Here is a 131,067-nt window from a genome sequence, read left to right as displayed (position 1 = left end):
TCTTTTTACCGAATCATATGCATTTTTAAAATCAATGAATTCCTGATGAACATTTTGATTATATTCCCACTTTTTCTTAAGTGTCTGTCTCATGTGAAGAAGTTGATCTATAGTTGATCTGTTACGTTTAAATCCACATTGATAATCACCTACTATTTCATTAGCATATGGAGTTAGTCTTGTTAAAATATGTTAGATAATATATTACGTGATGTTGAAAGTATAATTCCGCGCTAATTATTCCAGTTCATTTTATCATATTTTTTAAACACAGGAACAATGATGGATTATTTCAACTGTTGAAAGATTTCTTCTTTATTCCATATTAAGAAAATTAAATTATGAATGTCATTTATTAACGAATTTCCACCATATTTAATTAACTCAGCTGGTATTAAATCAATGCCAGGTGTCATTTTATTCTGTAGCCTTTTAATAGCATTTTTAACTTCAGTCAATTTAGGTTCTGATACTAAAGGTTCAGCTGTGTGTACTTCATTTACTTCTGATTTATCTCCTACATGAACATTTAAATGTCGTGAAAGTCATTCTATCGATTTGAATAGAGGGTGAGATTAAAGGGGGTGAGGTGGAGGATACCCTCTCCTCTATCTTCAGCCATCCCAACCATGAATAATCATCTCTCACAAACTGGATACAGAAACCATATTACTGAATATATCATACTTATAGAATCCACATCAGTTCAGTTCATTTTAATTTTAAAGTTTCATAGCTAAGCATAAAAATATCTTGTTGCTAGTATTCATAAATGATCTTCCAGAAAACGCTAAAATCGTCCAAATTACTCCTTTTCTTGGTGAAATAACTGCTATAGTACAAAATTAAAATCATGAAGCTTCCGTTCAAAAACGTAAAAAGCTCTTACGGAGATGGTTTGTCATAAACAAACTGTCTGTGAGCAACGAATCAAAAATAATATAATTTGAGACATCTGGAGCTAAAACGTTTTCTATGAATCAACACAACTTAACATTAATTCAGCCCAGTATAACAACTACACACATTACAACATATTTAGTAATATTTGTAGATGATTGTCTTAACTAGAAACTTCACATAAACTATTGTAAAGGATCTTAATATCTTATGAATTAATAACTTTAAAAAGTAGTTCAAATTCGGTGTCAAATATATAATTTGCTATCCCCAAGTGTAAGTTCGAGTCTGAGGTGAAGGATGATTTATATTTCATTGCGTTCATTCCTTCATCTAATTCTTCTCATCATCATTCATCATCATCGTGGCAAGTAGGAAATCGCTGTAAAGTAAAAGAATACAAATACTTAATGTAACTGCTTTTGCACAAAATACGAGGGTCATCTAGAAAAATAGGGACATTTTAGTGTAAAACACAAATGACAAATGATGTGTGTAAAACATTTATGGTACAGATACTACATACCTTACTCTAGTTTTCCACCTATTCGCCTTAACTATTCAAGTAGGCTACTTATCATAGCGTGATAGTAGTTTGTTTATACCGTCAATGTACTTGGTTGCTACCAATGTATTCAACCATGTAGTGACAGTGAAATTGTGCTCCTCAGTAAGCAGTGGAGGAATCCATCTGGCACCGATTTTCTTGTAGCAAGGTGTATTGTAACGATTTCGTGAAGAAGAGATCTTGAATTTGCAGGTAAAGATGCGTGCAGAATTACTAACGTCAAACGTCGGTCAGCCTGAAATGTTTATTCGATTTTTGTCTCTTTCTTATTGAATTGTATTTATTTAAGTGTTGTTAACACTTTAACCTTTGTACAACACTGGGATTTAACACACATGCATAAAACTATTTTTCAAAATAAGGTTAGAATACATAAAGAGGGTTGCAATAATATACATTCAATACATACATCAGAATTTAAAAAAATAATGTATATAAAAGTCAAGACACAATTGTTCTTAAAATAGCTTACACCATCCAAGTGTTGGATTTCAAGACTGTAATTGCAATTACATTATGATGTCTTCTGGTGTTATAATGAGGCACTTTCACGCATAATTTTTCCATATTATTACACCTGCTAAGATATTTTCTATAAACTGATGACAGAATATATTTCTTCTACATTCAAGGGTGCATAATTTAAGTTTTTAACTTTGATTACTGTATTCAAATAGACATAATACATTTTAAAATTATTATGCATAAATCTACAAAACGTGCGTTGAACATTTTCAATTAGCGATGTATCACTTTTGAAATTTAACGGATGCCATAATTGACAAGCATATTCTAAGGACGGCCTAACCATGATGGAATACATGAAGATGAAAAGTTCCAAATGACCACTTGCTTTCCACTTTCGTATCAGGTTTCCCATAATAGATCTTGCTTTTTCCACAATCATACGTATGTGTGGCTTAAATGTAAGCTTAGCATCATATACAGCATCTAGGTATTTGATATTGTCTACATTCTGTACTGGTACATTGTTAACCTTGTAACATAACATTAAATCAAACAGTGTTTGAGCATAAACACTAAAATGATTGCATACCATATGTACAGATTCCATTAACTCATATAATCAATTATTCTTCATCTTGCCTCTTCAAAAGAAAGAGATCAGTTTTTTCGATGACTTAAGGCCCATAAGCCTATTGCCAGTACTCTTTAAAGTACTAGAAAAAAAATGTATTTTCGCAACTAATACGTTATGTTGACGCGAACAACTTGTTACCTACAGTTCAGTCTGAGTTCCGTGGACGCCTACTACAGCAACAGTTTTAACAAAAGTTACAGATGTTATTCTTTGCGAAATTGACAACCGTTGTTCTACACTTCTCGTATTATTAGATTTTAGTAAAGATTTCAACACGGTCCAACACGATTTGTTAATATCTAAACTCAAATACTATAAATTTGACTCTGTAGCCGTAAGGTGGTTTCAATCCTATTTACTTAATAGAAAACCGAGAACATTCCTTCAAAATTCACCCTCGCAGATCTCCGAAGCTGTAGTTTTAAAAGCAGGAGTTCCACCGGGATCAATTTTAGGACCTCTCCTTTTCACCCTCTACACCGCAGACTTAAATAAAGTTATACAATTTTTCACACCACATTTCCATGCAGATGATACACAACTGTATTTTTCGACTAGACGTACAGCGCTAGAAAGTAGTATTTCCTCAATCAACACCGATTTAAATAATATTTACACATGGTGTACATCAAACGGACTTAAGATAAACCCTGAAAAATCACTTTATATGCTAATTCGGACGAAACAATCGCAAAAGAAATCTATTGTTGAGCCAACTGAACTTAAAATTAATAATGAAACCATTCCATGTAAAAATTCAGCACAAAATCGTGGCTTGATTGTTAACGATACGTTGGACTGGACGGACCACATCAATGCACAATGTAAAAAAGCATATTTTATTCTGAGAAACCTCTACCGTTTCCAAGATCAACTACCTGCAGGTGTAAACTTAAAAAAAAGTAAAGTAAAGTGTTCCCCTGTGCATAGCACCACGCCATGAAGGCGTATAGGGGGTGTGGGGGTAACGCCCCACACTTTCTTGATCCGGTCGTGAGTGGGGGTGATGTGATCAGCATCACGCCCCTGACCGCCTTTACCCCCCAGGGTTTCCCCCAGGTACCCATGTTATTCGACGCTGGGTGGGCGCCGGGGCCGCTTCCACCGTTAGAAAAGTTCCCGGATTTGAACCGGCCGGGGATCGAACCCGGGACCTTGAGCATGGTAGTCAGACGCGTTACCGACTGAGCCACCGCGGCCTTCAATCTTTAATTTTTTCACTATTTGATTATTGTGACACTGTGTATGGGTCCAAATTTGCGAAAAAAACTCGGCAGAGAAATTCAAATCGCACAAAATGCATTAATCAGATATACTTTTGGCCTGGATAAACGCGATCACATCCTTCCCATCTTAAATAGATATAATAGTTTAGCAATGTCCAACAGGAGGCTACTGCACTATCTCTCTTTCATTCATGATCTGCAAACTGAACGTAAACCCGCGTACTTATTTGAAAAATTATGTAATCGTTACACAATTCACAGACACGGAACACGTCGTCACAACGAACTTGACATTCCTCACCATTCGACTACGCTATATACCTCATCCTTTTCTATATCTGCCCCGAAAGCATGGAATGCACTACCAACAAATGTTAAATCCATAAAACTCAATAAGAGTTTCAAAATTAAATTGAAAGAAATGCTTCTACAGGAACAGCAGCAGAACAGCAGCACATACTAGAAGTGAACTGGCACTCAACAAACGACAAAACACTCATATTCTATAACTGTAACTATTGGAATTTTATTATCTTCAAATTATTATTATTATTATTATTATTTACTTAAATACAACCTTATGTTAACATTCACATTTATATTTTTTCTTTTCACATTTGTATTTTTTTAAAATATTTTCTTGTTCTTTCACATTTATATTATCTTATGACTAATATTACTGAAATGAGAATATTCATAATTGTAGGTATGTGATTTTTTTTATTTCTATTTAGTGTAATCAAGTTTTCCATCTGTACTCATATTATCATATTATATTATTTATACTTATATTTTCTTATGTAACTCATGACAAGGATTATGTGGTAGAGCACTCTACGGCTGAACCTCGCCCGCTAAGTAAAGGAATTATTATTATTATTATAGACTGTATATTGTACTTTCATGGTATACCTTAGAAATTTTGTTTTATTTACATTTAGTTGCAATTGATTGTTCTGCATCCATTTGTTTATGTAAATTATGTAAATTAAATAATAAATAACAATCATTAATAGAATTTATTTCCTTGTACATCTTAGCATCGTCTGCATATAATAGGAGATTGCTACTTGTGACAGAATGTGCCATATCATTTATGAAGAGCAAGAACAATAGTGGTCCTAGGGATGACCCTTGCGGTACAATTTCTTCAAGGCCTCTATAGGTGGAGCGTGCTGTGTGCTATAGTCGAATGTTCTTTCTTTCCGAAAAGCATTTTGCCACGGCTGGTGAACTCAAAGACGCTGTCACTTCATGGTTGGATATATTGGTGGCAACAGAGTACAATGACGATATATACAAACTGGTATCACGCTCTGATAAGTGCTTGAGTGGGTATGGCAAATATGTGGAAGAGTTGAGTAAGGTATGTAGAGTCCAGCGCAGATATTTCTGCCGTGCGATGCGCGAAACAACTAAAGAAGCAGTGTTGCTAATGGAGCAGATAGAAAAATCGCTGCAGTGCGCCGATGCACAGCTGTTACGTACAACAATAAAATTAGAGAATTCAGGTCTATTTAACGTTGAGTTTTAAACGTCATGCATTATACCAGGACTAGGATTAATATGTACTAACAAGTGGCTTTGTATGTAGCTACATACATATGGACTAAAAATTCGCAAAATATGAACTAACACATAAGTAAAATTACCAAAAATGCTGCAAAGAAGACTTCTTCATACGATTCCTTATTTGAGTGATTTCAAACAAAATAAAAAATATATATATATTATTTTTCATTGCATTAATGCACTGGTGGCGTTCTAACTTTTCACTCCCAAAACCCGTATACACTGGTATGGAACTGCAACGGCAGATAATAACATGCCAACGTGTTAAACCGCTACAATTGCACCATAACACTCCTCCTCAAGCAGTATTATTATTTCCTCTCTGAGATCGGCGACAGTCGGTTGCCTTTGTTGTACATTTACAAAGGATGCCGGCTTCCACAACAATAACAAGTACATATACTGCCACTAGACGATAAGCTGCGCGGCTTTTTCTTTTGTTATGAACCAGGGCCGGCGCTAGTCATTTTGCCTCCCTGGGAGGTGGCGGCTCTATTCGACCCCCCCCCCACCCCCCGGTCATTACGCAGCAACGGAAAATTTAAAATCAATATATTCCTAACTAAAACATCAAAATATAAAATAAATAATGAGACTTCTTATGCTATTTCAATACTATTCACCGCAAAAGAATATCTCGCTCGATCACAGTTTTCAATAGGCTTATTTTTTTCTTCTCTTCAAATTTTGCCGCTCTTTCGATGGCACGGTACGCCGGCCCTGCTATGAACTTGGTCACCCATCAAAGCATGGCAATTTTAACACAGAAAACAATATGTATCGCATTAAGCAGCAAAAATGACAGCCTCCTCTATGCAATTTCTACAAGAACACGTGCCGGAGCCAGAGTTGAAATGATGTTGGAGCCACATAATTTATTTATTTTGAATTTATGAAATATGAACAATTGGTTGCTGCTGTTCGCTGCTCTCTTGCCAAAATGCTTTATTGGGATGCTAACACCATGACTGGCTTCCTCCTTCATGAACTCGTGCACGTTGCTTAGAATTTCCCGAGCTTGGCTATGCAAGGTTTTTGATTTCAACTTCGACAGAACTGGAGGCATTATGGAATTTAACGTTCATTAGCAAACACACACTTTTACATACACACACGCAATACACGCACACAACGTCAAACCGGTCAAATACTTAGTATAAAATAAAAATATGGTGCTTCCAATCCAACAAAACTCACCGCCACTTTACCTGCCTTTTCCCCTTCCGTGACAGAAATAGTGCTTCATTATTACAGTTGGCAACACTAGTTACTAGCTAGCCAATGAACATGCACTGCATAAAAGAAGCAAGCACTACGCCGTGCTATATTGCCACATTATATTGCCACGTGCTATATTGCGTCCCTGCCGAACGGTGGGAACCGCGAGCTGGAGCGCTATTCAATTGTTTTCAATGATGTTTGCGCGAGTGTGTCCAGGAATGGAATGACAATATGGCAACAATAGCGAAGGTTTTCGAGCAGGGTAGAACACATGATGCTAAGAGAGAGGAAGACGAAACGAAAATTCGTTTCTACGCAACGGCAAATTTACGTGTGTGGCACTCTACGAGTAATTTCTGCACAAGAAATGTTTTACACACATCATTTGTCGTTTATATTTTACACCAAAACGTCCCTTTTTTCTGGATGACCCTCGTAGTCTACATCCGTTTATTCAAGGGGTCCCGGGTTCAATCTCCCTGTGGAGAAACATTACACAGTAATTAGAATCCCACTTTAAACTTTAGATCCAGTTCCGCGTTACGTACCTAGTCGGCCGAATCCAATCATTAATATGGAATGAACTAGTTACCGGAAGCGACAACAGGTGACAGCGCGACGGAAAGGTGAAAAGCAAGTTGATTAACGAAATCGGAGGAGACAAAAGATAATTATATTGATTAAATCAACGAAAGATAAATGAGTACGGATTAAAATATTGTATATAAAGGATAGGAAACATAAATTGAAAGGGAAATTATAATGATTAATAATATACTCATAGATTGAACGTATAGAAAAGTAAGGAAGTCGAGATGCCATTTGAAAACCGTGTCTTTCGGTCATTGATCGAATTTGTCTTTTCGGTTATCTCTGGTGAGGAGTATATCGCTAGATTTTGGTTGCTTTGTTCCTGGTGGCGCTTTAATTGAGTATAGTCGCCCCCAGGCACTACGGTTCCGCTAGCTATTTTAGATGCTCTGGGCCACAGGTACCGCTTTTCCTTTAGAGATCCTAGGTTGTCCCTTTTCGGTTTGGGAATAGCAGGTGGCGCTATATCAAGATTTGTCGCCCCTGAATATATTTGAGCTCTTGTTCAGGGCTCGATGCCTAAGAAAAGGGAAAGGTAGTCGTAAAAAGAAGAAATAAGAAGTAGATTATCCATTCTTCAGAAGAGATAAAAGAAGTATATGATTGCTATAAATAGAAGAAATAAGAAGTAGATGATCGATTCTTCAGAAGAGATGGAAGAAATAGATGATTCCTGTAACTAGAAGAAATAAAAAGTAGATGATCCTTTCTTCAGAAGAGATAAAAGTAGATTATTGCTGTAAATAGAAGAAATAAGAAGTAGATGATCCATTCTTCAGAAGAGATGGAAGAAATAGATGATTTCTGTAACTACAAGAAATAAGAAGTAGATGATCCTTTCTTCAGAAGAGATATAAGAAATATATAATTGCTGTAACTAGAATAAATAAGAAGTAGATGATCCATTCTTCAGAAGAGATAGAAGTAGATTATTGCTGTAAATAAAAGAAATAAGAAGTAGATGATCCATTCTTCAGAAGAGATAGAAGAAGTAGATGATTGCTGTAATTAGAAGAAATAAGAAGTAGATGATCCATTCTTCAGAAGGGATAGAAGAAGTCAAACTAAGATTTATACAGAAGAAAGAAGAAGGTAACCATTTTTCCATAGAAAAAACTTTCATTTTTAGAAGAAAGAAGAAGAAAGTTTCATTCTTAGAAGAAAGAAGAAGAAGGTAACCATTTTTCCATAGAAGAAACTTTCATTTTTAGAAGAAAGAAGAAGGTTACCAGGTTCATAGAAGAAGAAGAAGAATCCAATCCTTTTACATCTAAGAAGAATCTAATCTCTGTATATATGTATATAAAAATGCAAGCATATAATCTCTGTAAATCGTGAAGATTTTCAGAATATACATTCTCATTTCTTATATCCCTTGGCATATCACATCAATTATTTTTATGTAAGTTAGTCAACGGGCTGGTTGACAGTCCAAGTCTCCTCCAAACATTAAACTTTAATGCTAAGAAGGACATGTTGCGGTTCAGGCAGCCTTTTTATTACAGTAAATCCAACTCAACAGAACACCAGAATTCCCCCATTCTAAGACTATGTATTAAACATAATGAAATAGTCAGAAACGGTGGAGACTTGGATTTCGCTATGCCATTCATGCAATTCCTGTCCGTCCTTCGAAGAATATCATGAATAAATAATAAATAATTATAGATGTTTTCTGTGTATATGGGTATGTTTGTAAATAAAATTTGCCTGTATGTGTGTATATTTGTATATATATATGAGTATTTACATGTGTATAGTTATAAATGCCTCAGTCTGTATATAGATATGTACCTTGTTCTACCTCAGTGAATATCATTTTTGGATTTATGTTCTCTAGAATACTTGTGCTGGTGTTCTTTATGAAACGATTATTGTAGTTTTGCTCTCCTTTTTCTTCTTTTGTTTTTGTATTGTTGGAATTATAATTTTTTAATTGTTTAAAATATATATATATATGTAAGCCTATTGTAATTGGAGCGAAAGCTCTGTTATAGGTGAAATAAATAAATAAATAAATAAATAAATAAATAAATAAATATATCTGCTTTCTGATTTACATTCTCAAAGAAAGAACCTATTACCCTGAAGATATTGTAGCCGTGGTATATTAATTTAAGTAGTGCATCCAAGGGAGGTAGCAGTTTAAGTGGCGCCCATAACGTAAAGCCTTGCCCACGAAGACGTAGCAGCCGATTAATCTACCTGATCATAAAGTAGAATAAACTTTGAGAAAACGTTCTCACCCCCTCTGTACCTCCTCGTTTTTCTAAACGAACTTACTGAGAAACAATACATTTCATCCACAGCATTACTATTACAGTAACAACGCTTTGCATATCACGGTGATACACATGGAGGTAACTTGTTTTGTTTTGTGGAAACAATACAACCATATATTCTGTCAAGTGCGTCTGTAGACAAATTATTTTTACAGGCAAAAATAAATACCATGCACCACTTGCAGTGCATAATAGGCTATAAGCCGAGGGCTTTGATTGAGAAATCTGAAATGTAACATTATTCTCTTTGTTCCTGTCACTGAATTCAGGAAAAAATATTTCCTCGCATTCCTTCACGAAATGCAACTGAACCGTAATATTAATTCAGGAAAGTGTTTCATACGAGGATTCGAATGTAAAATGTTAAAACAAATCTACACATTAGAACGCTAAAAGGCACTTTCCTTAAGGATACAATGGACTTCGGAAGTTTATTAATTATTGCCAGTGCACTTCAGGTAATAATATTTCTACATAATTTAATTTATATTAATTCTTAGAGATAGAGATGGGAAACTTGTATGGGTGTATGAATAAGACATTGTCGAAACAAAAGAACGTTTTAGCTTAGTTTATTGTCTGACAATAATGGCCAGCCGGTAAACTCAGATCATTGCATGTAAGTATATTTTCACTAATGAGCGTAATTATCATCAAGCCCGTAGGTAGGGGCAGGCTGGGTGAGGGGGGGGCTGAGGTCTAGCGCCACGCACAGGGGACCCCCATTAAAAGCTTTTCTTTTAGACAACAAAGTCAGAATATGAAACAGATATTTAAAGTTGGCAGAGGAGTATATATTCTGGTAACATCGTTGGAATTTTCAGTTTCCCGAAATAGTAATAATACAGTTTGTTTCAAAATGATTTGAACGATTAAAACACGTTCCACGAACAATACACCATAATCACCGATCCAATATCCAGTGCAATACATTCAAACACATCCTTAAGTTTTTTTGGAACGGTACCAGTAGTTCTAAATCCTGCCGTCACGTGGCAGGCTGACCAGCTGTAAAATGGCTGGCAGTGCTGAGGAGAAAACATTTTGCGAGAGTAGAAAAATATTTGGACCTAAAAGGGATGAGGAGACAGGTGAGTGGAGAAGGTTACATAATTTAGAACTACATAATTTGTATTCATGCCCAGATATTATTAGAATGAATAAATCAAGAAGACTTAGGTGGGCAGGCCATGTGGCACGAATGGGAGAGGAAAGAAGAGTTCACAGGATTCTTGTTGGGAAACCTGATGGTAAGAGACCTGTAGGAAGGCCAAGACGAAGATGGAGGGACAACTTTGAGATGGACCTAAAGGAAATCGGTAGGGATGGATAAGAGTATATAGATCTTGCTCAGGATAGGGACAGATGGAAGGCCTGTGTTGCTGCAGCCATGAACCTTCGGGTTTAAGGAGGCTAAAGAGTTAGTTAGTTAGTTAGGTCACTTGCCAGTGTACAGAAGATTTTCAGGAAGATCCACCAGCAAAGAACTCTATCGCATTAACGCTGTGGTGCAAACCATTGATGAGAACATGCCGAAACATGCTGGAACGGACCGTATTGACGTGCGCAGAGTAACGAACGGTGCTCACATTGAGCTTTTGTGATTTACATTCGCGATATCCATTGGCACTTAAGCTTGGACAGTTATATTGCATATGTGTGAAATTGTAACTTATTTTGACAATTTATGAATAAAATATAACGAGTTGAAATCGTTCACCTCATTTTGAAACACGGTGTAGTATGTTTTAAAATATGTTCTTAAGACAATAAAACATAACTGAATATTCTTAAATATGCTGAACTTTTGACAATCAGATAAGCAAACTACGAATCTTCAGATATAACGTATATTATTTTTAATGAGTTTCTCTTTGTTTCCCCATTTTAAAATTTGTATCATGTAAATATCACAAGTAATGGTGTAAGAAGAAAATATCGAAGGGCGCACATAAAATGTCGCTGCTTCTTATAATGTGGGTGGGTGTGAAACCACAATCCTGTCTAGAGAGCCAAACTACTGATCGTGGACCCAGCTGGCGGCTTACCTACTTTCTGCAACATAGCTCCATCTGTCCACCAATCACCTTCGGGGGTGTGTAACTCGATGAGTGTCAGTTGCGTAGTAAAAGCTGTAGGGTTAATATCGCTCCCTCGTTACAACGTTCCCAAGCGTACGTATGTTTTGTCACTTGTTTTTATTAGCTTGTTTGTATAATGTTTGATTGTTTTGCGTTCTAATTTTCCGTGCCTTTTTTTCTATTGTACAACTTTTATTCAGTAACAGCGCCGATGAAGTCTCTCTTTTCCCCGTTTTACAGAAAAAGCGCATTAAACAGTTACTAAGCGGATGAAGTATTGTGAGCGAACGGACACAAATACAAATAGAATCATGTTAAAAATACGTGTGCACTGATTACTTCGGAATTCAACAATTGGAACTTGGCTCTACCAGTATTACACATTATTTGGATCACCCTGTATTATATGTGTGCCATAGTCAGATTTATAGTTCAATCGTTTTCCTTCCTGGCTGTAGTAGTTCCTGAAATACCGGTAGATGGCAGGAGCGGTTAACCATATACAATTAGTGGATAAGTAAACTATTTTAAACTTTGCTTACTGCAATGTAATACAAATAAGTACTTAAAATAATAGCAAAGAGTTAGAAGTGGCAATTGTTTTCATTTGAGCTCCAATAGTTAGGATTTTCTGCATGTTTAACTTGATTTACGATATAAAATTTAAAATTTTGTTTCTTAATCAATGTCAATTTCACACCAAGTATCTGGTGTAATGTAATATCTCAATTAACATCCTAATAGTGTAATTTAGAAGCGACTAGGATTCCTCTTGCTGACATTGGATGTAGTAGTCTTGAATTGTGTAACTCAGTTCAATATTCCGATGTCAAAAACTTGTCCCTGTATAATGGTCGCATTTCCAGCTGCGGCTGGGAAACAGCGAATCAACGATCAGTTGAATTTTCTTCGACTGAGACCGGGCATTTTCGATTGATTGATTAAATTGTTGTTTGTCCACTTGATGCACAGAAAGGCTAGTCGGGACTGGACCTACAGTTTAAAGTGGGATCCGAACCACTCTGCCATATCGGGCATCGAACCCGGGACCCCTTGATTACAAGGCGACGACGTCACCACTAGGCCCTCGGGCATTTTGGAGTCACAAGGCACCGAGTACTGTTAGCGGTACGAAAAAAACTAACGTCGGATGCACCACATGTTGCCAAACGTACTGTAAAGCGAAAGAATTCTCCGAAACGATATCATCAGACCAAAAATCAACGGGGGTAATTACAACTGCACACGTGGTCCTACACAATGTTGTCTCCGGAACGACCACCCAGAGGTCGGTGTGCAACTAGCGAAAAGAGAAGTACGCTTGGCAACATTGCTTCGGGGGGATATGTTGCCGCTACAACTTTTACTTCGTAACTAAGATTGTTGACACCTATCGAGCCATGCACCCCGAAGACGATTGCGGGAGAGAGAGAGACAGAAATAGCCATGAAGGTCAGCAGCCAGCATAAGAAACGCGCTTTGTTACAGTAGCGGGGTCATTGGGCTGCTCTGAGACCAGCGCTGCATGACGACTGAAGGCTTTAAACCGCTCTAACCAGGGATGTTTATTTCATCACTCCACCTACAAAGATGTCAGTATGGCGCCAAATTTAAATTGTGTAATTGTTTCTCCCCACCCTATATCTCTGTTCTCATGTTACAGTCTTTGTAATATACTTGATGTAAGAATGACCAATCAGCTTCTTACAAAGATGACCAGGTTTGTTTCCTTTTGGAGGGATTGATTTTTAAAGTAATGACACATCGACACGTAGTCCATATTTACCCGTCACGCAATACGGGGATAACCCCTTAACTAAACGAAATTGAGGTCAAACCCATGACAAGACAATAAAATATCTCTGTTAAAAACTTCCTTACTCAATTTTTAAAACTAATTCATTCATTACTGAACAAGAACGGAAACTATACTGTATCTGAGGACTAAAATATCCTTGGGTTAAAAGCTGAGGCTGTGAAGGGTACAACACAATCCCACATAGGATTATTCTGACCTTGTTCCCAGGCATCAGAGCCGTCATTGGCCTGCAAGAAGCAATTATTCGGGGTGTACTACATGCAATGAAGTTTCCTTTTGGGTGTCTTACCAGAAGGTCACCCACCCCTTTACACCATGAGAGAGGATTGGAGACCGAACTAAGCAACTCTAACCTTGGGCCGCTTCTTTTCACTTTAATTATTAACGACTTGCCTGATTCATTTGAAAATTCACACAAATTGCTGTTTGCAGATGACCTAAAATTTTACAGGAAAATAAGCAAACAAGATGACAGTGTTCAACTTCAAAATGATATTACAAAGTTAGAAACGTGGACAATAAACAATGATTTAACACTAAATATCAATAAATGTCATTTTGTAACATATACTCGAAACAAAAACCCAGTTGAATTTCAGTATCAAATATACAACCATACTCTACTGAAGGCTGTGAAATTGGAAGAGGAGTACGACAAGGATACTGCCTATCGCCTACTTTGTTTAATATCTATTTAGAAGATATAGTGAAAAATTGTTTCCAGGGCACAGGAGGTGTCAAATTGGGAGGAAGAAGAATAATCTGCATAAGACTTGCTGATGACATGGCATTATTCGCTGAGGATGAAATAACCATAAATAGTATGTTAGAAGAGTTAAACAGCAGCTGTGAGCAGTATGGGATGAAGATTAATGTAAAGAAGACAAAGGCAATGGTTATAGGACGGAAACCAAGGAATATTAATGTGAGAGCAAACAGTGAAAGAATCCAGCAAGTGGATAACTTCAAGTACCTCGGATGCACTATAGGCAGTGACATGAGCTGCAAACAAGAAGTGAAAATGAGAATCGCAATAGCAAAAGAAGCTTTCAATAGAAGAAAAAATGTTTTTTGTGGACCCATGGACATAGGTATAAGGAAGAGATTAGTGAAATGTTTTGTGTGGAGTGTAGCACTAGATGGTGCAGAAACCTGGACGTTGAGAAGAAATGAAGAGAAACGACTCTAAACTTTTGAAATGTGGACATGGCGAAAAATGGAGCGTGTAAAATGGACGGACAAGGTAAGAAACGAAGCCGTACTGAAAAGAGTTGGTGAAAAAAGATCTATACTGGAGACCATCAAGAAGAGGAAAAGAAACTGGTTAGGACATTATCTAAGAAGGAACTGCCTCTTAAGGGATGCCTTGGAGATGCCTATTACGAAGCGTAAGGCAGAGAATAGGGAAAGCTGGAGATTGCAGTAAATAACCTGCCAATTAGGCAGAAAACAATAAATAAAAAAAACACTAGCAAGACATTTTATAGTCCAGGAATTAGGGGTTATTTTGATTCAAAGCTTACTTTTAATAAACACGTAGAACAAATAATTAGTGAAGCGTTCAAGAACCTTGGGTTTATTCTTAGAATGGGGAGGGATTTCCAGAGTATAGACACACTAAAAGTTTTGTATTATTCATATGTGAGACCAAAACTCGAATATGCATCTGTTATATGGAATACAGACACAGCAAAGTACAGTGTAGCAATTGAAAGAGTCCAATCGAGATTTCTTAGATTTTTTTAAATACACATTTCAGAAAGTTTACCCCACATTTGAACACTACGACAACCTAATATATGAATGTCGGTATACAAAGCTGTGTCATAGAAGAACGTTATAGGAAATAGTATTCTTGTGGAAGTTGTTAAATAACGAAGTAGATGCTGAACATCTACTCTGCCAGATAAATTTTCGAATCCCGTAATCGAAAACTAAACTCAAGAACGAAGTTTTTCTTACAAAGAAGGCTAGATCGGAAATTGAAAAGAAATCTTCATTGTGGGGAATGTGCACCAGTTACAATAACTTGCTAATCAAAAATACGCGTAACGCCATTGACATATTTTCTATGAACCTAAGGGACCTCAGTAATGCCACTATTAACACAATGGCCTAAGCTTAAACACATAATTTCCTAATGAAATATATTTTATATATATGTGTGTATATGTACGTATATATATATATATATATATATATATATATATGTGTGTGTGTGTGTGTGTGTGTGTGTGTGTGTGTGTGTGTGTATTTACATATATAATTTCTCTATACATATTACAGAAATATATGTAATTGTATTCACTATGTATCCTTCATATGGGCTCTGTAATTAGATATGTACCTGTTGAGTTCAATAAATAAATAAATATATAAACACTGCATGGTGGATATTACCACATTGTGTGGGCAAACTACACTGATCGCGGGCCCGCTCAACTCGCGGCTGACTTCCTACATATCTCTTCCTCTATCTGTCGTCTGTGGGGGTGTATGGCTCGGTGAGTGTCAACAACCTCAGTTGCGAAGTAAAAGCTGTAGGGGAAACATCGAAATCTCATTTCGACGTTGCCAAGCGTACTATGTCTGTCTTTGTCCGTTGCTTTTGCTGCCTAGTAGTAGTCCAATCAGCCCGGTTCTGAAACCTCATTTGGGGCTCGGTGGGGCTTGCCTTAATGGATTTGTCTCGTAAGGCAAGAGCCCCCTGGTCTGGCAGTGTTGCCAGCTGCTTACTCGAAAAAATCACCAAGGTTTTTTTTTTGGGTCTAACCTAGCCTAAAGCAAGGAGCTGGCAATCTTGCTTGAGGCTTCTTAATGGTTTGCTCTTGTAAGGCATAAGCCTTATTTTCTCGCAGTGTTGCCAACACCTTACTCGAAAAAAATCACCAAGGTTTTTTTCTTGACCTAACCTAACCTAAAGCAAGAAGCTGGCAACCTTGCTTGAGGCTTGCCTTACAGTGCATAAAGCAAGGTTGCCAACCTACTGGTACTTTTGCCATGGCTTTTTACAAAAAAAAAAGAGAGAGGAGAGAGAGAGGAGAGAGAGGGAAGAGTTAAACAGCCGACAGCCTACCTACAGCTTTTTTTTGTCTAACCTAACCTAAAGCAAGGGGCTGGCAATTTTGCTTGAGGTTTGCTTTACAGTGCATAAAGCAATTTTTGCCAACCTACATATACTAAACAAGGAAAGCGGGCACTGCCGTAAAAGAGAGAGATGGATGGATGGGAACACTACACGGGTTCAACATCATCAAATAAAAATCGCCTTAATGGTTTTTTCTTGTAAGGCATGATCTCTATTTTCTCGCAGTGTTACCAACTCCTACCTACACTTTTTTTTAGTTGGCAAGGGCTAGAGAGAGAGAAAAACTTATAGCTGGGAACAGTAATGAGCGAATGTGCCATATCGTAATTTTCCAACTCCCGGGGGGCCAATGTTTGTATATCGTGACCTTTGTAAACCTCTCTCTCTCGGGGGAACGATGTGCCGCGCACACACACACACACACGCACACACACACACACACGCGCGCGCGCGCGCGCGGGGCCAAAATTTTTGAATTTACGGTTGGAAAAATGTCTTTCTATGACATGTTTTCGTTCGAGGCAAATTCGTAGGTAGATATTGTTAAATAAATATTAATATTGTAAATATATATATATACTTATTGTATTTAGTTTTTCGGTATCGAAAAGCGACTGTCATATTGTATTTGAAAAAATATTACGCTTTTGCCTGTGAATATCTAGAAAAACGACAATTTCGTTCCCTCTCTCTGTATATGCTATCAATGTTGGCACAATAACACAAATTCAACAAATATGTAGTCAACTGCACATCTCTTTTTTTTCCTGACAATTTTGTTATCTGACTAGGACGGAAATGGGTTTTCCGGTGACAGAAAATACGTTGCTCCGTTTCTATACAAATAACCAGAAATCACCACATGCATTTCGCAACTATGCTTGGTGGTAGAGAAAAAATACAGTTCCGGTTTAAATCCAATTTCAATGAGCATCTATTGAAGATAGATTCAAAACAGTATTCAGCTGGCGAAATGAAAACACGAAGTAGCGTCCGCTCTCGTGGGTGCAGAGGCGAGGTCAAGAGCTATGAAATAAATAACCGGAACTGTATTTTTTCTCTGCCACCAAGCATAGTTGCGAAATAATGTGGCTGAAATGTAGGGGGGAGAATGTTCTAGAGAATTTGGTTCTTGGATTTCTATTGGTCCACGTGGCGTTGGCTAACATATCATTTTTGACGTTATTAGAAAACCGTATAAAACTTAAAGCGCTGGTGTATAAAGTTCTGTTTCATTTTCAACGTTAGTGAAGAGCATTTCCGCAGAATTTCTAAAAGTAAGTAACTTTGTTTCTTAGCTCGCATGAGTTGGCTTTGATTTATAAGTATGGTTTTTGTGGAAGAAAATATACTCACAAAACATGCAAAAAGAGAGAGAATATAGAAGGTGTTTCATGTCTCTCTCTGCTTTTATATATTTGAAGCATGCATCTTGGTAGCTGGAATATCTTTTTTCTTCCGTGTGCCGTTGTTGGTAGGTAGGAAATATGTGTGCGGGGCATATTTCAAAAAAATAAATGTGTTAAATTGTTAGAGGAAGACAGGAAAAATAGAGGAGAGTTGCGTGTTTTTGATATCTAATGGAAGTACTGATTGATTGATTGAGTTGGCGTTTTTTTAAGTCCACTTTATGCACAGTAAGGCTAATCTGGAGTGGACCTACAGTTTCAAGAACCACTTATGCGGGTATCGAACCCTTGATTACAAGACAACGATGTTATCGCTACGTCATCGTAGAGGCTAGTGGAAGTACTGATTGATTTGATGTTTTAAGTCTATTTTATGCACAGTAAGGTTAATCTGGACTGGGCCTACAGTTTCAAGAACCACTTATGCAGGTATCGAACCCTTGAATACAAGCCTATCGCTGTGCTAACGCAAAGGCTAGTGGAAGTACTGATTGATTTGATGTTTTAAGTCTATTTTATGCACAGTAAAACTAATCGGGACTGGACCTACAGTTTCAAGAACCACTTATGCGGGTATCGAACCCTTGAATACAAGCCTATCGCTGTACTAACACAAAGGCTAGTGGAAGTACTGATTGATTTGATGTTTTAAGTCTATTTTATGCACAGTAAAACTAATCGGGACTGGACCTACAGTTTCAAGAACCACTTATGCGGGTATCGAACCCTTGATTACAAGGCTATCGCTGTGCTAACGCAAAGGCTAGTGGAAGTACTGATTGATTTGATGTTTTAAGTCTATTTTATGCACAGTAAAACTAATCGAGACTGGACCTACAGTTTCAAGAACCACTTATGCGGGTATCGAACCCTTGAATGCAAGGCTATCGCTGTGCTAACGCAGAGGCTAGTGGAAGTACATAGTTATTCGAATCTTATTTATTTAAAATATTTAGTTTTTTTTATGCACGCTTATTGATTTTAAACCTAAAATTAAATAAAATCCGGCAATTATATCCAATTATACTTATGGCTACAACGAGCATTTGCAAAAAAAAAAAAAATGGCTTGAGATTTTTTTTACCACGTAAACAAAATGGCTGACATGCCAAATATGAACAGGCTATATAGATTTGAGAGAGAGATGGATAAAAAAAGTTAATTAAAATTTAATTTCATGATTGCAACACGGAACTTAATGATTGATTTAGTTTATTTTTATTTTACGTTTTGTACCTCTTGGCTAATTTGCGAAGATTGGGGGTGAGTGATGAAGTGGACATTCACAAACAACCAAGCCCGACCAGGATTCGAACCTGGGACCCTTGGCGTCGCAGCGCGATGTGCTAACCGCTCGGCCACAGGGTCGGGCAAGTGTTGGTATATACATAGACCAAAGTTACATGGTTCTAGGCCCCATAGGAGCCGAGAAAATCAATGTCTTGGAAAACGTCTTAAGACAAATATCTCAATCTTTAAGAAAGTCGACTTCCGGTATCTCAAGATGTTACTTCCGGTCTGTCAAGAAAATTTTCTTAAGACAAAAATCTTAAGACGTTTTCCAAGACATTGATTTTCTCGGCTCCTAATTGAGCTAGGATGATGATTTTAGGTTTGTTGGATAGGATTCGACGAGAACTATTCGACTAGCAAATAAAATCGATTCCACCCCCTCGAAGTTTCGGAAATACAGACAATTTTTTATTTTTTTGAGAAACTTGATTTGCAGGCTTAGTTTTTGCCCTAATTCGAAAATTTTAATAGCATTCGATACAAAATTAGAAGTACTCTACAACTTATTGGAGGGATGATGACTACTGCCTGCTGTTTTCGAGTTATTTTGGATTAAAATTTCAAGATGTAATTTCTAAGATGTTTTGTAATTCATCAACTATGGGTTGTAGGAAAACGATTCTTGCTCTATCTGCTATCGCTCGACGAATACTATAAACATAAATAATGCTTATGGTTTGATTTTTAAAATGGCGAGCGGAAAATAACTATGTTTTCTGAAATTATGATTTATACTTCATATGCCAAGAGGGCTGAGGGTTAGAAAAAAAAAAGATTGTTTGGTAGAATTATGCACACATAATATTTTTGTGTTTTCTATACACAAGCTTAATTATTTTTTTCAATTATTTACAGGATTCATTAAGAAGCAAGAAGTAGCATAAATAGCACACTCCCACCAAACCCAACACCATTGTGAATTATTGCACAGTATTTATTTTGTGGCACTCCACTATATATATATAATAACATACCCACAAATATTTTCAACAAGATGCGCTCCATGAAAAGTTGTCCTGTGTGCAAGAGAACCATATCAAGCAAACGTTTTGCAAGACATTGTCGCACCTGCGTGCCAGGCAAGCATTTGGCTGCCACCGAACCATGTCCCAGGTGCGGTATACATATTACCATTAATAATTTGAAGAGGCATATAACATCATGCAAAGTTGTCGTCGGAACACCTGTTCCACAACCGTCGACCAGCTCGACCAAGAGGAAAGCGGAAGCCGACTCGCCACCATCCGCCAAACGCGTCAAGCCTGTGGCGAAAGCTAACCAGTCTGCTTTCCAGCGGTTGTTAGAAGATTTTGTCATCACTTCGGAGGGCTCATGCGACGTGCGTAGCTTTTTGGAGAACATGCAAGCCGAAATTATTTCCATCCTCGGTGATGCGCTTGCAATGCACTCCACCAAATTCTACGCATCGCTACGTTGCCAGTACAAGAAGCCGTCTGACGAAATTTACAGCTTCTGCCACAACACCAAGGCGAAAACGCTGCATCTGGCGGATGTCGACAACCTCGAGGTCATCTACAACCAGTTTGCCGAGGAGCTGGTGGCAAAACAAGAAGAACATCAAGCTAAAGGCTCGGGGGGTTCGCTGTGCGGCGAGCCTCACGAACTGTGCGTCAAACTTTGTAAGTTCGTGCCTCTCTCCGCCTCCAGCTACGTCCCCTTACCACCTACTATTGCGGCAAAGAAGGCTGTCCTGAACATTCAGAACAGTGACGCCAAGTGCTTTCTCTGGTCGGTGCTTGCAGCGTTGCACCCTGTCGACCGGAAAAACCAACCACGCCGAGTTAACCACTACCTACCCTACGAGTCAGAGCTGGAAGATGCGATGGTTGGATCGACTACCCGGTGGCGCTTTCGGACATTCGAAAGTTTGAGGTTCGTGCGCGGTTGGCTATCAACGTTTACGGTCTCACTGACGAAAATGCGGTGTACCCCATCCGGGTGAGCGACGTAAACGTTGATGGTGCGCAGGAAATTCACCTTCTGCTCATCAAGGACGAGACCCATCACCACTACACCCTTATCCGTTCCCTCTCTAGACTTGTTTCGAGCCAGCGGAGCAGTGATAGTCACCACGTCGAGGTGTGTCGCAGGTGCTTGTCAATGTTCGACGGACGGGATCAACACAATTACCAACATGTTCGAGGCTCCAACATCGCTGCAGAGAAGCTTGCCAGCCACAAGATCTACTGCAATGCCAACGAGCCAGGTGTGGCAGTCTTGCCCAAACCTGGCACCGTGGAGCGTTTCCACACGCACGGTGCCATGGTAGAGCATCCCGCTATCATCATCGCGGATTTCGAGGCCTTCCTCAAACCCCTGTCCACTTGCGATCCCGACCCTGAAGTTTCTTCCACCACCCCTTACCAACTCCACGAGGCATCCAGCTTCGCATACGTTGTGGTGCGACGTGACCAGCACATCGCCCCCGAGCCCTACGTGTATCGCGGTCCCGACGCAGCCAAACACTTCCTCGAGAGGATGGTTGTGGAAGCCAGCGAGATAGGGAAGGTACTGTTGGCCCCCAAGTCTATGCTCCCACTGTCTCCCGACGATCAGCGTAGACACGACGAGGCCATCGCTTGCCCTGTCTGCGTCAAGGAGTACACCACCAACAACCGTAAAGTCCAACACCACGATCACTTTAACGGTAGGTATGTTGGTCCATGGTGCAACGGATGCAACCTCATGGCCCGGGACCCGCGCTTCATCCCTGTGTTTTTTCATAATGGCTCGGGATACGACTTCCACCACCTCGTCAAGCATCTTGGGTACGACGACATGCGAATCAACGTCCTGGCGCAGAACGAGGAGCGTTACATTAGCTTGAGCAAGTGGGTGCGAATCCCAGGATCACACTCTACCGTCGAGCTTCGCTTCCTCGACTCCCTGAGGTTCCTCCCGGCCAGCCTCGATGCTCTCGCAGGGAAGCTTAGCGACGAGCAAATGCTCATCACCTCCGCGAACTTTCCGAACTTGGACGCAGGTCTCTTCAGGCGTAAGGGTGTCTACCCCTACGAATACATCACAGACCCTTCCAAGTTCGCAGAGACGTCGTTACCTCCTCGAGCAAACTTCTATAGCAAGCTGCGAGGCTCGAACATCACCGACGAGGAATATCACCACGCCCAGTCCATGTGGCGCGAGCTGGGCTGTCGAACTCTCGGGGACTACCACGACGCCTACCTCAGACTTGATGTGACGCTCCTCGCCGACGTGTTCCAGACGTTCCGTGCGACTGCGAAGACTATCTACCAGCTGGACCCTGCCTACTTCTACAGTCTCCCCGGACTGGCGTGGTCAGCCATGTTTCTGGTGACGAAGATCGAGCTGGAGCTTCTTTCGGACGTGGACATGATGCTGTTTGTGGAACGTGCCGTGCGGGGTGGAATGGTCCAGGTGTCGCAGCGACACTCGCGCGCCAACAATCACCACATGTCCACCGGTTACGACCCCTCACGACCGTCCAGCTACATCATGTACACGGACGTCAATAACCTCTACGGACACTCCATGATGCAGCCACTCCCCTTTAGAGGCTTCGAGTGGGCTGACCCTTCCAACTTCAACATCGAAAGCTTCGACGATTCGAAACATGGGTTCTTCGCCGAGGTGGACCTTGAGTTCTCCGAGAAGCTGCAGGATTTGTTCAGCGATCTCCCCCCTGCACCCGAGTTCAAGTGTCCACCCAATTCCAACCAGAAGAAGCTCGTCATGGATTTCGAGTCCAAAGAGCGTTATGTCCTGCACTACCAAAACCTCCGGTGGTTGATGAAGCAAGGGGTTACCGTCCACGCAGTTCACCACATCCTCAAGTTCGAGCATTCTCCATGGTTGAAGCCATACATCGAGCTCAACACCGAACATCGCACAGTCGCCACTTCTGATTTCGATCGCGATTTCTTCAAGTTAATGAATAATGCGGTGTTTGGCAAAACTATGGAGAATGTACGGAATCGCATGGACATAAAATTGGTAACGAGGAAAGCACAATGTCGCAGGCTCGTAGCAAACCCGTTATTCAAATCGAGGACCATTTATAATGAGCAGCTTGCTCTGGTGCATATGAGGAAGAGTGAGGTGAGGCTCGACAAGCCAATTTATGTTGGTGCCTCAGTATTAGACCTGAGCAAGCTGCACATGTTCGAGACGTACTACGACATATTACGTCCACATTATAGCCACAACATCTCACTTCTCTACACGGACACGGACAGCTTGGTGTACCACGTCCACTCAGCCGATGCATACAGGGATATAGTCACGGCACCAGCTTTGGTTAACCTCTTCGACACCTCGGGCTATCCCCAGCCGAACCAGTACGGCATCCTGCCCCGAAACAAAAAAATACCTGGCAAACTCAAAGACGAGAAGGACGGTGATGTAATTCTCGAGTTTGCAGGTCTTCGCGCCAAGGCCTATGCCATCAAAGCCGAGGGCAGCGTTACCAAGAAGGCCAAGGGTGTCGGCAGACAGGTGGTTCGGGAGCATCTCGCATTCGAGGACTTTGTCGATTGCCTCAAGACCAGGTCGTCGGTTCTAAGAGAAGAACAGCGCATCCAGAGCGTCGACCATATCATCACCACAAACAAAATTAGAAAAATTGCGCTGGATCCCAACGACGACAAGAGGTGCGTCCTCGAGTGTGGTATTCACACATTGCCGTGGGGGCACTATCGCTTAGCAGAAAGCAAAACCTGCAACATATGCCCATCTTCAACAGAAGATTCATAAAAAAAACAAAAAAAAAAAAAAAAATCATGTTGTTAGTTATTACAAAAAAAAAACATTGACTGTCATTACAAAAAACTTTGACTGTATTCTTAAATAACCAGCATGCCTATGAATTTGTTCGGTTTCAAAAAACAGATCATTATGGAAACCATACCAGATCATGAAGTCTTACCTTCCGTGTTATCTAAACTCAACGGTCTGTTGATCATTCACCTCAACAGCATTTGGACGAAACTGAATGACGATGTGGGCAAGATGTTTTATGTTTTTAATAACAATTTACATTTCTACGAAATTCCGATCGACGGGAAACTTCAAATCACCGTGAATCCGGAAAACGCAGGCGAAATCAAAATTTCTACCGGCAAGAACATTTTTCGAATCAAGCACGACAAGATGCTTTCTAACATTACGTACGATGTGTCTGCAGGAGATTATCTTTACATGGAACTTCTCGGAGATTACGACAAACTTATTCCTCTCTTCGTAGAATTACGAATCGTCTATCCTATTATAAATAACCGTTAACCAAAAATGCCTAACGACATTTTCGGCAACACCAAGCGTGTAGACCACGCAGAAGAGATTCTCATGTTGGACATTCGAGTTAAGAAGTTGAGGACCGATTTGATCGCTTTGCAGGAAACCTTAAACAAAAGTTTAGAGTCGGAAATCGCTACGCTCCAAACGCAATGTCTCGACCCCATTCTGAAAATCGATTCCGAACTGAAAACGCTGATAAAAAATTATGTCGACGTACCTTCTTACGACAGCGTTCAAAATATACAGTTGAGCGTGGATTCGCTTCAAAATGATTTGGTCAAATTACAGCAATTTCAATCGAAAAATGAAGATTTGGAAAAATTGAAACTCGAAATCGAAGAACGAACTTCCGCAATAGAAAAGAATTTCTCTGAACTTCAAACCGTCGTGAACGATATAGACGCAGAACGCTTGCATGTCGTCGTTTCCAAATTACAAGAAGAATTCACCACACGTTGGAAGAAATTAAATCCAAGTTGCAGACTTTGGAAGATACAATGACGAACCTACCATCGTCGGACGAACTGCAGGTCATCGGTAAAAGCGTCGCGAACATAAAAATTCAATTGGAGGCCTATCAAGATTTCGAACACATTCAAACCACCATCGCTACGCTTCAGGCGTCCTTGGAATTGACCAACGAAGAAATTAAAAATATTCACGCTGAAGCGAGAGCGTTGACGAGCATTCAAGACACGTTGAGCACGGTTCAGCAGAAGATCGAATATTTAGAAAATTTGAACGTCGAAACGAATCTCGCTCATTTTCATCACGTACTGGACAACATACAGGGTGACTTGGAATCGTTACGGACGAGCGTGCCTTCGAACGAAGATTTGGAAAAATTGAAAACGGCGGTGACGGCACTATCCGATTCGAGCGACATCAAAAGTTCGTTGAGCGATCTCGAGAGTAAAGTGGCCAATCTCCCCACCTCCAAAGAATTACATGCTTTGAAAAGGAACATATCACGTATGCTGAAACGATTGGAAACGGAAACGGCGAACGTGGAACAGATTCGAGACGAAATTAGTTCGCTGGTGTCGACGCTGCCCACTTCGCAGAGCGTCGCCGACCTTCACACGCAGTTTACAGAGATGCGAAGCATCGTGAACGATCTTACCGAGAAGAGCTCGAAATTGAATCAAGTCGAGAACCTTCAGAACATCGTCGTCAACATCAGAGATCAAGTCGGAGTGCTGGAATCCACGCAGGAATCGACGCTGGCCTCTTTCGGTGCCAAGTTGCAAGAACTCAACGAAAACTACAAGCAGTTGAACGTGGAAGTGAAAATCAAACCGTCGTTTTCTGCCGTAACGGATACCATAGTCGAGCATTTGCTGCCCATCGAAAATAAACTCGGACAAGTTCACAGTAATCTGCTCGGCGTCGACACTAAATTCGCTAAACTGCATTTTCTGCAAGCCATCGAAATCAACAGCGTTCCCAATCAACAGAGAATCTCCACGTTCGTCGAAGGTAACAAACTGTACATGTTGCATCCTTATCATCCGTACTACAAGTTTCTCCTCGATGGCACGATTCAGATAAACGAATTTTCGTACTGGTCTCACGGTAGAAAAGCTAGCGTTCCCACCATGACTTTGATATCGAATCGTGGTGTCCAGAAAGCAGGAAATATTCCTCTGGCACGTTGGAACGAAACGCGCAACATATATGAAATACACGAAGACGAAGATCTTACCGTTTTCGACGTGAGTGCCGGCGATAAGCTGATCATTCAAAACACGAGCGAAGTGCCACCCTCTTTGAATCCCATCACGCTTGTGCTTCTCTTGAAACGTAATCTCTAAAAAATGTGTAGGCAAGCCATCGTCGAAGAATTGCATAAACCTGCACGCCGTAACTACGAACGTTTGGCTGTGGTAACCAAGGGCATCGACGACCTCTGGCAAAGTGACCTCGTGGAGATGAGTAGCGGCAATTTGAAAAACGTGCATAAATTGAACAACGGCAACAAGTGCCTTCTCACTGTCATAGACACGTTTTCGAAATTCGCATGGGCTCTACCTTTGAAGGCGAAAACGGGAACGTGCGTCACGGAAGCATTCAAATTAATTTTTCGCGAAAGCGGTGGCAGACGACCACGGTTTCTGCAAACGGACAACGGTAAAGAATTTTATAACGCTGTATTCCAAAAGTTTATTCAAAAACACAAGATTCGACATTATTCGAGCTTCAGTCACATCAAAGCCAGCATCGTGGAAAGATTTAATCGAACCTTGAAAACACACATGTGGAAACGATTCACGCTTCGGGGAAATTACAAATGGGTCGACATCCTGTCGGAACTCGTCGACACCTATAATGATACGGTACACAGAACGATAGGCATGAAGCCAGCCGACGTTACCAAGTCTGACGAGCAGCGTTTAATTTCTACCGTTTACTGTCCAAAGTACACACCCACGACAAAAAAAGCTAAATACAAAATTGGAGACCAGGTGAGGATCAGCAAATTCAAACGCACCTTCGAGAAGGGATTCACAAAAAATTGGAGCACGGAACTTTTTACGGTGGTTCGAGTTCTACCCGGAAACCGACACACGTATATAATAAAAGATAGTAGCGGCGAGATTTTGAAAGGAAGATTTTACGAAGAGGAACTCTCTAAAACGAAACACCCCGACACGTACCTCATCGAGAAAGTATTGCGTAGGAAAGGTGACAAACTGTTTGTCAAATGGCTGGGACTTCCGGAAAACAGTTGGATCGACGCAAACGAAGTGATCTTGTGAGTACGTGGAACGTGGTGAAGCGTCTACCGGATCCGGAAAGTCAAACGAGAAAAAAAAAGAACGGCAAGTTGCTTCCCGACAGCATCCGCTGTCTGATCGTAGGTCCTTCGGGGTGTGGGAAAACGACACTGCTCGTGGACAATTTTCTCCTCGCACCGAATTGGTTAAATTGGAAGAACAGGCACCTGTACGTGTTCTCGAAAAGTTTGGAGCAATCCAAATACCAGCAACTGATGAAACTGTACGATGGTCTGGACATTGCAACGTTTGCCTCGGAAATAAAACCACTCGACGATTGTCGTGAAAATTCAGTTGTTGTGTTCGACGACGCCATCCTGGAAAATCAAAATGAAGTTCGCAACTTTTTCACGCAAGGTCGTCACAAAGGAATGGATTGTTTTTACCTAGCTCAAACGTTTTCCAAAATTCCAAAACAGTTAGTGCGCGACAACGCTAATTTCATATGTTTGTTTCGTCAAGATCACACCAACCTCAAGCATGCGTACGATGACTACGTAGGCGGAGACATGAACTACAATCAATTTTCGGAACGCTGCTGCTCTACTTGCTGGAACGGTGACGATTTCGGATTCGCGACGATCGACATGACGAGGAAACCCAACGATGGAAAATACAGAAACAAAATCAACGACTTTCTAAACGTTGCAACGTTGTGAGAAACGACGTGTATAAATAACGTCATGACGAAACGAAAAATCGAAGACGAAAATCTCAAGCTTCGCGATTACCTCGCGAAACGCTTCAAAGGTTGGAAATCCGAGAATCGCGGATTCTACGAAGAGAAGAAACGTCAGGATCAACCTGTGATCGATGCCATCAGCAGTCTAGGTAAAGAAATTAAAAGTGTCACGGAACAAAATAAAAATTTGATTAATGAACTCGTACCGCTCGCAGCTAAAAGTTACGCCGTACCCACGCCTATTTCGAGCATTCCTTCGACGCCGTTCGAACTGAAGGATGCACCGGCACGACGTCGAGCCATAGGTAGCACGTCGTCTTCGGATAAGATCGAGTTGGGACCTTTGGCACGAGACTACCTGAGCACGGGGAAATTCGACAAGGATGAAGTGTTCGGATTGTATCCCAGCATGGAAACCAGCGAAGGTGGCGGTGTGGTGTGGAAGATTGGGAAATCGAAGGTGACCTTCGAAGGCAACGACATTAAAGTTAATTTAGGCGACAAGGATAGTTGGAACAGGTATCCGGGTACGGTGGGACTGTGGGAACTCGTTGCCAAAAAGCAGCCGAAAGATTACACCGACGAAGATTACCAAAGTTACAAGGAAATTCTGATCATGACGGATGCCTTGTACCAGAACAACGACGCCTCGCAGAATAGGGTGAAATCGAGCAGCGGCGAGAAGTACAGGAATCTCATCAAACCGATTTGGAACCAGGTCAAAACAGGCAGCGGCGTCAAACGCTACAACACGTTACCCAAAGAATTCGTTTGGGTGGACGACGTGAGGAAGCTCGTGGACCGATTGTTGGTGATAGCCGGCGAAGAGAATGCAGGCAACCGTAATTTCTACAACGAGAAGGTTGGCATCGTGGACATGATCAGCACGAAACTTTCCAACTTCATCGTGAACGACGACAAGGGCATAGGTTACCTGATCAAAATCATCAACACGCTGCCTCCGAAATTCTGGAAAGTGGCCGAAGGAAAGGGACTCGTGAACGACATCATCAACAAGTTACCTTTTGAGATGCATTTACCTGGCTACCAGTACTGCGGACCGGGTACCAAACTCGAGAAAAGATTGGAGAGAGGAGACAAGGGTGTGAATCCGTTGGATGCCGCATGCAAAGATCACGACATCGCCTACAACACCACGCAGACGGATCTGGATGCACGTCACGAAGCAGACAGAAAGTTAGAGCACGCAGCTTTCGAAAGGTTCGTGAGCAGAGACGCATCGTTGGGTGAACGGGTCGCCGCACTAGGCACCACCATCGCCATGAACACGAAACAAAAATTGGGGTGGGGTATATAAATAACATACCGTAAAAAATAATAATAATAACAACATGTCTCGCATAACTGATTTGCCGCACGAACTACTATCTAAAATATTCAAAAAGGTAGTTAACGGAGATGTTAATAAACTTGTGATCATAGCAAGAACGACGCCGGCATTTCGAATTCCGTGTGAAATAGTTCTCAAGGACCGTCTTCGGGAGATCAGCGGCCTGAGGTGCGGTGATCTCAACATTCTGCTTTCGGCTGCAGGGGAGAAATTAAACGATAGGTTGGACGAACTGGAGGAGGCAAGGCAGGGAAGAAGATGGTACACAGTAGATTGATACAAGTCTATGCAGGAGACGGAAGATATCATTACGCACATCATCGCGTTTTCCGAAGCACGGACTTTCTTCCTCTGTTAAAAAAAATAATAATATATATACGTGTCAAAAAAAACTTGATATATAAATAAATAATCTTCGGTATATATAAATAACACACATCGTGAAAAAACAATTAAATTTCTCTCTAACACTTTCAAATTTTTTTTGATATGACGACTGAAAAAATAAGTGATCTCCAAGCATTAAAACAAATGCTAAATTTGTCAGTCGAGTATGTAAAAATTCAGGAATTGGAAGTCGACAAACCTTACACGATAACTTCCGGTTCAATCGTTTCTACCCAGTATGGTCCCAAGGTACGCCTGTTGCTCAACGCACAATACAGTCTATTTTTACCAGATCGATACGCTAACATGTTATCTGACGAGAAGCTATCTATTTTAATCGAGAACAAAACTCGAATTGTGTACAAGGGGACAAAGGAACTTCTTGGCAAGAAAACAAAGCACGTAATAGAATTTGTGTAACGACTGCGAGGCCTTGAAAATATATAAATAACATACCGTAAAAAACTACACAAGAAAAAATCTCAGAATATATATATAAATAACATACCGTGAAAATAACACATAGAGCATCAACATGAAGCCCAAGGGTGTCGTGTACCAGATACCATATTCGAATCTAAAAAATCTAGGTACCCTCGATGGGTTACTCACCAAGAAACAACGCGAGAAGAAACGTTCTTGCTTGTCGAAAGGACACGGAATGAAATTGCTGCTCAGCACACCTCAATTGAAAAGATTGCAGCGTTCGCGGAAACAGCAAAAGATCGGAGGTTTCATATTCAGCATCCCGGCCATCCTGGCAGCATTGGGGGCCGTTGGAAGTTTGGCCGGCGGAAGTGCCGCCATCGCGAAAACCGTCATCGACTCGAAGAAGAACAAGGCCGAGTTGGAAGAACAGAAACGTCACAACCTGGCCATGGAGAAGAAAGGGAAGGGCGTGATGAAAAAGTTTAAAAAAAAGAAACAGAAGCACTCACCAACCGAGACATTGAATCTCTGATCGGACCGTTACAAATCAAACACTTCAGAGGAGTTTTCATGTCCGACTCGTTACCTTCAAGCGTTAAAGGAAGAGAATGCGGAGTAGTCAACTTGGACGGTCAAGAAAATCCAGGCACGCATTGGATATGTTACCACAAAAACGATGATAAAGCATTCGTTTTCGATTCTTTCGGAGGTGTTCCACCTACAAATTTAGTCCATTATCTGAAAACGAACAAAACCTCCATATACTACAACGACGAACGCATTCAAGATTTCGGAGACGTGAACTGCGGTCATCTCTGCCTCTCCGTGCTCGCGTTTCTCTCTAAAATAAATAACCCTACGATCGAGGATTTCCAGAAAGCATTGTGGAACCTCAAACAGCATCACTAGGATGGGCGTGTTCCATCTCACGAGCGAATCTTCAATCTTGAAACTCACGCTGCACGACGACATCGTCTATCCTAAATCCGTGGCTCTGCGTGCATTCTACAGCATGTACCTCATACCTAATGTTACGCATCACAACAACAAAATTAGCGTCGGAAGCGAACACATCGTCGTCACGCCAGGACAATACAATCTTTCCACTTTGCAAGCTCAATTACCCAAAGGCACATACCTTTCTCAAAATTCGGTCACGCACAGAGTGGAAATCCTATCCGCGACGGAGACCGTGGACCTGGGCACCATGGGAGAACTTTTAGGTTTCGAGAACGACACCAAACTCGAAGCTGGCATCAAGCACGTAGCAACCAACATTCCTAAATTCTTGGCCATAGAGACTCTGAACGTACACTGTAACGTGGCCGAAGGTATGATCACGAAATCTTCGGACGGATTGTTAGGAAGTCACAAGCAGACGGGAATCATAGCCACTTTCAAACCAAGTTCCGAGTTCATGGAACCGATCATCTACACACCCTCTTCGCCGATCTATTTTCCAGTATGTCGCAACCGCATAGACGACATAGAGTTGGTGGTGACGAACGAGAAAGGAGACGTGGTGGATTTCGCAGGTGCCACTACGACGGCCATCGTGGAGATCAACGTATAATAAATAACCATACATGTAAAATGGAGCAAATCGAAAGTTACGAATTGCAATCTTTCCCTCCCAACCGTCGCACGTTCGCCAATCTGAACGAAGCGAACAGGGAGATCGAATACGACGTGGACGTAGGCGACGGGTTCATTCATCCTCACAGAGCGGACCTCTACCTTCAATTCGACGTGGTGAAGAAGGAAAGCGGAGACGCGTTTCCCGCAGCAGCAAACTTGATACTCGTGGACAACTTCGTGCCTCACCTGTTCTCGCAGGTGGAGGTGAGGAAACACAACACCGTCATCGACAGAATAGATTATCCAGGCATCACGTCGACGGCGGTGGGAACGTTGAAATTATCCAAAACGGACGCAGCGTACTACCAGGCCGGGGGATTCGAAGCCGGGACCAAAATATCGACGAGAAGTCACACGGTGCTCTTTCCCATGCGTCTGCTGCCTGGTTTCTTCTCGGACTACAAGGAGATCATGTGGAAGGGAGGACTGAGGATCACGTTTCGAAGAGCGGCCAACGACAACGACGCACTGATGCGATACGCTACTTTGGGTCCGGACGGCACCACGCCGATAGCCAACACTTTACCCGAAGCAGCGAAATGCGTCATCCGGAGCATGGAATTGAGAATGCCGGTGGTGGAATACGAAACGAACTACGCCCTCAAGTACAAAGCGGAGATCTTGAAAAATCCGCAGGTGCCGATTCACTTTCACGGTTACCAGTGCGTGCAGAAGATGGCGTCGGGAAGTCACATGGAATTCGACGTGACGACGCAGTTCAACAACATACAGTTCGACATGCCAGATTTCGTCGTAGTGCTTTTTCAGACCGGGAGGGACAAGAATCAGGAAAAAGATTCCAGCAAGTTCGACGACTGCAAGATCAAGAACGTTTATCTGAAGAATGGACGCAACGAAGTGTTCCCGCGCGAGAATTACAACCTCGACGTGACCAAAAACGATTACCTCAAACTTTACGAAGCGTTCTCGGCTTACAAACGCGTGACCGAGGGAAGCGTGGACATGTACTACACGCCCAGCGAGTTCAAAGCACGGAGACCCATGACCGTCATCAACACATCTAAGAGAAAGAAGGTTGTGGTCAACGATCGAACCAACATCAAGGTCGTCTGCGAGTTCCACGATGCCTTGCCCGAGGATACCCTATGCAGTGTCATCCTGATTGCAGAGAAGTCCTTCGCCTACGACGTGAAGAACGAGAGGGTCACAGAGCAGTTTTAACAAGTTTTTTAACATCTTTTCTTGCACAATAAGAAATTTTCTGCACTAGCACAATCAGTTACAATGGCACAATACGAATTTCACTAGTTCAGATCAGTTACAAATGTCAATTTCATTAGTTATCAGTTACAATATCTTTTTTGCACTATAGCACGAGACAATCAGAAAATTTGCACAAAAAAATTTGTTGTTGTTTTTACACGTGAAAATTAACAATAAAATTTCTTTTTTTATCGTTTCAGATGCTGTCGAACATCAAAAACACATACACACACACTAGAAAAAAAGCATGCAACTTTATTTGTAACACGCACATATTCTCCATCTTCATCAAGAAAATATTATAATAAACATAATTATTTTTATCTATATCTCACAATAAAACTCTATATCCAAAAATATCACAACATCAAATAACACTAGAGTCGTTAGTACACGTTGCATGCATTACGGAGGTCCTCTGTAGGGTTTCATGGAAGTTTGGGGGAAAAAAAAAACACGTGAAACTCTACAGAGGTGCGGTAATCTATAACCGCAGCCATTAGAAAACTTTTATATTTTTGGTTGGGCACCACGCACCCTGGCGAGGTTATAGGGGCCAGGCATCCTAAAAACAACAATTATTATTTTGTTTGTTTGTTTGTGTTACAATACATATGCGCGCGTGTGTGTGTGTGTGTGCGTGTGTGTGTGTGTGTGCGCGGCACATCGTTCCCCCGAGAGAGAGAGGTTTACAAAGGTCACGATATACAAACATTGGCCCCCCGGGAGTTGGAAAATTACGATATGGCACATTCGCTCATTACTGTTCCCAGCTATAAGTTTTTCTCTCTCTCTAGCCCTTGCCAACTAAAAAAAAGTGTAGGTAGGAGTTGGTAACACTGCGAGAAAATAGAGATCATGCCTTACAAGAAAAAACCATTAAGGCGATTTTTATTTGATGACGTTGAACCCGTGTAGTGTTCCCATCCATCCATCTCTCTCTTTTACGGCAGTGCCCGCTTTCCTTGTTTAGTATATGTAGGTTGGCAAAAATTGCTTTATGCACTGTAAAGCAAACCTCAAGCAAAATTGCCAGCCCCTTGCTTTAGGTTAGGTTAGACAAAAAAAAGCTGTAGGTAGGCTGTCGGCTGTTTAACTCTTCCCTCTCTCTCCTCTCTCTCTCCTCTCTCTTTTTTTTGTAAAAAGCCATGGCAAAAGTACCAGTAGGTTGGCAACCTTGCTTTATGCACTGTAAGGCAAGCCTCAAGCAAGGTTGCCAGCTTCTTGCTTTAGGTTAGGTTAGGTCAAGAAAAAAACCTTGGTGATTTTTTTCGAGTAAGGTGTTGGCAACACTGCGAGAAAATAAGGCTTATGCCTTACAAGAGCAAACCATTAAGAAGCCTCAAGCAAGATTGCCAGCTCCTTGCTTTAGGCTAGGTTAGACCCAAAAAAAAAACCTTGGTGATTTTTTCGAGTAAGCAGCTGGCAACACTGCCAGACCAGGGGGCTCTTGCCTTACGAGACAAATCCATTAAGGCAAGCCCCACCGAGCCCCAAATGAGGTTTCAGAACCGGGCTGATTGGACTACTCCTAGTTTGTAGTGTTTGGGTGTTTTGTGTACTAATTTCCCCTGCTTTGTTAACTATTGTACAACTTTTATCCAGTAACGGCGTTGGTCAACTCTCTCTCCCGTTTTACAGTACGTTTGGCAACATGCCGTTTATCCGCCGCTCATTTGTTTCGTCCCGCTGGCAACTCTCGGTGCCTTGTGACACGAAGATGCCCGATATCAGTCGAAGAGAATTCAACTGATCGCTGATCTATGTTTTCCAGCCGCCAGCTGGAATTGCGAGCAGTATAGCGATTCTTGGTTTACTTTTCTCTCATGTCTGGCGAAAGCAAATTCCAATCTAGTTGCTTCATTTCGTGTACTCTCGTATATATGAATCTCATTGCAGGTCACAGTGATAGCAAGACGGCATCCAGGAGGGGAAACGCTTTATGACAGTCCGGCTCCAATGCAACCTGGCTTCGGGTTCAGAAAATGTAAGTGTACAGATGATATCCACCAGTGTTCTCGCAGGCGTCATAGTTTTAGCACAACTTTCGGTTCGTAGGCCCACAACGTGTAGCTAAACTAAGTTATCATTGCGTCATACAGGAAAGATAATAAAGAGTGCGTGGAAGTAGGGCGGAAAATGTGATCAGAGCTAAAAAAATCTTTGACAGACATCCCACCAATAATTACATCAAGAGTGTTGAAATTATTGGTTTCAAGCTGCCTGCAGGGCTGTTAAAGCTCCAGGAATCTTAAAAAAATTCAAATGCGATCCAGAAGAAAAAATCACCAAACGTAAATAAATTCTGGACCGGAAACAGCCTTTCTATCAGTAAAGTATTTCAATACGGCCCAGGAACATTCTTTCCGGATCAATATAAATACGGTTCAGAAACCTAAATTGTGCGAGAGAAAGTTTCCTGTCCTGTTTCTGGGTCTTTAACAAACCTGGTTTCCAGGCGTGAAAATTGGAAACCGACAAAACACAAATAGACGCTGCCTGCTATATCACTGTGGGTGTATGGAGTCCTGAAAAGTCGGTACAAAGAAACATTTTCGTCCCGATACAGACTTCGGCAAATGATTTCCCAATTCGAGAACTCGAACAGTTGAGAAATTCCAAATTATAGTGTTTAAAAATGGTTATTCTCGATATTTTATGGGCTATAAGTGTTGGAAATTTCTTGATATTCACAGTTTGTGTTCCATTAATACAAAAACAATCACTTAGAGAGAGGAAATAGAGTGTAGAATTCGAGATTGTGTATTGTCAGGATATTTGTAATATATGTATGGATATTTGATAGCACGGTACTTCATTTCCACTAATTGCATCCTCTGTATTAATAGCACTTGCAAACTTTAAAATATAGACAAATCTGATTAAAAATTATGCATGAAACTTCGTCTCCGTTTTGGTATTGATGTAAGAAGTTATTTAAACGCTAGAATCTTCTTCCTTCCCCCTTCTTTCAAGAAATAAGCAGTTAAATGTACTTGACATGTTGTCATAGAATATTAAGGGATTCTAATGATTTATTGATCTGCTTTATTTTACTTCGCTTTTTGTGCCACTTTTGGCTAATTTGCGAAGATGAGGATGAGTGATAACATGATGAAATTGATGAATGGACCCTCACAAACATCAGGGATTCGAATCCGAGACCCATGGCGTCATAGCGCCACGGGGGTCGGCTAAGGGATTTTAATGTCGCTTCTGCGCATTAAGGATCTCATTTTTGTGCGGACCCTTAACTATGTCCTAGGATAGCCTAGTGGTAAATCCCCCTGACAAACAGCGATCCTAAAAAGATAGAAAAAATGCTTAAAAAACAGTATTTATCAAGTATTCCTTCTTTGCTGGGGGCGTGGCGGCGAGAGGGGCAGGCCACTAACCGGGCGGCCTTTGCCCTCCAGTCCCCTCCTTGGCGTCGTCACCGTATATATGACTAGATATTAAATTAAAGTTTTCTTGATGATATTTTGGTTTAAGGCCTCCCCGATGGCGCAGTGGTAGCGTCGTCGCCTTGTAATCAAGGGGTCCCGGGTTCGATACCCGGTGGAGGCACAAGTGGTTCGGATCCCACTTTAAACTGTAGGTCCAGTCCCAATTAGCCTTACTGTGCATAAAGTGGACTTAAAACAACAAATCAACCATATTTTGGTTTAATTGAATTTAAGAGATATATATACTATAAGAATATAGAAGAATATTTTTTACATATAATATAAAATATTAAAATACATATAAATAAAAATGAAAAGTACTAATAAGAAACATATATCCATATATTAAAATTGGAGTTAATGTTTCCTAACGAGGAATATAAAATGTATTATAGTAGGGTAAAGGGACCTAATTTGGTGATATACTTAAATGGTGATAGTTTTTTTCTTCTTCTCTCAACAACGTAACGGTGATTCGAATAACTTCCGATTTATCTATTAGATGGCTCAGTCACCCTAGTTTCATACGCTGCACGTGGAACCGCCTTTTCTTTCAGTCAGCGAGTTGTAGAAGAAGTAAGAAGATCTCGTGTCGAATTCAGGAACGAGATTGGTAAGTAACATTACCTTTTATATTATTTCAGAAGCGTATATTATTACAAAATACATCGGTAGAGTATATTCTATTCTGAAGACATGAGAAAAGAGTGTGATAAGTGTATTTGTTAGCATTCTTTATAATTATGCGTTGTAGAGTCTTAGCAATCTAGTACAAAAGTAAGCTTTTCTCAACACATGTATAACGTTATCAGGCAGACCTTCTTTCGAGGAATTAAAGAATGCATTAAATATATTTCTTCTCGTTCCAAGTACATTAAAATGTTAGGCCATGCATACAATTAACCTTTTTTGGTGACTACAGTGTCGTACAGAATATCACCAATTTAGGTGTATCACTCAAGATTGTATCACCAACTTAGGTGTATGACTTAAGATTGTATCACCAACTTGGTGTGTTTCCGGTTTGCACGTGGGCAATATGAACATTCAATTTAAAAATTAATTTGCTATTTTCAGTAGCATCAGTCAATGACTTGAGTTTGGATATTTGTGTTTTTTCAGGTGGACTAACGAACAGGAAACCTAAAAGATAATTTGTGATTCTGTTATTTTAGGTTTAATGACAGAGCTGGCCTCATTTCCAGGTGCTTAATACGAACACTAAACTTAAAGATTTCTCTTATGGGTACTAGCTGAGTTCTTTCTTTATTTTCAGGAGCATAATATGAATAATAGAACCAAAAATACCATTCCACAAAAGGAAAACAGAATCTACCGTACATATAGCCATAATTGAATGATAGAAGCAGCAAGAATGGTTCGGGAAACTCATGTAAGTATTAACGATGCTGCCAAGGAAAAAGGAGTACCATGGAGTTCTTTAAAAAGGTTTCTAACAGAAAAGGAAGATTTGAATGCATCTGTAGCGTTGAAGAAATTAGGTCGACCATTGGCCTTGGACATTGAGTTGGAACGTAAGGTTTTAATTTACGTCATTCACATGCAAGAACTTGGGTTTGAACTGACCGTAAAGCAAGTGAGGTTAATTGGATTCGAAGTGCCAGAAGCGTCTGATGGTGGACAATTTTTTAACAGGCAAAAAAGTGTGCGAGCAAGAACTGGTGGTTAAGTTTGCGTGTTCCTGAAAACTTGTCAGCGTACAGTGCTTCCACGGCTAATCCTGTCATGATCAACAATTATTTTGATAAGCTTACCGATGCAATCAGAAAACTCGGGTTATCTGTCGACAGCAAGTTAGAGGACCACGTGTGGAACGTGGATGAATCTGGCTTGATGTACGTCGTGAAGCCTAACATGGTTGTTACAGGAATAAGGAAGAAGTTTGTGTACTGACGTAGCCATGGAGAACGGGGGGAAACTATGACTTTAGTAGGTTGTGTTTGTGCTAATGGAACTTGGATACCCCCTTTTATAATATTCAAAGGTTCTTGTTGGCATGTCGACTACAAGAGCGACTGCCTACGAAATACCCAGGTGCGTTTATCCCAGAGGGGTTGGATTACAAAGGAACTCTTTCGCGAGTGATTTAAGTTTTTCCTTGAAACCAATCCCGCAAGACCCGTTATGTTGCTTATGGATTCTCATGGAGCACACATTTCTCCGGAAGTTCTAGAGCTTGCGCACCAAAATGAGGTCCATGTTTTGACATTCCCGGCTCACAATACACACGTACTGCAGCCCCTGGATGTTGGTGAGTACAAGTCACTGAAGGCAGCTTGGCGAGAAGAGTTGAATGGTTATATGGTGAAAACCCAACAGAATAGCAAAACAAACGGAATTTTCACAGCATTTTCAAGATGCCGTTTGTGAAAGCATTCTCAGCACAAAACATAAAAGATGCTTTCAAGTCGTGTGGAATCATTCCACTTGACCGACGTGTTATTCCCAAAGAAAAACTTGCTGCATCTCTACTGACTGAGCATCCTAATCCACAGGCAGCAGTTAGGACACCCGAGCAGCCGGATCCAGAGCCAACTCCACAAGGCAGAACCTCGTTGTCCCCAGTACGTAGTATCCTAAAACTTCCGACAACAAACGTTAGAAAGAAGCCTACAAGAACACGGACCATCGATAGAAAAGCTAAACTCCTAACCGCGTCCGTCAGCAACTAGGTCTACTGCACATTCAACAACCAAAAGGAGCACAGTTCTTGATAAACCTGGACCTTCAGCAGGGACGGCGACAGGGGTGGGCACGGGTGGGCAAGCGCCCACCCAAAAATTCCTGTGCCCACTCGATTGCCCACCCCATCAAATTCAATACATATATACAATTAGGGAAATGTAAACGGTTCTGTAAGTATAAGCTGGTCCTCACTCCATGTATATTTTACTTGTGAATATTGTAGATACTAGAAAATTCACAAGTTTCAATTCATCCCATAATAAGCTTTGCTGTCATTTGGCGAAACTTTTCTCTAATAAGTAAGTTTACGAAGATTCTTGTTGAATTAAATTAATTTAAGCTTTTCTTTCTACGTCCTTAATTTTGTCATTGGAAAGGAACTCTCAGAACTCTTTTTTAAAATGCAATCTAATGAACACTGCTATGATTAGAAGCAATCAACAGGCTTAGTAAGTTTTATGGGATACTACTCACAATTATGAGGTATGTGTATATGATCAAGAGTTCATCAGGATTTAGGAGGATTTGGAGGGTTGCAGCTCCCAGCTTTCAATGGAGAAAAATTACTTTGAAATCAGCCATAAATTGAAGAAAATAGATATTAGGAATGTGGAAGTATAAAAAGTATAGCTAACCATCTGACATGACTTGGGCTAAAGATTATAGACTAACTGAAGCTGTGCATATATGGGAGTGAGTTCTTGATGTTGTCAGCACCGGCCCATAAATCTCAGCCTGATCAAAGTAACAAACAATAAACAAAAAAAAATCTTCTTTACCTTCATCGCAATGATGAGTATGAATGACAATGATGAAGGGACACTCACAAAAACACCCATGCTCAGACCAGGATTCGAACCCGGGAGCCCTGGCGTCATAACGCACTGGGATAACCACTCCGCAAGTAATTTGTGTCACTTTCTTTATTCTATCACAGTTTCTTTTTACATAACTGTCATCTTCAAATAATGCAATGTTTCTAAAATTACAATTTTTAATTTGTTCTAATTAATAACGAGTAATCACAATCACTACAATACCGACGGGGCCAAATTTTAATGTAACAGTTTTGTAGGGGTTTGGGAAACAGCTTATGCCTTACAAGAGCAAACTATTAAGGCGAGCCTCACCGAGCCTCATTTTCGGTCGCAGAATTCTCCATTTGGGTCTACTAATGTTGCCAACTCACTAGGCCGTATCAATATTGCGCGCTCAAGCATGATTTAATTTTATTATATTTTTAGATTGACCACAAAACAAGGTGTTGACAGGCAGTGTGTATATATATTGTAAGAAGATGTTTTATTATCAACCTCCACTTCTTGCAGTACATCCTGGACACAGCGTTGCAGGTTAACAAAGGATTTTTGGTTAGTATATTTTTTTTCTTAAAACTGTTCGGTTACTCGCTCGTTCCTGGCATCATACACAAAAGTTTTCTCTGCGATGAGGATGACGCTACACAGAGTGTCGGCAGGCAAGGCATCGTGGAACTCGCACACAATCTTGATGTTGGTGCGATCGTTAACAACCACCTGCTTTCTTTTAGATGTGTTGATGAGGAACATGGGTCTGCGAGCTATGAACTCGTTTGGATTGTAGTACACGTCCACGTTACCGGAAGTCACTCGTTTGTAAGCTGTGTACGCCTCGTACAGTTTCAGGTAGTCCTCTTCTGCGATGTTTAGGTTGTAGTTCTCACGTGGGAAAACTTCGTTCCTGCCATTTTTGAGGTAAATGTTCTTAATCTTGCAGTTGTCGAACTGGCTTGAATTTTTCTCCTGATTGTTACCTCTTCCTGTCTGGAAGAGTACGGCTGCAAACTCGGGCATGTCGTACCGAATGTTGTTGAATTGCGTGGTTACGTCAAATTCGAAATGATTGCCGGAAGCAGGTTTTTGCACACACTGGTAGCCATAAAACTGAATGGACACTTGAGGATTCTTCAGGATGTTGGCTTTGTACTTGAGAGCATAGTTTGATTCGTATTCTACCACTGGCACGCGCAGCTCCATGGACCTTACAATACACTTGGCAGCGTCGGGTAGTGTGTTGGGAAGCAAGGTAGTCCCGTCAGGGCCCAAAGTGCTGTATCGCATCAGTGCGTCGTTGTCGTTGGCAGCTCTGCGAAAAGTAACACGCAAACCACCCTTCCACATGATCTCCTTGTAGTCCGAGAAGAAACCGGCCAGCAGACGCATGGGAAACAGTACTGTGTGATTTTGAGTTTTGATTTTTGTACCTGCTTCGAATCCCCCTGCCTGGTAGTATGCTGCATCGGTCTTGGAGAGTTTCAGTGTTCCCACGGCAGTCGAGGTAATCCCGGGGTAGTCAACCCTATCGATGACGGTGCCATGCTTTCTAACTTCCACCTGCGAGAATAGGTACGGCACAAAATTATCTACGAGTCTTAGGTTTGCGTTGGCAAGAAATGCTTCGCCGTTGTCTCTCTTCACTACATCAAACTTGACGTACAAATCAGCTCTGTGAGGGTGAATGAATCCATCCCCGACGTCCACATCGTATTCTATCTCTCGATTCGCTTCGTTAAGGTTGGCAAACGTGCGACGGTTGGGAGGGAAGGACTGCAACTCGTAACTTTCGATTTGTTCCATGATGGCTATTTATTATATGTTAATCTCCACGACGGCAGTGGTCGCGGCTCCTGCAAAATCAACCACCTCTCTCTTCTTGTTTGTCACTGCTAATTCTATGTTGTCTATGCGATTACGAGATACAGGAAAGTATATCGGTGGGGAGGGTGTGTAGATAATTGGCTCCATGAATTTAGAGTTTGGTTTGAACGTAACGATAATACCTGTCTGCTTGTGACTCCCTGGGATGCCGTCAGAGGATTTGGTGATCATATCTTGATTATTTTTTACAGAGCAGTTTGGGTAGGTTGTTATTTATAGACCCCACCCCCAATTTTTTTTGTTTTGTGTTCATGGCGATGGTCGTACCTAATGCGGCGACCCGTTCGCCCAGCGAGACGTCTCTGCTGACGAGTCTCCCGAAAGCTGCGTGCTCTAACTTTCTGTCAGCATCATGACGCACATCGAGATCGGTATTGGTATTGTAGGCAATATCGTGATTCTTGCATGCAGCATCCAGGGGATTCACACCCTTGTCGCCTCTCTTTAGTCGCTGTTCGAGTTTGGTACTGGGACCGCGGTACTGGTAACCTGGCAAGTGCATCTTGAAGGGTAGCTTGTTGATGATGTCGTTTACGAGACCTCGACCTTCGGCCACGTTCCAAAATTTCGGAGGTAGGGTGTTGATGATTTTGATGAGGTACCCTATGCCTTTGTCGTCATTCACAATAAAGTTGGCAAGCTTGGAGCTAACCATGTCCACAATTCCTACCTTCTCGTTGCGAAAGTTGCTGTTGCCTGCATTCTCCTCTCCTGCAATAACCAACAACCTGTCTATGAGCTTGCGCACGTCGTCAACCCACACAAACTCTTTGGGCAGGTTGTTGTAGAGTTTGACGCCGCTGCCTGTTTTGACCTGGTTCCATATCGGCTTGATGAGGTTCTTGTATTTTTCGCCGCTGCTAGATTTGACGCGATTCTGCGTAGCGTCGTTGTTTTGGTACAAGGCATCCGTCATGATCAAAATTTCCTTGTAACTTTGGTAATCTTCGTCTGTGTAATCTCTTGGCTGCTTTTTTGGTGATGAGTTCCCACAGTCCAACCGTGCCGGGATACCTGTTCCAGCTGTTTTTCTCACCCAAATTGACTTTCACGTTGTCACCCTCGAACGTGACTTTCGATTTTCCGATTTTCCAAACCACGCCCTCGTTGAGTTCCAACGTTGGGTACAATCCGAAAACCTCGTCTTTCTCGAACTAAACTCAACGGTCTGTTGATCAATCAATTTTCGGAACGTTGCTCTTCTTGTTGGAACAGTGACGATTTCGGATTCGCGACGATCGACATGACGAGGAAACCCAACGACGGAAAATACAGAAACAAAATTAACGACTTTCTAAACGTTGCAACGTTGCGAGAAACGTTTCTCGCAACGTTGCAACGTTTAGAAAGTCGTTAATTTTGTTTCTGTATTTTCCGTCGTTGGGTTTCCTCGTCATGTCGATCGTCGCGAATCCGAAATCGTCACTGTTCCAACAAGAAGAGCAACGTTCCGAAAATTGATTGATCAACAGACCGTTGAGTTTAGTTCGAGAAAGACGAGGTTTTCGGATTGTACCCAACGTTGGAACTCAACGAGGGCGTGGTTTGGAAAATCGGAAAATCGAAAGTCACGTTCGAGGGTGACAACGTGAAAGTCAATTTGGGTGAGAAAAACAGCTGGAACAGGTATCCCGGCACGGTTGGACTGTGGGAACTCATCACCAAAAAAGCAGCCAAGAGATTACACAGACGAAGATTACCAAAGTTACAAGGAAATTTTGATCATGACGGATGCCTTGTACCAAAACAACGACGCTACGCAGAATCGCGTCAAATCTAGCAGCGGCGAAAAATACAAGAACCTCATCAAGCCGATATGGAACCAGGTCAAAACAGGCAGCGGCGTCAAACTCTACAACAACCTGCCCAAAGAGTTTGTGTGGGTTGACGACGTGCGCAAGCTCATAGACAGGTTGTTGGTTATTGCAGGAGAGGAGAATGCAGGCAACAGCAACTTTCGCAACGAGAAGGTAGGAATTGTGGACATGGTTAGCTCCAAGCTTGCCAACTTTATTGTGAATGACGACAAAGGCATAGGGTACCTCATCAAAATCATCAACACCCTACCTCCGAAATTTTGGAACGTGGCCGAAGGTCGAGGTCTCGTAAACGACATCATCAACAAGCTACCCTTCAAGATGCACTTGCCAGGTTACCAGTACCGCGGTCCCAGTACCAAACTCGAACAGCGACTAAAGAGAGGCGACAAGGGTGTGAATCCCCTGGATGCTGCATGCAAGAATCACGATATTGCCTACAATACCAATACCGATCTCGATGTGCGTCATGATGCTGACAGAAAGTTAGAGCACGCAGCTTTCGGGAGACTCGTCAGCAGAGACGTCTCGCTGGGCGAACGGGTCGCCGCATTAGGTACGACCATCGCCATGAACACAAAACAAAAAAAATTGGGGGTGGGGTCTATAAATAACAACCTACCCAAACTGCTCTGTAAAAAATAATCAAGATATGATCACCAAATCCTCTGACGGCATCCCAGGGAGTCACAAGCAGACAGGTATTATCGTTACGTTCAAACCAAACTCTAAATTCATGGAGCCAATTATCTACACACCCTCCCCACCGATATACTTTCCTGTATCTCGTAATCGCATAGACAACATAGAATTAGCAGTGACAAACAAGAAGAGAGAGGTGGTTGATTTTGCAGGAGCCGCGACCACTGCCGTCGTGGAGATTAACATATAATAAATAGCCATCATGGAACAAATCGAAAGTTACGAGTTGCAGTCCTTCCCTCCCAACCGTCGCACGTTTGCCAACCTTAACGAAGCGAATCGAGAGATAGAATACGATGTGGACGTCGGGGATGGATTCATTCACCCTCACAGAGCTGATTTGTACGTCAAGTTTGATGTAGTGAAGAGAGACAACGGCGAAGCATTTCTTGCCAACGCAAACCTAAGACTCGTAGATAATTTTGTGCCGTACCTATTCTCGCAGGTGGAAGTTAGAAAGCATGGCACCGTCATCGATAGGGTTGACTACCCCGGGATTACCTCGACTGCCGTGGGAACACTGAAACTCTCCAAGACCGATGCAGCATACTACCAGGCAGGGGGATTCGAAGCAGGTACAAAAATCAAAACTCAAAATCACACAGTACTGTTTCCCATGCGTCTGCTGGCCGGTTTCTTCTCGGACTACAAGGAGATCATGTGGAAGGGTGGTTTGCGTGTTACTTTTCGCAGAGCTGCCAACGACAACGACGCACTGATGCGATACAGCACTTTGGGCCCTGACGGGACTACCTTGCTTCCCAACACACTACCCGACGCTGCCAAGTGTATTGTAAGGTCCATGGAGCTGCGCGTGCCAGTGGTAGAATACGAATCAAACTATGCTCTCAAGTACAAAGCCAACATCCTGAAGAATCCTCAAGTGTCCATTCAGTTTTATGGCTACCAGTGTGTGCAAAAACCTGCTTCCGGCAATCATTTCGAATTTGACGTAACCACGCAATTCAACAACATTCGGTACGACATGCCCGAGTTTGCAGCCGTACTCTTCCAGACAGGAAGAGGTAACAATCAGGAGAAAAATTCAAGCCAGTTCGACAACTGCAAGATTAAGAACATTTACCTCAAAAATGGCAGGAACGAAGTTTTCCCACGTGAGAACTACAACCTAAACATCGCAGAAGAGGACTACCTGAAACTGTACGAGGCGTACACAGCTTACAAACGAGTGACTTCCGGTAACGTGGACGTGTACTACAATCCAAACGAGTTCATAGCTCGCAGACCCATGTTCCTCATCAACACATCTAAAAGAAAGCAGGTGGTTGTTAACGATCGCACCAACATCAAGATTGTGTGCGAGTTCCACGATGCCTTGCCTGCCGACACTCTGTGTAGCGTCATCCTCATCGCAGAGAAAACTTTTGTGTATGATGCCAGGAACGAGCGAGTAACCGAACAGTTTTAAGAAAAAAAATATACTAACCAAAAATCCTTTGTTAACCTGCAACGCTGTGTCCAGGATGTACTGCAAGAAGTGGAGGTTGATAATAAAACATCTTCTTACAATATATATACACACTGCCTGTCAACACCTTGTTTTGTGGTCAATCTAAAAATATAATAAAATTAAATCATGCTTGAGCGCGCAATATTGATACGGCCTAGTGAGTTGGCAACATTAGTAGACCCAAATGGAGAATTCTGCGACCGAAAATGAGGCTCGGTGAGGCTCGCCTTAATAGTTTGCTCTTGTAAGGCATAAGCCTTATTTTCTCGCAGTGTTGCCAACATCTTACTCGAAAAAATCACCAAGATTTCTCTCCACGTTCCACTACATAGGATATCCTCGGGCAAGGCATCGTGAAACTCGCGGACGATCTTGATGTTGGTTCGATCGTTGACCACAACCTTCTTTCTCTTAGATGTGTTGATGACGGTCATGGGTCTCCGTGCTTTGAACTCACTGGGCGTGTAGTACATGTCCACGCTTCCCTCGGTCACGCGTTTGTAAGCCGAGAACGCTTCGTAAAATTTGAGGTAATCGTTTTTGGTCACGTCGAGGTTGTAATTCTCGTGCGGGAACACTTCGTTTCTACTGTTCTTCAGATAAACATTCTTGATCTTGCAGTCGTCAAACTTGCTGGAATCTTTTTCCTGATTTTTGTCCCTCCCGGTCTGAAAAAGCACTACGATGAAATCTGGCATGTCGAACTGTATGTTGTTGAACTGCGTCGCATCAGTGCATCAGTGCGTCGTTGTCGTTGGCAGCTCTGCGAAAAGTAACACGCAAACCACCCTTCCACATGATCTCCTTGTAGTCCGAGAAGAAACCCGGAAGCAAACGCATGGGAAAAAGCACCGTGTGACTTCTCGTCGATATTTTGGTCCCGGCTTCGAATCCCCCGGCCTGGTAGTACGCTGCGTCCGTTTTGGATAATTTCAACGTTCCCACTGCCGTCGACGTGATGCCTGGATAATCTATTCTGTCGATGACGGTGTTGTGTTTCCTCACCTCCACCTGCGAGAACAGGTGAGGCACGAAGTTGTCCACGAGTATCAAGTTTGCTGCTGCGGAAAACGCGTATCCGCTTTTCTTCTTCACCACGTCGAATTGAAGGTAGAGGTCTGCTCTGTGAGGATGAACAAACCCGTCCCCTACGTCCACGTCGTATTCGATCTCTCTGTTCGCTTCGTTCAAATTTCCGAACATAGGTTCTATTCATATTTTTACTCATGTATAGACGTACATGATGAATCAGCAAACACATTTTTTCTAAGTCTTGCCGTTTCCAAGATAACCTTATTTCCGGTCGCTATTTTCGATTTCCGAGCATAGGTTCTATTCATATTTTACTCACGTATAGGCGTACGTGATGAATCCGAAAACAGATTTCTCCTAAGTCTTACCGTTTCCAAGATAACCCCACTTCCGGTCGCCATTTTGGATTTCCGAGCATAGGCTCTATTCATACTTTTTCTCACATATAGGCGTACGTGATGAATCCGCAAACAGATTTCTCCTAAGTCTTACCGTTTCCAAGATAATGCCACTTCCGGTCGCTATTTTCGATTTCCGAACATAGGTTCTATTCATATTTTACTCACATATAGGCGTACGTGACGAATCTGCAAACAGATTTCTCCTAAGTCTTACCGTTTCCAAGATAATCCCACTTCAGGTCGCCATTTTCGATTTCCGAGCATAGGTTCTATTCATACTTTTTCTCACGTATAGGTGTACATGAAAAATCCGCAAACAGAATTTTCCTAAGTCTTACCGTTTCCAAGATAATCCCACTTCCGGTCGCCATTTTGAATTTCCGAACATAGGTTCTATTCATATTTTTTCCCACGTATAGGTGTACGTGACGAATCACCAAACAGATTTCTCCTAAGTCTTACCGTTTCCAAGATAACGCCACTTCCGGTCGCCATTTTGGATTTCCGAGCATAGGTTCTATTTATACTTTTTCTCACGTATAGGTGTACGTGATGAATCCGCAAACAGATTTCTCCTAAGTCTTACCGTTTCCAAAATAACCCCACTTCCGGTCGCCATTTTGGATTTCCGAACATAGGTTCTATTCATACTTTTTCTCACATATAGGTGTACATGATGAAACCACAAACAGATTTTTCCTAAGTTTTACCGTTTCCAAGATAACCCCACTTCCGATCGCCATTTTGAATTTCCGAGCATAGGTTCTATTCATATTTTTTTCTCACATATAGGCGTACGTGATGAATCCGCAAACAGATTGTTTTTGCTGAGTCATGAATTGGAGAGTTCTATGACAAACTATATTAATTCTCGTAAGAGAACAGAACGTGTCCTACGGGGCAAGTTAAGAAGGCATGTGCATGGCCAAAATAGCAGCTGACCTCTCCCCTTTCAACATGAACTTGGGAGTGGCGCAAATTCCACGCCGAAACAGGCGTTCTGCCCGGCACGGAAGTTGATGTTTATCGCGGCGTTACAAATCCAGCCGGTTGTACGGAAGCTGATCTTCACGTGTATTTTTCACAAGACACGCTTAATGTCACGTGCATACGCAAAATCATGGCCTTGCGTAAAAAAATCAAAAAATTTAAAAACAATAAGACTTTACCGCCGGGCAAACTGCTCGAAATAAACGTCAAACAGAACACGGCTAAATTAATGATGAATAGCATGTATGGTCAGATGTACGAATTGAAAAACATTCCGGAAGAGATTCGCCCCCACGTCAATCAATTTTACGTTTGAAGGCCGTACGGGAAAACCTTTTACTTTTTTTTTGGTTGGGCACCACGCACCCTAGCGGGGTTATGGGGGCCAGGAATCCTAAAAAAACAACAATTATTATTATTTTGTCTGTTTGCTTGCGTCACAATACACGCGCACGCGTGTGTGTGTGTGTGTGTGGCACATCGTTCCCCCGAGAGAGGTTTACAAAGGTTACGATATACAAACATTTGACCGAGACTTAGAAAATTACAATAAGGTGCATTCATCCTTCAAGGATGAGAGAGTGCATTATTTACTCATCACGCTGTGTCAGCGCAACAAATGAAGGTGTTGAACGTGGAGAGAAAATAAGTTTTTGAGGTTTTGGTGAACCTCAATTAATAAAAATAAGTTTTTATGAGGTTTTGGTGAGCTCCAAATAGTCAAAATGAGTTTTTGATGTTTTGGTGCTGTTTTCTTCGCTGTGAAACATCGTCAGCGCAATAAATAAGGCGTGGAACGTGAAGAGAAAATAAGTTTTTGAGGTTTTGACACATCGTTCCCCGAAAAAAGTAGGTTTACAAAGGTCACGATATACAAACATTTGACCGAGACTTGGAAAATTACAATAAGATGCATTCATCCTTCAAGGATGAGAGAGTGCATTATTTACTCATCACGCTGTGTCAGCGCAACAAATAAAGGTGTTGAACGTGGAGAAAAAATAAGTTTTTGAGGTTTTGGTGAACCTCAATTAATAAAAATAAGTTTTTATGAGGTTTTGGTGAGCTCCAAATGGCCAAAATGAGTTTTTGATGTTTTGGTGCTGTTTTCTTCGCTGTGAAACATCGTCAGCGCAATAAATAAGGCGTGGAATGTGAAGAGAAAATAAGTTTTTGAAGTTTTGACACATCGTTCCCGAAAAAAGTAGGTTTACAAAGGTCACGATATACAAACATTTGACCAAGACTTGGAAAATTACGATAAGGTGCATTCATCCTTCAAGAATGAGAGACTGTATTATTTACTCATCACGTTGTGTCAGCGCAACGAATAAAGGCGCTGAACATAGAAAAAAAATAAGAGTTTTTGAGGTTTGGTGAACCTCAATTAATAAAAATAAGTTTTTAAGGTTTTGGTGAGCTCCAAATAATCAAAGTGAGTTTTTGATGTTTTGGTGCTGTTTTCTACGCTGTGAAACATCGTTAGCGCAATAAATAAGGCGCGGAACGTGGAGAGAAAGTGAGTTTTTGAGGTTTGGCGAGCCCCATTTTCGGTTTCAGAACCGGCCTTATTGGGCTACTATGATGTGGGGGCAGAGCCCACCAAATAATTTTGCTTAAGAGGATCTAATGTATTATTTTGCTTCTCTTGTAAAGTTTACTCTGAATTGTGCCACATGAACTTAACTGAGACCGCTAAGCCATCAACTTTGGGGGGGCTATGAACGGAGACAGAAAAACACATGACTTATTACTATATACTAAGTATATAATTATGAGTATTGTTAACATTTTTACTAAAACGAGTTTCAAAATAACGAAGTGATATGACAATTATACCAGTATATTTGTTGTTTAGTGAATTCTGAACAATTTGAGGTCGTAAACACGACTTTCAGGCAATATTGATGTGTACGATATTTAGTTATCCTCGAAATCTCTTCCTCTAGTCCAAAGAATAAGGGGAAAATAATTCTAAAGTCTTTGAGTTTATTTAACGCTGGCTTGCTGTAAAGTACGCAAGGAAAGCTTATTAAAAAAAAGTCCGTATTGTGAAAGCGGGAACGGCTATTATCAAAGGTATTATTGCTAAAGCATGGCTTGCTATGTGTTTATTTATTATTGCAAAAATAAATTAAGAAAGTAAAATACTGTAGCAAGAACAAAAAGTTAAACTATTTGTCTGCGATTTGTGTTAGCATTTATGTAAATAATTAAATATTGTAAATATTCGCTATTTTTACGGGTACGTCAACACTAAGGTTCTTTGCACCCGTCACATGTCCTTTCTTTACAAGTCTGTTGCGGATATCAAAACACACCCATGCCCTCGCCGGGACTCGAACCCGAGACTTCCGGATCAAAGCGAGTTGAGACGACCACCCAACATGCTCGGCTACCGAGGCCGGCATAAAACTGTTATGTTGGTCTCTTAATGTAAATACATAGCCTACTTTAAAATAAAAAAGTTAATTGTTATTTAAAAAACAAATGAGCAGACACACGTTTTTCATGTTACATTTCATTTGCATGAGGAATAAAATAGCTGCTTAAGAACTGCTATACGAAGACGTATTTTTTATTTTTAAAAAAGGGAGGGAGTGAGTTATTCATTCATTTATTTCAGTGATCAGAACCCCCAATAATTTTGACAAGTCGGCGCCCCTGGCCCAAATGATCTGTAAAAGAGATACGATGATTATGTTTGATGAATTCCTTGTGTCCAAATCGCTTTCTACACAAAGTAAGAGGGAAATCTCGAGTGAGAGAGAGGGGGGATACGTGTAGTCAAACTCACCTAATGCCTTACGTTTGTACTGCCCACCCTAATTTATCAATATGCAGTTTCTGCCCACCCGGTCGAAAAATTCTGGCGCCGCCCCAGAATGCCATTCAGAACATTATGACGATGAAGAATGGGTCTGCGGCACCGGCAATGGCTCTTTTCGAAAGACAAACAAGGAAGAAATGGATACAGTGTTCATTTTGCCTTACCCCTTACCAAAGCAAACCTCCAGTTGGCACGATTTACATGTGCGATCTTTGTAGTTCCTAAGGTGTTAAACTTCCAAAACTTGTTACATGTTTATTTTCTTTTATTAAAGTACCTAACTTAGTTTCAATATCTAGGCCTATCATTAGTGTTAGAAACATTTACATATGTCTATACTTAAAACCTACAAACGTCCTCAAGCTATTAGGCCTGTTAGACATGGTTCATTTCCAAACATTTTTCATTAATTTTATATGTTTAGGTTATGCAATGCAATAAGGGGTGTTTTTAATGTTTGTACCTTATAGTACTGTAGTGAGAAGCCTTAAGGGAGAACTTCTTACACATTTATATTCTTCTATGTACCGTATTTTCAATTTGTCAAAGATCTTATAAATAACCGTGAACACATTTCTGTAGCTTCATTATTTTCTAAACGCCAATTCGATTTATTATATTCAGTTAGTATGACTCATATTGTTAATAAGTGTTCCATTATAAGTATGTTATAAGAAGTGTTAGAATATATCACTTAATTTATAATGTTTATGTGCGGTGTTAATGTATCACCAAATTAAGAACCCATATCACCAAATTAGGTTCCATATCATCAAATTAGGTGAACAAGCAATGGGATTATATAAGCACCTACAACTGCCCTCATTTACGTTCGCATGAAATTAATTTGTAATTATTATACGCATTATATCCAAGGCTCAACAACACAACCATTACCCGCCAACACTTACGATTCAGAGACCGGTTAATTATCAAAATGTAAATTTATCACCTACAAAAAAAGATATATGTATGATCTATGATATTTACATAATATTTGGGTGGCTATTTGTATAGATCCTTAGGTATCTTAGATTGTCTCGGATGTGTATAGTTTTGGTATATCTAATAGGATCCTTAGATTCCTATGTTTCAAATTCGATTCTTGTAGCCTGGTTTAATAAACCTGCTAGTGGATGAATATTTTGTCGCAACTAGTGAAGAGAGATAGGAGTTGGAACGCACTTCATGTTATTCTTATTCCTCTTCTCGTCTTCACTTCTCCTCCCTCTTCTTCTTTCTTCTTACGAAGATTGATGACCGAGGTGTATATGCCTTACATCATCTTCTGTTCCTCTTCTCTTCTTCTATTTTTCTATATCCTTCCTCTCATTCCCCTACTTCTTCTATCTACTTCATTCCTTCCTTCTTCTATCTACTTCATTCCTTCCTTCTTCTCATCTTCTATTTCTTCATTTGTTTGTTCTTTCTGATGTCATATAGTATCTTCTCCTATTTATTGAAGTGATTCCTATTTCATAGTATTTGGTCTTCTTTATGTTTTCCATATTTTTTGGCACATCCTCTAGTACTTCCTTGCTTGTTGATCTTGTATGTCTAATATTTTTAATCATCCTCTTCCTTCTTGTTAGGTTGTCTCTTAAGTCTGCATTCTTCTTGCTTGTATTTTCTTAAGTAGTATGTTTCCTCTTGTGTGGAAATCGATTCTGCTAGAGTGTTGATACAATTAAAGATCCTCTTACCCTCCAATAAGTTCTGATATTCCAGTTCTCATATTTCTCGTCTCCAGTCTATTATTACTTTGGATGTATATTTTTTTTACATTTTAGTACTCTATGTTTCGGAGTGTCTTCTTCCTGGCACAGGTCACATTGTGAAGTGTCACGCATCTGGAATATTTAAAGATAGGAATTATAAGGTCCATGACCAATTACCATGTATCATGCCCCTTGTAGGTATCATATGTTTTAATTTCTTACGATGAATCACATTTGGAATGTATTTCTTTGTCTGTTCTGATTCCGTATATATTCTTCTCATTCTTTCTGCCACCTATTCAAGACTTCCAAATCGATGTATCTTTTACATGCTATTTTCTCATTGCATACGAGGCTGGCATATGTGAACGTCGATGTATACAAAAGAGAAGATAGGTGTTTTTAAGACTGACATATGTTTTTTTATTTTTTTTTTATTTCAGCCAAGCTCGACATATGTACACAGAAGATAAAGCAGAACTGCGTGTCTCCTGAACTTGTGTGGGTGTTCAACATGTCGACGAACGAGTGCCAGCGCTTGCCTCCAGGACAGTGTGGGGGCACCTTCTCTACCGGTGACGCTTGCTGGAAAGCCTGCTCAGGTATCTTTCTTCCCTGTTGTACAGGGTGTTTCAAGGTGATTTGCCCTCATTTCAATCTTAATTTTTAGTACCACAACAGATACAACCTTACACAAGGTACCGTTGGAAAGAGTAAGGTTCAAAGTTTATTCTTTCAAGAAAGTTGCTTTTAATGGCAATCTACAGGATGATTCAAAGTCTCTTAACTAGGCTGGGTACAATTGGTCATGATAGAAACAGGTTAGGCCTACGGGGAACCAATGTTTTCCTGATTAAAAATAGGTTGAAGAAACCTTTACCACTGTATTTATCATAAAATTCTAGCTTGATTTGATGTCACATCAACACTTTCCATTCTAAAAAAAAATGTTGAATTCATTATAGCGGCCACCAATATGGCGGACGTCAGCTTTGAACACACCAAAATGCTTCCCCCTTGGCCTAACCTGTTTCTATCATACCCATTTGTACCCAGTGTCCTTTACATTTTATAGGGGGGGGTTAAAAGACTATTAGATTGCCATCAAAAAGCAAAGTTCTTGAGAGCAGCATCGTTTTAACCATTGATTAATAGGGAACGGATTTTAAGGTGGAGCACCTGTTTTCATACCGATCGACTGAGATGTATTTTAGGACATGAAATCCAGCAAAATGAACACACTTTGTTGCACCTTCTGTGAGATTAGCACATCTATCCCCTCTTTACTCCCTCTTTCATACTTCAGCACCTTTTTCCTTCCTTATCTTTCATGTTTCGTTAAAAGAAAATGACAGAAAAATGAATGATTTTCACTCTTCTTGAGCAGCTACATAAAATCCTATAGTATCATTTTGTAGAGCAGAATGACAGCTATAGAATGGTATAATATAATCATTGTAGCCCCAATATTTCCCAAGCTAATGTAGCAAACCCGCGAGAAAAAACGCAAACTTCAACAAAAACTATTCGGCAGAAACACAGCTCTCTCTGCGGTCCGCGCGCATTATATACAGAAGGGACAGAAAAAGAGAGCATTGAATAAAGCCATGTTATCAACATTTTTTTTTCGCACATTTTTGAAAACATTTTCAGGACCTATTTTCCCTTTCCCGACCATAATTTTGTACATTAAAATTCTTTTCTTATTGATTAATGACGTTGTGGACGTATCTCGTTGCCCAGATGATCCACGGATAGTGTGTGGCCTTCCGAAGGAAAAGGGCTCTTGCAGGGGGCTCAACATTCGCTGGTACTTCGACGACACGACCAACAAATGCGTCGACTTCACATTTGGAGGATGCGGGGGAAACGCCAACAACTTCAAGTCTGCGGATGAATGCCTCGGGTTTTGCTCAGGTGAGTGAGACTTTACACTGAAATCAACCAACTTTCAAAGCCAGTGAGCGCATTAACGATGGGATGCTGGGGAACCAAAAAATATTCCCCTCAAAATAAAAATATTTTTATCCCCGTCAGAAATATTTTTATCCCTCTCAAAGAAAATTGAATTGAAAATATACTGGGTGCCCCAAAAAATCCTGACGATTTTTAAAATGATATAGCACAGTATTCATGTGCTAGCCATACATTCATATAACTAACTAACTCCCTAGCCTTCTTAAACCCGAAGGTTCATGGCTGCAGCAACACAGGCCTTCCATCTTTCCCTATCTTCAGCAAGTTCTATATACTCTTTTCCATCCATACCGATTTCCCTTAGGTCCATCTCAACATTGTCCCTCCATCTTCGTCTTGGCCTTCCTACAGGTCTCTTACCATCAGGTTTCCCAACAACAATCCTGTAAACTCCTCTTTCTTCTCCCATTCGTGCCACATGGCCTGCCCACCTAAGTCTTCTTGATTTAATTATTCTAATAATATCTGGACATGAATACAAATTATGTAGTTCTAAATTATGTAACCTTCTCCACTCACCTGTCTCCTCATCCCTTTTAGGTCCAAAGATTTTCCTAAGGATCTTATTTTCAAATACTCTCAATTTATGTTCCTCTTTCAATGTAAGGGACCAAGTTTCACATCCATATAATACTACAGGCAAAATTACTGTTTTGTATATTTTAACTTTTAGTTTCTTAGATATTAAACGAGAAGACAAAAGTTTATGAAGAGAGAAGTAACATGCATTTCCTGAATTAAGCCTACTTTTTATTTCCTCTTTAATATAATTTTCATTTGTTAATATTACTCCTAAGTATCCGGTTCAAATCCGGGAACTTTTCTAACGATGGAAGCGGCCCCGGCGCCCACCCAGCGTCGAATAACATGGGTACCTGGGGGAAACCCTGGGGGGTAAAGGCGGTCAGGGGCGTGATGCTGATCACATCACCCCCACTCACGACCGGATCAAGAAAGTGTGGGGCGTTACCCCCACACCCCCTATACGCCTTCATGGCGTGGTGCTATGCACAGGGGAGCACTTTTTTACTTTACTTTACTCCTAAGTATTTGAATTTGGAAACTGGTTCAAACGAGTTGTTATCAATAATAAGATTTTGATTATTACGTAACACTTGGTTTCGGCCTGTAAGCATATATTTAGTTTTCTCTTTGTTAACTTCCAAACCTATCTCTTTAGCAGTTTTGAAAAATATTTTAGCATTATTCTTAATTGTATTCACATCATCCCCCAGTAAGTCTACATCATCTGCATATGCTAACAACTGAGTCATACCATTTAATTTTAGTCCTTCTTTAGTTTCTTTTACCTTCCTAACAGCATATTCTAAGGCAAAATTAAAGAGCAATGGAGATAATGCATCTCCTTGTTTTAACCCATCATGAATTGTAAATTTGTCAGACATATTAATACCCACACGAATTTTACTTTCTGTTTCACTGGTGCATATTTTTATCATCCTAACAAGCTTCTTAGGTATTCCAAACTCTACTAATATATTATATAATTTATCTCTTTTGACTGAATCATATGCTTTTTTGAAATCAATGAATAGCTGATGGACATGTTGATTATATTCCCACTTTTTTTCAAGTGTCTGTCTGATGTGAAAAATTTGATCTGTAGTTGATCTGTTACGTTTAAATCCACATTGATAATCACCTATAATTTCACTAGCATATGGGGTTAGTCTTGTTAAAAGAATGTTAGATAATATTTTATATGTTGTTGAGAGTAGAGAAATTCCACGGTAATTATTGCAGTTCATTTTATCACCTTTTTTAAACACAGGAACAATTATGGATTCTTTCCACTGTTGAGGGATTTCTTCTTTATTCCATATTAAACAAATTAATTTATGAATTTGACATATTAATGAATTTCCACCATATTTAATTAACTCAGCTGGTATTAAATCAATGCCAGGTGCTTTGTTATTCTTTAGCCTTTTAATAGCATCTTTGACTTCAGTCAAGTTAGGTTCTGGAACTAAAGGTTCTGCTGTGTGGACTTCATTTACTTCTGATTTATCTCCTACATGAACATTTAAAAGGTCATTAAAGTAGTTCTTCCATCTATTTAGTATATCGCTTGGGTCAGCTAGAAAATCACCATCTTTATCTTTTATCAAGTTTACTTTAGGTTGCCACCCCTTTCTAAACTCATTTACACCTTTATATAAATCTCTGATATTTTTATTTTTGCTGTTTGTTTCAATTTCGTTAATTTTGCTTTTCAAGTAATTTCTTTTTTTAATTCTAAACGTGCGGTTAACTTCTCGCTTTATTCTATTATAATTGTTTAGATTTGTATCATCAGAGTTATTTAACCACCTAAGACTAGCCTGATTTCTTATTTCTATTAGATTATGACATTCATTATCAAACCATGGCTTACTTTTTCTCGGTTTATGGTATCCTATACTTTCTTTAGCTGCTGATTCTATTGCATTACGTATGTGCTCCCAATTCTTATTTACGTCTGTTTCATTTATATTTTCATCATCATTTAAATCCTGGAAAACATCAAATCTATTTGACAGTTTAATTTGGTAATCTTTCTTAATTCTTTCATCAGTAAACTTTCCTGTATCAAATTTTAGAACTTTTAGATTTTGTTGCTTATGATTTATCACTGAGAGTCTTTCTCTTAATTTAGCAATCACTAAATAATGGTCACTGGCACAGTCAGCACCTCTATGTGTACGAACGTCAATTATACTAGTATGCCTTCTCTTATCAATGAGAATATGATCTATCTGATTATGAGTTTTACCATCTGGAGAAGACCAGGTATATTTATGGATATCTTTATGTTTAAAAGTGGTACTTTTCACAATTAAATTCTTTGAGGTTGCAAAAGTAATCAATCTTATACCATTATCATTACTTAATTCATGAAGACTTTCTTTACCAATCGTGGGTTTAAATGTCTCTTCTTTGCCAATCTGTGCATTACAGTCACCTAACAGAATTTTCATATCATACTGAGAAATTTTATCAAAGACCTGTTCTAACTCTGTATAAAAATCATCCTTAGTATTATCATCTTTATCTTCCGTTGGTGCATGTATGTTTATTAAAATAATTTTACACCACCTACCCTGTAAAACTGCATATGATATCCTATCATTAATAAATTCTACTGTTTTAAGAGCCGAGATAATTCTATTATTTATGAAAAAGCCTGTTCCAAAATTATGATTTTCAGTACCACCATAGAAAAAAGTATAATGTTTAGTTTTACAATTCCCTTCTCCTGGCCACCTAACTTCCTGGACAGCTACTACATCTAATTTATACTTAAGTATCTCATTAACTGTACACTGAAATGCCCCAGGCCGGTAAAGGCTCAGAACATTCCAGGTGCCTAATTTAATATCCTTATTCCTAACGTAGATCTTATCCTTAGTCCAGGGACCTCCCAAAGTAGTCCCCACCCGGAGATCCGAACGGGGGACTATTTTACCTCCGGAATATTTTACCTTGGGAACATCCATGGCCTTATATTGCTGTTTCTTGACATTTTTTTTACAGTGCAGAGTTGTCAGCTCTACGCCTAACCCCCAATATGAATGGAGGAACTACTACACAAGACAAACACAAACATATTAGACAGCACAATTACTACACAAGACAAACACAAACACATTAGACAGCACAACTACTACACAAGACACACATAAACACATCACAACTATAACAATATAAACACAAACACACCACAACTACTACACAATATAAACATAAACAAACTACACACCACAACTACTACGCAAGACAAAACAAACATACTAGACAGCACAACTACAACACAAGACACATACATACACATCACCGATACTACACAAGACAAACAGAAATACATTAGACAGCATAACTACTACATAAGATAAACACAAACACACTAGACAGCACAACTACTACACAAGACAATCCCAACCACACTAGACAGCACACCTACTACAAAAGACAAACCCACATACAAGCACACCACAACTACTACACAAGACAAACACACACTACACAGCACAACTACTGCACAAGACACACAAACACATAACAACCACTACACAAGGAAAAAACAAACGCACAACTACTACTACACAAGATTATGAAGAAAGAAAAAAAAATAATGGGAAGGGAAGAAAATTAGTTGAAAGAGAAAAAATAAAAATGGAAGTGATAAACGAGAGGGGGAATGATTGGAAAAAGAAGGGATGGAAATGTAATAGACCACGGGTGCCAAATTATATAGGCTTGAGCCAACCCAATAATTTGTCATTATTATTATTTGAGGAATGCTAAAGGAACTAATTTCAGTAAGTACTTTCTCTTGTAAATTTGAAGAAATCCGTCCGGGCGATATCGCATATTTACCGAAAAAGGCATAACTTCACCTTAAAGAATGTTCCGCAAGGCAAAATTGGTAAGTACCAGTGGTAAAATTAAGGAAATAAATGAGTGAAAGGTGTCCGGGCATTATGGCATATTTACCGATTTTAGCTCTAGGAAATGTGTTATTGTGAAGAAAAGTAAACTTATATGTGTGGACATTTGTACGGTTCACTCCTATTAGTGATGTTGGGATGTGTCATCTCCAGATACAGGACTACTGTATAGCAGGCTTAGTGTATTGTATTTTTAATTAGTGGTAATTATTATTGTTAGGCTCACTACATAGGAACAAATTCGTAATTAAATACCTCTAGAAATCAAGTTCGTCTGGAAAAACACCTGCATCTTCAATGTGACTAGGCTGGGTGAACCTTCCTTGATAAGCATTCCGACACACAAATCTACCAATCGCTGAATGTCTTGTCGGCCCAGAGGAACATTTGGTTTGAAAGTGCTGTCAGGACTGAGCATCATAAGTTTCACCTGCAAAGAGAAGATTCATAACCCTGTACCTGGGATCTTTTGTGGCTAGTATGCTAATGAATATTTCAGTGGTTCTCTCTCCAGTTTTGCACCTTTTGGTGTGCAGAATGCATTACTATTTAATTCTCAGCATGCATTGTGAAAGCTTGGTAATAATCAGAGTTAGGATTTTTAGGTGCGCACCTTTTTTTCGTAGTGAAAGTGAGACCTCTCTGGAAGGACTCAGTGTGTGAAATGTTGCCTCAACGTGAGAATGGAGCTAATTTTCCAGCACCTTTTCTCCCCTTTTTTGATAACCTTTCCCCTTCCCTCCCTTTTCTGGGACATTTATCTATTTTCCCCCTTTTTCGTGTTCTTAATTGCTTCCCCCCCCCCTTTTGGGTCCTTTTACGGGTGATGTTAAATATATTTCCTCAGCAAATCATTGAATTTTTATTTTCTTTTTTCGCGACACTTTTCTCTTTTAAGATGTTTTCACATTGTTAACTGAAATTGAATGTATTTAAACTGTGCTTGATTGTTGGCTATTTGAAATCAACAGAAAGGCAGCTACTGATATGCACCAGATTGCCGTTATTTTTTGTAAGATAGAAGGAAGAAGGAAATGCAGTTTGGTCTTGGAAGCAGTGAAGCAACAATGTGTTTCTGAAGTGGTGGGTTTCACATTTCATGTGTGCGCAGTGGACAGATATTGTTTGTGGATGTAAGTTCCTTACCTGCTTTTTCATTCTGTTAGATCCTGTTAGTGCATGTACTTTACCGTGCCGAAAGTGCCCAGACCCCGATTTCTCAGTCTGGCTCAAGAATTTAAGCACGAGTTCATAGAAAGTGATGGAACTGTTATTCGATGCACTGTTTGTGATACGGAAATCACATTAGATGAAAAACACCAGAGAGATCGCTTCCAGCAACATATTTCCAGCTCTAAGCATCAAAAGAACAAGAATTTGCAAGGAAGTAAATCTCGTCAGCCTCTCTTACGCAATGCATTTGAGCAGTGTTCTTCCAAGAACCAAAATTTAAAGGAATTTAATGTTGACTTGTATGCATCTTTTACACAGCATTGTATGCATCTTATACAACCACTCAACAAGGTGAACCATCTGGCCTTGAAAGGGTTACACGGTTGTCAGTGCCTGCTGAGAGTACGTTAAGGAAAAACTATATTGAACCTGTGTATGAAGAAACTGTTCGTGAAAGTAAGGTGAAAGGTCAGATTGCGATATAGGTGTCATTCTGGATGAGACGACAGACTCAATGCAACGATATGTTTTGAACATTTTGTTTTTTCCTTTGACAGATGAGGAAGTTAAGCCCATGTTACTAGACATGTATGAGTTGCAGAAAACCAATGCCAGTACAGTGATGCAGTCATTTATGGATTTCTGTCAAAAACTGTGGCCCGGTGGACTTCAGTTCGAAAAAAGTTGTTGTACTTACTGACCAGGCTCCCTATATGTTTCCGGCATTTAACCAATTGAAGCCATTGTTCCCTAAGTTAAAGCATGTAACCTGTTTGGCTCATGCCCTTCACAGGGTTTCTGAATCTATTAGGAACGAATACAACGTTGTAAATGAGTTCATATCTGATCTGAAGAAAATACTCCTTAAGGTCCCGAGTCGCATTCTTGCCTACAGAGAAACTACCTGCCTGCCCCTGCCACATTTCCCCATCATTACTCGCTGGTGATCATGGATTGAGTGTGCTGTATTTCTGTGAAAATTTTGAAAAAATTAAGAAGTTTGTGCTTTCCCTGGATTCAACCCACGCAGGTGCAATTTCCAAGGCACAGCAACTTCTCCTCCCAGACAAGATAGATGATTTGCAAAAAGAACTATTTTGTGTACAATCCTGCAAGTACCTGTCGACATCCATCAAAAGCTTAGAAGAACAAGGCATCGAAAAAGAAAACAATGGGATATCTTTACTACTGTGAGGGGGCAGTTAGATTGTTTTGCCAGAGACAAATTTGAGGCTAGTCTTGACAAGAATCCGGATGTTGTGGAATTTGCCACTTCCACAGAGTTGCCATTCCGAGTGAATACTAAGTTTGCCCCACTTGTTTCTGTGGATCTAGAGAGAAGCTTCAGCTTATATAAAGATATTTTATCTCCGAAAAGTAACAAACTCACTTTTAAAAATTTAGAAATGCTTAATGTTGTAAGGTACAACAGCTTTGTGTTTTTCCCAGACTCTGGTGAATAACTGTAACACAACCTATGTGTGTGATGTGTACACAGCTTCGAGTGAATAGCTGTTGTATTACATACATTCATATGTATGTAATTATCGTTGGATAAAAATATGGTTTACCCTAACATTAAATGCGGAAAACAACAACTTGTAGATGTGTTTCAACAATGAAAGCACGGTTTGTTGCGTTGCGTTCCACGCCTGCGTGATAACTGAACCACGACCCCACCACGTGACGCGATGCAATAACAAAACGAAATCGACAGGTTTTTTTCTTCCCCAGGAAGAGAAGTTTCAGCGACCGACTCCAGTAGTGAGTGGACCAAAATGGGCGCCATTTGCAAGATATTATTTTTCGCACTTAATGCTCATGTAAATATTTATTTTAATAATAATGGCATACATATGACTCTAAGGCTAGCACATTAATATAGACGAACTCTATTTATTTACTGTGTTATATAATTTTAAAAATTATCAGGTATATCTGCACCACCCTGTATATAGTATACCAGCCTTGTGGATTAAAAGAGGATAAATTTTAAAAAATAACAGAAATGAGCTTCATTCGTGTTTATTAATATTTAGGAATTTATCCTAGTCAGTGAAATCTGAACAGGGCAGATATGATTAGTCGATAATGAAAATGTTAATTAATACCACTGTATTAAATTTTTGACATATTTACTGTAGTTAAACAAAATATTTATTTTATGGATGAATCCTGTGATCCTCATGTGTGAATACATACCCGAGTTTATTAAAAGCATGTTGAGTACATCTTGACTACCAAATTTTCTTTCGAATCAATTTCCAGCCATGGTCTTCTTTTCAATTTGGCAATTGTAGAAAAGCAGCAGCAGAAGATATCCCCCTCCAATATTCTTCCTCAAGTCGCTCGTCTGCGCAATGCCTTGTGGGAACAAAAGTCTACTAACAAGTACAGATAGTCTGCATCCAACTGGGAAAGCCAGCAGATCTAGCCTCGTGTGATTCACTCATTACTTAAGAGCAGGGGTTCACAAAATTTTTCGTTTCACGGCGACCTTAGTGTTTCAAAATTTTTCGGCGACCCCCAAGTCAGAATGTAGGCTTATCTAACACTTACAGTTAGTGTGGTTATGTTGCTTGCCTTAAGTTAAAAAATAAACACATATTTCAAATTCAGAAACATTTTATACTATGTAAAAATTACTAAAACCACGTGAGACTAACAAGTAAGTGTGATTTTAGTGAAAATATTGGAAGATTTTGCGGCGCCCCTGTAAGCCAACCACGGCGCCCCAGGGCGTTGCGGGGCACACTTTGGGAACCACTGCTTAAGAGTAAAGTTATTTTATATGGTATGTTTTCTTTTGCAGGAGCTGGGACGATAAAACAAGGCTGAAGTGCGAATGGATCTGCCTGGAGTTATGAAGGAGGTGTACTTTATTGAGCAATGCATACACCACATGGCCATATAGCACAAGATCGAATAAAGTAAATTATATTAAAATTATTTATGTTTCTTTCATAATTGCGTTTTGCTCAAGACCAGATTTTCCGCTGAAACCTCGTATCTCCAAACTTTCGTCTAAGGCGTCAGAAAAACGTAGTGTTAGAAAGCGTTAGTGTTGGAGATGTTAGATCTAGAAATTTGACCATTTGTCTAGTCTTGAAGTTAGAGAGGATAAATTTTTACAAAACAGGTTTGGTTTGATTTCAGTTTCAAGTCCATTTTTATGCACAGAAGGCTAATTGGGACTGGACCTATAGCTAAAGGTGTGATCCGAACCACTGTATGCCTCCACCGCGTACCGAACTCGGGACCGCTTGAATACAAGGCGAAGACGTTACCACTACGCCATCGGAGAGGCCACAAGGAAAGTTGGAATGTGTGCTTGTCCATATCCCACAAAACAGAAACCATGTATCTTTGAATTAGCATAAATGATAAATTCGAAAAATTTATTGACACTACAAGATACTATTTCAATAAATGTTTTCCCAATAGAAAAGCACACATTCAAAACAAAAAGAATTGCCTATGGATAAACAAGAAAATTAAAAGTCTTAGCAAACGGAAACTATCAATTCATAAACAGTGCAAATATGTAAACAGTCCTACCACAGATTAGCCCTACCCTTTCAACAAAAATTATAAGAAAATACTCAAGTAATGTAAATAGTCGTACATAGAAAAAAGTTGAATAATGCAGACAATAAAACTGCAGAACTCTGGAAAATAGTTAATCATATATGAGGTAAAATCATCAAAATAATATTATATTAGAATCAGGAAATATATATTCAAGATAGATGCACAGAAAATAGCAAATAGTTTTAATAATCATGTTGTTGTTAAACCTGCAACGCGAAATCATACTAGCTTACACACACAAACAAAAGTTAAATAACGTGAACATATCTCTCACAGATTCTTTGCATATGGCCCCTGCTACTTCCAACATGATACGTAACATAACATGAAAAACAAAACGTCAACGGGACTGCCCGACCCTGTGGCCGAGTGGTTAGCACATCGCGCTGCGACGCCAAGGGTCCCGGGTTCGAATCCCGGTCGGGCTTGGTTGTTTGTGAATGTCCATTCATCAATTTAATCATTTCATCACTCATCCCCATCTTCGCAAATTAGCCAAGAGGCACAAAACGCGAAGTAAAATAAACTAAATCAATCAATCAAGTCAACGGGACTAGATTCAATGCCGATTAACGCGATAAAAGAGATTTGCACATACATTAACGAGCCTCTGGTTAAACTAATTAACGAGTGTAAAAGGGCAACTTTCCTGACTATCTTAAATATCAAAAGTAATACCCTTACGTAAGAAAGGAAATAAGAATTGAAGACTACAGACCTATTTCCTTATTGTCAGTTTCTTCGAAAATTTTCGAAAATTTAATTTATAATAGGATAATAAAGTACGTAGAAGATAGAAAGGTATCCACGAGACAAGAAAATTGGTTTGTGAAATCGAAAACAAAAAAAATGCTACCTTTGATGTAATTGATAATATTCTTTGAGCTATAAACACTACACTCTCTAAACAACCACCGTCTCCTAGCAACCGGATGGAAGCTGACACGTAGTCAATAAAAATTAAATAGGATTACAGAATTGCATCATAATAGAACTGACGTCATAACATTAAATAAGTATTCTGTTTTCAATTCAACATTTTAAATGTCGTATTAGGTGTTCACTTAGGCGGAGGCGTAGAGAAGTGGAGAATCATGCTTAACGCTGTATTAGGCACGCATCATTTCATAGTATTGTATCCAGCAATTCGAACAAAACTGTTAGTAAGCATTCTCAGTATTTTCAAACACACAAGCTATTAATACTTTGCTGATTGATATGGGAAATTATCACCAAGATGTTCTTCCTAAAAAAACAAAAGAAGCTAATTTGAAGCTTACAACGTTGCCAATCTGTCAAGAAGTCAAAATCATAAACGCATGTCAAATGGACGTATTTTTGTCTCCAGAACCCTATATTTGAATTTTAGGGATTCTTCCTGTACTTGTATTGCGTCTCTGTCTCTCACGCTCTGTGTGTGTGGGGGTGGAGGGGGGTCTCTGTGTGTGTGTGTGTGTGTCAATGCCCTCAATACATTGTACAGTCAACGGCAAAGATAATAGTAGTTAAATTGTCCATCGCTATTTTCATTACCTTTTCATTCTTTATCATGTGCTCTTTTAAGGAGTGAAATTATGTTGGTTCGAAGCAGGTATTGTCCCCTCCTTCGTATAAAAGCCCACACAGGGTTTTTCTTGGAGATCGAATTTAGGATGTGCCAGCCTAGAGCCACTCTCTTTTACGAGAGGCACCTTTATACAAGTAAGGCCCCTGTGAAATAATTAGAACACTTTAACATTTGTTATTACACCTCGATTGACTGGTCTGGCGCGGTCATGATAATAGAATGAATTTTACCTGTCGTCCCTGTAGAGATGGTCGTCTCCGCTGATCTGTAGATAAGGCACTCCTGGAATAAAAAGTATTTTTAGGGAGCGCAACTCCCCGTTGAAACTTCTTACGTATCAATCGATAAACAGACTATAAATGGAGGCAACTACTGTTGACTAGATAATTTTCTGATTGCAACTAGGTTGCAGCCATATGTGCGTAGAGGCAGGGGGAGTGTGGAATTCAGAATACGTTTCCTCAGTGATACATTTACTTTAGGTGGATCCAAGTCACTTTTGCTACTAAGTACTCCACCCGTTAGATGAAGAAAATAAAAAATTTGGGAGGATCAAGTAAACTGTTCCGTCTATAAACAAATAGGTGGGTTTCAAATCTATTTTAAACCAGGCAGGGATGTTTACAAGTCAATCGAGAAAATCTGGAAAAAAATGTAACACAACAAATTCAAGACATGGGGACGTTATGTTTACGGCCAGAGCTCGGCCAACGGAGAAGGACAAGGAAGTTCCATATTCGTTGGTCTTCGATCACAAGCCAGTGTAAGCAATGATTATCACAAATGGAAAAGAATCAGAACAATTTAACATGTTAGGAGAAAATGTTTAATTTGCGTCATATACTTACATCGTCTCTCCACCCTTCTCTACTCGCCTCGTCGACAAGTGAGAATCACTTACCCATAGTGCACTGGGTCAAAACACTTGAACAACGTAGGCCGCTGATAGCCAGCGTTGCACACAAAACACACGTAAATATTGTCTTTATCGATGCACCTTGGATCTTCATGTTTTAAAAACTGACTACCAAGTACTGTACACAAAGCAAATTTTGGAGCACAAACCAGATCATGCGAGGAGAAAAATCTGTTCCAGTGATGGGAGCCAACTGTCCCAGCGCAAACAGACAGGCATATGGGCACGTATCACAACCTGGGCCGAGGCCATAACTTCCACGAGCTCACCAGTCAGTCTGCCTCACTGACAGTTTAGTGACAAGAGTAAAAAGTGCTGGATGTTGAACTCCCACCTCGCTTGAGAATATATCTTTGTGCCAGTGAAGTTAAGACAACCAGCAAAAGCATAAACTTAACGAATTGTCAGAAGTGAGGTGCTCGCACCAATGTTACAAACAGCTTAAATTAATTAGAACCAGATAATTTTCACTCTACACATCACCCACTCGAACAAGGGTTTGTTGTGTTTTGTGCTACGCTATCATCCCCCCTCGGTGTATACTTGAGGCCACGTGTGGGTGGAGTAAAAGCCCAGGAACCAATAGGAAGGAAATCAGAACTAGACAATACTTACGTAAAGTTTAAACTAAACTAGTGTTTTGTGTGCATGGCTATCAGCGGCCTACGTTGTTCAAGTGTTTTGACCCAGTGCCTTATTTGGATTAATTGTTAAACATCAAACTTCAAAATGTGACTTTCAGTAATTCGTTGATTGATTGATTGAGTTCAAATTTTTGGGTGCGCCGACACGTACGGCCATTTTCCACCCTTCGAAGTGAAATAGAAAATAACTTCATATCTAAGACCTTTACCTTGGATTAAAAAAAAAGTGATATAAAAGAACCCCTTAAGAAAGTTTAAAAGTGTAAGTTGTAATAGGATCCTCACAGGCTAGGCACAACACATTAAAAAAGGTAAGAATACTCTAAAAATATCCTCAGAAACGGTGTAAGAAGCCCGCTCTTCTCAGAAACCTAAAAGCATTTGCTACAACACTGTCATAGTCTCCCAACATTGATGAAAAATCTAGTAGACACAATGTCATTTTGCGGATGTGAAACTTGCTGCCTTACATTAGAGGAGGAACATAAATTAAGAGTATTTGAAAATAAAATCGTTAGGAAAATATTTGGACCTAAAGGGGATGAGGAGACAGGTGAGTGCAGAAGGTATCATAATGTAGAAGTGTACAATTTGTATTCATCCCCAGATATTATTATAATAATGGAATCAAGAAGACTTAAGTGGTCAGGCCATGTGGCACGAATGGGAGAGGAAAGGAGAGTTTATAGGATTATTGTTGGGAAACCTGGTGGTAAGATACCTGTAGGAAGGCCAAGACGAAGATGGAGGGATAACGTTCAGATGGACCTAAAGGAAATTGGTAGGGATGGAGAAGATAGATGCTCAGGATAGGGACAGATTGAAGGCTTGTGTTGCTGCAGCCATAAACCTTCCGGTTTAAGAAGGCTAGAGAGTGAATTAGTTAGTATGCACAATGTCGACATGAAATACTTGATGAAGATCTGACATGATCTGAGGATGGCACCATTGGCCATGGGAGTTATGGGCACCAATGGTCAGCACCGTCCGGTTGGCAACACTGGGAGCTTGTCTAGAGAGTCTAGAAATTACATTCGGTCCCTATAACGTTCGTCGACACTTCTTGAACAGAATCACGACATCTCTCTTCAACATGTACCGTTGGGCAATTTTTGTGGCAAGCATTGTTGACTGACTCGACAAACATTTCGAAATATGATCTGTCGTAACGGGTTTCTAATCGTTTACGGCTGTGAATTTGAATTCAGGGATTCCGAAAAGGGAAACAAAGTAGATCTGTGACGTTATTTGTGAAAGGGAGGTTGGTCATAACACCAAGCTTTGTTTACGGGCAATAAACGCTCGCTTCCAGGAGAACAAATGTCTTGGTACATCAACTGTGGATGATTGTCGGTCACAAGAAAGGAGCGTGTTTGTGAAAGAATTGGAAATCTTTCTGCTTTGTGTAATTTGTGGCATTTATAGCATATAGGCTGACTAAATGGTGCTTGAGGGGCATTTTGGTTTCATTGTTATAGCTTCCACAGCGTTTCTTTCAATTCTCTGTCTCGGCGCAATCTGACATCAGCAAAGGTAAGTCGTTTATTATAGACTCCTGGGGAACTATATTCATTTGAAAATGACTTTAGTTAGGACTGTGTCTGAAAGTAACCCAGCTTCAGCTACCTTCACTTCAAAAAGTAACTAACTTACTTTTACGACAACTTTTTCTAGGTAACATGTAATTCGTCTGAGAAGTTTCAAGCATGAATAACAAGCAAACCTTTACTTACTAGAAAAAGGAACTGACTTCTAACTGCGTCACCATCTCCATGTTACAATAGTTTAGCCTCTACGAACAGTGAAATATGACAATAGAGAATTATGGGCTGAAACTAACAGGCGGACAGTGGCGCAACCACAGGGGAGGGGGGGCATTACACCCTTCAACATTTGAGGGAAATCAATTCTAGGGGGCAAGCATTGACGGCCAAGGGCAAGTGCAAGAAGCACAGAGGGGCTATGCCCCCTTGGTTTTAAATTTTATGCAAATGAAAATAAATTTCGTAACATTTTGTTACTCGATTCGCTCACAATATATCATTGTTTTCTGTAATGAATTGTAAATTACCAGAGAGAAGGAGGACTTCTTTAATTGATTTTGTCTTAAAAATATGATCAATTGTTTTGAGGAAAAGGAGCGTGTACATTTGAGAGACAATTTGTGTAATTGTTGCTGCTGGTTTATTATGAGTTGGATGAATTGATCATGTAATGAATTTAAATAATATATGATGTGTATATATATTTTAAAGAAACTCTGAATGCCGACACAATTTAGTATTACGCATGTTACATGTGCATTTTCTTATTTTACGTCGCTCCATGTTGCATATGTGTAAAACATATGTTGTACATGAAAGTTATACATGCTGCTATGTACAAAAAGAATTATATTCGTAATATATCTAACATGCATTATCTGCCTTTCAAAAATAGAATTTGTGTGCTTGTTTTCCATTATTAATTAATGTGAAATTTAACCCTTAACAGGAAGAATGATTTTTTATTACATAATTGGAAGTATGTGTCTGACAGACACGGAACGCCGAAACTTTGGTTTTCTTGGCAAAGTATTACATAGATTTATTCTTATAATCTAATATTATAAAATTTATTTGAAAATACATACACAACGCAAGTGCTACGTAAGAAAAAGTAACTATTATTGAGAAAAACTTTTCTTTTTTTATGAAAATGAAATTTTCACACACTTGAAATGAAATACACTTTTTTTGTGAACAAAAGTTTTCTTGAAAGTACTGAGCAAGTTTGAAAATTACGTGCTTCTGTCAACCAAACACATCACGCACGCTTTCCTGGAACATTTGAGACTTACTGGTGTGTCACATTTGACGCACTTACATGCTGTGTTCCTATTCTTTTGATAAGGACAAAGGCTACATTTCGTTTTGCGTTCCATTTTGTCACTTTTTGCTAAATGTTGCTCGTCTTCATTGTATGGTGTTTTCTTCCCCAGAACATCCTAGATTGTTTTTTTCAGCTCACTCCTCAAATTATGAACCTTCAACCTCCCTTCAAGATGAGGTCTCATGAGGTTCATAGCTAGTTCTTTCACAAATCTATATATGGAAATACTTGGGCTGTTTTTAAAACATAAGTACAGAATGCAGCTATTTACTGTACTTATATTTACTAACGTGAAAAATATTTGCTAAAGGTCACCGCCGACATCTTCTATTAGAAGAATAATCGGCACCCTTTTGATCCAGCGTATCCACACCCCCTTTAGTGCTATTATAAAACGCAATAATTTCTGGATTCCCTATCTCTTCATCCAATTCTTTCGAGTGATGAATACTGGATACTAAAATTACAGCTTTCTTTTCTTGGGGGACAAATGACAACAGCTTGACGTTTTCTTTAAAGTCATAAAGACAACGTCAAGCTGTTGTCATTTTTAGTTTTCCCCAAGGGGCTCTTTACACCCCTTTTTTAAGCTCTCAGTCAGAATTTTAGATAAGGGATATTTTCCCGTATACATGGAAGGGTGCGAAATGGCCTTAAGTGCCGAGGCACCCAGAAATTTTAACTCAATTCAATTCAATAAAGACAAGACTCAATTTCTCTCTTACCACAAGGCAAGAATTCCTGGGGGATTTCTGGTTTATTTTTTCTAACAGTTCCCACATATGTTAGTCCTCGGTTTTCAAGTTCTTTCACTAGTTCTGAACAGGAAAGCCAGTTGTCAGCAGTTACGTTTCGGTTACTGTTCACTATCGGTTGCACTAATCGAAGAACTGATTGTGTTGGAATACTAAGCTTCTTCTCCTCATTGCTTAGTCCTACTCCATCAGATCCTTTATCACAATAAATGTAGGCATTGTAGAAATACGACATGCGGGCATCTGCTAGAGTCGTTTTCACGTTCAGAAGACACAACGGCGCTTATGGAGAAACCGTACAGTGTCGCCAATACAGCGCTAGCTCATGTCGCTGGGAAATGATGAGCTTCCTTCGCAATGCAGGTGTTACATATTTTATATAAAATGATAATTATATGTAATTATTAATATTAATATTATACTGTGAACATTACAGTTCATTAGCATGTCATTTTCCCATTAGATTTAATTTAATACACAGGCACATTTAATATTCATTCGCCTTTCTCTGTAATTATTTCATAGAATAACATATATATATATATATAAATTCATTATTGTCTAATGAATTTATGTGTACGTTGGAAACTGAAAGGTGATCTTCATTTCAGTATTAATGTCGACAGTAATGTAAACAAAAACAACGTGTATTTGCGACAGCACTAATGTTGCCCACAACAGCAGCATTGGAAATAATTGTCAATTATTAAATTAAAGTAATTGCAATTCAATTATAACAAACTGAATGCAGTTAATATTTTTACTGAATGGAAATAAAATAACAACTCGAAAACTTGATGGTGATTAGCCGGAATGCTGCGGTGAGTCGGCTCAAGATGGCCAGACAACGTCCCCTTACTTCGCGCGCGGTTCGGGTTAAAAAGAAACTCCAAATGCATGGAAGTAATATTTCTGGGAACCTTTGAGTGGTTATAAAAAATAATTTCATTATTTTCTTCACAACTTTGTCGCTGGAAGTTTTCACTTGGAATTACAGAACAAAAAATTGCCAGCGACGACATTTTCTATTGCACGAATATAAAAAATCTCCACATACTTTATTTGAATATTTTTTAATGCGAATATGCTTTAAAGTATTGATAAATTCTGAGCACCACCATCACCTATGACAATTAGAAAACAGTGTCAATTTTTTTCATAATGAATGCTTCAATTTTACGGCATGTTTCAACGTTAGGAATGAAAACAATGTAAAAGTTCGTTTTCACAGAAAATTTGCGTTTTTAATTTATCTAAAAATATGTAAACAAGTTACCACTTTTTTGTGCTCACCATCGTATTCTCTACAAAATTTCCTGCAAAACTGCAGGTACCAATTTTACGTAAGCTAAATTTGTAAATCGAGAAATTTCACAACCGCGCGCTCGTATTTCCCATAAGAAAAGCATTGTCCATAATAGGCCATTGTGTCTTCTGAACGTGAAAACGACTCTAGACAAAGAATTTTAATACCATATTTAGCTGGTTTCTTGGGCATGTAAACCTTGTAGCTGCATTTACCACGAAATGGTACAAGCATTTCATCGATGCAAACATATTCTCCTAAACAAAATAATTTTTGGCAATTATGCGTGAATTTGGAGATGTCTGAAATGGCTGCAACTTTGTTGGTCTCCTTCAGTGTTTCTCTCGTTTCAGGGTCTTCAAATCGGAGGCACAGTAACAAAATTTGGAAACGGTTCACTGACATAGCTGATCTAAATATGGGTCTACCCATAGAATCAGTAGAAAAGAGGGAAACCATATCCTCATGTCCAGACTTACAAATTGAAGTAAGGATAAAAAGAGCTAAAAGTGCCTTCATTTCACGCTTATCAGTTGGTCTGTAATTGCTCTTTTGATGCTCTTGGACTTAATTCTTGTTTTCTCTAATTTTACATTTGTCCACAACACAATATGATCAATAATGTCGTCATCAAAAATTAGAGACCAAATATCTTCCATTTGAGGATTTTCACCTAAATTTCTAACAATCTTTGTCAAGCCTGGAATTCCTCGTATTATATTTTGAAGAGGGACACATCTAGTCTTTGTTGGTTCTTGAGATTCCCAAGAATATCCTTTCTTATCTTGAAAGAAAGCCGGAACGTCTTTCTCTTTATTTGTCCTGCAACTTACAGACGAAATACTAGCTTCGAAATTACGACAATCTTTATCATCAGTGGAAGAACCATATGTGTCAGGAATGAACGTGGAGTCCACATCGGAATCATCATCAGAAAATAGATCTTCCATCTCCTCTTCTAGCCCGTCTTCTTCTTCCACTTCTTCCCACATTTTTAAAACCTTGGCGCAAAAATTGGGTTCACCCACTTTCCCTACATCGCTTAGTTTCCTTTTCCTAGATGTAGAAGGTTCTTCCTCCATTATAACTAAGTTCTAATCATCAACATCAATAATACTTGTGTGCAAGGAAACTACACTACTGGAAGTATGTGTCCACGGGACACGCAAAAAAAAACTTACGTTATTGGAAGTATGTGCCTCTCAGACACGGTAGGTTACAAAAAAGCTCTTACAGCTAACACACAAGCGCGACCGACAACAATGAATCACACCACCAAACTAAGAAAAAAAAATTATGAAGGTATTGAGGAGATCTATTCACAGAAACATATAGGGTTGCCAACACAACGAAAAAAACCATGCGTGTCTGTCAGACACACACTTCCAGTAAAGGGTTAACGTGTTGAAAAAATATTTCAAATCCTTTGTTCCAACACTAAATGCATTAACATCAATTTCTACCTACTTTTGCGTAATTTACGAGGATAATAACGTCTTTGGTAATAATACTACTACTGCTGCTACTACTACTACTACTAATAATAATTATTATTATAGTAATAATGGCATTATCATTCTTTTATTATTATTATTATTATTTAGTTTATCCTGGTATTTGCTCCCCAGCCAGGCAAACATTCGTGGTTACGCCTCTGCAGGCGGATATTTTACATACATGTGTCTACGTATATTGTCACATTATAGTGATATGGATTGTGTACGCTCGAGCGTAGCACACTCGACGCTAGGAGATTCGAAAGTTGTTCCATGCATGACTAATATACCGGGTGTTTCAGAAATAATTGAGGAGTTACAAAAATTGGCTATACTGCACAATCGACCCTTGTGTTCTACCGTTTCGGCGTAAAAGAAAAATATGTTCACTCGTAGCACTTAATTCGTCCATCGATTTGACACTGTGCATTTTACAATTAGATTTTCCTGTTCTGTGAAGTGATATAAACTTTCTTACATTACTTACTATAGGAGCTTTCTTTTATTGAAATCCATGATCTAAACACACAGTATTGCCAGGTCGAACTTTTGTTTTTAACCTGGATTGTTTGCGAATTTCCACTAGGATTCAACTTTCTTTATTTCGTTTCTTCATCCGTATTTAAGATTTTCATTTTATTTTTGGATATTGAAGTTTCTATTCTTTAATGGCGGTAAATTATTTTCGTTGTTTTAAAATGTTTTACTTCAATCTGTTTGGGAAATAAATGTTTTTTGGTGATTTTATTGTTCAAAGTTGTTCTAGCGTTGTGCGATAAGGGAGACCCTGACTTTACTTGTGTCCCTTATCGCACAAAGTAAGGACATCCTTGATTTGTGACGTCACTCAAGGAATGCCTACGTTGTTATTAGGTTTGTTCGGCTTGGTTCTCTTAGCATAAATACACTGTAAATGTATTATTTGTGCTAAACCAACAAGCCTAAAATAACAAATTAGGCATCTAGCCTTACATCTGCACGTAAATTAGGCTCATTATGATTAATTTATAATGGAAATTCTTCAAACTTAATACTACTTTTTCCCCCACTTCCAAATGTTTCCTCATCATAAATCCTACATTTCTGGAATCCTTGATTCATACCCTTTCTAACGATGTATTATACATATTTCTATTAAGGAGGGTCGATTCGACATCCTTATCCAAAAATTTATTGCAAGTAAAGTATTGAGCTTACGTTAATGAAACCAATCCAGAACGAACGAGAAACTCAAACCGTTTTTTTTTGTTTTTTTTTGTACACCTACAAATGTTCAATGTGTGCACGACGGGTGACATGGCACACATCGATACGATAGTCTAGTTCTTGCCACACTCGTATCAACATGGGACTGGCGATAGTGTTCATCGCTGTGATGATGGGCTGCGATATCACGCGGCATCGGTGAGACGAATACCGTCTATGATGAAACCCCACGGGGTGTGAAGTCCGGTGATCTTGGGGACTAAAACTCTGCACAAAACATTGAGAGTGATGTGGTTGATTTGAGTGTCGCCTAGCGGCAGGGATACGAACTCTCGGCTTAACAAAACATACACGCACAAACTGTTTGATTTCTTCGTTCGTTCTGGACTGGTTTCATTAACGTAAGTTCAATAATTTACTTGCATTGAATTTTTGCAACACCTCAATTATTTCTGAAACAAGGTACATTGAGTGACCCCAGCTTTTAAATAAGGAGGTAAATGATAACGAAACATAACTAATGCAGGGAACGTTGTAATGATCGAAACCATTTTGATACAGACATAACTTATCACAAGGTAGAAATTCATACGCGGTTCTTGACGAAACGACTACTAGTCTCTACTGGATGAATCAGGCACTACTTTAATAGTCCACGGTAGAAGACGCTCCATCAGTTCTTCTAGCAGGAACCCCTTCAGAGCCCCTCCCCACGCCCTCTTGAGGTAGTCGTAGGCAACCACTTCCGGTGCCCTGACGTCATAACCTTTGACGTCACGATCCGGCACGGACAACGTGAGCAGGAGGACAGACTTCCGGATGGCGCTCGTGACGCAGTTCCGGAACCCGAGAAACATGGCGGCCGATTCGTGGCCGAGGGACTGGATGTCGGTGACCACCGCGACCTTCTCCTTCTCCAGGACGTCCACCACGTGTTCGTAGAAGAGAGGACCCGATCCTGGCTTCGAGTACCAGGCCCCGTTGATGTCGCCGCAGCGCGTCATGTCCTCCGACCTCAGCACCTTCTTGCACAGCCGCGACAGGGCGCGGACAAGCTTGTCGGCGACTCTATGGCTGCCGGGTGGGACCACGATGAGGATGACGGCCGGACCCTCGCCGCCGTCGGTGACCAAGGGCCTCAGGGCTCTGGTGACCGTCCTCCAGGTCTTGGCCGGCTGCTCCGGGAACAGCGTCTGCACGGCCTTGAGGTCGTTCTTCAGCGACGACCTCATCGTGAACTCGTACCAGGCACCAGCGATCACCAGGAGCAGGATGAAGACGCCAGCCACTACATCGCCGCTGAAGACCTTGAAGCTGGGAGTTTCATCGTCGCTGTAACGTGAAGACGCCTGCAAGAAGCAACGGGCTTAGTGACACCTCTAGAAGTAAGGAGCAACCGCCTCGCGTCCCATGGGGTTGATACGAAAAATTTTATAAACAGAAGTGAGAAAAATATGGGAAAGGCTATTTTTTGTGGGCAGTAAAATTAAAATAGTCATTATCTGGTTTTAAATTCTAGTTAAACGCTATAATTTGAATGAATTCGTCAAATCAAGGGCGTAACGTACAGGTAGGCCGGCACTAAAAACTAAGCCTAAGGGGACCAAAGAAATGTAAAAATTATCGTTGAATTTTTAATGTGAAAATTTCACGCAAAAATTCACGATAACTTGCTTGGTCGTTTGTACCCATTTAATCTTTTCTTGAATAAAAACACCCTGTCTTCTTTCTCTCCACCATGCACTCCCGATATTAATAAGTTAACAAAAATACTCATTGTTGCAGACTGCAGACTTCTGGAATCTGCCTGCCTCCCCAAGCAAGAGGAAATCGAAATTCTTTCACAATCTGGAAAATGGCCAATGTTATTTTTGCAGATTTTTAAATTGTCACATTTTACATTTCGAGGGGGCATGGCCCCCATGGCCTCTCCGTTGAGTACGGGCCTGTCTTACAGCTTCAGCTTTCAGCTCCCAGAAAACAGAGAAAGACATTTTTGGAGTGACTGATTATTAAATATAATTTTCGTCAGTAATTTATTATTATTATTTAAATATGGTAAACTGAGTCTGGCTATACTGCACAAGCGACCCTTGTGTTTTACCGTTTCGGCGTAAAAGAAAAATATGTTCACTCGTAGCACTTAATTCGTGCTTCGAATTGGCACTATGCATTTCTCACTTAGATGTTCCTGTTCTGTGAAATAATATAAACATTCTTGGATTACTTACCATAGCTACTTTCCTGTATCGAAATTCATGCTGTAAACACACAGCATTGCCAGGTCGAACTTTGGTTTCTAACGTGGATATAAATGCGAATTACCACTAGGATTCAACGTTCTTTATTTAGTGTTTTCATCCTTATTTATGGTTTTCATGTTATTGAAGTTTCTATTTTTTAATAACTGTAAATTATTTTCGTTAATTTAAATTGTTTCTCTTGATTTTCTTTGGGAAATGTATGTTTTTTTGTTTATTTTATTGTTCAAGGTTGTCCTAGCTTTGTGCTATAAGGGAGGCTCTGACTTCACTTGTCTCCCTTAACGCACAACGTGAGGACAACCTTGCGTTGTGACGTCACTCGAGGAATGCCTACGTTGCTGGGCTAGGTCTGTTAGGTTTGGTTCTCTTAACATACACTGGAAATGTATTATTTATGCTAAGATAACTAAATTCAAGAACCCCAACATAACAGATTTTTTACCCTTACATCTGCACGTAAAGTAGGTTCATTATGTTTCATTTATAGTGGAGGTTTTTCCAAATTAATACTACGTTTCTTTCAACTTCCAATAATTTCCTCACCATAATTATGTAACCGATTGTTTACATAAAGAAGTAAAAGGAATCAAGACACTCCTTTGTCAAAGAATAGACTGTCCCAAAGACATGCCGCGCTTTCCAAAATCCACCGGTGGACGCGCTGGTGCACCGTTGATGCACGCTTTGGCTTTCCGTATTTCACCGGGGCGCACCAAAGCTTTCACCAGGTTAAACTATAACGTCATCAATTTACACCAGCCTCAAGAGCTGGTGTGGCTGGTGAATCAAAATGGCGTCGTCTGCACTGAAGCTTCTTCTGGTTCGTGATATGCGTCCTGTAGGCAATAGGACGGAATGTCACGCCGATTTTGTTGCATGGAGAGCGAATAAACTGGATGCAGATATAAACTGTCGGCATTTTAAATACTAGTACTCCTTCACTTCCACGCAAAGTGAAATAAAGTTTGCCCATGCATCAAAACATGCATCCATTTTCTGCTGCAACATGCAGGAAAGCATCCATTTGCAAAATTCGATATCATTACAAAAAAATACCACTTAAATTCGTACTGCACATGTAAAATAACATGTCGTTAAGTGAAAATATATAATATTTATGAAATATCTTTTGTGATTTAGTCACAATCAGTGATTTTTTTCCCTAATACACGTGAATATGCGCGCGCATTCTGTATCTAGCTTTCATTGGCTGCAGCATGAAGCTTTCCGTATTTCACCGAAATTGACGTCATTTTTGGTGAACCAGTCTGATGGACGCTGGTGAAATCTGGAAAGCGCGGAAAAGGGAATGAATAAGCGCTCGTGCATTTTTCGCGCGGAGAAGTTACAGCAGTTGGCGCGTATATTTCGACTGAGAGGTGGTCGCCCTAGTGTGCTCGGTCCGTTGAGTTTTGCAGACCTCCGTGGCAATTTTCTTCTGGCGAAGTGGTAGTAGAATCTTCAGTCGGAAGACCACGCCAGTCCATCGTTGTTTGCAGAAGCACTAGAAACGTTAAATCGGCATTAAGGCTCTCCGGAAGAAAGATCATGCGGGAGTGAACTCTGTCTGCAGCAGTTTTGCAGATTTTCAGTCGGTGAAGCCGAGGTTGCAGAGAGGGAATTTCTTCAACTTCGAGGAACCACCAGGAAAAGAAGACGGAACATTCAGAGAACAACGAAGATTTTTGGATAAGTTATAACTAGTGTCGAGAGCTCTCATGTGTTAAACCCCACAAGCCTAGTTGTGATAGGACATCCCCTATAAAGTTTGATGAATATACCGCCAACCCAAAATCTAAAAGTCGGCGAGTTGTCCGTAAGTAGGCCTACATGTTAGTCTGTTTAATATTGTTTATAAACAAATGAAACTAGATTTCTCCTTGTTTCCCTTTCGCCAAGAAAATTCAAAGTACTAGTGTAAACTTTTTGTATTGAGTTTTCTCATGTGTCAGAGAAAAACTTTATTTTTTAGTGAAATTGTAATTAGAAGCAAAGCCAAGAATAATAAACTAAAAATCACGTCTAATCGTTATAATTCTTACATCTCCGGAATCCTTGATTCATATCCTTTCCAACGATATATTATACATATTTCTATTAGGAAGGGTCGATTCGATATCCTTACCTTCTAATCTCCCCCAGGGCCTCGTTATATGTAGCTACGCCACTGGTAAGGAACCTCCCCGATGGTGTCGTCGCCTTGCAATCAAGTGGTCCTGGTTCGATATCCGGTGGAAGAACATTGCACAGTGGTTCTGATCCCACTCTTAAATGTAGGTCCAGGTCCGATTAACCTTACTGTGCATAAGAAAGTGGATTTAGAACACCAATTCGAGAAGTAGGGAAAATTAGGATTCGGGAGATCAGCGGAGGAGATTGTGCCGGGTAAATCTTTTTTTATTTCCTGAAGCAAAGTCGATCCATTTTTATGCAAAAATAGGTCAATGCAGCGAATTTACGGAGCCGAGGTAGTCTAATAGGTAGGGCGTCTGACTGCCATGCGGGAGGCCTGGGTTCCATTACCGGGATGGGTGATTGCGCCGGGGCTCAAACATCCTCACATCGATAGGTACCTGTGCAACCCTACGAGGTAAAGGCGACCGGAGCGTGGTGCTGATCACATCACCTCCAAAATATCCGAGGTCGAGAATATGTTGGCGCCCTACCCCCACATCCCCTAATTGTGCCTTCATGGCACAGTGCTATGTGCACGGGGAACTTCGACTTTACCTTTTACAGCGAATTTACTCCATTTTCCTGAAGAAGATTCAGAATCAGTTTCCTTTCTTTTAGTGAAGAAAATGCGCAATATAATGAATTCGCTCAGTTTTCCTGAAGAAAATAGGTCACTACAGTTACATCGCTTCATAACTTGATAAAAATAAGTCACTGTAGACAAATCAGTACATTTTCCTGAAGAAAATAGGTCGCTGTAGTCAACTCACTCCACCTTGCTGTTGACAATAGGTAAAAATATATTAATTCGCTCCACTCTATCGTCCATTTTAATGTTCAAAATGCCTTTTTGAACTTCGAAAGCCTCGAATTAAAATCGTGCTGTGTGACCTAAGTTGCAAGAATATAATTTTGTAGTAACATTCATGGTACCGTGATAATTATAACGTTCAAGCAGCTTGGAAGGTCATAAAGTTTCATTAGCTTATCAACACTACTTAGAAGTTTCCTTTTTCTGGATAATTCGCTTTTCTACTGAATCTGAAATCTAAACATAAATACTCCTTTTGAAAGCGAGGCCATAAGCGATTGTTTCTATCAACATTCCATTGACAGAAATATGGCCTCATTCCCAAAATGCAACAGTGTGTGACGCAAGGAAAACGCTCTTACACAAAACTGAAAATACTTCCCTTTCAAGCCATTTATCACTAGGCGTTCTGCACGATTGGTACTCACTGGCGTACGCAGCATTTTTTCGAGGGTGCTGGGCTAAACTTGTAGAATTGCTAAGTGGCGCAATAACTTTTTTAATTTCATTTCCGTGTGGGGCATGAAAGATTCCATTTTAGAATAGCACACACGGATTTACTGTTTTTTAACAGCTTTTAAAAATAGATAATTCCAAAATATTATTATTATGATCTTAATAGAGTTACAAATAGGGCCATACAATATCTCATATAAAGCTCTAGACCTTGTTCTGAACTCGTTTTGAGTGTGATGAAACGGAAAATCAGAAGTTTGAAAAATTCAAGTAGATAACAAACCTGCATCAATTTATTTTATTGCAGAGTGCATTTTAAAGAGTACGGATAGGTTCGTACCCCTTCTGCCCTGAACCATCAAACCTCTGCTTATGAATGACATCTCAATCAGGGATCATTATTTCCAATCCATTTGGTTTGGTTTACTTCGCTTTTCTGCATCCTTCGGCTAATCGGCAAGATGTGGATGAGTGATGATGTGATGAAATGGATGAAGGGATACTCAGAAATAACACCCATCTTCAGTCCAGAATTCGAACTCGGAAGCTCTGGAGCCGTAGCGAGTGCTATCTCCCTTTGGAGGTGCAAATCCTTTCCACGGCTAAATCTCTAGGGTAATGGGTTCTTAACAGACCGAAATATTTTTTTTCGGAGACTGTTAAGAGTCCTACATTTCTGTCGTTCTCCCAACTTATTATGCATAATGTTAATTATCTTTGCTTATGAGAAACTTAGTATGTTTTATAATGTTCACATAAATATATATTATTCGGTTTATTCTTTCCTTTTTACGTTAGCAATTATTTTTTTACTATTCTTTCCATCTTGTTTTACATTTTTATAAACAGTTTTTTAAACATCAACAGTATTTTTACCTTTACAGTCTAGTGCTGTTATCTATGTTTAACTCTCATAAACTTTACGCCCATATGGCTCTCCGGGTGTGTAACACGAGTGGTTCGAATACAAGAAATCCAAAAATACGTTAAAATACTCATTGCATCAACTTCACCAACCATTGCTTTTGGCCACAATGTTGAGACCTTGAAGACTTAAAATTTCATCATATGGGTGGCTTATTTTCCACTCGCCCCGTCTCTCCTCCCCTACAAATCAACCCCTATTCACATTACCTCACTCTTCGGTGAAGAGTCGCGAGTGCCAGTGGATCCAGTTTTCGATTTGCAATTCAGAAATTCCTTAGAGTTCATTTTGCCTTCAGATTCTTCACTTTGGCTTAGAAGCCAATTAATTTTTAGCATTTGCCAAAAAGAGTTTTCTTCAGAGAGACAGTAATTTTGACATGCTAATGAGCAAGCCGATTGAAAGGGGCGGCTGTGATAGGAACCAAGGACACGAGGTTACATTGTAATGTGGTATTGTTGCGATTGTTAAAGCAATGATACCAACAATGTCACACCTACGATACTGTCCTATCTTCTTAGAAAAAATTGCGATTTAATTTTTTCGATGTCTGCCTCTGGCGTCCAATCGCGATGATCAGGATAAAGTGTAGGGGCATCGCCAGCAAACTTGGGGAGGGGAGGGGCTGTAAAATGAAGTATCCAAATATCAGATAAGGAGTTCTCCCTTTTAACAATGTATTGGCGAAGCTACCGTGGTGTCCCACAGAATACTTTCAAGGATGATCAAAACGGAAAAATTGGTTCAGGTGGAGTGGATTGTGACCTGGTAAAATAAACCAGGACGTCACTTTTGCTGTATTTGAATGGTTCCCCTCCCCATTTCATTCTTTCTTTACTATTTCGTATTTATAATATGCTACATAGCATACAAAATAAAAGAGAAAAAGTGGAAAATGAATGGTAATAAAATACACACACTGTGACTCAGGTAATGTTCCGAGACACGTGTTCAGAGCGCCACACGAACCTTGAATTATCCATTAGTGAATAGAAAAGTTTAATATGTTTCAGGTTCTGGCTGTATATTTGGGGGTGGATTTCTCGCTGAAAAGAAGCACGGCTTTTACATTAGAAAAATGTTTTTTTCTCCAAAAATATCTGCAGCAAGTGTTCAATTCTTGCCACGAGAATGGAACACATAACAGGCAATATACAGTTACTATTTTCAATCCTCACATTCCGGCGTTGCCTACGTGGGGGCTCGACGAAGTTCAAATTTCGTAATAACAATACAGGGTGTATCAGAAGTCCCTTACCACACCTTTTAAAATCCGCAGTGATGTATTTTCATGGAATTTGATATGGGCGATACAAAATAGGCCTAGGGGAACACCTTTTGGAGTATGTCACGGGGACGGCCACCATCTTGGTTCCGCCATCTTGAATTCAACTTTTTTATTTAAAATGATGGGTGGATCATGTAATTCATGACTATAGGCTAGAATTTCGTCAGGATGTTAAATCTAAAATCAGATTTCATGTAACTTCATTTGGTGAAAAGTTATTGGCAACTGAAAGTGATGTTTACCTGTTATAGACTTTGCTCCACATGTTGTCCGTGCTGAGCAATGCACGTGTGCAGACGCTTCTCCCAATGTGTTTGGACACAGAGCAAGGTATCTGGTGAAATTTGCTCAAAGGCAGCCATGATACGTTGTTCCAGATGACGAACATCACGAATTTTGACACCATACACCATAGCCTTAACGTGTCCCCAAAGGTAGAAGTCCATTGGAGTTAGGTCTGGTGATCGGGCAGGCCATTCAACTGGCCCACGTCGACCAATCCATACCACAGGAAATTGTTCATCCAGGTACTGACGCACCTGGACGCCATAAAGGGGAGACGCACCATCTTGTTGAAAAAACCTGGGAAATATACCATCTTCCGAGATCAGAGCTGGCAGTATCTCTTCCTGTAGCATCCCCAGGTATCGTTCCGCATTTAAATTTCCTTGAATTCAAAAAGGACCGATTATCCGTGTTCCCCATATGTCTGCCCACACTATAATTTTGCATGCACCGGTCATTTTGGAGGGATCTGTCTATGCGGGGTTGTCATGCGACCAATAGCGCATGTTTTGCCTATTCACCTCCCCATTTACGTAGAAGTTCACTTCATCGGAATGGAGTATCTGCATAGCGACGTTTGGATTTAGCCGTACTTGCGCGATAGCCCACTCGCAAAACTGCACGCGGCGATCTGGATCGTCCTCGGAGAGGTGTAGCTGCATTTGCACCTTATACGAAAGCCACTTGTGCCTCTGTAGCACCCCCTGTACACTGAACTGTGACTCATAGCACATTGCATTGCTATACGACGTGTGCTTCGCTGCGGTGACGTCGAGAAGGAGGTCAGCATTGCCGTAACTGTTGCTTCATCCGTGACTGTCCGCGGTCGTCCACTACGCGGTCTGTCCAAGACCGTGCCCGTCTCTTCGAATTTGGTTAATAACTGTGCCACTGAAACATGTGACACAGGGTGATGTTCTGGATGACGCAGGTTGAAATCGGAAGCCACTGCACGGGCACTTCTCCCACCCCACAGTTTGACGATCTGGATGCGTTCCTCAGTTGTTAACGGCATGGTTCAACACCCGCAACAAACAGGTAAACATCACTTTCAGTTGCCAATAACTTTTCACCAAATGAAGTTACATGAAATCTGATTTCAGATTTGACATCCTGACGAAATTCTAGCCTATGGTCATGTATCACATGACCCACCTATCATTTTTAATAAAAAAGTTGAATTCAAGATGGCGGAACCAAGATGGCGGCCGACCCCGTGACATACACCCAAAGGTGTCCCACTAGGCCTATTTTGTATCGCCCATACATGCGAATTCCATGCAAATACATCACTGCGGATTTTACAAGGTGTGGTAAGTGACCCGTAATACACCCGTAATAATAATAATAATAATACATTTTTACTCTCGTCTTCTCCTTCTACCTCTATTACTTGATAAATAAAAATTCGTTTCTTTAACAAAGTTATAGTCCCTAGTCTGTACTGAAGAAACGAGGTATAATTTGCAACTCTAGCATTCATACTTTCTGAGATATGACTTTATTGAAAACCTTGCAGAATTTTAATGTTGCTCAGAGTTGACCTTCCTCATTGCAAGTAGAATTTATAATTTTCAGGTCTCCTATTGATTGCAGTTTCCCTGAGAATGAGACACTGCGTGTTCTACCTCCTGGTCCAATGGTTGTGTGGCTATGTTGATGTGAACACCGCTTTCATCTACATTCGCCCCAAAAGTTCTGTTCCTGCAAATGGTGAGTATGGGACATGGGCGTTCTGCTCAATTGTGGAATCCTCGAGATAAGATTCATTGTGGTTTAGCAGGGTCTAAGCAGTGACAGGGAAAGGTTTTTCTTTAGTTTTCAGTCCACTTTATGCACAGGGAAGCTAGTCGGGACTGGACCTACAGTGGAGCCCGAGCCACTATGTACTCTACTGGAGATCGAACCCGGACTCCTGGATTACAAGGCGACGACGTTACCATTAGGCCATCGAGGAGGAATTCACGTGGGAAAAGTCACATTCACATCACGTAGAATTGGTTTTGGTTGTATATAAATACATGTTTCCTTAATTAACAAGGTTTTAACCGCATATTGGGGTGAGAGATGTCGGGTACTGACTCTCTGTGACGAAGTGATTTGCCCTGGGGATTGAGAGAATGAAAATAGAATTTTATATTAGATCTACATGAATAGAAACCAAAAAATAAACAAAACGTTACACCTAATAAAACCCATTTTAACTATTTTGTAAGTTAATAACATTTCTAACCAGTTGGTATAGGAATTTGTTTCCTACTTTATAATTATCTGATATACATGTAAGTAACAATTTCGGCATTAATAAAATTATTTAATTTATAATGTTGTTAAAACTTCAACAATTTCTCTGTAACCTTTAGAAGTAGTAAGAATTAATGGTGTATTATCTTTATTAGCCACTCCGTTCGCCTTGTAATCACGCGGTCCTTGGTTCGATGCCCGGTGGAGGTACATAGTGGTTCGGATCCCACTTTAAACTTTAGGTCCAGTCCCGATTATCCTTACTGTGCATAAAGTGGACTTAAAACACCAAATCAATCAATCTTTCCCCATTAAAGTCAATTAACTTTCTTTTGAAACATTTCTTTCGAAGACGCTTCCTTTGTAAGATATTTCGAGTTATCACCATATATGTGTAAAAAAGTGTGTGTGTGTGTGTGTGTGTGTGTGTGTGTGTGTGTGTGTGTGTGTGTGTGTGTGTAAATTACGATCTTCCTCCCCCGTCGCCTTCACCAATCTCCAACGATTTCGCACCCTGCCTTCACATGCCTTACTAACAGAAATGCTGAGAAAGTAACGCCTTACTTATCATTACTTCACATCCTCCACTCTGGGGATAATTTTATTAGAAGAAATGTCTATACAGGCTCCCTTCTGTGCACAAGCTCCAGTGTTGGGTTAATGCTTCCGATCAACACGGCGCAATAACATGACAAGTGTGTGCTACAAAATTCAATATATTTCTGAAGATACAGTTTCTGTTGCACCTTTAAATCCTCTTCATGGTTTCAGACGAGAATGTCCGGTGCAAGCCAGATATGTGCAGCGGAGGGCTGGTGTGCATCAAGAAGCTCATCTTTAAGTCAGGAGACGGTCAGCCGGAAGTGAAGTTCCAGTGCGAGGACACCAAGCGATCTGGTGAGAAGGCTTTTGGTATTTAGAAATTAGAAATTCTTTATTCATGGGCGAAGTTCAATCTGTGGCTTTTCAAACCACTTAAACCACAATCAAAGAACCAAAAATTCAAAACTACTATAATATATATAAGCAGTGCCGGCGATTTGGTTTCAAAACTGGGTGGCAAGGACAGTTTACTTTCCCTTGGTAGATAAGGTTTAGCATTCTGTGGAGGGGAAAGAGGCAAAAGGGGGGCAACTAACCCCACCCCCACCCCTAATCGCCGCCACTGTATATAAGTACAATTTTAGCATTCGTTTTTGTTAAATTAACACCATAAACAACGTCACAGTAATCGAAGATGGGAAGAACGAGAGATTGAATAATTGAACGTCAGTTCAAAGTAAATGCGATGATTTATAGAGCGATCTAAGTATATCAAAGCCAGTGGTTCCCAAAGTGTGTTCCGCTCCAGCCTGTAGCTCCGTGGTTGGCTTACAGGAGCGCTGCGAAATGTTCCAATATTTCCACTGAAATGACGCTTATTCCAAATATGTGCTTATTTAGTACTTTTGCAATGAAAATGTTTCTGAATTTAAAATTTGTTTATTTTTGTCAACTCAAGGCAAGCAACCTAACACACTAACTGGGCGTTGCAAGTGTTAGATAGGCCTGCATTCTGACTTGGGCACCGCGGAAAAGTCTTGAAACGCTAAGGGCGCCCAACGTTTGGGAAGTCCTGCCATAGGCCTTTGAACCTTGAGATTTTACGTGGATTTGCCAATCAAGTTCCTGATTAAATATCTTTCCTAGGTTCTTAACAGTTGTGTAGTGTGGAACCCTTACATCATTAATATTAATTGATAACACATTCATTTGAATTTTATTTAAGGCAGCGCTAGAACCAATTAATGTAAAGCAACACTTACCGGAGTTATTTACAAGACCCACAAGTGTAACGAGTGCACTCACGGTCCCCGAAATGACGTGTCAATCATACCCCGGCACGGGGCCAAACGTCGTTATGTGTACGGGAAACCGGTCGTGACTCTCGGCCCAGGTTTTCAAGTTCGGTACTGAGACGGTCGTTTATTGTCATACTATTGCGAGGCGGAGATTAATACCTTGAAATGTTACACTGTTTTGTTTACCTTTGATATGTAGATTCGAACAATCATAAAACACTAATAGCATAACATCTGATACCTGAAAAACGTCAAATAACAACACTGACGAACGGTAAAAAGTGAATATATATTGTAACAACAAAAAAATTGCAATCAACAACTGTTTACAAAGCCTCCTCAAACTCTCACAACATTCACTCTCTCTCTCTTTCACACACATGAGGTATTTTTACATATGAAGTAAAGATACAAACCACGGATCTCATTAACATATCCTTCCCTTTTTGTTTTAAACCTTAATGTGAATTTATGGCATTTGTCTGCCAGCTCCTGTGCTCTTTTAAATTAACTTAAATGCCAGCCCTCGGAAAGCGGTTAACTAAGACAATTGGGTCGGCGTGGTTAAATCTTTCGTTCGAATGAACGTATGCATCCAGTCGTAAGCACGACATTTAACAAGTTTCTCGGACGGGGGTAATACACATAAGCCTCTCTCGTCCAATGAGAACAATTACACAATTACATAGTGATGCAAAAAACTTAATTGGCTCCAGTTGCCGGAATACACAAATCAATCGTCGGCGCGAGCAAAAATTACATTAAAAAAAAACTATGCAACAAATAATACTACTTCATGGGCACGACCTTGCAATAAAAATTACGCTTTCCACAATTAAAAAGGACTCATCAGTCAAGTATTGACAAATTAAATGGCGCGACGGGGCGGTCGGTTACACAAGAAATGGAGCTTCTAACGCTGAATGCAGACAATTAAATTAGAACATCTGAACATGAAATAACCCTTCTTTACAACAATACCAAAAATTGTCAGACACGGAAATTAGGCTCGGGGTTTCCTGAGTAACTTTGCAAATAAGTGAGACTTCGGCGTTAACAGTACGGTGTTGATACTAACAATGCACGTTTACATTGACATAGACCCTCTGAAGTATACTCTACCGGACTCTGCTACATGGCGTGGTCATTCATCTCTCCGGGACGCGGGACTTGCACACGGTTCCTTTGTGGCGAAATTGTTCTCCGAGGTCGATCGCGACGAAGAATAATTGCGACGATACGGTGTACTTGCACCTCCTTAGTACTTCGGGCGTTCCTCTTGTCACTAGCGTCGGGTGTACGTGGTCACGCGCCGGTCAGGAATCTCTCCAGTGTCGGGCATCAATTGGACGTCGATCTGCAATCATCTCTCTCTGGTGACGGGCTTCGTTTGGGCGTCGTTCTGGAATCGTCCTTCCCTCTCTCTCTCTGGAAACGAGCTTCGGTTGGAACGTCGATCTGGAAACGTCCTTCGGGCTTTGGTTGGAACGTCGATCTGGAAACGTCCTTCGGGCTTTGGTTGGAACGTCGATCTGGAAACGTCCTTCGGGCTTTGGTTGGGACGTCGATCTGGAAGCGTCCTTCTGGCTTTGGGCAGTGTGTTTGGTTTTGGCGTCGTCCGACTGGCTTCGGCGTCGTTGCAGGCGTCAGGGGAGTCGACGGACTCCCTTCTCTATCTTCTTTAGCCCTCCATTATTATGTAGTCTACGCTTGGCAAAAACAAATCACCGCGTAATCTTCACCAAAATAAGGCGCACACTGGTAACTCTCTATCTGCAGTTCGCTCACGGTACGTAAGGAAACGAAGTTCACGGACACAAAACAATAATCACGCGAGAGTGTAGCGCGGAGATGCTCTCTCTATGAAATCCGGGTAAAAACTGTGTCTGGAATCGGGGTACTCTTGTTTATATGTCCCTTTCGAATTTGTCCGTTGGGAATGACGCTAAGGTGGCTTCGCTTCGGTTTCCCAGGGGATGGAAATGACCTCTGTCCATTGTCTTGAAACGCGGTCACCGAGGCGTCTTCGATACTTGCAGGCTTGGGATCCAGCTGGTTTTCCTGGTCATCCGTGAAACACGGGATCGCTCCCCGCTGTGATTTGAAGCCCGGTCTCGACGAAAATAACCTTTCCATTTCTCCGTGTTAGTGCAAATATGTCATGTTCTAAGCCGAAAAGACAGCTCCGCTGTCACTCAAGAAAAACCCGTCCTCCAACTCCCGACGTCTGGCTCGGATACAAATTTATCCACAAAATAAAGAACCTCACACTTTTATATTTGAACATAAATGAATCAATAAACAAAAATAATTTATATCGAACTGCGTTTCGATGTGAAGGTCGACTCGACGATCCGTTGATGAAGTTCTTCCGATAGCGTACTACTACTCGCTGTAACTCTTTTTTTAACGTTCGGTAATCCGACTTAAAGTCGGTGGCAACAACTGTTCACGCCATAACTGTGTACAACTGTTTGTATAATTCCAAGGCTACGACTGTGCACGCCATGTATTTCAGATATCGACGGGGTGGGGGGGTATTCTCTCGAGCTATATAAATGAAATTCGAACTTTCGGCCGTTGAGCGACCGCGTCTCTCGAAAAGGACGCTTTCAGCGTAAAGCTGTTTTTGCATTACCTTTCCTGCGATTCCGGAAGAATTCGTATCAGCGGATTTTTACATTCGCTGAAGATCGCAGGTGGCATTTGCTTGAAGGAAGCTCTTTCCAGCTTATTTCATACTCGGGCCCTTCTTATGAGGTTATTAGACTATTAGGATGTGGCGCCCGGGGTCCTGGGTTCGAGTCATGTACATAGGCAGAGTTCTGGAGGGGCCAGGGGGTCTGCCCCCCTTCCTCAATTTACAAAAAGACTAAAAAAATAACACATAATTAAGTTCAGTTACTACATTTTTGTTATGAAGCCATACCGCAAATCTTGACGTTTGGCATGATGATGATGGCATGGTAATTGCACCTCAATAGCGGGTCTTAGACGATTTGTTTGATGTGTACAGTTTGAAGAAAGAAAAACGTAATATGACTCTGTGTTGAGTCAACAGTTACTGCTGAGGCATCAAAAGAACTTTTCAATTTAATTTTTCTAAAATTTCTGAAGCTTACTATTGTACCGTAACGTTTTTAAAGTATTGTATCAATAAAAAAAATAATGAAATGCAAAATGCAATAATCGTACTGTTTTGCTTTCTTTAAAACTGACAACCAATATACTAATTAATATTTGTTTACTTAAGCGAGGAAATTTAAAATTTTCAAATCTAAAAGGCTTAAAACTCAGTGTTCTTAAGTTGTTTCTTATTTCCGGGGGAAGGCCTCCGGACCCCTTATAAACTAGGGGATATTCAATAACCCTCAGGTACATCATATGCTTCTCCCAGAGTCTGGCCCCCCAAAGCAAAAGCTCAAACTCCGCCCATGGTCATGCCTAGTACACGCACAGCCATAGGCGCCAGGAAGAGGAAGCAGCCCTATCCCTTGGAAAATTAATGTCAAACTAAAATATTTATTTGACGCCTTTTAGTTAATTTCAGTTACAGTAATTTGTATTAATTACAAGGAAATGATAATTAAAGACTGGTACAAGTCGTCACACGAAAAAAGCTTCAAGCTAAACCGCTGGGGCTTACGAAAATCTCTCCCATGACCACAGGGGTGCAGGGGATGCGATTTCCAATCAAGGGAGAGACGTGCAAATAAAGGAAGTTAAAATACTGCCACTTTACGTTGATTCTGGAGACGAATTTATTTAATCGCGACGAAGAAGATTGCAAAGATAAGGTAAAGCCTTTCTTTTCAGGCTCGTAGGGGTGAATGAAATTAGATCTCCACACATTCACGATCTTGACCATTGTGGAGGTGATGTGATCAGCATCACGCTCCTATCGCCTTTACAGTTCTTCAATACTTGTGTTACGAGTATTCCTCTTATTTATGAGGGAGCCGTGGAAGGCATGGAAATTTAACTTTGTTTCCGTGGATACTTGAAGTCTGAATTCGAACCTTAGGAAAAAAAAAATTGAAACTTTCCATATTTACCCAGTTAGGTGATGGTGACCTACACCCATGAGAAACTTGAAAATTTTTATTGGGTTGGGAAGATTGTCATTCATACAAAAGTTTCTCGCTGTTTTAAACACACGGAAATGTGTTGTAACCGAATAATAATCGATTTTATGTGGTGTGATTTATGACGTCACGCACTAGGAATGCCTACGTTGTTAGGTTAGGCCTGTTAGGTTAGGCCTGTTAGGTTTGGTTGTCTTAGCATAAATACGCAGCAAATGTATTATTTATGCGGAGACAACTAAACAGTACAAGCCTAACCTAACATCTTAGGCAATTAGCCTAATAATGAAAATATTCCCCCGTGACGTCAGAATGGAAGGTTGCCCTAGCGTTTCGCGATAAGACACACCACGCGCTTCTCGTGCAGGTGAAACTCCCGAGTGGAAAGTGTGCTACCAAACATGTTGTTCCGTTGTTCTACGATGTTTCAAATTTACGATTCCTTTAATAGAGAACCTGTCGTGCATATTCGTGAGTTGCAGGCCGAAGGTTTAGTGGCGGAAAACAAGTTACTTTATGGTGATCCTTGGATATCAGCCGTTGATTGCTTGCGTGTCTGACGAATATTTCTTCAAATAAGTCTCAAAAGTTGTCCGGGATGCGAATGATTGGACGTACGTGGTGACATTTCGAGGATAATAATCTCGCTTGTTTGTGGTTTCCGCATGTTAAATCACTTTCAGCTACTTTTAAAACATCGAAATGTGCAGATTGAAAAAAAAAAAAAGTTGGAATTTTCGAGGGTGTAGGGTCAGTCACCAGTCTCCCCAGTTAACCCACACAGTCATGGCACTTGTATCTCAGTACTGTTAGATTTTATACTTGCTTTTGACAGAAACCTATACGTTAAATATAGTATAGTCCTACATATCGATATATCGATCTCGCCGCCGAAATTCCACGGTTCGAGTCCCGGCTTATGCAAGGGTGTTCTCCATATCATTATCTAATCATCACTCATCCTCATTTTATCGATTAGCCAAAAGTGTCAGAAAAGCGACACTAAATAACAAAGATACATGTTTTGTACAACTGAGTTTACATTCCCGATGATTTCATTTAAAAAAAACTGTTCATAAAACACAAACTCTATCAATAAAGAAACAACCATAGGACCGAATTTACAATACCGGACCCCTCCCCGATTTTTCTAATAGTTCGCATACTCACTAATTGAGATCTCCTATTCACGAATTTGAAGTTAAAATTTAGGGGTCGCGTCTAGAAATTTCATAATAAGCGAAATTGAGTGGTCCGCGATCGGCACGATTGCTCATTATTTACCGGTAAATTTTGTGTTTCCAATACTTAAAAAACTAAATATACATTCCTGATATTACTACGACCCCAAATTTTAACTATGTTTGCCTAAATTAGCCTAACCTAACCTTACCGTGAATGGTTCGTCAATGGTTTTACGACCCCAAATTTTGACTATGTTTCCTTAACCTAACCTTACCGAGAATGGTCAGTGCAGCTATCCGTAAATAGTTTTGCGCTAATTGTGATTACGAACCGATAAAAAATCTTATTTTCGTAGCACTTTAACGGCAAACGTTCATCATCGAAGGTGCCATTTTCGTATCCTGCAATTTTACGATCGATGCACTGTTGCCAAACTTACCTGTAATCAAATCATTCCACATGTTCTTCTACATCGTGATTGTCGCTGTCACTTTCGTCTTCTTCGTCATCCTCGACGCATTTCTGTGTTGGATCGTAGAGCTTACCGGCTAGGCGAAATAATTCTAAAGTACGGTCCGATCCTGTAACAAACTGTACAACATTAACAACTTTTTTACTGTTCCCTTCCGCCATTCTTACACGATGCTCTCCAAGTATGAAAACAACAGTGTGGCAACGCTGTAGACAGGGTAACTAATTTCGAACGTCAATTGTTCATATCAACAATTATGGCTCCTATAGTTGTATACGGAGAATCATTGCGAGAATTGAAAAGCTTATTTTACAACTTCTACACGTTAATGAATAATTTCTTCACCTCACCCAAATATGTTGACCTGAGATAAATCATCGCGACTAATTATTTCGTGAGTATAAGACGTAGCATAGAAATTACAGAAGGGCCCGGTATTGTAAATTCTTGCCCAACCAAAGATAAGCGCTCTTGATTTGGTTTATTTCACGTCCACTCTACCACTTTCGGCTAATCGAAAAGATGAGGATGAGTGATGAGATGATGAAATTGATGGAGGGGCACTTACAAAGAACACCCATCACAAGGGCGGGGTTCGAACCCGGCACTCCTGACGTCGTAGCGCGCTGTGCTAACCACTACGCCACGAAAGTCGGCAGAACGAACAAAACTGGTTTGGTAGCGCGATAAACGTAACGCGATTATAAGTTATGCATTTTTGTACACTTTATGTTCACATAAAGTGACACATTTTATAAGGTTAGACAGACGAAGTATGTACCACTTTTACCAACCCAGGAAGAGGAAAAAAAACAGTAATTGTACTCGCCAAAAAACAGCTATTTTCCTGCACTTCCTACGTCTGGCACGAAACACGTCTCTATATTCTGTGAGCAACGTACATCTTTTCGGCTTCATATCGCACTTACAAGTCACTATCATACACTGTTGTAATTGTCGCACGTACATGGAAGGATACACCAAGTCAAACACCACACAACACATTACAGTCAAGTGTCCCACTCGACAGAACGCCCATTCAACAACAGCAGCGTCATTTGTAATTCTTGGCTATGCACGAACGATAACACGACGGAAAGCACGTCTACGCACATTATTTTGCTACAGAGAAACACACACATCACACCCAAACTGAGGCAGAACCAAGTAAAAACATGTAAACTCTTGACTAAGCTCCAAGTCGACTCGCAAATCGCTCCAGTGATAGTGGAGTACCCTGAGACACAAGGGTTCAAGGTAGCCAACCTCATGACTACAAAAATTTCTGTATGAATATACAAGGGATAGCAAATGCAAACCTTAAGAGTTCGATAAAAAATATATGACAGACTGTACACACGTCAAATTTACATAATGTAGTGGCGCAACCACAGGGGGCCAACCTTCGACGGAAGTCAATGCTAGTGGGGGCAAGGGGGGCAAACGGGAATTTTGTCAGAAAATTTCACAGGTTGGGCGAGTTCCATTCCACTCAATTTACCAGACTTTTGCTTTAAAATATTCAAAAATTACATCAGAGTATAAAAATACATCTTATGTAATCATATTATACACTTTTTAACATAATATTGGTACAAAATCAATGTAAACTTTGATTGTGCGTAAGTTCCTGGATAAGTAGACTACACGAAAGTGTCGAGTGGCATTTTTGATCAAATGTTGTGGGCTGGTATCGGTAAATATAATCCAATTCATATTTTCCGATATCAATAACAAAGGGGAATTCCCCTCAAGTACCATCTTGGTGATAACAGTCTTGTAGCTTTAAAATATCATTTGTGATATTTACTATTCCTTCACCCTTAAAAGACTAGATATTGTTTTAAAATACAGGGTTAACCTAAAAGAAATATACACTTTCAAAGTTTTACAGAAATAAAAAGGTTTAATAATAGCGCTGAAATACGTACATGATTTGAAGAGTACGTCCTGTGTGACCCTTTTGTAACACGACAGATATGCCATACAGTGTTCTAAAACGACGCTGCACGATATGAACAGAATTTGTTTTTGCAAATGCAATCACGCACAAAGCCTTCTCCACCTGGCTAGCGGCCATACTGCTCGACGTACGTCAAGGATGCTCACGTGATGCTGACGTCACGAAGACAAACGAAAAGCGAAGGTCGTAAACTTCAGACTTTCTCTATATAACAGTACTAAATGATTTCTCATGTAACAAACAAATTACGGAGCGTCTAAACTGTCTATTTCTTTTAGGCTAACCCTGTATAATAAATCGATTCAAATTGTGTTTATATGTAAATTGAACAATAAGGTACTTACTCACTCCCCTTGCCAAGCTGTTCGTTCATTTTATGTTCACTTTATCCACAGATAGCCTACTCGGGACTGGACCTACAGTTTAAAACGTGATCCGGCGATCGAACCACGGATCCTTTGATTACAAGGCTACACAATACCATCGAAAGGCCCTCGTGTTAACGTACAAGAGAAACATCATATTTGGTTCTGTTTCATTTATTTTCAAATATTTATTTAAAAAACATACTTTTAGGCATGGTACAATACGGTTGGCAATACTGTTCATCAACTGATAGAAGCGATCAGGTTGGATAAAAGAATACGGGATACCACAAAACCTAAGCTAAACGGATTCCCAATCGGAAGAGTCTCGCGAAACAGACTCTACCACAGAAGCGTATTATCAAGTTCTCTGTTGAAAGAGGATTTCATTGCTGTTGGACGATGAAATGTTTTAGATGCGAAACTTCTCTCTTATGCTCTCCTCTGTTCATGCATTTCTTCCTATATCTTTTCTACCTTCTCTTTTTTTTAATTTCCATGTATTTAATTCTTCTCTATTGTTTCTCTCGTTCTCTTTGTTCTGTGATTGTCTTCCATTCTTCCTCTGTTTTAATTTTCCTCCTCTACTCCTCTATTTTGCTCCTTTCTTTTCCCATTTTCCATCTACTTCTTTTTATTCTTTTCCCTCAGTTTATCTCCGTTTCATTCTCTTTCTCTTTGTTTATCTTTCTTTCTGACTCTGCTTTTGCGTCTTTCTCATTCTTCTCATACTCCTCTTTCTATCTTCCGAACCTCTTTCTTTTCCTTATTTCTTTCCCATTTTATCATTATAAGTTCCCCCTCTCTCTCTCTCTCTCTCTCTCTCTCTCCTTCTATGTCTTATTCCATTTGTTTCTACCAGTCTTTATCCCTCTGCATGCGTATCTACTTTTATCTTTGTTATAATTATGGCTCGGAAGTTGAGGAACAATTCTTTTTTTTTTTAGTGTCCGAAGATGAGGCCCAACATATTATATGTTCATTTTGGGTCATTTTAGGTCAGAAAAGGTGGGTTTTATTTGTCCGTCTTTGCCTTTTTCGGCGTTTTTTGGCTTATTGGTCCTTTTTTAGCCTTTTTTAGGTCTTAACGGCTTTCTTTTGCAACTTTACCTTCTTTCGACTACGTTTTTACTGCCCATTCTCAATTCGAATCATCAGTTCAACACCTCTTAAACAAATATATATATATATATATATATATATATATATATATATATATATATATATATATATATATATACAGGGTGTCATTTTAATGGCTCCCACGGACCACGGAAACCTATAGAGGACATCAAAACAAACAACTTTTCTCAGTAACATTTTTCTCGTTGGCGCATCGTTTCGGCGCTCCAGTCGTTCAAAAAAGCCCGTTTTTCCGCCTGAATGCTGGCAACCACACACAACATTTGATTGTATTTGTGACGTCATATCCCGTCGTGAAGCGATGCGTTCCAGGGTTGCCAGGAACACACATATTCTGTGAAAAATGACATAGCTACAATCAGCCACATTATGTACCGTAAACCAAAACGAGAAAACACGTTCTGTAACTAACAGGAAGTAAACAAACGATACAAAAATGGTAGAAAGAGAATTCAAGTGGAAGTGGTCTTATCGATTTTTGTCTCATCTTGCATGTCAAATATTTTCAAATCTAGTTACCAGGTAGGCATCTACAATTTAGTCTATCTACTTCTGATACTAGTTGTCTGTGACACACTGAACAGATGACAACATAGAAATGAAAGAACTCAAAATTCCAAAGGTAAGCAACACAGAATGTAATGTATATTTAGGGCATTATGAGGCAAGTGACAAAAATGGTTGAAAATACAGGGATATAAATAGTAGTAAACCAAACTCTCCGACGACTGTGTTTATCTACGCAACGGATACACATGTAATAGTTTGCAACTCTGAACAGGGCAGTATATAAGTAAATGATTTATTATTAGATTGTTACTGTGGTTGTACGTGTTTTAGCCGTAATGTAACAACGTGAACCTCAGATACTTCCGTTATCAGCACAAAAGTACCACAAGGCATCTTTACACAAACCTGTAGATATGAACCTTGCAACGAGATTTGCATATATAATTGACATGTAGCTGGGCGTAAACAGCCACATGTAAGCTGTAAGTCCAATAAAATGTATTGTTGTGTTGTTGATATTTGACATGTAGGCTGAGACAAAATCCGATATTGACACTTCATTCTCAATACGTTTTTTACTATTTCCCATTTCGTTGGTTCACTTCCCCCTTTCCCTGAGATGACTGCTGATCTTCTGGCTGGTAGGCTATGATGTTAGATCAACTGGACGCTTTCCTCGCTTCGTTTTACAGCTAATAATGTGGTTGGTAGTTTGTCATTTTTCACAAAATTTGTGTGTTCCTTGAAACACTACCGTGCGAAGTTTCGCCGTAGGAAATGTTGTCACAGATACGATCAAATGTTGTGTTGGGTTGCCAGCATCCAGGCGGCAAAACGGGCTTTTTTGGACGGCTGTAGCGTCGAATTGACGCACCAACGAGAAAAATGTTACTGAGAAAAGTTGTTTCTTTTGATGTCCTCTAAACGAATCTGTGGTCCGTTGGCGCCATTAATATGATACCCTGTATATTTGAACCATCCCTGAAACGAGAGAAAAACATTTTTGACTGAAAGAAGATGTATTTCATTCATATAGTTTTTTCGCACTGTGTGTTCCATACCACCAGAATTGTATTTTTTTTATTCATGAAATATGTAATTAAAACTGAAGTTATTAATTGATTCGGATCACATTTATACGTCCTTTTTTCCATTTTTAGTTCCTTTTTTATATATTTTTAGGTCTTTTTATAGCTCTTTTTTTGGCAATTTATAGGTCTTCAACTTCTGAGCACTAGTTATAATATAAGCTATTTCGAAACTTTCTCTTGTTGGGGGAGAATGAGGGCGAAGATCCCCCCATCGGTGGTGACTCACCTGATAAAAATAATGGAACCATTCAATCTAAATTATTTCCTCGAGCCGGAATGAATTAACGAGTACACTATAGGACCAGAGCTCAACTTCCGATGTATTACAACGTGGGAAGTTTTATTTTTCGATGTGCATACTTTGAAGTACGCAGGAATATTGCCTAGCTAGGATTTTATGTATAAAGTGATCTTTCGAGTGAGCTCAAGTGTGGACTAAATATATTCACATGCTGATGATAACAGTCAAAACACACAAGGCGGATACTTATCCAATTGCGTTAAAGCATTTATGTACTTTTTTATTAATTTCATTATCCTACAACTAAAAATATATCATATTTCTTTCCAGGAGAATTTTCGGTGACCCAGTGCCGTAAGTGTTACGACAGCGATTTGGTTTGTTACGAACTTGGTACCGACAAGTATTGTGCAAAAGGTAATTTAAAGATACTGCAATAAATTTATAGTATTTAATGATATCGTATCACGCCGAATATTAAAGAAATCAATCAGGTCAGTTATGAAAGAACTGTCATATTGCCATCCTTGTTAGAAGAGATAAGAGACAGTATCGTCTTAAGTATATTTTGTTCGTATATATGAAGTTTTCTCTTTACTTTTTCTTTAATCTAATATTTACATAATTTTGTGTAATGTACTGAACTATCCAATTTAAAAACCTGCTAATTTGTTGCCATAATTCTTAAATAAACAAGAGTAACATCTATTGTTTGACTGACAACTTCTTGCACTTAAATGCCTAATTGTTCCCGCTAGACCCTCTGTCGGGAACATGAAATTCAATATTAATTCTCAAGGGTCGCTGGGAAAAAACACAATACGATTTTTAACGATGAGATACATTGTAGTTATATAACATTTCAGTCACTACCAATTAAAACAGAAGATCATCTAGAATTAACGTTGTACAATTCTCACGAAACACTAAAGTTTCTGTACGTAATTTTTAGTAAGGTTTATCCCTTTTAGCATAAATAATATATTTTTGGTGAAGCCCAGCAGTGCATTTATGCTGAGAAAAGTAAACCTCGCAAGCCTAACCTAACAACGAAGCCATTCCTCGACTATGTTAGAACACGATGATGTTTGTTGCTTGCGTGAGACCCCTTTATTTCAACACAACCCGTCGTTAGAAAGTAATTAGTAATATACAGGCAGGTCATTTGACGAGCTAAAAGGGTGACGTCATCAGTTGTAGGTTATGACGCATCTTGAAGATTGAAGTTCACCAAAATCAATTAACGGCTTTTCATTCTAAATAGAGGTCTCTGTGACATAATTAATATGATTGGAAGTAACAAACTTTAAACTATCTTAACAATTCAAAACTATAAAACCTTAAACACTCAGGGATATTACAAGTTATTTTATTCTAAAATGCATTTTGGGTATTGTGTGTGTAAAATCTGACTGGTTAATTTGTCTAAGAATCTACAACACTGAAGAATCTATTGTTTTTTTATATATATTACCCATGAATCATAGCGCGGCTGCACCGTAAACGCAGCTTCAACTTCTCTATTAATCTGATCCCCTCTTTGCTGTTTCAGCGCCTCGCTTCCTGTGTCAAGAGGACAGCCCCGCCACTTGCATCGGGAGAGGGTTGACATGCGCAGTGAGGTACAGCACTCTGATGGGCAGAAAAATCTACAAGGAAGTGTGCTATGTAAGTATTACACGGCAATGTTTGGACTAGATCGTATGGATAAAAGTGAGCATGTGCTCCATTCTGAACATGAACGAAAATTATGGTAACACTGTTAAGCCTTATTTCCATGTTAATAAAACATTAAAATGCTGACCAAGGCGAACTTTTATAGTATACAAATATACATAAAAACGTAACGTTTCCACCCTCTAGCAGGGTTTTCTTCAGACGAAACTTTACAACAAATAAAATTATAGGTTCTCAAGAGTTCACTGTAGGTGGCGAATCTTCGTCACTCGACCACTTAACGCGCTTGCCACAGAGAAGATTGTCGAGATCATATGAGATGAGTGACGCAGTGTCTAATTCACTAAATAGCTAACTTCAGTTTTCGAGGTATCTGTCCTGAGTCGAACCCAACACCTTTGCTGGTGAGTAGGTCAACGAGGCGGCTAGACTAGAAAGGAATATGGTAGAGTAGAATATGAGAGAATACAGGATTCTGAAGCATAATACAGAAGTCTCCCATACTTAGACAACTGCAAGTCTCGCAATCAGTGTGCCATGGAACGTTCACCTGTTCAGACACGAATCGTGACAGTGGAGCCGTTCATCTGAACAAGTTCCATTCAGGAGATGCAGCGGGCACTGCAAGCACCAGGACGTCAGAGAATAGCCTCCTCCGATCTGGAGGCTTCTGTTTCTGCACGCTGCCATTGGCTCTCTATTGACTGAACATCGTATCATGTTGTGACGCTGTGACACGGGTGGATGGAGACCCTCACTGCGCCGTCGTGGCAGTGCCTGATGAGTCTCCTGAACGGAACCCGTTCGGATGAACGCATCTACTGCCACAATTTGTGTCTGAACAGGTGAACGTTTGAATGGAGACTTTCAGCTGCCTAAGAATTGAAGACTTCTGCGCATGTGCACCTGCGTTCCGACAGGGTTGCCAACTGATATTAACGAACCATTAAAACAATAAAGCCTTTTCACTCTAAAGTGCATTTAAACTTCTCAAATCAATACAAAATCTTAAATTAATAATTCTCTTTTCAGAATTATGCGATTCGTAAACACGACCGCGAGCAGCCTTCGTCTGAAGAAGGCTCCAACCCAGCCAATAAGCAAGAGAGCAACGCGGGTCCAGGCGGCATCTACAGACCAATCACGCACAAATCCCGTCCTTCTAATAAAACCAGCTCCTCCAGGCCCTCTGACAACAGAGGACCTTCTCAATCTTCCAATAGTTATTACCGCCCGTACCAACCCAGACCAGCGAAACAATCTAGGAATGAGGACGACGAGGAAGACGCAGGTCCACCCACACCTGACGGGTCGTCCTACTTGTCCCCTGTTGGTTTCGTAGAGTCAGGGGTAGTTACACCTCGACCACGCAGCAGTCGCCGGCCACCGAGGGAAACGCCGGGGCAGAAACCCCCAAAACAGCGCCCTCAAGCTCCTTTAAAGTTCCCGAGTGTTCCCTTTGGCAGTGCGGGCAGCCAAGCTGTAGCTGAATCAGAGGCACACGCGGTAGCAGAGTCTCAAGCAGTGGCTGAAGCGGAATCAGAAGCCGAAGCAGAGGAGGAAGCAGATGTAGATGCAGAGGCAGATGCAGAGGAGGAGGCTCTATAGGGAGATAAAATATAGCAGAAGCAACAGATGTGTTTACCAAATGCTGTAAAAACTGATATGTTGTTTGCATCGATGTAAACATATATCGAAGAACAATAAATTTGTTGCCCTCGCTTATGAGCATATTTGTAACACAAGCAGGGGGTCATTATCCCCTTCATTATCCGAATTCTCTTAAATGAAAACCATACAGCGTGTTTTAAAAGACCTGCAGAATTCAAAAGCTATTTAAAGTAGGTGGTTTATTACATTGAAATATTGTTTTCTTACACAGAGGAAAATTTAACATTTTGTTAATGACGTCAATGGCGTGTGTACAGGTGATCACGCATTCACGTGATTCCAAGATGGCGTCGATACTGGCTGTGGGGCTTCATCTTTTTGTACTTTTTCACACTGTGCAGATATCAGAGTCAGATACCACTTAATCTACTCTCCTTTATGGTACCTCTGCTCCATGTTTTACATGCCGAAGGGTACTGTAAAATAATAATAATAATAATAATAGTTGCTGTAATTTACGGTCTGTAAGTCTCAGAAAACAATATTTTTCTTACAAAATATCGCTACAGTTTCACCATTCGAATGACATTTCTCTTTCCAGAAATCTTAGGTGGGGCACTTGCCGCCCTGCCCCACACTGCCAGCACCTTTGGTCCCAACCATTATGTGCCCACCGGGTATCGAATCTGGAACCCCTTGATTGCAAGGCGACGACGTTAACACTACGGCATCGGGGAGATCCAAACATTTTAACGAAATTGATGTGGAAATGTTATGATGATGTTAATCGCTAACCTCTACATTTATAAATCCTGTCCTGCTCTGAAATACGTATCAAGCCAGTGTGATTACAACCTCTTGTAACTATTTTGGTATTTGTGGAACAATAATACTACGTGATGTGATATTGTATTTTATGTATTAATCAGTATGTCAGAGATTGATTGATTGATTGATTGATTTAGTTTATTTTACTTTGCGTTTTGTGCCTCTTGGCTAATTTGCGAAGATGGGGATGAGTGATGAAATGATGAAATTGATGAATGGACATTCACAAACAACCAAGCCCGAGAGGGATTCGAACCCGGGACCCTTAGCGTCGCAGCGCGATGTGCAAACCACTTTTTTTAAAAAAAAGGAAATAACCCCTACACGGAGGTATCCCCCACCATTCACATTTTTTCTCATTTTATACTTTTCAATTGTTACAGTTTCTCAGTTTCTTATCATCTGGACAAACACAAATACCCATGCCTTACCCGCGACTCGAATCCGGAACCCCTGGCGCTGTAGCGCGCTCTGCTAACCTCTCCGCCACGGAGGTCGACAATCACTCGGCCACAGGGTCCGGCAGTATGTCAAAGGATTTAATAGCCATGGACGTCCACAGACTTTTTTCCTAGGGACAAGGCATTTTTCTAGGGGCGGAGCGGGAGGGAAGGGGGTAAGCGTATAATTGTCGTCTCAAAACAGAAGACACTGATTCAATTTGATATCCTCGTATTCCTGAGACGATTCTTATTAGTCTTACTCGTAATTACAAACTCCTGTTAATAAGCAAATTACTGCGACTGAAATTAAATATAACCTGCATGAAATCATAATTTTAGGTCGCTAGAAAGAATGTACTTTTGAAAAAGAAAGGTATATTACAAAGAAATTACATATTTATTTAGATAAAGAACAAGACACTCCGCAATGTGATATATAAACAGGAATGTCATTTTAAAATTTGGGTCATCCAAGAAAAATGTTTGCATAAAAAATTATCTTATCTTATATGTGTGTTCAGATTATTTTAAAGCTGTAAATTATTTTTTATTATTAATATTTTTAACACGTGTGAATGTGTTAGTACTGTATTTCCACATGGTAGACTGTTGGTTGACTGTGTAAGCTCAAGCTGCACCATGTAAATCCTGAAATGTAAAGAAAAAGTTGTATTAATATTTTAGGCTGTGCTTAGTTGCGCAGGAAGGGGAAGGGGTACACGTTATTACTGTACAAGCTAACAAAGTCAACTCCCCTAAAATGCTAATTATAAATAAGGCTGAGTCGATACCACTTTGAACCGATGCCGATCCTCTAACAGAATCCCACCGATACCGATATTTGAAAATTGAAATAATTAAAATTTCTTCAAAATAGTGATCCATGTTGGTGTGTGAATAATCTTCAATTGCATGCATAAATTTACAAATAATTTTGCTTTAGAATATTCAAGAATTGCATCAGAATATATCGGGTTGTCCGTTTGAGATGTCAGAAAAGTAAACCGTTGTGTACAATAGGTTAATGTACGTATCTCTGAGCAGTTTGTTGTAATATAAGCAGAAAGGATGTAAGTTTTGAGTGAGTTCAGATTTACAGACTTCAGCCGCGTGGTTCATGGTAGATAAAGATGGTGGTCACGCCACAACAGCGCACAATGTATCGTATGGGATGTGAAATTTTCGAGTGTTATATGCACACTAGTACAGCCACATAGCTGGAGTCTGAAAACCTGCACTCACTCAAAACTTATATCCTTCTGAATATATTACAACAAACTGCTCAGAGATACGTACATTAACCTATTGTACACAACGGTTTACTCTTCTGACATCTCAAATGGATCACCCGGTATGTTGTAAATAGATGCCTTGTAATGAAAAATGCAGTTTTTCTTTCATAATTTGTGCAAAAAAAAAGAAAGTTTGAATTTTGGGAGCGAATTTACAATACCGGAAGTATCTCCAAATTTTTCATTTTCGTTATAGTAAGTAATTTTGGCCTCGTAATCACGAATGTGAAGTTAAATTGTGGGGGTCACGTCTGGAAATTGGAAAATAAGCCGAATGAAGTGATTTTTGGTTATGTTTCTTTGGAGCTATATGTACATTGTTTTACGAACTAAATTTTAACTATGCTTGCCTAACCTAACCTTACAGAAAATGGTTCCTGGGGATATCAGAGAATGGTCTGAGGGTCAATTGCGAGTACATACATTAACGAAATGTTAGTTTTGTAGCACTAGATCGGCAAACAATGTTTTCTCCCTCACGCAAGACACCATTGTCCTGGTTCCCATGTTTGTGTATGGAGAATGATCGCGGTAATGAAGAACGTTATTTTGCAACTTGTACACGTACAATTTCTACACGTCACCCCCAAATGTTAACTGCAGATACGTCATCAGGACTCGATATTTAGTGAGTATAAGAAGTAGGAAAGAAATTGGAGATCCTTCCGGTATTGTAAATTCTTACCGAATTTTGCATGATATTCAAGATAATTAGACTCTGCAATTGATTACTACATTGATGTTTCCGCAGCAAACGATTTTCACGGAACCCTTCCCTTCTCAAAATGCCATTGCTGCAACAGACCTCCAGGTACCAGGCCGGAAACGTGAGCCTTTTTTTATGGGTCAACTTTGACACGTTCCCGGTTTATACTTAGTGAATATACTTACTGTTAATCCATTCCGAAGAACACAAGACGTATGAGCCTACTACGAGACCCCTTCAGACATGGGAATAACTTACGGGTATGTTCAAGTAAAATACATTAAATATCACACAGTTAGAGTACCTTAAAACTTTAGCTAATCATAATATCACACACTCGAAAATAAACTTATTAGAATTAAAACTGTATTAAGCTTGAAATTATTACTCAAGTACACAAATTAAAACATTCAGTTTTGATAGTCACTTACTTCAGACATCAGAATCAACTCAACTCAACTCAACAAAGATTTATTGGACTTACAGCTTTACAGATGGCTGTTTATGCCCAGCATACATTATAAGTACATAATAAACATTTTTAATATAAATTTTACACACAAAGTTCATAAACGCTCTTAAATACAATTTTATGTAACTACATTAAGTCAGTCAGTAACAGAAGTATATTATAATTTTATATCAGCTTTTCTCAAAAAAGCAAGTATAACATATCCAATTCTAATATCTGGAGCATACAACATTGAAGTCATATTAATAGGGAAAGGAACATTAATTTTTGACAATGTTTTGTATAAAGTCTTTCTTCTCTCTGAGTGAATTGGACATTCCAAAATAATATGATGAGCATCACCCCTTAAATCACCACAATCACAATTCGGAGATTTTAAAATGTGTATTTTAAATAAATGATGATATGTTCTCGCGTGACCACTTCTTAGTCTATTTATTAAAACAATTGCATTTCTTGATCCTTTACAATTATAAAACCAAGGTTTTTTTCTATTGTAATCAACATAAGGACGATAACTTTCACCAACGCTTTCTAATGCATTATTACACCATAAGTTCCATTCTTCAAAAATTTTCTTCTTAACCCTCGGAAGAAGATCTGTATAATGCAATGGTAACTGGATTGTTTCATTCATTTGAGCAGCTTCTTTTGCATATCTGTCTGCTTGTTCATTTCCGTAAATATTAATGTGTGATTTTACCCACACATAATGAACTACCTTTCCATTGCTAATTAAGCTATTAGTTGCACGAATACAATTGATGACATATGGTGATATTTTAAATAAATTTTTATAATTAGATTGTATTGCTTGTAAAACACTTTGCGAATTAACCAGTATTAGAAATTTCTGTTCAGGAACTGTACCAATATAAATCAAAGCTTGATATACCGCATATATTTCTGCTGTAAATATGGATGCCTCCACTGGCAACCTAAACATTTTTGATATATTTCTTTCAGTATCATAAAGAGCTGCTCCTACTCCACTTTCAGTTTTAGACCCATCTGTGTATATATGATAAAAGTCTTCCCAAGATTCTCTAAACTCAGCTGAATGATTATATTTCGGGATATATATATTTTGAATTGGTTGTGTGGGAAATTCTAACGAGTATACTGGCAATGTTCTTGCTATGAGTACTTGACTACATTCATGGTGATATTTACTAAATAGTTGTACCCAAAGGGTAGCTGATTTATCATTGGTTATTCCTGAATCATGCAGCTCTAAAAGATTTAATAAAACATCATTGAATGGATGCCATGGTGAATGTTGTATTTTAAATAACATTTTTATTGCAATTAACTTTATCCTCACAGAAACCGAACATTCTACTGACTCCATATATACCACTACATTAGGAGTACTGTTCATTAATCCCAAACATCTTTTTAGAATTTTTCGTTGCTGGACTTCTAGTGGAGAAAGTTTTGTTACTGGAAGATTACACAAGACCATTAATCCATAATCTAATACTGCTCGATAATAATTCTTATAAAACATAAGCATGCTGGTAGGATGTGCTCCCCATTTGGTATTCGCCATAGCTTTAAATAAATGAAATATTTTATCGGATCTATTTTTCATCATATTTATTTGATACTGCCATGATAATGATGCATCAAAGTATACACCTAGATATTTTACTTGTGAAACAATTTGAATTTGTAATCTCCTATGATTAATGTTGAAAATATTTTGAAGACCCTTATGTTTAAATACTACTATTTTAGACTTTTCTAAAGATATTGATAATTTCTTCTGCTTTAACCATTGGTTAAATTCTATTAATTTATCTTCAAACATTGAAAAATCTTTCAAGTGATTGTTTGAGTCTAAATATATACATACATCATCAGCATATTGTAGAAACTGAAATGGGGAATCTATTATTGTTTTAATATCTGAGAAATAAACATTAAATAATAATGGGCTAAGAGGACTTCCCTGTGGTAGTCCTTGTCCAATATATATTGGACCTACCATTTCTGAGCCAAAATGAAAATAAAGTTGTCTTTTAGATAACAATTTCCATGTCAATATGAGTATACAATGAGGCACTTTTAGTAATTGTAGTTGTCTCAATAGAACAGTAATATCTACGTTGTCATATGCACTTTGAATATCAATAAAGGCTGAAAGTACTGATTGTTTTTTTGTTAATAACGCTATAAATATGAGAAGATAATGTTACTAATGCATCCTGGGTTCCATAACCTTTACGAAATCCCATTTGTCTGGGAGAAAATACCTTTTGACCTTCCATAAACCACTCTAATCTCTTTAATAAAAGCTTCTCAAAAATTTTTGCCAATACGGAACTAAGAGCTATTGGGCGATATGACTGACCCAACGAAGGGTTTTTTCCTGGTTTTAGAATTGGCATAATAATTTGAGAGGTCCATGCAACAGGAATTTTACCCGATAGGAATATTTGATTGTAAATTTTACATAAAATGCTTAGTGCATTCTGTGGAAGATTTCGTACCATAGAATACGTAATTCCATCAATGCCAGGAGTAGAATCTTTAGACCCTTGAAGAATTTCATGAATTTCATTTACAGTGATAGAGGATGTGAACCCCTTTGAGTATTTTGATGTAGATGAGAACGTGTAGAATATATTAGGAGGTTCGCAGGCTGATGTAAAGGGTGTAGGAATTACTTTATTAATAAAATCAGTTTTCCATTCAGTGGACAAAGGTAAAGTCCGACTTACATGTGCTTTTCTAAGTGATCTGAACTTGCGCCATATGACGTCTAATTTTGTGTTAGGGTTTATTTCTTCGCAATATTTTTGCCATGAAAATCTCTTAGCCTTTATATATACTTTTCTAGATTTTGCAGTAGCTCGTTTTAAATTTATCAAAGTTGCAGGTGAAGGAGCACTTACAAATTGTTTCAATGCTTGTATTCGCTTCCTTTTTGCTTGAAAACATTCTTCATTCCACCAATCTATTTTAGGAAAATTTCGATCATATTGCGGTTTCAGTCGCGGACAGGCATAATCCATAACTTGAGTTATTATATCCACAAATTTTTCATATTGTACAGTATATTGGTTTTGATATTCTTTAGCTGAAAATTTTAAGTCTAAAACTGAATTATATTTCATCCAATCTGCCCTCTTTACGCTCCACTTACGAATTGTTTTTTGTTTTATTAATTTTGGAAATTTTTGAGATGATGTTAGCATGATGAAACATGGAAAATGATCACTAGTTCGTAAATCAAAGTCTATTTCCCATACAAATTCAAAACACTGATTATCAGATATTAAAGTTAGATCAATTGAGGACATATTGTTTCCATTTGGTGGTACATGTGTTGGAGATCCATCATTTATAACTGTCAAGTTATTATAATCCATCCAATCTTCAACTGTCTTTCCCAAAGTATCAATTCTATGATCACCCCACAATGTATTATGACAATTAAAATCTCCTGTTATGATAAAGGGATGTTGAAAGCCAGACAAAAGAGAATTTAGATGAGAGCTCTGTATTTGTTGAGAAGTATAATGAGATGGAATATACAAACTAATAATATTATAAAGTAAGTTGTTTAACTGCATTTTTATACCGACCACTTCTACATTATATTTGGAAAATAAATCATGTGTTGAATTAAACTGAATTTGTTGAAATGGTACACTTTCATGAACAAAAATTCCCACACCCTTATTTCCCACATTATAATCATTTAATATAGTATGATAGTGAGCAATATGAATATTTTCTGATTTTAAACCCCATACCTCACTAACACAAATAATTAACGGGTGACACTCATCTATTAATTTAATTAATTGAAGTTTCCTTGCAGAAAAGGATCTTAAATTCCATTGTATTATTAATGGCAAGATTTTTCTTTGCTGGCAACACATTGTTGTTTTAAATTAGGGGGTGTCCCCGAAATCTTGTAAGTCTTGAATTAGTTTTAAAATTTGTACAGAAATTTCGTTATATTTTAATATTATTTTCCTAATATATAATAAATCATCACTCACTGAAATTGTTGTGGTAAGTTCAGCTATTAGATGTAGCAGATTTACTAGCGATTCTTTCTGAGAAGGACTCTCTGCTGTTGTCCTGCGTCCCATCGAATCTGATTTTCTCTCCTGTTCCTTAGAGGAACACGTCGTGCTCACAGGTTCACTTGAATTACCCACTGCTGATGATGTTGACGCAATTTGTGGATCCTTGTGTTTATTTTTGTCCTTTATCAAAACAGGTTTAATTGTTTTCCTCAATTGTGAAGCAGAATGCAGTCTAAAATTTTCCCCGTGTTGCTTTTTAAAACTTTCATAAGACCGGTCAGATTCTGGTGGCACTTTCTTCCAACAGAGGTTACTTAGATATGTGTCATTTCTTCTATTTTCCCAATCTGTAACAGAATTAAATCTGTTTGTAGTATAATTTTCTGATGTGCAAGGGCTTTCCTTGTTTATTGATTCCTTTCTTATCTCCAGCAATTTAGGAAAGTCTTTAGCAGAGGTCGCATATGTTCGCCGTTCATTTCGTGGATCAATTCCAAAAAGTACTTGTTTCTTTGCATCTTGATAGGAGATGTTGTTATAAGCAATCAGCCTTTGTATTTCTCTCTCTTGCTCCCATCTTACACAAGACTTATCGGTAGATAAGTGGTTTCCTTTGCAATTAATACATTTAGGACTGGCATTGCAGATTCCATGTTCCGCTTGACCGCATCTATAACACACGGGAGAGGATTTACACTGTGTTTGTGAGTGTGAGAAACGGAAACATTTCTTGCATAAAATCACAGATCTTACTTTTGGCTTCACTTCAAATATTTGTCTCCACAACTTCACTTCTTTTGGTAACTGTTGAGATTGGAATGTTACACTAATCAGTTTAGTAGGTTCTTGTCTTACTTCCCCATCCTCATTGAAAAAAGTTTTCTTCATCCTTATTACATCTATTATTGGAACTTCAGCTCTAATGTCTTCGATTATCTCGTCTACTGGAATGTCGGTAGGTACACCATATATTAATCCTTCTCTCACTAATAGACCTTTAGGAATTCTGGCTTCTAAATGGTATTTTTCCTTGATGAATTCATTTTTAGCAAATTTATTTGCATCATATGCTGTGCGAAATGACAATTTTGCCTGCTTCAAACCAGTTTGTTTAACGAATTCAACATCAACCTTCTCCTTACACAAATTATAACCTAATTTTACCGTATTCAGGCTCTGTGATCCAGGTAATGTACTGTCCACCAACACGATATATGGGCCTTGATGTCCCTCATAATATAAAGACATATCATATGCCTCATTTCTATATTTAGCAACACCAACCTTTGTACTTGCACTTACTTTCGGATTTTTGGGGTTTTTCTCCACTTCAGGTTCCGTGCATTCTTCACTAGATCGATCTCTTTTGAAAGAAGTCTTATCATTAACTTCCATTTCCGCTAACTGTTCAGGTACAATCACATTCATATCACTCTGGATTGCTTGCATTAAATTTTCTTCATTAATCTTCACATCCTGAGCCATCTTGGGAAATCACAAGCGTTTTTATTTCACTTTTCTCTTTCACATATCAAATGTAAAATGTATAGAGAGATTTAATCTTGTAACTCTAGAACTATTATTCTCAAATCAAACTTCAATTAATTAGATCTCAAACTAGAAAAACAAACAATTCAACACGCTATTCACACAGAATCCAAACGATACCACCATGAAAATCCTCAAACCACACATCAGAATCAATAATGTACATTTTCTAGCAACCAACATTCAATTATATCAAGGTTAGTCAATAACCACTGCACATACTACAAAACTGGGTAAAACAAATTATGAGGTCATAGAATAACACAAGTATTTATTTTTATAATTAACATATTAAACACTGAATTCGTAAATTATGTGGGCACTTAACACAGTATTGGAACCCAATCGTCAACTGCCTTGTTGTATACAATTTTACGTTATTTTCAGATATTCAATATATTGCTTTGGAGGTATTTTAACACCGTGGCAATAAGGCAATTTGTGTACAATCTAAATTTTTCTGTAAATGATCGGCCCATCTGCATTTTCCACAACCACCACATTGTCAGTTCAGGGCTGTATGCGAGAGCAACGCTTGACGTAATACTTACGTAACAGTTTTCTGAAAACGGTCCGAGGGTCCTGGTGAACGAAACGAGGCAGAACTTTCCTCTGCCGGTGCACGTGTTGTTGCCTCCGAACTCGCACAAGCCATAGCGTGCTGGAATAGAGAAATAGGAATTAATAGGGCTCGAATAGTTACACACTGAAAATATGTCAAATCAGGGTTGTTAAATATTCAGGAACCTTCTTTCTAGCACAATTTAAATTCGGTACAAGTTGCGTATTGTTTCATTGGAAAAAAAAATGTTACTGGACCGTATTTAAATTCATCCGGAAAAACTGTTCCTGGACCGAATTGAAATACTTTAGGTACAAAGGTCCTTTACGGTCCAGAACCCATTTATGCTTGCTGATTTTCTTTGCTGGATCAGAATTGAGTTTATTTAAAGTTCCTGGACCTTAACAACCCTGCTTAAAATATTTGATGAGGTTCATCTACATAGACCAGTTGCAGACAGCCCTAAAAGAAGAATTACTCGACTGCCCTGCCACGTGTGGAGATCTTTGGAAGCTTGTGGATGTACATCCTGGAACTAAAGTTGGTTGAACAAGTTTGAAGAACACTTGAAATATTTGTAAATTGATTCATCTTAAGGTGTAATGTATGTGATCCAAAAATTCTACGAGGGCTGTTTTAAAAGAAGTTAGTTTTGTTTCCTATTCAAGTTATTGTGAACAAATTGCCACTTGCATGAGAAGAACAAGTCCTAAGTTACCTAAATTCATGTTCGATATGCGAACAGTCGCTTCAATTTTAAAAGTAAAATTTGATGATACTACAGTGAGGAAGGCTACAAAATAATAGTCCTCTTATATTCATATCATCTTTTTATATACAGGGCAATTATGGAATCATACAGAAAGAACAAGACAAACTGTCAGGTACTTTTTCACAGTCCTCATAAGGGTTCAATATATTCACCCACCCTTTGTCAGAAGACAAACGTCTAGTCTGTAGTCTCTTTCTGTCCCAGCGTTGCAGACCATCGAAGTCCTCGATCAGGATCCTTCACGACATAGGCGTGCGCACGGCGGAGGGGGAATTAACCCCCTCCCCCCACCTAATCATGGACGTCCGTAGATTTTGCCACGGAGGGACAAGCAAGGTATTTATCCATGGGGCATATTACCCAGATAATAGTGTTGCCCCTTAAAAAAACACCACTTGAATTTGAAATTATCGCATTAATATAAATTAGTATGACTGAAATCAAATTATACGTGTGAAATATATACTTTTAGGTTGACATTTGATTTCTGGGGTGGAGGTGGGCCCATCCTTGCCCCCCCCCCTCTTCCAGACGTCAATATCCCTACATTATTATACTTTCACCTAGGAATTTAGTGCATAGGAATCTTACTAAACAATATTTTACTGTTAACGAAAATTAAGTATTTTCAAGCCGATTAAAGTCCAAAGCAACAGCGAGGGAAACGGGGTGCAGTGGCGCAACCATAGGAGGGCAATAGGCATTGCCCCACCCCAACATCGGACGGAAATGAATTATAGGAGGACAAGGGGCAGAATCTAAGAGTAGCAGGACAAAAGGATACTCAAGATGGAATTAGTTTTCACGTCTTTCTTGCATTACTTCTTCCAGATGGCCAAGAGCACCTGCAGGGGGCACAGAGGAGCAAGTTCCTCTTTCGATATCAAATTTTATACAAATAAAAATACATTTCGTAAAATTTATTCCTCACTTCGCTCGCAATATCTGCTTTTCTTACAGTTTTGACAAGTTCAATTTCATCATATCATCATTCATCCTCATCCTCGCGGCTAGACAAAGTGGCCGAAAAGCGAAGTAAAAAAATCAAATCTATGAAATCTATCACGAGCTCCCTTCCTGAGTACGCCAGTGGTGTCACAGAGGAACACTTACTCTTCCTGCACTCGCCGGACAGCGACATTCCAGAAGGGACGAGCCTCTGGACACAGACCATCCCTTCAGCCTCGCACGTCTTCTTACAGAAGCCATCTGGCGGGTCTGAAAGCAATTACAAGATATAGTTAGAATTTTAGAATTTGAATTTGTTTGAATTGTTGTTTTCGGTGGCGGCCGGAGCTTGTTGCTGATAATTATAATCGTAAAAGAACCGAAGTGCTTCAAGGTTTAATGCTATACACCGACACCTGTGGTTCTGAATACGATATTTTGGTTATCCAATGGCGTGGTGGTAAAGCGTTCACCTTACAATCAAGGAGTTCCGGGTTCGATACCCTGTGGCGGAACACAGTTGTTAGGATCCTACATTAAATTGTAGATCCTGTCCTGATTAGCCACCCTTGCACGTGGACTTAAGGTGTGATACGTTCAATTTCAAGTGGCATTCCACTCGATTCACCCATGTGGCGTGTCACTTTGGTGTGAAAGCTCCCTAAGCGTTTCCTCACCTGGTCGTACGGGGGCGCACTTGGCCCGGAAGTTGAATTCGTTGTATCTCTTCTCGATGACGTCACGGATGCACACTTCATAACCGTTGCAAGTCAGGTCCTCGCAAATTTTCCTCGATCCTGCAATATTTATACTCATCAGAAGGGCTAGGATTTTCATGACTTAGCATTCTTTTTTGGAAGAGTGGTGTTCCGTAAATATATAGAAAGTCATATTATGAAGAAACTAATTACATTAAGGTGATTTTTAAGGGAATATTTTAGGCATATTTGGCCATTTCTATGTGATAGAGCATATTTTCAGACATATTCAGCATATTTTCGCTATTTCAAGGAATGTACAGCCATTTTCGAAGTGGACTCTTTTTTACCTCCATGTTCACTCAAATTGTAATTTTTTTACAATTATACGTCCCAGTTTATTTCCTGAAAAAATGGTGAAAATGTTTTGGATTTCTTCCTGCTGCTATAGCTGATTTGGAACAATAAGGAGTGCCACTAGTGGACGAAATAGAAGTTGGGAATAAAACTGTGAATAACTTATACGGTGCTTGTGGGTAAGTGGGACAAATGCCTGCGAAAATGAGGAAAGTTTAGGAAAAAAACAAATGGTATCATATTGCTCTATAGTAAAAATTTTATTGGGAGACAAATTTCCTCCCCACACTTGAACCGAATGACATTGTGTACTTTAAATATGCATCTCTTGTGTCAGCGGAAGTAGAAGGAAGCTTTTCTCAATACAAGGCATTGTTGGCTGACAATAAGCAAATTTACAGAAAGTATTCATTGTACATTGCAACTCATGGCTCATCAAGTGAACTAAAAAAAATATGTGAAAATATCTCAGCGTATGTTAAATATTGATGTTGGAAACAGTTCAATTGTAAGGGCATATTTTTTTAAAAAAATTAGGTATTTATTATTTTGCATATTTTGGTGATTTTTACGTCATAAAATCCTAGCCCAGGTTCACTTTTATATAATTTTCGCTCACATAAATATTAATGGTGTCATTATAATGCACTCAGAATAAAAGTGGTGTAAATATAAAATTAAGCACATACTTAATAAATAGGATTTGAGTACAACGTGTATCATAACAAAGTTAACAATTTATAAGAAACGCGCTTGGTTTGTTGGTACAGGAGTTCTTGTGAAAAGTGTGGCAAGAAATAGAATTGCGATGGGATGTGTGTCACATAACTGGTCGAAGCCACATTGAACATTTGAACATATTCATAGAAACTTGAAGTGTTACTGACTGATACACAGCAAATATCATTGTTGTATTCCATACAGTTTAGTCGAAAAAAAAATCTTAAAGTTGTTTACTATGTTGTGATACATCCTGTATATTGTTTCACTGGCCTAGTAAAAAGTGAATAGTTGAACTGTTGGGCTCTAGATGGCAACACTTTGCTGAATGACTGAAATACACTTTGTTTTTGGAATATGTGGAGCAATGCATAACGGTAGAGAAGGGGAGAAAGCGAGTGGGCGGAGCAAAAGAGTGTGCGCTGATGCAAACGGCTGGTAGCTGCAGCCGCGTTATTCCCTCCATACACTCATTTTCTCTCTCAAGCGTCCATTGGTCGAGCCCTGCAGAGATTCGCTTGTCCAGAGATTCAAGGGACATAGTGACGTGCTGTTGCCACGACGGAGGACAACCCCGTGTGTTGGAAGGTTTAAGAGAATGAAAGATCTCGTTGTAGAGATACTCTTTGTGATCCATGCGATACAAACTTACAGTATTTGCTCGAAAGATCAGGGATGACACTAGGTGGGGAGAATAGTAGGCTTGCGAGCTGTCATGTTTTACAGAACTACTGGCCCGCGAATGACCAGTCGAATACCCTCCCCCCCCCCCCCCGCGCGTTCATTGGACGAGGCACACACCCGCAACATTCGCTCAGGACGCGTTCGCGTTCTCTTACTCCAGACATTCCGGAAAAGAAATATAGGCAACGCAGCCCAGTTGACGTTGCCACACAGTGCGCGGGAACCAGCGGCTTTTGTCCCGCTCTCACTTGGCTTTTCCCATATGTGGCACCAGCGCAATTCTGCCCAGCAGCCTGTTTACATGGTCGTGTGTTTAGTTCCCAAAGACACCTGTGCTACCACTCCACTCACCTGCCTCCGCCTCCTTCTCGCTGCTGAAGGTGTAGTCGTACACGTTCCCTTCGATCAACACCCGACAGTCCACCGCCAGGATACAGAGGGCAGCACTGGCTACCAACGCACGCCTCATCTTTCCAAGGCATGATCTATGAGGAAAAACAAAGTCTTTTGAACCATACATCAGTATTTTGGAATTTTCTAAATCGCAACAATATTACATTTCCATTTCCGACAGTACTTTGTACACACACACCAAAATCTACTCAGAACTGCCTTAAAATTAAAACTGCATTAGGTTAATCGAAACTGTAATTGGAATCCGAACTATTACATGCCTTCATCAGTGTTCGAACTCGGGACCCCTTGATAAAAGGGTGACAACATTAACACTGCGCCATCGGTGAGGTTTAGGTCTCTAAGGCGAACTTGAACACAAACTATCACCGTCCGTTCCACGTAGTATTCCCTTGAATGCATTGTTGAAGACTAACGAGGCCCTGGCGTCTGGACTCTCAGCCAGTATTATCGTTTCAACAATTTTACACTTATCTCCCTTCATCATCATGTAGTTTGGAAACCTGATGGTAAGAGACCTGTAGGAAGGCCAAGACGAAGATGGAGGGACAACGTTGAGATGGACCTAAAGGAGATCGGTAGGGATGGAAAAGAGTATATAGATCTTGCTCAGGATATGGACAGATGGAAGGCTTGTGTTGCTGCAACCATAAAACTTCGGGTTTAACAATGCTAGAGAGCGTGACATAGTTAGTTAGTCCTCCTCATCTTCCGAGAAAGTGGAAGAAATGCGAAATAGAAAAAAATCACAATCATTAACTTTCTCAAACTGTTTAACCATCACAATTACATGAGCCTTTACCTGACTATATCCATGCTGGAGAAATGACCCATCCCCACACGCCCTGGTGTGAAACTACATGTGCTGACAAAGCGTGTGAAAAGCTCCTACATTCTGGAATAGCAATTTCATCTAATCCATCTTCTCGCAAATAACAAAGCCTTCATAAAACACTCAACGCCCACTGCTCATGGAGAAATTCTTTTGTCTTCTGATTTCATAACCGCCTTAAAGTCTCAAATATCTTCCGTCACTGAAAGTGCAATATGCATTAATCATTGTTCTCACCTTCTAGTCGATTACTCCCGCAACAGGAAACAGAGTCATATTGCTGGAGATAGTAGCGTAGCCAGAAATTTCAAATTGGTGTGTTTGTGTTTGTTGGGTAAGGAACACAGTGACATGGCCAGAAATTTTAAAAGAGGGGAAAGGTGGCTCGGGATTTTGGGAACATAATTAAACAATTTGTCCCTAAACCTATATGGAACATATTTTAATATACAATACACATAATGCAATAAAATTTAAAATGAATTTAGACTCATCAAAGGTTATAAAACAAAATCGAGTTGAGAATCTCCACCGGTGTAATTTTCACTTCCCTGTGTATATTCAGTCGTTTTTCACTAAGAGAATTCCACAGATATGTTTTCAATCTCCGGAGAGTCGAAAAGCTTCTTTCTTAGGGTAGCGGTTGTCACAGGTAAAGTGCAGAGAATTTTCAGGAGTTTGTGAATATTTGGGAAGAAAATCTGATGACACGCGTTGAGGCTTTCAATGGCAGTTGTAGGGAGGCTTGCGAGTTTAACAGATTCCCACTTTGTTTTTCAACTTTCCAAACCCAGAAATAACCTAGGGCAGTAACATTTCCTGTTAATGTAGTAAATACCAAGGCCAGCTGACCGCGGAATTCCAAGTGTACAGCTTAATTCCACCCACCTTCCTTATCCATGCACTGTGACCACTCCACCCATTCCATAAACCAAGCATCCTAGTGTCAACTTGCATTGTAGCGATGCACAAATTTCAGTTTAACTATGAGACTTAGTCCTCGGACAATTAACGGAATATAAAGAGAAAGAGCATATAATGTGTCCCACTTGTACTCGATCGTCTCTCTCTAATTTAAAATCGAAAATTGTATTGAAATTGGGGGGGCTTGAGCCGGGTGAGCATCCCTGCCTACGCCACTGGCTGGGGGGTGAGGAGGCTGAATTCCCCCAGTTTTTGACTCTCTCTGCATTCGCGCGTCTATTTGGTTACACCGACTCGTCTACTTCGTTGATTTGGTGTCAAGTAGTGCATTTGGTGTCTGCACTACGTTCTGGAGCCGTATAGTGTAAGGTCACGTGGTGCATGCTAACTAATCAAATGGACGGTGAAAGCAGCAGACAGGAGGCATTTATTGAATCTTCTGAACTTGAACACCTCTATTCGTCTACTTGGTTCAGTGTCATTTCTTGCACCAGCCTGACATATCCCACAGTGGCGGCGATTGGGTTCCAAAACTGAGGGGGCAAGGACAGTATACTTTCCCTTTGTACATGAGGTTTAGCATAGTGCTGGGGCAAAAGTGGCAAAAATTGTGGGCCAACTGGCCCCTCGCCCCCCTAATCGCCGCCACTGCGGGGATACACCTGCACTGCACCTGATGTCAAAGAGCGCAACGAACTAGACGGGGCTATTGTTAAAGCCTCGCCGACGTCACGTGCCTACTTACTAACAGTAAATGGATATAATCGTGACGATGAAGGTAAATGATGTTTTTGATTGATTTGATTGGTGTTTTAAGTCCCCTTTATGCACAGTAAGGCTAATCGGAACTGGACGTACAGTTTAAAGTGGGATCCGAACCACTATGAGCATCAACCGGGTATCGAACCCCAAGGCGACGACGAAGGTGAATGATGTATATGGAAGAAACACACAACGAATAAGCAAACCTAACGACACGCTCGTGATTGGCTGGAACTCGAACAGAGTCTACTTTGCTTCTGTGAGCAGATTCGTAGACTTTCAGCACAACAGATTGTTTCTGCTTTGGACCATCACTTCATATAAATTATATTGTGCCTAAAATTGCATATTTCAACTTAAATTACAAGATTACCTTTGTTAATGTTTTAAAAGTATTACATTTTTGGATGACAGATTCTGAATTTTACGCTTTTCACAATTCAGGCTGTGCATAGGACCGGTGGAAACCCACCATCCTGAGGAATTTGGGAATCCCATTATCGGTTGAAGAACTCCACGCTTCTAGGTAGGATTGTGGGAAGGAGACTGGCAGTAGGGAGATAGGCCAAGGCTCTTCCAGGGCTGTCGAGCCACGGGTTATTATTGTCACTTATATGCCTTTTCATTTTGGAACTTTACTGTGTTTTTCGCCCAATTCTTAGTGTCTTTTGCGAGCTTATTTCTGGCCAGACTTATATAAACGACACAAGCCCCACATAGGATTATACTGGCTGTGAGTCCAAGCGCCAGAGCCACGTTAGACTGCAACGATGCAGTCCAGGGTGTAGTACCTGGAAGGGAGGTTGGCCTTGGGTGCCTTCTCCAAAGATAACCCCTTCCATCCCTCTTAGTACCTACAAATCCGGACTATAGGAGAAAGTCGTACAGTACCGGCCGTCCTACAGTATCGGCCAATTGCTAGTTTGGACATTTGACGCTACATAGCAGTAGTTCACGGGAGTAGGAGGGAAGGGTGTGTATTCGTGTGCGCTATAGTTCGGGGTCACCCGCTTTCACGCAGTATTGTGGGAGCCGTGCCTGTGTTACTGCGCAGGGTCAAGTGGCTGCGTGAGAGAAGTTATTTCTAGGGCCCTGGTATTCAAGTTTGAGGTAACTGTTTAATTTTATTGTCAGATTCAGTTTTTCGGTATTCTATAAGGATACGAAAACCTCTAACTAGTTTAGCAAATTGTTTATAGACAACGTGTAATCGGAACTTTTGTTACCACCTAATGATCGTACAGTATCGGCCAGCGAAGTGTCGTCCAGTATCGGCCACACAGAATTTTGCACGCACCTACTTAAGTCCTGCTACTTTTGTTTTCAGAGTAAGATGGCAGACGAGGAGGGCAACAAAGGAGGTAAATGGACTGAAGAGGCCATGAAAGCGGCGGTAAATGAAGTAATGACAAACAAAATGACAGCAAGACAAGCAGCTAGTATATATTGTTTACCAAGAAGCACGTTAAAAGATAGATTGAGAGCAATTCAACGTGGTATGGATGTGAACCTGACACCTCAGATGGGAAGATTTAAGAAGACGTTTGATGACGAAATGGGAAAACAATTACTTTCGTATATGAAAGACTTGGACAATAAGTTTATGCCCCTCAGTAAATAAGAAGACAACTGTAGAAACTGCACAATGCATAATTTGTCTAGAGTCCTTTGAGGAAGATTGTGTTCAGTGTACCGAATGTGGAGTTTGGCACATGTTGAATGCGTAGACTAAGAAACATGGACGTCCGCAGGATTTTTTCCAGGGAGGGGCAAGGAAGGTATTTTTTTTCGAGGGGGGCACACAAGGCACATTTTCCCCAAAAATAGTGTTGTTCTCTAAAAAACATTGCTTAAATTTGAATTTAAGGTGTTCGTGCAATAATTAACACATATTATAGTGGCTAAAATGAAATTATATGTGTGAAATACATAATTTTTGGTTGACTTTCATTTTCCATGGGGGGGCATGGCTCCCCCCCTTGCCCCCCTTCCGGACGCCCATGCCAAGAAAATATTTTGTATTTTTGTGACTATTGTAAAAATATGATTTCAACTCTGCTTTAACGGAGTTTATTTCCACATTTGTTAACTACCATACCGTTGTATTTCACAGTTTCTTCATTAAACTGAAGCATTTATCAATAGTTACCACCACCTAAAATTAGAATATTGACTGGCCGATACTGGACGACAATTTTTTCACTCATTCAAAATTCAGCTTTTCGTTTCTTTGTGTATATATACTGGGTGAGTCTTTTAAAAGAGGCCCCGTGGAAAATGTGCTCCTTGCTCGTAGGCAACCCTGTTACACCGAAGAGAAGAGCGGGGCAGAGAACAGTCCAGGATATCGGTGCCAAGCATATTCGGCAACATGACATGATATGACATATCCTGGACTGTTCTCTGCCCCGCTCTTCTCTTCGGTGTAACAGGGTTGCCTACGAGCAAGGAGCACATTTTCCACGGGGCCTCTTTTAAAAGACTCACCCAGTATATCTTGTAGTTCTGAAAACATTTCAGAGAAATTAAACCCGTGTTCCTTAAAGTATGCATTGAGGTATCATATTACTATGTTCAATCCGACTATCTCCTAATCCTTTATCAGTTATAGTCAATAAGTTTAAGGTGGCCGGTGCTGTTTGACTCTCCCCTAATTGTGTTCCAAGAAGAACCAAAGGCTACATGTCAAACTCTCCTTTCGTAGCCTGCTCGTGAATCGATCAACAATGTTGGGTTAAATTGTGCTCCAAAGCCGCTAAGATTTCAGATGTCATACACTGATGAAGCTACCGTGTTCTTCAACATGGTGGTGTGGCAGTGAGGATTTCATCTTGGTTGTCTCAAGGCTGGGGGAAAAAAATTCGGATAGGCTCTGCTTCTGCAAACATTGTCTGCCCCATTTCCTCTTTTTCGTTCTCCTTTTTCTATCTTCATCTCACTTCCTTTTCTCTAACCAATCATTACATTCTTGCCTCTTTGCTCTGTTTCGCTCTTTTCTTAAGTTCTTCCCTCTCTTTCTTCCACATATTCTCCTCTACTTTTCATTCTTTGTCTATCTCTTGATTTCTCTACTTTCATCTTCCAATTCCATATTTCTTTTTCCATCTCTATATCTTCCTTAGTTTCAATCTCTAAAGCTCTAACTTTTATCTCTCTCATTCTCTCTAACTCTCTCTTCTGTTGTATATCTTCATCCCTCCCTTTTTTCCAAGCTTGATTTTTCCTTTATGCTCTTTTCTTCTCTTTTTCTCTTTCCCCTTCGCTCTCTCCCTAAGTCTCTTTCCATCCATTTATTTTTTCATATTCTACATTTTTCTTCTCTCTTTATACCTGAATTCATATTTTGCTACCTTTCATATTCGCTCTTTTTACTGTTCCTCCATCTTTTTATATATCTCATACATCACTCTTTTTCTATCTTCATCCCTTTCATGCTCTTTTCTTCCGTTATTCTAACCTTTACGTTCATTTATTGTTCCTTCCTCTGTTTCCATGTTTCTTTCTTCATTTCTCCATTTCTCCTTCAACGTTCCTCTCCCAATTTCTCTTTCTTCCTTTTTGTTTACCTCTTGTCTGTAATCCTCTACTCGAAATGATCCTGGAAATTTCTTATGAAAGGTACTTTTCGGGGGGAGGGGGATTATTTATGAGTAGGCTGGAGTCCACCGTCGCCCCCGGTGAAGACGCCCCTGTGTTGTAGGTGGTCTAGTTGTCGTAGAATGAGACGTTGCAGAATCTTCCCTAGTCGAATTAAAGCGCTGATTTAGCCTCTTCGGCGGAGTGGTTACTGCAGCGTGCTATGAATCCCGTCCCTGACGCATGGGTGTTCTTTGTTAGTGTTCCTTCGTCAATTTCAACGTATCATCACTCATCCTCATCTTCGCGATTAGCCAAAAGTGGCAAAAATTCAAAGTAAAATAAACCAAAATATCAAATTTCTGTTTACAGGTCACTTCGAAATACGTATGTCAAAAAGATCGATTCTGGTGACAATTTTTTTTTTAACAAGTTGCAATATTAATTTTAATTGAATTTCTAACCTTAACAAATTTGTTTGTTTTATTAAAATAACAATATATTGTTTTATCTCACAGATCTAAACAGCTGCATTAGGCTATTAAAAATACTAATCGATAGAGGGCAGCTCGTAACTAACTAAGACTTCTCAAATATATATTTGAATATTTCTTACGCACTTAATATTTGTGCAATACAAAATAAAGAGCAGCATATTAGTATTCTAAAATATCCAACTTATTTTTAACATATGAAAACCTGTTTACAGCTTAGCGTATATCAAAATTGTACTCCCGGTGTGATTTTATATGCTAAGTAGGTCTAATGGACGATACTTGCCAATGTTACTGTTCTGAGCCTTCTGTTCTTGATTTGAACAGGATTATACATATAATGTGTATTCAATAGAAATTGGAAGGTATGACTAATATCATTCATACGTAAGAATAAGCCGCACTTTCAGTGTTGGAATAACAATCTTGCCACTGAATTTTTAAGTTTCGAATCCTAGTCTAAGCACGGGTATTACTTTGTAAGTGGTTCTTCAACAAATTCATGAGATCGTCATTTATACTTATCGTCACGGTCAGTCACGAAAAAGCTAATAGAATAGAAAAATACAAAGAAATTAAAAGTATGAGGGTTCCTGGTACGAGTCCCTCCCAAGCATGTATGTTCCTATGTGAGTATATCTTCACAAATATAACCTAATCAGAATTCATCTTCGTCGTCGCGTTTAAACAAAGAGGAAGAAAAGCTACGGAAAACAAGGAAAATGCAATATAATAAGGTAAAGAAAGATTGTCTACCCAACCCCCTGTACATTGTATATACTACTGTTCCATGATTGGACATAAGAGTATATGGGAAGGGCTCCACAACTTCTCCACCGAAGACACGGTGGAGGTGGTGTAGTTAGCACCACCTCCTATTTCTATTTCCTATAAGGATTGCACCCAAGCACCCGGTGATCAGGCCCGTAGCCAGACAGGGGCCAGGGGGGCTCAGCCCCCCTGGAACTACCGTCAGCCCCCCTGGCACTGAGGTCAGCCCCCCTTGACATTATGTAAAACTATTTTGTGTAATTTGTTTACAGTGAAAAGTGAAAATGTAGACAGCAGAAATTATTTTCACAACTTTGGTGAAAGATAAATTCAGGGTGCATGAACAGCAGCTACACGTTCATCTTATTTATAAGAAGTCTTAAGTAGCGGCAAGTATTTAGGAGATTCTCCTCTCTAGATTTCAGAAAGTTTCTATCTGTACCTTCGTTGGAGTGTGTAGTAAGGGATGATTTCAGTAGCAGCCAATTAGCACGTCAAGTGATATTTTAAAAGATATAGAAAAATGTAGTATTTATGTGATATTTCTAAACTTTATGTAACTAAATGACCCCCTCCCCACCACACACATAATTTACCTTCATTTAACACTATTGAACTTTTGAAAAGTTGACTTGATTTACAAAGCCCCCCTGATAACCCGTGAGCCCCCCTGGAGATCAATTAATTTTCTGCCCAAGACCTCACACGGGATTCGATCCACGTCCTTCCTTGTGGCAGTCCGTCATACTAAACCCAGAACTCGATACGCAACTAATCACAGTTGCTGTGGTAAATATTATTGCTCTAATGGCACCTGTTGCTGGTCATGGGCTTTGATCTACTAGATGATGGATGAATAGGCTACGGGGAAAGGTGTAATTTTGCTATCTTTGAAATTGTCTCATTATGTATTTTAGTGTACCTTATGGAACAATAGTTACCCTGTGATGCATCTCCGTGCATACTTTGATTTACATGATTTGTACTTTAAGTCCACTTTATGAACAGTAAAGCTGATCGGGACAGGACCTACAGTTTAAACTGAGATCCGAACCACTATGTGCCTCCACTGGGTATCCAACCCAGGCTCCTTGATTACAAAGCAACAACGCTATGGTAGACATGGCAAAGGTAAGGTAATTGAGCACACGTGCCATGAAGGCTCATGGAGTGATGTGGAGGTAGAGGTCTACATTTTCTTGATCTCGGCCATAGTTGGGATGATATGATCAGCATCACGCTCGGCCGCCTTTATCCCGCAGGGTTGCAGGTTGATACGAGGCTGGGTGGGCCCCAGGGCCTTGTAGAAACGGGGAAATGACTGCAAAATTTCATGGGCCAGATCGCCTGACCCGGGATTCGAACCCGGGTCTTGGTAACCAGATGCTCTGCCGCGGTTCATTTGTGTCGAGATCGCGGATGAAATTCCGATTATCCGCTTATTTTGCTCGTTACAAATCTTATAAATTAACAAATAATATTGTGTTGGGTTTTTTATATGTAACAAATGCATAACTTGGAGTATTAATCCAGATTAGCATTTGATTGATAGTCATGTTCCATTATGGCGGAAGTAGAGCTTGTTGTGGCTATCGAATACATTTTGCGCGTTTGTACGCTGAAGAGCTTATTTATCTACTACCGTTGTAAGAATCAATTGTTCCATTGTTCTATGATGTCAGAAGTGAACTCACGATAAACATTGTTCTTAATGAATTGTAATCACTCCAAAAACTCTGCTTGCAATTTGCCTTTTTTAGCCTAAAGCTTTGAGCAAAGAATTGACAATCTTTAGTGCATGTAGTAATCGATTTCAATGTTCACATGAACGAAATTATCAGGAGTGGTATTCTCAAGAAGGTAGGCAAATAACTTAAATACATTTTAATGAAGCGCTTAAAATAGAGTAAAAAAATCAATACGCCACGTTTGCTTTTCATCTTAGTACACGGAACATGTTGCCTTTTGCATTAACTTTTGCGTAAATTTTGAATATTGCATATACTCTAAGCGTTGTTGCGGTAAAAATGCTTACTTTTATGGCAGTATTATTGCTCGTTGCGCAATCTTTCCAAACGAATCTTCCTTTGCATTTGCAAAGGTTTTTGAGTACCGCGCATCAGCACTGGGTTGTAAGAAGAATGATCTTTCTGAGCCTTTCCCCGCAGAGTTACAGTAAGTTGCTTAGCTGGTTGTTTCGTGTTAGAATAACACCAAATTTCTTACAAGTGTGAGGCGTAATTCCGGTTTGTATGTAGTGCACTAGAGAGGCAATATCGAAATATACATAGCACAACTGTTGTGGACATCCAGCATAGGAGCTATGAGCAGGAGTGGACAGAAGTAAAAATAATTCAGGCGTCAGCCCCTTTTCCTCAAGAGCAAGCTTTTCTTTTCAAATATGGGCTAAAGAAGACCTGAATCTAACTAAGATACGCTACGAATGTTATCTTAAAACATTTCATTTCTAGATTAATACAAGTTTGTATTAAAATTAATTAATTCCTGAACGGGAGTGGCATTACTACAGAAGACTCAATATGCTGACCAAGGCAGTAATTTATTTTATTAAAAACAAACTAAGCGTAACGTTTCAACCTTCTAGCAAGGTCTTCTTCAGACTCTATATCATACAAATGTACAAAAACAAGGCTTTATACGTATATAAACAAACATTACTCCCTCCAGACTATTAGAAAGTTGTTCTGGAACATTCTAGCAGGTGACTTTCCCTTGTCAACTGTACTTTCACCTGAAAGGCTAAACATATTAACTTCCATATAGAATGTGGTTGGACTTTTTATCTCACGCTCTTTTTCCTTCATTTTTCTTCCTTCTCCTCTCCTCTTTCTCTCTTGTCCTTTCCACTCTTTCTAACACCTTCTTCCATTCTATGTTTAACTTAAGTCCCCCATTCCAGTTCATTGTGTCTTCTTCACCTTTCTTCTCTATTTCCTTGGCCTCCTTCCATTTTCTCACTAGTACTCTCTTCTCCCTTCCTATCTGCTTAGCGTCATCCCACTCTATGTCATGTCCTGTTTCTCTCGTGTGTTTAAATATCGCATTTCTCTATCTCTTAAGTCGTACATCATCCCTATGTTGTTTCAGCCTGTCTTTCAGCTTCTTTTTCGTTTCTCCTATGTACACACTCTGACATTCTTTACATTTCACTTCGTAGATAATCCCTTCCTCTTCCTCTTCTCTCTTTTCCTTTTTCTTGTTTGCATTCTTCGCTATTAATTTAGTTTTTCATAATCATGGAAACAAGGTTTAATGGTGTTATAAGAAGACTCAACTGATAGCAGCATGAATAATAAGCAATACATTCTAATACCGGGTGTCCCACTTAAAAGTGGTACGACTCACTGACTGCTTTTCATACTAGTTGAATTGTTTTTTCATATGTAAATACTGCAGAGTTTCAAGACATGTGTCATCATATAATTACATTTTCACATCTTATGTTAGGTTAGGTACACTTACTGTGTAAAACTGTAAAACTGTCTGGTTTATAACAAATGCTGAAAGTGCCATCCACCAGCATCCAGGCATCGCTGCGCTCGCAGAACAATGTTCTGAGAAACACGTCGTAATTCTTCAGGGGAGATGTTATTTATCTCGTTTGTGATGTTCTCTTTCAGTTGGTCTATCGTATCAGGGTTATTAGCGTACACTTTTCCTTTCAGAGCTCCCCATAAATAAAAATCACAAGATGTTAAGTCCGGCGATCGCGGAGGCCAAAGGTTTTTGCTGACAAGCCTGTTTTCGGGAAACACTTCACTTATACGGGTCATACTCTGGTTGGAGGTGTGGGCAGTGACACCATCTTGTTGAAAGACGCCGTGTCATTTTTCATTTTCTGTTAACTGTGCATAGAACGACTCAAATATCTGCAGATATCTTTCGCTGTTGATAGTCTCTTCAAAGAAAATTGGTCCGATAATGCGTGTTCCCGACACTGCACACCAAACGCCTATCTTCTCTGGGTGAAGAGGTTCCTCATGCACGACGTGTTGGTTATCCTGTGACCAAAATCTACAATTCTGCGAGTTGATGTAACCAGAAAGATGAAACCAAGCTTCATCTGTCATGAAGAAGAGCATAGGATCCAAGTAACCATCAGCAATCGAGGATAACATCCAGTTGCAATAAGTAACTCGTTTAGCTTTGTCTGGTTCTTTCAATTCATGCACTACGGTCACACGAAATGGTCGGAAATGGAGCTCTTTTAGAACACGATGGCATGTTGTGCGGGATACACCAACTTGTTGAGATAATCTTCGTATCGATTTCTTGGGGCTTCTCAATATGTTACTGCGAATTCTGTCCATTACCACCGGGGTCTTAACTGTGGGACGCTTCTTCTTAAAAACATTACTAACGGATCCTGTAGTCCTCCATTTGTTATACATCTTTTGAATTGCATTGGTTGTGGGAGGCTTCATACCGACGTATTTCGCCACAAACATTTCTTTAGTCTCTTTAATGGACCCTGTCTTTATGTAAAATTCAAGAATATCTATCCGGTGTTCAATTGTAAACTGCACCATTTCTCCGCAAACTTTTGCACAACAATCTCCGCAAACAATCACTTTTAAACTGTCGAACGCAACTCAACAATTACGTGTGACTTCAAGTAATGCGATATTTCAGTGTAGGCAACTACATTAATCTGATTCCACCCATTTATTTGTGAACGCCAGAATGAATGTTAGGCGTACCACTTTTAAGTGGGACATCCAGTATATGACCAACTATATGATATTGGTGCAGATTTCTAAATTTCACTAGCAACAGTGCAAAAATTGATAATCCCATATTTATTATTATGAATTAATTATACACATGATACAGAAAACACGTAAATATTTAAAAACGTATAGTGTACTTGTTATTTAAATAAAAGATAATGGAAATTTCCGAGACCAAACTCTAAATATTATTTTAAACAACATTTATTATGTAAAAATGTTTAGGTGCTCTGTATTTTTCTACACCTGACTATGACCATCAAAATATAGACTCTCTTATGGTTATAACACCATTAAGCCTTGTTTCCATGATATGAAAAACTCAATAAGCTGACCAAGGCAGTAATTTATTTTATTATAAAACATAAACTAAACGTAACGTTTCAACCTTCTAGCAAGGTCTTCTTCCGTCTCTGCACCAAGTATAAATGTAACAAGGTACACAACAGGACGATATATATACACAAACATTTTAGGTGAAAGTAAAGTTGACAAGGGAAAGCCACCTGCTAGAATGTTCCAGAACAACTTTCTAATAGTCAGGAGGGGAGTAGTTTTGTGTATATATATCGTTCTGTTTTTGTACCTTGTTACATTTGTATTTGGTGCAGAGTCTGAAGAAGACCTTGCTAGAAGGTTGAAACGTTACGTTTAGTTTATGTTTTATAATAAAATAAATGTCTGCCTTGGTCAGCATATTGAGTTTCTCTTACTGTGGCAAGAAATGAATCCGTCTAGATACTGAACACTTTACACGTAAATGGCTCCACATTCTATATGCATCGGCCAAGAATCCTTCAGGGAATTTTGTTCTCTCCTGGTTTGGTGGACCATACCAACAACTACTGTTTATTTTGTTACCTACTAATGATGGACTTCATTCTGGAAGTGACTTTCTTTCCTACATTCTAAGAAATGTACAGCTAAATTGCCATGAGAAGTGGTGTAACACCCTAACTGGTGTAACAAAACACATAACCGAGTGTTAAAGGTCTCCATACTTGGTGTAGTCTGACAGCAAATGGTGTAACAAAATACCAAAGACGATGCTAAAAAACGCCAATTCCGCAGTAACAACATAAGCATTGGCCTGTTACCAACAATAGTGGTGGAATATCAGTTGCATATATTTTTAGAGGGCACTTGTAACACTCAATAATCCCGATCTATTTGATTTAGTTCATTTAAAGTTGCATTTCTTCCACTTTTGGGAGATTGAGGCGATTAGGATGAATAGTGATAAGATGAAATGAATGAAGGGACAGTCACAAACATTCGACACAGGTCCCACTGTGAGGCCAGACGCCAGAGACTCGTTAGCCTGCAAGAGAGCAGTCCATGCTTAAGTGGTGTTTACATTCCAAACGCCTTTCCACCCAAGACATTTCTGAATTTGAATTTGAATTCTTGTTCTAAGTCCACTTTATGCCCAGAAAGGCTAATTGGAACTGGGCCTACAGTTTAAAGTGAGATCCGCACGGTATCGAACCCGAGACCCCTTGATTTTGAGGTGACGACGTTACCACTACGCCATCGGGGAGGCCCTCCCATTAATAAGTATCTTTCCATTACAAGTTACTTCTTGACATCCAACCAATTCAAGTTTTACTTCTTTGACGTCATTTCAATTGTTTCGCAGGCAATCTACATGGTTTGGTGAAAGTAAGCAAGATGGTTTCTCCCATACACCCCGTGGGATACTGCTTCATGTCCAGAATGCCTGTTGAGCGCTGCGTGGGGGAGGAGGCGGCTGTGGCCTTCGTTGTTATAAGCAACAGTCACGAGGACGTGAAAGAAATACTGGACAGGGTAAGTAGCACGAGAAAACGATCACAAACAGGAGAAGGGTCCATATTGCTGCTTATTTTATTAGTTCGTTCTTTAAAATAGAAATGAGTGTGTCAGCACTGAGGCTATTTGCCCATTTCTCTTAACACGGGAACATAAGCCCCTTAGCCGAAATCATGATATTAGGAAGACTGAATTGAAAAAGGAAAATTTCGGAGATGAGCTTCATATCAAGAACAAACTCTATCACTAATACATTGATACACGATGAGCCGGCCGGAGAGTGGTACTGATCGCATCACCTTCATGCCACAGTTCATTGAGCGCAAGGAACTTTACGTTACCTGCCTAAGGACGGGTATTGGAAATGTTTTTCAGTATTCTCACCCCCACAGAGCGGTCCTTGAATTGATAATTTACACAGCCGGCCCCCGTGGTTATCACATCGCGCTACGACGTCAGGGGTCCCGGTTCGAATCCTGGTATAGGCATGGAGGTTTGTGAGTGTCCATTCATCAATTTCATCATATCATCACACATCCCCATCTTCGCAAAAGTGCTACAATTATCGAAGTAAAATAAAGGAAATCAATCGATAATTTGCACAGTTTGACGTAATCGTACTAAATATTAAGTGTTCCGACAACAAGGATTTGAAATTTTTAATTTAAATGGTTGTATTTATGTTCACTTTATCCATAGATAGGGGAAGGTTCCGAACCACCGTATATCAAACACGCGACCTCTTGATTACAAGCAGACGACGTTTTTTTTGTTAGTTTGGATATAAGGATATAATTACGTTCCAGGACACTTAGTGTTTCCTTGCACTAAATCCGGCAATGTTTCCACGCTTTGTCTTGACATAGGGTGAAGCTGCGCATAACGATAGAGAAGGGGAGAAAGCGAGTGGGCGAAGCAAAGCAGTGAGCGCTGCTGCAAACTGCCGGTAGCTGCAGGCGCGTTTTCCCCTCCATGCACTCACTTCCATCTCACGCGTTCACTTGCTCCAGAGATTCCCGACAAAGTGTATCCGTTTTCCTCACTTCTTTTCCTCACAGCACAATACAGCTCCACGCAAAACGCTTCCATAACTTTTGACTCAATAGGAATATTATTATTGTTATTATTATTATCATCATTAACACTCTCTTCCAGGCTATATACTTCAACCCACCCGGAACATCGTGGTTTCTGATACTTGGCGACAAGATAAGTCTGGCGTCTACATTCACAAGAGTCAACCTGCCGTTCGACGTTCAACTGTTTGTTGTTCAGGGGAGCAGAGTGTTTGAAATCTATCAAGCGGAAGTCAAATTGGCGCTCAACGAGTTGGCCCGATGGACGGCC

The 131,067-nt window shown here is 39.8% G+C and overlaps 4 protein-coding genes across 6 annotated transcripts; 2 read left to right on the top strand and 2 right to left on the bottom strand.

Annotated features, from left to right (window-relative positions):
• The first annotated feature begins 9,773 nt into the window (after positions 1-9,773).
• LOC146005392 (BPTI/Kunitz domain-containing protein-like) lies at positions 9,774-63,291 on the top strand. Its single transcript, XM_083144625.1, has 5 exons — positions 9,774-9,920; positions 34,835-34,922; positions 53,188-53,346; positions 54,488-54,661; positions 63,158-63,291. The coding sequence occupies exons 1-5, from the start codon at positions 9,879-9,881 to the stop codon at positions 63,181-63,183; spliced, it is 489 nt and encodes a 162-aa protein (XP_083000751.1). The 5' UTR covers positions 9,774-9,878; the 3' UTR covers positions 63,184-63,291.
• Positions 63,292-68,484: 5,193 nt separating this feature from the next.
• On the top strand, positions 68,485-101,428 carry LOC145977877 (uncharacterized). Of its 2 annotated transcripts, none has more exons than XM_083110209.1 (6): positions 68,485-68,596; positions 84,498-84,614; positions 85,917-86,042; positions 98,372-98,458; positions 99,594-99,709; positions 100,751-101,428. In XM_083110209.1, exons 2-6 carry the CDS (start codon positions 84,509-84,511, stop codon positions 101,324-101,326), a joined length of 1,011 nt encoding a protein of 336 aa, XP_082966335.1. In that variant the 5' UTR covers positions 68,485-68,596; positions 84,498-84,508; the 3' UTR covers positions 101,327-101,428. The 2 variants fall into 2 exon arrangements, with proteins under 2 accessions (XP_082966335.1, XP_082966336.1); XM_083110210.1 differs by having other exon boundaries at positions 68,505-68,596; positions 84,480-84,614.
• LOC146005542 (uncharacterized) lies at positions 75,284-81,739 on the bottom strand. 2 transcript variants are annotated; one of them, XM_083144801.1, is made up of 2 exons: positions 81,421-81,553; positions 75,284-76,046 (listed from the first exon to the last, which is right to left on the bottom strand). In XM_083144801.1, exons 1-2 carry the CDS (start codon positions 81,421-81,423, stop codon positions 75,312-75,314), a joined length of 738 nt encoding a protein of 245 aa, XP_083000927.1. In that variant the 5' UTR covers positions 81,424-81,553; the 3' UTR covers positions 75,284-75,311. The 2 variants fall into 2 exon arrangements, with proteins under 2 accessions (XP_083000927.1, XP_083000926.1); XM_083144800.1 differs by having other exon boundaries at positions 75,297-76,046; positions 81,538-81,739.
• Positions 101,429-103,146: 1,718 nt separating the features above from the next.
• On the bottom strand, positions 103,147-116,702 carry LOC146005541 (uncharacterized). The gene is made up of 6 exons (XM_083144798.1): positions 116,622-116,702; positions 115,757-115,890; positions 113,624-113,743; positions 113,112-113,216; positions 111,216-111,325; positions 103,147-103,248 (listed from the first exon to the last, which is right to left on the bottom strand). Exons 1-6 carry the CDS (start codon positions 116,651-116,653, stop codon positions 103,228-103,230), a joined length of 522 nt encoding a protein of 173 aa, XP_083000924.1. The 5' UTR covers positions 116,654-116,702; the 3' UTR covers positions 103,147-103,227.
• Between the last annotated feature and the right edge of the window lie 14,365 nt (positions 116,703-131,067).

The sequence above is a fragment of the Lepisma saccharinum genome, chromosome 23 (assembly GCF_977018435.1).
Source record: "Lepisma saccharinum chromosome 23, izLepSacc3.1, whole genome shotgun sequence".
Classification (NCBI taxonomy): domain Eukaryota; kingdom Metazoa; phylum Arthropoda; class Insecta; order Zygentoma; family Lepismatidae; genus Lepisma; species Lepisma saccharinum.
The sequence above is the reverse complement of the archived record's forward strand: the minus strand, read 5'-3'. Positions and strand labels throughout refer to the sequence as shown.

Coding starts and splice junctions, on each gene's coding strand:
- LOC145977877 (XM_083110209.1), top strand. CDS start 84,509: ATGAGACACTGCGTGTTCTACCTCCTGGTCCAATGGTTGTGTGGCTAT. Junction 86,043..98,371: donor CGAGGACACCAAGCGATCTG/GTGAGAAGGCTT, acceptor ATTTCTTTCCAG/GAGAATTTTCGGTGACCCAG. Junction 99,710..100,750: donor TCTACAAGGAAGTGTGCTAT/GTAAGTATTACA, acceptor TTCTCTTTTCAG/AATTATGCGATTCGTAAACA.
- LOC146005541 (XM_083144798.1), bottom strand. CDS start 116,653: ATGGGTCATTTCTCCAGCATGGATATAGTCAG. Junction 113,217..113,623: donor GTGCGCCCCCGTACGACCAG/GTGAGGAAACGC, acceptor AATTGCTTTCAG/ACCCGCCAGATGGCTTCTGT. Junction 103,249..111,215: donor CGTTTTCAGAAAACTGTTAC/GTAAGTATTACG, acceptor TTTACATTTCAG/GATTTACATGGTGCAGCTTG.
- LOC146005542 (XM_083144800.1), bottom strand. CDS start 81,666: ATGCTAAAAATTAATTGGCTTCTAAGCCAAAGTGAAGAATCTGAAGGC. Junction 76,047..81,537: donor ACTCTTCACCGAAGAGTGAG/GTAATGTGAATA, acceptor TGCTTCTTGCAG/GCGTCTTCACGTTACAGCGA.
- LOC146005392 (XM_083144625.1), top strand. CDS start 9,879: ATGGACTTCGGAAGTTTATTAATTATTGCCAGTGCACTTCAG. Junction 34,923..53,187: donor TGGCTTCGGGTTCAGAAAAT/GTAAGTGTACAG, acceptor TTTTTATTTCAG/CCAAGCTCGACATATGTACA. Junction 53,347..54,487: donor TTGCTGGAAAGCCTGCTCAG/GTATCTTTCTTC, acceptor CTCGTTGCCCAG/ATGATCCACGGATAGTGTGT.